General features: G+C 34.7%; 1 protein-coding gene across 1 annotated transcript; it reads right to left on the reverse strand.

Annotated features, from left to right (window-relative positions):
* Window positions 3,926–64,762, reverse strand: BCHE (butyrylcholinesterase). Its single transcript, XM_021069753.1, is given in 16 exon segments — window positions 3,926–10,565; window positions 17,617–17,783; window positions 63,309–63,332; window positions 63,334–63,490; window positions 63,493–63,549; window positions 63,552–63,667; window positions 63,669–63,821; window positions 63,823–64,045; window positions 64,048–64,104; window positions 64,107–64,157; window positions 64,160–64,249; window positions 64,252–64,422; window positions 64,425–64,464; window positions 64,466–64,566; window positions 64,569–64,720; window positions 64,722–64,762. Coding segments are annotated over 16 exon segments (1,710 nt in total). The 5' UTR covers window positions 64,748–64,762; the 3' UTR covers window positions 3,926–10,440.

Below are 144,179 nucleotides of genomic sequence, written 5' to 3' on the forward strand. Positions count from 1 at the left end.
AAGTTTTTTCCCTTGTACTTTTTGTCCATCCTTTACTTTCCTGATTTTTTTTTTTTTTTAATTCTGGCATTTTCCTGAAAATCCTCTGCTGGTTTCTTAATTTCAATGAGTTGAGTTCTGGGACCAATAATTTGCATAAATTTTGCATAAGAAAAGAATTTTTCTTAGAACTTATTGATAAGGTCATTATATCCTTAGTTTATTATTGAAAAAAATATTATTATATTTGAGATATATTTTAATATTTAATTATGGCATTTGCAATCTCTTAGCTTAGTGGTGCCATGCATTCATGTTGAATGCTATATTAAAACAATAAAAAGAGGAGTTCTCATCGTGGCTCAGTGGTTAACAAATCCGACTAGGAACCACAAGGTTGAGGGTTCGATCCTTGGCCTTGCTCAGTGGGTTAAGGATCTGGTGTTACATGTGAGCTGTTGTGTAGGTTGCAGATGTTGCTTGGATCCCGAGTTGCTGTGGCTCTGGCAGCTACAGTTCAGATTGGACCCCTAACCTGGGAACCTCCATATGCCTTGGGAGCGGTCCTAGAAAAGGCAAAACAACAACAACAACAACAACAACAAAAAAAAAAAAAAAAAAAAACCAATAAAAAGAAGCATTTGGTTAATTTACTATGCCTGAGAAACAAGTTGATTTACTCCACCTCAGGGTTAGCAGCACCAATGCCTCTTGACCTTTAGTTGAACAAAATGTCTCAGTGAAAAATGAAAGGAGTCTAAATGCTGCTAAACATATGAGCATATTAGATAAGGTATATCTGAGAGTTTTTGAGCCTCTATTTCAACAAAATAAAATTGTTGGTGGAAATGCTACTCAAAATGAAAACTGTAGTGCTGCAATCTAGTAAAAATGGTTTTATAGTTCCTGTGACTATTATTTGATACATTTTCTTTTCTAGAGAACAATGAATACCGATATTGTGATCATCAGTTGCTATCACTATAACTGAGCTATTTACTTGTTTTGGAGTGATATATCTCTCTGAGTTTCTGATGGGAGATTCCTGACACACTGATTTACTTACAGATTTTAGGGAGATAGACTTTTTTCTTCTTTTTCCACCACAGGAATTTCTGCACTGATGTCATACATAGTTCTGCAATTTTTAGAATTTTAAAAATCTTTGAAAATGCAGATAAATAGCATTTAGAAGCTAACATTTTAATTAATCATACTTCTAGTACCGAAAACTGAGCCAGGCAAAAACGAAATGGACCTGAAAGTGAATCCTGGTGTACCACATAACCAAGTCTGAAATAATGTGAAATACACCTATAAGAAAATAAAAAATAAACTGAAATAGGACATTGCTAAGGCAATTTTCTGTCTATCATACTTATCATGGAGTGGAACCCAGATAAACAAGGTTTCTGGCAGGGCCTTCCGCTAGCATTAAGCATTACCTCTTAGAACCTAGCGGATGTTGGATTTCCCCACTAATAAATCAAATTCTATTAAATTTAATCTATCTCCTTTGCCTTTACCTGTATCTGAAGGATTAGACCAGGAATCCCCACATATTTCTGCCAAAATTTATTTCAACATTTATAGCACATAATACTGTGCTGATTTATGAAAAACAACTCATTTGAAAGGAATGACTATATCTAAAGCTAGTCTGCTTTTGAAATTCTGATAGTACAGAACTAAAAGAAATTTTTTGTATGTTTATGAACATATAAACATTTATTTTTGAAAGATTAGAGGAATTTTTTGCATTTATGAAATTGTAACAGTGAATTATAAAGAGAGATAAATTTAAATAAGAAAAAAACTGAGATGCCATAAATATAGAATTTGATGAAAATAATTGTGATAATAAAAGACAAATCTGGGCAGAGGAACAAACATTAGAAGGAAATTTTCCCAAATCAGAGTATTTCTAGGGAAACAAATAAAGAAAAATTAGAGGCTAAAGAAGGACAGACTGAGGTACATGACTCATGTATAACAGGACGATGGGAAGTGATAACAGAGCAGTCAGAGCAGAAATAACCAAGTGATATACGCATAAAAATATTAACCAAATGAAGATATATATTAACTGGCAGATTGAAAATGTCTTTGAAAACCTAGAGAAAATTATGTTAGATAAATACTATTTAGATTAAGTTCATTTGTTAATCTAAATAGTATTTATTTGCAGAACAGAAACAGACTCACAGATGTCGAAAACAGACTATGGGTACCAAAGCAGACAGGCTGGGGAAGGGGGACAGACTGGGGTTTTGGGATTGGTGTATGCACACTGAGGTATATGGCCAATGGGGACCTGCTGCATATAGCACAGGGAACTCTATCCAATATTCTGTGATAATCTATGTGGGAAAAGAATCTGAAAGAGAATGGATGTATATACATGTATGACAATCATTTTATTGTACAGCAGAGATATCCAAACGTTATAAATCAACTATACTTCAATAAAGTTAAAAAAAAAGCCAAATAAAACTATCACTATTTAGATATAGCTTGGTGATATATATATATATATTTGTTTATTTTGGCTGCTGTAATACATTAATACCAACTTGATGGTTTAAACAATGGAAACATATTCTTTCACAGTTCTGGGGTTTAGGAATTTGAAATCAGTTTAATTGTGTCAAAATCGAGGTGTCAGTCCTGGGAAGAATTTGTTCCTTGTCTCTTTTCTTCTAATGTCTGCAGGTGTTCCTCGGCTTGTGACGGCATCACTCCAAACTTTGCCTTTGTGGTCACATTGCCTTTTCCTCTTCTGTGTGTCCAATCTCTCTCAGCCTTTCTTTTATAAGGATACATGTGATTGCATTTATTGTGCACCTGGTTAATCCAATATTATCCGCCCCCTCAAGATCTTCAACTTAATCACTTCTGCAAAGTTATTTTATGCAATATTAAGTGACATTTACAAGTTTCGGGGAATGGGAAGTGCCTGTCTTTTGGGGGTGCATTATTTAGCCTGTGAGTTATATGTATGTATGTGCGAATCTTACAAGCATGCAAGCAGAAGATATCAACTATATACAGGGAAATAAAAATCTAGTTGCTTTTAGAATTTCATTCTGTAGAGAATTTTATGGAGTTGAGAAAAATCACATATAAATGGTAATATTGTAAATTCAACCAAATATTCATTTATTCATCAAGTCACCCAAAAGATTTTCTCAGCTATAAAAAAGGCTTGGTTTACTTTTCCTGAAGAAAAAAAAATGTTGAATTACAAATGAATAGGAGATGAATCAAGGTTAGAAACTTAGCAGAGAAGTCCTTTTACAAAGGAAGGTCTGGCAATAAGCACTATAGACTGACTGACGTAAACCTCAAATTGTCTCAGTGCTAGAGTGTTGGCTTGGCTCAGTCCAGATTTATGCTCAGTCCCTAGGTAATCAGCAGTCCTCTGGCTTTATATACTATCTTTATGCTGGAGACAATTTAATTCACAGCTCTAGACCTGTCCCCTCAACTCTACTCTCATTTAACAAAATGTTTCCTCTGTTTCTTTCTTAGACATCTAGTAGGTATCTGAAAGTTGCATGCCTTGATCCAAACTCTTGTTTTTCTATTTAGACTTCCTAAACCTACAGCTTTCCTTGTCTCAGAATGTGATAAATCCATTCAACCAGGTATTTAGGCAGAAAACGTAGTATTCATTATTTACCCCTCTCTGTCTTTTGGCAAATTCTGTTGGTTATTGCTTAGAAATGTAATAAATATAATACCTCTTACTCCACCACAGCTACTACCTACCTCAAGCCATTCTTCTCTCTTACCAGGAATAATTAAACAGCTTCCTTTATGTCCACGCTTGCTTTTGTGTGGTCTAGCCTCCAAGGTACCCAGTGATCCTTCTAAAATATGATCATGATTATGTTACTGATTTACCCAAAGCCTTGTAATGTCTTCCAGTCTGCCTTTCTTCTTATTTCCTGGCCTCATCTCCTATCACTTTTGCTATTGCCTCCAGCAGCTTAGACCTCCTGCTTGCCCCCTGAATGCTGTAAGTTAGGAGATCTTCCCAAGGGCCCCTCCTTTGTTCCTTCTGCCTGACCTTAAATGGGATGATGTCCCCAAACATTCCATTATTAACATTTTTAGATGAGATCCAAGCCAGATTCATTTTACTAAAATCAACATGTTGGAGTGATAATGTAATGTGAGAAATCAAATACTTTTCATTAAGACATTAGCATACAATAGTGGGAATTTTTGTTCTTCCAAGAGAGAGTGACCCACCATAAAGAGGTTGAAAAGATAATTGAAAGAAAAAGTTAGAATGTTTTCCAGGCATTGAAAAATATCTGAGAAAAAGTAGTATTCCATTTAGCAGTACCAACAAATGACCAAGAACCTTAGGTTCTCTGGAATTAGAGGCATTCCTTTGTAGCCTTCGATCTACTCTAAGGAAATTGCTGCCTCTCTAAAAGGCTATAACACCAGGTGAGCTGAGAGGGACGACAAGGTATTCACACTCTGTCTTTGAAAACTTCAAAAATCTTGAAAGAAAGAGGAAGAGTGTTCTGTTAGAATTCTCACTTAATATTTTGCACATGACTTCAAAGAGACAACTCCAAGGGAGATTATTAAAATTTTATCTTTCATGGTTATGTGAAAATGTTAATTCACTTACCAAAGAGAATATTATACACACATTTGGTTTATAACTGAAATGCCACAGCAGATGTTAGCATTTGAGTTTTTCACTCACTTATTACCTTACACAAAGATAGTAACTTCAAAATTAGCATATTACAATGTTGTAAAACAATGATAGCACATTTCAGCTAAAGAAAACCAGAGGAATGTCTTTAAAGTCAGTGAGGGAGGAAGAGTACTCTTGGACTAAAAATGCTTTTGTCCCTGGGGCTATAGACTAAAGACTTATTTCCATTGATGTGGGGAAAAACAACAACTAAACCAAGTTTTGTTCCTCCTGAAACTCCTATTTTTCTGGAAACCGTCCTCAAGAAGAATAATATAAAATTACATAATGTCTTTGAAGGGGTCCTTGCAAGTAGGATTCCTCAAGTTCAAGTTAGCTTCACGATACACTTTTTTTTCTGGGAAAATGCTATGTTTTGTTCCTAAGGGCCTAACGGTATAATGAAAATTTGCATTAAACACATATATGCAATCCTTTATATCATCAGTGACTCCTAAATCATAGCACAAGAATCTGTGGCTATTCCTTTGCATTCATGAAAAAGAAAATGGAAAAGGAAAGAGCAAGAAAAAAGAAATCCTATATGCAAAATAAGAGAAATCTATTTGTTCACAACCACTCTGTCAGGAAAACAGTATGCCCATGAGAACTTAAATTTGATGTGGAAAGGAAGAAAAAAAAATACTCTTAAGAAATGCTAAAGGGGAGTTCCCGTCGTGGCTCAGTGGTTAACGAATTCAACTGGGAACCATGAGGTTGTGGGTTTGATCCCTGGCCTTGCTCAATGGGTTAAGGATCTGGCATTGCCATGAGCTGTGGTGTGGGTCGCAGACGCAGGCTCGGATCCCGCATTGCTGTGGCTCTGGCCTAGGCTGACAGCTCCAGCTCCGATTAAACCTCTAGCCTGGGAACCTCCAAATGCCATGGATGTGGCCCTAGAAAAGACAAAAAGACAAAAAGAAAAAAAAAATGCTAAAAATAAAAAGTGTAAAAAAACTTGAGATTAACACAGGAATGCAAATTATTATCTGCCTAAATTTTAAAAGATTTTAGAAAACATTACTAAAAAATAGGTAGTCAACACCTCATAAGTTCAAGTTCTCCAGCCCTCTTCATTAAGGAATCACTCTTTCTGGAGGATATTTGTGACAAGGAAATACTTGTGTTTTCCTGATATTGTAGTAGAATACTGATAGAAATGTGAGTATGTCCTAGCCATTTTAAGAAGTGTTAGATTTTAGTTTAGGCTCTGAAAGTAAATATTGCACTGAACAAAGTTCAACAGTCATGATAGACTTTATTCAAGGCTATTGTATTAGAGAAGAGAAACTGAAATCAATTCCCCTAAACAAAAGACGTGAGGGATTTGAAGTGCTGAGGGGAGCTTGTGGAAAAGTACTGGAGGCCAATGAAGAGGGTTGACTCGTGGGATGTGTTGAGCACATAGTTATTCTTGAGTTTGCAATGTTTTCTTCTGGGATTAGGCCATCTGTGTTTGGTAATCTGCTTTCAAAGAAGTTAGGCTCCTACCTTCCCACAGAGACTGAAAGATAGAGGCCCTATCTCTTTTAATGTTTAATTTCAAAGTGATAGTTCCCAGGTCCTTGAGAAAGGCATCTCCTGGGTAGTAAAACTAACAAAAGACCTCAAAGTTTATATACATTTCAAAGGGGGAGAGAAAGAATTTACAATTGCAAGATTTCTGAAGTAAATTCTCTAAGAAACTGGAGGTCAGAGACCCATAGCCAAGAAAAAAAATCTGTCTAAAGCTTAGTGAAGCTGAGAACAACAAGGTTATCTTGGTCAAAGCAATGACTTTGATTTTATATTTGGTGTTGTATTAGCTATATTAGTAACACTCCTCTGGTTTTTATACCTCCCTTTGGCTAAAATTGGGAGTGGCTATCCTAGATAGATAGGAAAAATAGACAAATGATTGATCGATCAATTAGTAGATGATAGAAAGATAGGTGACAGATCTTTCTCTTTGGTATATTCAATTCAAGGATTTTAGAATGCTTAACATTATTAATTACATTTTTAGAGTTTATTCTCCAGAGACTTCTTTGATAAGTCTCCCCCTTCTCCTCCCTGAATTATTGAAGGAAATAAAAAACAATTAAAACAAAATGGAAGGTCTCACTTCAGAAAAACAAGATAATACAGTAATTGCCTCAAGCAAAATATGTCTGCTAATTCTTCTGAGGAGAAAAATAACTCTTAATACTCACCTACCTAGTTTAATAATCATTAAGTAATTAATCTTAACAATAACTCTTTATGAGCATGGCAAGAAGGATTATTTGTCCATATTTCTGAGAAGTCAGATGATAGTTGATACTTTTTACATGAAAAGTGCACTAGAAAGGGGGAATTAAATTTTTGATTCCTTATCTCAAATCCAAATTACTATTATGAATTATTGTCAAGTGAGCAAATTCTGGGCTAGTGCAAACTAAATGATGATCTTTGTAATAACTGCAATTTATAAACCACTCTAAAATATTATATGCATTTCATGTACTCTTCCTTATTTTTCAAACATACCTTTCACCAAAGCTTATATTTATGGTAAAAATGGCATCCTGAAAAAATAACTTTCTGGTGTGGAGGTCTTAGAAAAAAAGTGTGCATGCCAAATATATCCTATATATCCAATAATCTCTGTTATAGGTCCTTGTTCAGAGAAAAACAGGTCTTCAGATATCAATAATGAGTACATTTCTTTCTTATGTAAAATTGCAAGTTTTATAGTTAACTGCTTGTGAGTACTAAAGCAATATAAATATCCCCAGTTCTTTAAATTAACCGTCTAGGGTCATTGGCTCCCAAACTTTGCTGTATATTAGAACAAAGGGTGATCCTTTAGAAATACCCATGCCTGGCTCCCACCTTCACATTTAGTTGGTATGGGGTGTGGCAAGAATGTTGGGATTGTTAATAACTTTCCAGGTAATTCTAATATGTAACAAAGTTTGCGAACTATTGATCTAGAACCTACAGTTTCTTCTCTAGGGATAACATTGTCTTTAAACTGCAAAAACAGTCTATCATAGAAAAATGACTCAGTGTATCTCAACTTATTCAAATCAGAATAATCTGGGAAACTTAAAAATACCGATGTCTAGGTTCTATTCCCAGAGATTCTAATGTGTAGCCAAGGTTAAAAGTTAAAAATCACTGAGTTAAATACCCAAATATCAATGTGAAATTATCTACTACATGTACCTGAGATTCCCTATTCAATCCTCTTCTGCCCAGAAACTCTCCTAGGATATCCCATTTGGGTAAATTCAGTACCAGGTAGGAGCAGTGGGGTCTTTCTCCTCCATACCTTCACCTCTTTACTTCTACCTTTTTTTTTTTTTTCATGCTTTTTCTGGCTCCTTAAGGATTCACAAACCATTTTTCCTGCTCCACAGTGGAACTGAACTTGTCTGTATCTCATCCTCTCATTCATTCACTCAGTCAACAAGCAACTACGTAATGTAATGGCATTGTGCAAGCAGTTCCTAGCTGGGAATCCAGAGAGTAATCTCATCATAAAAGACCAAACTGGGCTAAGAAAATTGGCAGTGTCTGGAGAATAAACATCCTTTTGGTGAGATAAATGAGTTTTTGTATTGTGTGTACATGGATATGTGTATTAGCATTCATTTCTAAAATCGCTGCCCCTCCTATTGCCTTATTATCTCATCAACTGGTAACTCTAATGATGAAATTTCAGACCAGGGATAAGACAGGGCAAGGCAAACTAAACTCATGGATAAAAGCTTCAGAGTAAGTCAAGAGGCGTTCTAGGTAAAATTCAAGAACAAAGTCAATTTGTTATCCAAGGAAGGACAAAGTAGTCCATGGGATATTTTCATATGTTATATGAGGAAGGTTACAGGTATTCTACACACATTAGTATGTTTTCCTAATTATTGCTCTCATCAATTTTTAAAGGGTCTTTATTAAAGGATATATATATATATATATATATATATATATAAAAAATACACTTTGGGAGTTCTTGCTTCAGCGCCACAGAAATGAACCCGACTAAAATCCCTGAGGATGTTTCGATCCCTGGCCCTGCTCGGTGGGTCAAGGATCCTGCATTGCCATGAGCTGTGGTATAGGTAGCAGATGCAGCTTGGATGCTGAGTTGCTGTGGTGGTGGCATAGGCCAGCAGCTGTAGAGCTGATTCAACCCCTAGCTTGGGAACTTCCTAATGCTATGGGTGCAACACTAGAAACCAAAAAAAAAAAAGGTCTTTAATGCTGTTGAATGGGCATCATCCAGTTATTTCATAAGTAAGGGGGCTCTACATCAAAAGGAGGCTTTAGTGATTCAGAGAAATGAAACAGATCCTAGGAAAATGGCACCTAAAACCAAGATGGTGGTGTAGAATGGAAAGCCATATATTTCACTATCATTTGTGTGATATTTTTTATTCATCTCAGGATGAGGGAAGAACTATAAAGCAAAATGTCCATTTACAGAAGCACTGAAATGATATCAGAACTAATTTGGCTTGTATAACAACTCTATAATCAGCTAAAGTTGATAAAATGCCATGATCTTTGAGCAACAATTTGAGTGAGGATGGCAGGCCCTAACTGGACCTAGCTATAGACACATCTATGACCAATGAATAATAAGACTTGCTTTAAACAATAGTCTATAGATTCACTTCATCCTATCCTGTGTATTAATTTTCCATGATTAATTAGCATAATCGAGAAGTACTGCCCCTTCCTGGAACTTAAAAATTCCCCAATTTCTCCCCTTTGGTGAAAGACTTAGTGAATTTATTCACTTGATGTGTTCCCTTGCTATGCAAGTTACTAAATGCAACTTAATAATTTTTAAAGTTATTAAAATAATGTTTGTCTACAGAAAAGTAAAACCATTTCTTTCTTGAAATTGAAAATTTTATCTATTAAAATCCTATTATTTCTGGGTCCAGTCAAAGGCTCCCTTATTCCCAATGGTACATGACTTCTGCGATTGTTCAGTTTAGACTCTTGCTCATCCACATTTCTTTGTTTTTAAGTTACAGGAAGAATAGTTTACATATGGATATGTTTGGAAGAGTGGGGAGTGGGGAGGTGAGGAAGAAAAGAGATGAAACAATGAGGAATATAGTTTGAGGCTCCAAGCATACATATTTTAAAAAATACAAAACAATTATATTCTTTCACATTTTATCTCTTGGTAATAACATTTTGTTTCTATCATAAGATGTTTCCAAATACTGAGCCTCTTATTTTAAAATCCTCTTAAACAGTCCTACCTTCATATAAAAAAGGGGGCCAATTATTTTCTGTGATAATTTCATCATATTGACATTAAATGTATAAATTAAAGGAAACAGTATTGTAAATTATAGCATCTAATGTTTCAAGACCTTACCCATTTCATTTTAAAAAGATACCTTTTATGAGCAGTAATGAAAATAAACTTGAGATTGAAAAACAGAACACAGATTCTTTTTAGGGAAAAAAATTCTTAAAGTTATTCAAGAAAGAGTTTGAAACTGCAAATTGTTTTAATATGCATATAATTAATTGTCAAACTTTATAATGTGAAATTTAATTAAACTTGTTCTAGCCGTTTGGTTTTTGAAATGCTAGGTATAATAGTGAAAGATGTGAGGAATCAATATTATCCTTCTGGCATTTTTGTTTCAACTATATAATAGCTTTCCTACCAGGTGTGTAAGAGAGCCACTGATATTTTTGCCTTGATCTACAGGAAAATGAAGTTCTATAAAGGGTAAATCTATTAATTAGAGATCTGCGCAGCTTTCTTTCTTGCTAGTGTAATCGTTAAATTGATTTTTCCAATCCATCATGTAATTGTTCCAGCGATGGAATCCTGCTTTCCATTCTCGTTCTGCTTCATCAATATTTCCTGTAAAACATGGAATGAGTTGTATTAATCTAAATTTTAATCTCTGTTTATGTTAATTGAAAAATAATTTTGATTGCAGATGGCATTTTCTCCAAGTACACTGCACAGTGATTTTTTTATTCATTATTTATTATCAGCTTCTCTCACTACTTGAAAAGACTTTAGTGGCATTTTTATATATTTTATGACAATGAAAATAATATATATGTACAAAATATATATATAATATAAAATGCAAAAAATGAGTTTATATATTATTTTACATCAAATCATGTTACATATACTTGCTTTAATTTTGAAGATATATATAAATATCATTCTTTTCTTGACCCCAACAGGCCTAGCAAAAATCTCATTTAATGCATCTATCTCATTTATTACATATATGATGGAGTATTTTTTCTGATGAAAATGTTTATATATGAATATTTATTAAGGCATAAGGAGAACTTTGCAGTTGAAATCCCATATAGATTTTGCACACTTATATCAATATATTTTAATTCCAAACAATGCCAAGTCACTGAAAGTAATTTATTGAAACTACTACATGACAGAAGTTTATTAATTGCTTTGCAAATTAGAAAGATGCCAAAGAAAATCTCTGCTTTCCAGAAGTTTGCAAAGTGTATGTATGTGTCAGGGGAGTAGAGTGTTTATTCCAGAGATAATGTGAGGCAATGAACTAAAAAAGCATTTATATACTACAAAAACTTTGAAATCATGATTTATTTGAAAGTATATTACATTAAGGAATAAAATTTTCAAACAAGAGAGACTATTATTAGGAACATAAATATATGGTTTTAAAAGTTTGTAATTTAAGAGTTTCCATTGTTCACACTTTTAAAACCATATATTTATGTTCCTAAAATAAACAGATAGAATAAAGCTAGAAGATGGTTTATTTAAATCTATAAGTATTTCACACATTTGTAGTTCTCTTACTTTTTAAGATTTTAGGATGATGAGCTATAGTCATTAAGTTAAAAACACATTTTTTTTTTTTTTTTGGTCTTTTTGCTATTTCTTTGGGCCGCTCCTGGGGCATATGGAGGTTCCCAGGCTAGGGGTCGAATCGGAGCTGTAGCCACCGGCCTACATCAGAGCCACAGCAACGCGGGATCCGAGCCGCGTCTGCAACCTACACCACAGCCCACGGCAACGCTGAATCTTTAACCCTCTGAGCAAGGGCAGGGATCGAACCCGCAACCTCATGGTTCCTAGTCGGATTCGTTAACCACTGCGCCACAACGGGAACTCCAAAAACACAAGTTTAAGTTATTTCAACTATTGTGAAAACAAGGACAATTTTTTGATATATGATTTTCTGTTAGGAATTTTTGAAATGAAGTATAACTTTGTAAGATGTTAATTTGGATATGAAAATTCATGTGCTCTCATATTACATTATAATGTATATATAAAAGTGTCTTCAGTCATATTATTAATAATGGGGAACATTAAGTGATTCATTTTTAATTTATATGAAAATCAAAATATTTAAAACATTTGTACAGCCACTAAAAGATCCCCTGTATTTAGGTTGAAAATGTTCATAATGCTTGGGCATTGAACAAATATTTGATTATTTATATCAAAATATCCTATTTTTATATAATATCTTCATTTTATATATATATACACACACACACATATATACTTCCTGGGAATGTAAGTTCCCAGGATAGAGGTTGAATTGGAGCTACAGCTTCGAGGGATCTGAGCCACGTCTGCAACCTACACCATGGCTCTCAGAAATGCCAGATTCCTGACCTACTGAGTGAGGCCAGGGATTGAAACCACATCCTCATGGATAAACCAGTCGGATTCGTTTTCTACTGTACACAACAGGAACTCCCTATTTTTATATAAAATACCCTTTAAAAGGTGAATGGCTATAATTTTTTGTGAATAAAAGACATTTCCTAAGGAGTCAAAAACCATTATAATATGGAAGAAAGATATTAAGTATCATAGCAAATGATTCACTCTTATGTTCTTTTTTTATGATAAATACTGTCTTTAATGTTATTTACACAAAATAAGGACTCTAAAGTTCAGGAAGAACAAAATTTTAGATATAAAAAATTATTGTTAATTTAGCATTTAGACCCTGAATTTTAATATTTAGAGAAAAGATCTGATTTTCTTTTCTTCTTCATGGAATGACACCAAATCCCTTGATTCATATAAATATCAATTTATTTCCTTATGTGTCATAATCAAACAACTATACAATTTAGTTATTGAAATAGTTTATTTTTAGTGTACAAATGCCCAGAAAAGCTGAGTACATTATTCCTTTAAAAGTACTGAACATTGAGACAATGAACTATAAAGAATTTCTATCCAACAGAATCCAAGGGAACTGAATACAGTGTAATAAAAAGACAATTAAAAATCTCATCATAAATGATAACCAAAATTAGAAGTTTTTCTCCTCCCCTCTTTCTCCTCTTCCTCTAAAGCTGGAATACTATTTAAGTGGCTATAGACATCATCATTGGTGCTATGTAGATCTATGTGTTTTGTACTTAACAGGGTACTACAGTGTGAAATAAAGGGGAAAAAAAAATCAGCATAGGCTTTGGAGTGAAATTCCAGCCTGACCTATTACTATTAGTGACATGGAAAAACTCTTACATTTTCAAATTAGTTTTCCAACAGTAAATAGAGTTGGTAATCCCTAGTTTGCAGTGTGGCCACAAGGGATAAATGAGATGCTGTGTACATTGTGAAATCAAGCTCTATGCATCTATGGGAAGCTCTGCAAATGAATTTACTGACCTTGTTAAAACAATTTTTTCCTGACTTTGCTCTTTATTGAATCCCCGTACAGCTAGATCAATACCAGTAGTTCACAAACATATTGACACAACTTTTTCAGGACTTTTGTGATCTTTGTTTTGCCTACTTTTTGTCTCATTTGAGGGGAGAGATGTCAGACTCTTCTCTTCAGAAAAGGTGGTAATGATAACACTATTTTTTTGGTCTTGTTCATTTAAAAAGGGTGAGCACTTGGAGTTCCCATCGTGGCGCAGTGGTTAACAAATCCGACTAGGAACCATGAGGTTGCGGGTTCGATCCCTGCCCTTGCTCAGTGGGTTAAGGATCTGGCGTTGCTGTGAGCTGTGGTGTAGGTTGCAGACGCGGCTCGGATCCTGTGTTGCTGTGGCTCTGATGTAGGCCAGCGGCTACAGCTCCGATTCGACCCCTAGCCTGAGAACCTCCATATGCCCCGGGAGCAGCCCAAGAAATAGCAAAAAGACAAAAAAAAAAAAAAAAAGGGTGAGCACTATTTCACCAGAGCTGAGGGGTTAAGACAGAACAGGAGTGATGAGGCAACCCCAAATTGTTTTTTTTTTTTTGTCTTTTTTTTTTTTTTTTTTTGTCTTTTGTTGTTGTTGCTATTTCTTGGGCCGCTCCCGCGGCATATGGAGGTTCCCAGGCTAGGGGTTGAATCGGAGCTGTAGCCACCGGCCTACGCCAGAGCCACAGCAACGCTCGATCCGAGCCGTGTCTGCAACCTACACCAGAGCTCACGGCAACGCCGGATCGTTAACCCACTGAGCAAGGGCAGGGACGGAACCCGCAACCTCATGTTTCCTAGTCGGATTCGTTAACCACTGCGCCACGACGGGAACTCCCAGCAACCCCAAATTGTTAACGGGGAGAAAGTTAGAAGACTTTACATTGAAATTGAATCATGTTGAGCATTATAATAAAAAGAAATATTTCCTGTATTTTGAAAGTTAATTCAAAAATCTCTTCCATCTCCTTTATTTCCCAATTGTCAATCAATTATTAAAACTATGAAGAAATTCATAACTCTTTATGCAGTAGTTCACAAACTAATAGTTGTTCTGTTATAATTTGGGGTATGTGGTAAAGTAGCAGAGGGAAATACTACAAACTCAGGCTGGGCTTTGTGAAGACAATATATTTTTACAGTGAAACAAATAGATCATCTGATTTGATTACTGAGTTACCCAAAGCTTTTAGTTTGTTTCATCTGGTTTCAACAAGGGATGGGACGTACATTCAAATATGAAAACTGCAAAAATAGTTGTTTGCTTTTTTCCGCTATCTCATCTTTGCCAGTCTTGCTAACCAATTAGCAAATTGCAATAAATGAATCCAAAGTGACCAACCCAAGTGGTAGCTCAGCTCCTAAATTTATTTCTTGTATTCTTTAATTGTGGCAAGCAACAGTATTTCATGATTTATTAAAGGCCAATGGAGGAATCCCTGGATCTGATGTTTTTCTTTACTGGGAAGATGTGAAGGTCATTTTTTTTTTCTTAAATAAATTTACTTTTTCAATTTTAGTGAAAAATGTTGATATTTTATTGACATTGAATAGGTCATTTCTCCACTTCCCTTTCTTTTTTGAAATGATTAGGAGATATTGTGTACTTACATTCCTAGCGAAAAATATGGATTTGATGACAGTTGGAACAAAGTTGTACATTTTATTTCTTGTAGGTGTATACAATAACAGCATAGGCATGTGCTGAAGTATAGTTTGAAAGTTAAGTGTTAGAATATACGGGTTCAACTAAGTCTTAAGGATAATTTTATTTGAGAATAATTATTGCTCAAATGTAAACTACTGCTCAAGTGGTACTTACAATGCTTACTGGGTTTCCATCATGAGTGAGGTAAATGTTTCTCCTCTTAAATCCAGTCAGCAGTTATTCTTTGAAATTTTCCTTTATTTGTAAAGGTACCTTTTTTTTTATTAAAAAAAGTAAGGTTTCCCTAAAAACTTCAGCCCAGCTCCTCTGAATAATCCCAATTTTCAGAATATTAAAGATTAGAATATTTGAAGTTTTATAACTTGAAAAATAGAACATATTTTCTTAATCTTTTTTTAATCCCTCTACATTAACTGCTTCTAAAACCTAAAAATGTGGCATTTCAAGCTTTTTTGTTTGTTTAAATGTAAACATTTTTATTATCAATGAATACATTGTTGATGTTATAACAATTACATCTGTGTTTACTTTAAATTTTATTAAATATACTTATGATTCCTTTGGGGAATTACCAATAAATAGTGCTAAAATATAAAATTATGTTTTCCAGACATATTAGAAGTATCCCAGAGCAAAGAATGTTACTTCCATACAGCTCAATATTGCTTAAACTAGGAAGTTGTTCCAGTCCTGTGTAGGATGGATCTAGCCAAAAACTTAGGAGTTTGTTCACTCAACCTGCTTGACAGCAGTTTAATATTTAGACATAGAAATTCTGAAGTACATCTTCAAAAATTGCTTATATTGAAATGTTATTTTATTGACAAATACACTGCTATAGACCACATGTGCTGGAACCAGAATGACACAGTTTGGTTTATAATAAATTAATCATTTAAAAATTTCCCCCACCTCCAGCTGATCTCCCTTCAAATGATGACCCTCTTTTTTTTCCCTTTTTTTTTTTTTTTTTTTTTGACTTTTCGCCTTTTCTAGGGCCACTCCCGCGGCATATGGAGGTTCCCAGGCTAGGGGTCGAATCGGAGCTGTAGCTGTCAGCCTACACCAGAGCCACAGCAACGGAGGATCCAAGCTGCGTCTGCAACCTACTCCACAGCTCAGAGCAACGCCAGATCCTTATCCACTGAGGAAGGCCAGGGATCGAACCCGCAACCCCATGGTTCTTAGTCGGATTCGTTAACCACTGAGACACGACGGGAACTCTCTGATGACCCTCTTATTTAAAAATATTTTAAGTAAAGATTGAGAATATGTAGTCTTTGTTACTTAAATGGTACCTCTTCTGATCTCTTGGGAGGTTAGATGTGTTACCTCATTGTTATTCACACACAGAGGACACAAGGGCAGCACTGTAGCTCTGCCAAGGGATGCAGAAACCCATCTCAGATATATATTGTATCACAGAACATTTGTTAAGACACAGAGCACTGGTCTAGCAGTAATGTTTCCCAAGCAGATGGAGTCCATAATTATAATTTTGGTGAGTAATGTCTGATAGTCAACAAGCATATTAAACAATCGACTACAACACTGAGAAACCTATATTTGCCTTAAACTAACCCTAATTTCTCTAAACAAGAAACTAAAACCATCTACTATGTTGTGATAACTAATATATTGCCTGAAAATTGTGGAGTATTATGATGAACAGAATGGTAGAGTGTAAAGAGACTGGTTAGAAATATGTCTGGTAGCTGAAAGTTAATTCTTTTATTTGAAAAACACAGGAAATGACTTGAGGAGCCACATGAGTTATAAACAGCTGGCCATTAAAACAAAAACAAAAACAGGCAGTTAATCAGATATTTATGTCACATTTCTCACAGAAAATGTAATCATTCCAGTTGATCATTAAGTTAATTTAAAAATTTGCTAACTGATGAATTTTGAATTACTATAATAATCTGAACAATTTCCATAGTATTTCCTTATATAAATTTAAATAATCACTTCCTGCAGAGTAGTTAACTAAATGCTACCTGTTTATTGTATTATATAATGTATGAATGTGGCCTTTGGTATCTCGAAGCTCAGAATTAAATATCTGGATTATATATTTAAATATTTAAATTTTAGAGATATTTTCCCCTTTAGAAATTGTGTTCCACTACTTATCAATAAATTTGTCTTTGTCTCTTTTTGAGTATATATTATATTTAGTCCTATATTATATCAATTCAGTTTTTTAGTTCTATAATTTATATATTTATTTTTCCATCTATCAATTAATTAATTCAACAAAAATTTGCTGAATAATAAGTAGTGCTCTATTTCAGCTCCATTGCTAAGTTTCCTGTTCCTCTAGGTGAAAATTTCTAGTTTGCTTTATTTATTTAACTACAAAGTTATTGCTTATACAGGGAGCCTTCAAAACATATCTAAACTTGCTGGAAGAAGGCTACTAAAATCATGTACACATTGAACTCATGTAGTTGGATGAACATTACTACTGTGCCCTGGAAAATCTACCTTTTCCCCTTTTATGGAATCTACAACCAGTTTTTTAACCAAATACTCAACAACAATGACAAAAAATAAAAATCACACACCTGTCATTTCCAAGACTTTAGGAAAAAATAATGTCCAGAATCGGCATTGCTGGGCACGTAGTTTAGTGTATACTCGTGGTGACTCAGCATTCAAGGTTAAATATTTTTGTTCATTGCTTTTGAAGACCGGCCATCTTGTACTATTGTTCTGGGTCCCATTTGGATTTCTAAAAATCAGAGAGGCATTATAGTTTTAGTGAAATCACTGTTAGATTAAAAACATATATTGTTTTCAAAATCTAATAAAAGCTTTAAAAAGGTCAGAAAAATTGTGGGAAAAGTCAGAAAAAAAATTGTAGATTTGTTTGATGATGTTAAGCATAAATGAACTGGGTTGAATGCTCTCAGTACCTTGAAGCACATTAGTTAAACTTGCAGGAATTGAAATTTAAAGAACTTTTTACACACATTTCTGCTTAACATACAGGGAGAATAGTATATTCTATTTTAAAATTGTCTTCACAGTTAAACATGTGTTTAAATTTGGCTCTGATTATACATCTCCTTATTATATAAAAACCTCATTACTCTAGGAATTGCCTTCAGTATCACTTTTTAGTTGATCTTATGTTCATATAGATCTGCTTACTGCTTAAAAATCTTTCCATAACTCCCCAGTGAGTTCAGATAAAGGTTAGTGAACATGGTGCCACCCACATTTCCAAGCTTACTTTCAGACAGTCTCTTCATGGATGAACCAAAGGAATTAGGGACAGTTCCTTCATGACTCCCTCCATTTCATTGCCTTGCCTTTGCCTAACTATTACTCTGCTTTCAATTCCTTCACTTACTGACATCAGGAGTCTAAGCCAATTCAGAACCTTCAGATTCTCTTTTTGTGCTGTTCCCATATCTTTAATTGTGATTTTAAAATCAGTAACTCTTGACTATTTTTCAGAAGTAAAGTTTCGAGTTCATTTGCACCTTGTAGCACTCAATAATATATTACTGCCTGAATCATACATACAGAAATGTTACTTCCAGTCAAAGAGTGAACATTTTGGAAGTAACACTGTCTAGTCAGTCGCTGGCAAGTCTATAGGTTTCTCTTTAATATATTGGTATACTACTATTATGAGTCAGACATTGCTCTAAGCTCTAGAAGTACAAATAAATATGGAAAATATAGTTTCCCTCAGGGCATTTACGAGCAAGGACATCTATGAAATCAAAGAACCAACAATATATTGTCGCCTAAGTCAAGCATAAATAAAGGGAAACAAATTGTCAGAAGAGGGAACAATCTTTATGTGTTTAGAAGGAAATTACCTAAAGGAATGTGATTTTAGCTGAAGGAGAAAAATAAGGAAGTGAACCTGAAATAAAAGTTTGGAAAGCTAGAGAAAGGGAACAGAGTTAACATAGGTATAAATAATGTGTTCATCTTAGTTCAAATAACAATGAGAAAACTAGTTTTCTTGGATTTTAAGACAGAGGACATCTTATTAAAATTATAGCTTTAGAATATTAGTTTTATAGCAGGAAGAGCTGACAGCCTATGCAAATGGTTCAGACTTTAGCTTGTAGGCATTACTATTCTTATGGGATTCTTGGCTAGATAACTTATTGTGACAATATCACGTTAGAAATATTGACCCGGAGGTGGGATCTAGAATAATCACGAAACCTCGAAAGTAGTCACAGATACTTCTATCATAAAAGGAAGACTAAAGTGATAAGGCTAAATAATTTATTACTTTATCTTAGATGCATCTAATTTTAAGAAAAATCATAAGAAAAACTTTTCTAAAAATTCATCATACAAAATTTTTCATTACTCAAATACTTTCTGTATATTATTAATGAATATAAAGTTTGGAATAGTAATTGCAGATACATATTATTATTATTATTATTGCCAAAAGCCTGTGAACACCTAGAATTTAGAAACAGAAGCAGGCATTCATCCTGCCTGGTTATCTGGAGGCAGATTTTGCCACCCAGAACTCATGTTGAATAAGTATTATGAATTCCTATTTTATCAGAGATGCACACATATTTAACCATGATTCAGGAACTATAGAGATAAATAGCTTCATGATGAACTAGTTGATTTTATGTAGGAATTGGATGATTTAATAAGAATTATTAATAACCAGAGCTATTCAAGCTACACCAATATCATAACAGGACAGAAATCTCTTGCTTTAGGGTATTATTTGAAAGAGGTCAGGAAGAAAATTTCTCAGATCACAGATGGCACACTTGTCTAGGTGAATTATATAGTCTTTTTTCTTTTCTTTTAAGGCTTTAGAAACTAACAAGTACAGCTGCTGGAGGCTGGATATTAAACCAGGAGAACTATTGGTCTGATTCGGTACAGCAATTCTTATGTTCCTAAATTGCCCACTTTCCTTCTAATTCCATTCTAATTAACTTATGGCACCATTTTAACTGCACATTCATTTCTGGCTTCTGCAAATGGTGACTTAAACAGAGCTGACTTGTGCTTGAGTTCAAGAGAGAAGCACTAATGGCACTGCCAGTGTTCATTTAACAAACTTTGTCCTATGAAATAACTTGTGACATTCCAAATTGTAATCCAGATATAATAAAATTCCTTTGCCTCTGAACCCAGATATGGTTTTCAAAAAGTGATTGAAATAGCTGTTGAAGTGATAAAGCATTTTACTCTATAATTGAAGACACCTCCAAAGACTTTAAAACTTAACCAGAGACATAATTCACTTTCTCTTTGTATCAATTAACAACATTATGATATACAATATAATTCTCAGATACAGAATTATGAAACACTATATAATTTTAATTCCAAAATTATAAGTGAAATTGACTTTTCTATATTTCAAAAATATTTTCTGTTCTGGTTATAAAATAAAGGCCCTGAAGTGATAATACTTAATACTTTCCACGAGGTAAAGAAATCTCTTCTCTTTTTGTACTCAGGTTCTTCTAATTTGTGTACACAGAAGTAAGCTAAAGATCATCCATTATATTTTTCTCTAATGTAGGACCGAAAAGTTTTCAAGACACAGCTTTTTTAACTAAAAAGCAGACTATCTTTTTAACAACTGTGTTACAGAAAATTAACTGCTTGTTTTTGGTATTTGACTGCAAACTTGATAACTCATTTTATGAACAGATTCTTTAAAAGACATTAATTGACTCAAGATGCCTGACATGAAGAAGCAGGATGCCCTCAACTTCATGCCTCAAGTTTTCTTGGAGTTACAGATTTCAATATTGCCTACAGAATCTTAACTCAGGATTCTCTTTGAATAAGAATTCAGACAGTTATTTCTAACTAAAATATACAGTTATTTTAAATTGAATACGTTTCAGTTCTTTTAGAATCTTGCAAAATGAAGCCATGATTAGTAGTTATAAATTGAAAGGCCACCTGAAATATTCCACTATCATAAGAAGGCCAAGGGGACAGAGTATGCATTGGACAATTTCTTAAATTTTCTAATATTCCTGGATTTATATTCCATGTCATGTTATGCTTAAATAAAAATGTATTTTAATTAAAAAAAAACAGAGAGGCTATAAGAGAATTCAAATTTAGGGATTAAATCCTTTCTTTCATTAAACAAATATTAAATGAGCACATACTATATCAGGCTTATTTGGATCACAGAAGATTCAACAGAGACAAAACAGACAAAAATTCCTACCACTTACAATTTTCATTCTATGAGAAAGATATATAATAAAGATGATAAATAGGGAAATATATAGTATGTTAAACAGTAGTAGTTGCTAGAAAATTTGGAGATAGGAAATAACGAGTGCATAAGCATTAATTGTTTATATATGTGGGGGGAGGGACAGTGGTGAGGAAATGAAAAATAAAAAGTTTGATTGGCCTTTGCCCACATTTCCGTGTGAGATAACATGAAGTCTTTGGAATTTTGCCCTACATCTAGTAGTTTATGCTAACAATGTGACTCATGCACCTGATGGCTTTTGCTAGACATGACTCAGGGTGGGGCTGCTCACTTTGATAATCTTAGGTAAGGAACCTGCCTCATCAGAAAGACTAACCCTGTGATTAGGGTTGGAACTCTGACCTCCAGGAAGGGGAGAGGCCTGAAGATTGAGTTGAAACCCATGTCCAATAATCCAATCAGCTATGCCTTTATAATGAAATCCCAGTAAAGCTCTGCACCTCAAGCAAAGGTGAGCTTCCTGGGTTGGCAGTTCTCCATGTGCATATTGCCACAACTGATTCCATGAAGGTGATGCATCTCTGTGGACATGGAAGCCTTCTGTTTGGAACCCTGTTGGTCCCAGATCTTGCTCTATATAGCTCTTCCTTTGGTTCTGAACTATATCCTTTTGCTACGTTAAAACTGGAAATTGTTGGGAGGTCCCATTGTGGTGCAGCAGAAACTAATCCAACTAGTATTCATGAGGATGCAGGTTATATCCCTGGCCTCACTCAGTGGGTTAAGGATCTAGAATTGCTGTGAGTATAGTGTAGGTTGCAGACACAGCTCAGATTTGTCATTGCTGTGACTGTGGTATAGGCTTGGCATTGTAGCTCTGATTCAACCCCTAGCCTGGGAACTTCCATACGCTGCACCTATGGCCCTAAAAAATAAATAAACAAATAAATAAATAAAATAAAAACTGGAAATTGTAATTATAGCATTTTTCTGAGTTCTCTGAGTCATTTTAGTGAATTATCAAACGTGAGGGAACTCCTGGAGACTCTGAATTTGCAAGTAATGTCAGAAATCTGGGAACAATTTGGCAATCTGAAGTCTGCCTTAATCTTGACTTGGCCTGACTCTGAGTAGGGAAACTGCAATGTTTGATAGGAAAGAATCTTTAAAGTGAAGAGTTGACAAAGGAGAAAAGTGAGCCATGCTGTTTTTTGTTTGTTTTGAGGGAAGATTATTTCAGCAAAAGGAATAGAAAGCAAAGACTATGAGACAGGTGTGTACCTGGAGTTTTCCAATAACAGCCCATGTGGCTAGAGTGGAGCCAGCCAAGGAGGGAGAAGGAGGTGACATGATTTAGTGACTTGTAGGATCTTATAAACTTTTTTTGTCTACTCTTGAGTGAGAGAAGAAGCAATTGGAGGGTTTGCACAAAGAAAGGACAAGATCTCACTAATGGTTTTTTTTTTTTTTTTTTGGTCTTTTTTAGGGCCGCACCCGCAGCATATGGAGGTTCCCAGGCTAGGGGTCTAATCGGAGCTGTAGCCGCCAGCCTACAACAGAGCCACAGCAACACCAGATCCGAGCTGCATCTGTGACCTTCACCACATTTCAGGGGAGCGCCAGATCCTTAACCCACTGAGCAAGGCCAGGGATCAAACCCGCAAACTCATGGTTCCTAGTCGGATTTGTTTCCCCTGTGCCACAAGGGAACTCCTCACTAATGTGTTTTAAAAGATCATCTCTAGGAATCAACTGCAGAGAATTCAAGCCCAGAAGCAGGGAGACCAGTTAAGAGACCAAAGGAATAATTTAGGTGAGCGATGATGGTTGCTTGAACCAGGGAAGGAGTAGCAGAAATTGAGAGAAGTGCTCAGAACTTGAAAATATTTTGAAGGTGGAGCCCTTGCAATTGGCCTATAGAGTAGACATGAAGAGAAAGAGAGTGTCGAAGAGGACTCCAAGAATTCTGGCCCGAGGAATTGGAAGGATTAACAGACTTGCCATTATTGAGGTAGTAAAACTCCAAGAAGAGTGTATTTGAAGGAAAACATCATGAGTTTAGCTCTTCTCATGTCTTTAGGAAAAGCTTCAGCTTTTTACCTTCCTATGTGGGGCAAAACTCAATTTTCTTCTACTGTGTATTCTTTCCTCTGTGTGTCTCCTTTTCTATCACACAGAACACTTCACTTCAGACACTTCTGGTCATCAAATGTATGGAGGCTTTTCTCACAACACTAAGCAAGTCTTCAGCACAAGCTGGATGTACTACAATTTAACTCAGCTCAGTCTACCTTGACAGAGCATTGGATCTCTAAGGTAAGGACTCAGCCCCAAAAGACTGATCTTCCCTCTGCCACACTTCAGATGCCAGTGGCCAGCTCAGGTTATTACCTGTGCTTCTGACTAACCAGCTATAGATTGGAAGTTCCATGGACCCCCTCCCCAGGTTTTACTAATTTGCCAGAATGGCTCACAGAACTCAGGGAAACAGGCATGATTACTAGTTTATTAAAGGGTATGATAAAGGATGCAGATGAAAAGTCAGATGAAGACATATATACAGCGAGGTATGGGAGATTCCAGAGTACAGGAGATTTTGTTCCCATGGATCTGAGATGCATCACCATCACCGTCCCAGTGTGGTATGTTTTGCACCTGGGATGTTCTCCGAACCCCACCCTGTTGGGTCCAGTCCCCATCCAGAAGCCCACCCAGAGTCATCCCATCTGAAAAAAAGATGCTCCTAGTGTTCTCACTACTTAGGAATTTGTAAGGTGTTAGGATTGTTGTGCCAGGAACCAAACACACTGGTCAATATATACATATTTCTTTTTATTTCACAGCATGTTAAATCTGAGATTCAAAGGAAAATGATAAGTAAGCAGTTGGGATTTAGTGGTTAGTCTTTATGCTGAGGTTATCTCTGTATTCCAAATGGATCCACAAGCTCTTTAATGTAGTGTGCCCCCAGGACCACTAAAAATGTGACTAAATTTACAAATTCTAATACATGAATGATATTTTAAAATATACACATGCAAGCTTAACACATGGGAGATACAGGACCTGTCCCCTCCCAGATCTTGCCATGTTTGTCCCACCATCTCCACAGACAGGCCTTCCTTTAACTATGGAGAATTTTCCTATTAAAAAACTACCAGTGCAGAAGCTCCCATTGTGGCTCAGTGGTAATGAACCCAACCAGTATCCATGAGGATGCAGGTTTTTTTTTTTTTTTTTTTTTTTTTGTCTTTTTGCTATTTCTTTGGGCCGCTTCCGCGGCATATGGAGGTTCCCAGGCTAGGGGTCGAATCGGAGCTGTAGCCGCTGGCCTACGCCAGAGCCACAGCAAGGCGGGATCCGAGCCGCGTCTGCAACCTACACCACAGCTCACGGCAAGGCCAGATCGTTAACCCACTGAGCAAGGGCAGGGACTGAACCCGCAACCTCATGGTTCCTAGTCGGATTCGTTAACCACTGCGCCACAACAGGAACTCCAGGATGCAGGTTTGATCTCTGGCCTCTCTCAGTGGGTTGGGGATCCGGTGTTGCTGTGAGCTGTGGTATAGGCCAGCAGCTGCAGTTCTGATTTAGCCACTAGCCTGGGAACTTACATATGCTGCAGATGTGGCACTAAAAAGCAAAAAAATGAATAAAATTAAATTAAACTATCACCACATAGAAAATTATATTTCACAGATGATAATTACTCTAATTGCAGAAAAATCAATACTCTAAGATAAGTAATGTGAATTTCTGCATCAAATACAATTTTGCAATGGCTAAAAGACACCATGGGACAGGTTTTACATGTGCTTTACATGTAAACTATTTTTCATTATGATAGTTGAATATTTGATTAAAAATAATTGATAGCAGCATATAGCCTGTGCCTAAAGAATCCACATTTAAATAGTGAGATGTGCAGATACAATAAACTTTAGAAAAAACTCAGGAATCGATTGAGCAAAATTAAGCACAAATAAAATACAAAGGAGACACTCAGTATCATGATTATTAGTGGGAGGAGCAAATGAAACATTTCACACATTGCTTCTATTATTTTGACATATTTATATAAAGAACAGACAAAGCAATTTCCATGCAGTAAACAAATTAACTTTCATATTTAAGATGAGCATGAATTCCTAACATAATCTGTTTTAGAAAAATATAGAAACACAGGTGAAACAACAAAGGAAAATAAACAGCAAGGGATAAAATTTTCTTTCTTCCAAGATCATATTTTCTTCATTTTATATAGAGGAAAGTCGTTAGGATAAATACAGACATTAAAAATATTTTGAAGTAGTTTTTGATTCTGTGACTGTAATATATTTATAAAATTGACCAAGTTCCACTGCTAATTTTAAGTATTCTAAAATCTACACAAACTTTAAAATTGACCCCAAAATAGCTTTCTTAAATAAATAAATATTAACATTTATTCTTAAAGAATTATATAACAAAACAAAATGAATATAATAGCCATTGAGTTCTAAGACAACTAAGTATTAAGTCATAAATGTATAACCAGTAAATGATACTGTTTCCATTTTAATTTATAAAGCTATATCCTAAGCTGATAAGTTTTATAAAACTTCTTATACTGCACCTGGTATTTAGGTATTTAGGATACCAAAAACATCTGAGCAAATATCATTTACATAAAAATTTAACCTATACCATAATATCATAGTATTGCAATTCACTGTAACAGTGCCAAATTATATAAATAACAACTACATTTTGAGCTTCAGACCAAATCATATCTTACTTATTTTTACATGCTCTGTACCTATCACAAGCCTGAGTAGAAAGTATATGTTCAATAAATGCTTGTTAAAATGAGAACTAAGTGAATAGCCTTCAGAACTTTGAATATATTTTGAATTAAATACATATCAGTTATAAAATACTTTTCACAGTAGTATAAGAAAAGAGAAATTCACTTTTATATGTTAAGATGAATAAAATTTCCTGGTAAATATTACTCCTCTAATATTAAAGCTTGAAAACTCATATTGATTCTTGAAGTGCCTAAAGCAGTAATACACTTGACTTCAAAGTTCTACATGAGCTAATGTATGGTCACAATGTGAGTTTCTCTTAAGCCTGTTCACAGGTTAAATCTCAACTCTTTTCCAAGTGTTGTATTCTCCATCCAGACGCACTGCATATTTTTAGGAAGGTTTTTATGACTGCAGTGTTTCCCACAAATGTAACAAGGGCAAAAGTATTAGTTACTAAAACAATATGGAGTGTATAATGATGTAGTTATGCACGGAGACTTTTTATACGTTGATTATTTGCAATTTAAATTATATTTAATGCAAATATCTAAATCTAGTTCAATTTTGTTACTTGTTTCCTCCCATCTCCTGACATTTCCATTGCAAACTGTGGAAATGAGAGAAGCAATATGGAGAGAAGAATTCCCTAGATTCATGTGCTTAAATTTCCTGCTTACTTAAGCAACTTTGTTTTTCTAGGCAGGAATCTGAGTACCCAGGGGGACAGGATGGTACTAGTACACTGTAGAAGCTTGCAGTAATTCAGAAATTCTCTAACAATGATTTCTTCTATCTAAATATACTGCAAAGTGGAGTCCATGGCCAAGTTGGTTATTAAATTTTTATTATCTCATCATTCCTAACTAGTGGATTGGGATACATTCTCAACTTCATAGAGATGGAGGAATACAGACTTTATAAGAGAAAGAAGAGAAAGAGAGGGCAAGGGAAGGGAGGGGAAGAAAGGAGAATAATCCTAAAAGAAATATATAAATTATATAATCCTGTTGCCAGATTTGATCATAAGGCAAAACACATCAATGATCTAAACTTTCTAGGCAAGAAAAAAAGAGGGGAAGACTTATTTTCACTCAGCACTAATAAAAAGGAACAAATTACATTTTGTTTAAATAAATATCATTCGGAATATGAGTTATATTTAGCTATGCATCATCTGTTAACTTTAACAGTAATTAGCAACCGTGGTAACTGGAGGCATGCAGAATATGGGATGAGGTTTCAGAGCTGGCAATAAGCAAAGGTCAATTATGATATAATATAGATAGATATGTGCTATGAAAGTAGATGCCTGGGAAGTAAGAAAAAAACATCTGGTCTAAAGGATGATTTTAAAGAGTAAAGCTGAAGATTTCATATAAGGTAAGACTTCTTGAGTGTTCTCTGATGTCAGGACCTTGTCTAATTTTTTTATCTTTTATTTTTTACTAGCACTTAAAGAAACTGGCACAGATTTTTAAGCAGTGTTGTTGAACTTGAATCATTATTTAAGGGAAAAAAAAGGAATATAAAAATGTCTTAAACACAAACATGCTTCTCCTTCTAATCCAAATCTGGATGTTCCAACACATCTTCACCTTTGCTGAGATGTAGCTTATGTTTTTTTGGGGGGGAGAGCCGTACCTGTGGCATGCAGAAGGTCCAGGGCCAGGGATAAAACCCACACCACAGTAGTGATAATGCCAGATCCTTAACTTGCCAGGCCACCAGGGAACTCATGTAGCTTCTTCTTTTTTTTTTTTTCTCTAAATTTATAACTAAAAATCAGGTGCCCCTTTAAAGCACATTTTCTATATTTTGTAGGAACACTTAAATTGTCTTTAGAATTTAAAAGAGGTTTTTATACTTAGCCCAGTCTTCTAAATACTTCACCAAAGTAGTTGGACAGAATCATGCAAACAAATTGATTCCCAGGATGCAGTTTGCATTTAGCAATTAGGTTGCACTGCACATCTTCAGTTGTTCATCAGCTGAAAAGGCAAAGGGTTGTCAGCCAAAAAGATCTCTAAGATCTTCACTAGACAGTTGCTGTGATGGATGAACAAAGCATTCATGGTCTGGAAGATTATTCTTTCTTCTTTCCTCCGCATTGTTTAGACAGAAGGATTGGCTTAATTAGCTGGAGAGTTAAAGAGAAATACCAGGCAATGTTTAGCCTCCTCCAGCTCTCTAGAAAAAATGAACTGGACTTAATACCAGATTGATTTAAAGAGAAGAAGAAATGTTTTTTTCCTTCCTCCCCTCCCCATACCTCCCTCCTTTTTCCTTCTTTCCTTTCTTCCTTCCTTTCTCCCTCCCTCCCTGCCTCCCCTTCTTCTTTCTTTCCTTCATTAGCTTGGCAAATGCATCTGGATATTTTGCCTAGCTTCTAAATGTGAAAATGCATTATATTTGTACCTATTTCTGTTTTCTAGTGACAGCAGACCAATTGCTATCACTTGGATGCAATCATTTCGATCCCAAAGGGACTATAGCTCAATAGTGTGTAGAAGGTGTTTTTGTTTTGTCTTTTTTTTTTTTTTTTTTTCTAGAGCTGCACTTACGGCATATGGAGGTTCTCAGGCTAGGGGTCCAATCGGAGCTGTAGCCGCTGGACTACACCAGAGCCACAGCAATGCAGGATCCGAGCTGCATCTGCAACCTATACCACAGCTCATGGCAATGCGGGATCCTTAACCCACCGAGTGAGGCCAGGGATCGAACCCACAACCTCATGGTTCCTAGACAGATTAATTAACCACTGATCCACAATGGGAACTCCTGTAGAGAGTTTAAGTGCATCTTTTCATAAGGGTACTAGAACACTTATTTTAATAAGGGTGCAGACTCAGTATTAATTATGTATAAGAAAATAACCCCAAACTTGAAATAACTTGGCTTCTCTTTTTGAGTCTTCCAAATTCTATCAGCTTTGTCCTTCTTCATGTCTGTTTGTTCTAGTCTGTGCCATTAAGCTGATGGCAGCAAGCCCACAGTTTCAAGAATAAGCCTAGGAAATGCCAAGAAAAAGTCCTGGAAATTTAGTTTTGTAGTAGCATATGCGAGTCTTAAAATAGCTTGATTTTAAGGGAATACTTGAACATTAAAAGGGACCTGAGAAATCAAATGCTCTGAGAAAATTATATAAAACTTAATTATTGCAATGTCTTCTTTACTAGATAGTTTGAGTATATCAAATAATTCTTCTTAAATTCAAACATTTTTCTTTATACCACTATTAACTGGAAGTTCCTTTATTTGAATACATTACACTGGGAAGCTCCATCAGAGTTGAAAATATGCCTGTTTTCTTCATTCCTATAACCTAGAACAGTCAATACAGAATAAAAGCTGCTTGCTAAAGGCTTTTCCTACCAGAGGGCTTGCTTAAGCATGGACACCATCAAATTGATTATACTGAAACCTGTGTAGTGTATATTTATAAATAAATATGTAGATATAAATATATATCTTCAATATTCAAAGAAAAGATTTAGGTAATATGATGATTATATTACAAACTAAAATTATAAAAATATCCATGTATATTCGATATTAGTAGTATATTTTCAAGACATTGATTTTAGGGAAAATAAGCTGAAGGAAACAAATGTGCCATGTTAAGGCGTGGAGATAGGAGTGACATTATTTTTGGAAAAATAAATGTTTTAGTTTTATTGCAAACATATATGTATAGAATAGAGCCCCAAATAATGCTTAACGGATTTTCCAAAGTGAGCACCCAAGCATATTGAATTTATAATAATAAAATGGTTATATAGGCAAAATAATCTTATTTTAATCATTAATTTTATATAATTTAACTAATCGGTGAAATCCTTTGGCCCAAGAGATATTAAATCTACATTGATAACGGTAAATATATGTTAGCTATTTACCATATAAAATACTACATTGTTTCTAATAATTCTTCTATCATTAATTATTTGACCAATAACTAGAAAATTCCAATAATCCTATTCATAGTTTCCTTTATTTAAAACTTTTATGATATCCCATTTCAGCCTTTAATTGTTTCTTATAAAAACTTTTTTTGTTTTTGTCTTTTTGGGGTCTCACCAGCGACACATGGAAGTTCCAGGCTAGGGGTTGAATTAGAGCTGTCACTGCTGGCCCACACCACAGCCACAGCAATGCCAGTTCTGAGCCACATCTGTGACCTACCCCACAGCTCATGGCAGCACCGGATCCTTAACCCACTGAACAAGGCTGGAATCAAATCTGCATCCTCATGGATACTAATTGGACGCTGTTACGACTAAGCCATGATGGGAACTCCGAAAGCATCATATTTTATGAGCATGTTGCTGGAAATATTTCATAATCAAAGATTTTCTATTCTAAAATTGTTTCCTTTAACTCTTTTCTGGATACTTTACATAGCTTTTCTATTACTTAAATAATTTTTATATTTTTACTCAGAGATACATATTATGACCTTTAAATAAAGTTGAAGTTTTCTTGAAGTAATGTTGTCTAATTGCCTAGTCAATGTTTCATTCTCTCCAGAATATCTGCTTAAAGCTTTTCTACCTTGTTTGTTCATTCTCCATAATGGGATATGTGTCACATTCTGAACAAGGTCATTCCAAATCCTGACAGCTTTATTTTTTATCTCTAATGGATAAAACAGATCTCTATTAAAGCCTTACTAGAATTCCAGGCACTGGGGCTATTTTTAAATTTTTTCTCAAAGAGAAATAGTTTTGGGTTTTTTTTTAAATACTAAATTAATATGATCTATGAATTTCACCGAAAAGGTCTTCTGCTTTGTGCCTGCATAAAATATATCTAAACTATCTTTGTGACATATTTGATTTACTTGAAGCCAGATATATTCACTGCCTAACACAAATGCCTTTTTTTGTCCTCCAGACTAAAGATAACCTCTTCTTTCATGAGACAATGAGGTTATTCTTATCTGTTGATGGATCACAGATAACTAGTGTCCTCTTGAATTTATTTATTTATTTATTTAGGCTTTTTAGGGCCACACCCATAGCATATGGAAGTTCCCAGGCTAGGGGTCAAATCAGAGCTGTAGCCACTAGTCTATACCACAGCCACAGCAATGTGGAATTCTTAACCCACTGAGCAGGGCCAGGAATTGAATCTGTGTCCTCATGGATGCTAGTCAGGTTTGTTACTGCTGAGCCACAATGGGAACTCCTCTTGAATTTATTTTTAATCCACAATAAATTATTAAACTGAATTTTTTCCAGGCAGTTGTTTGTTATTCACTTATTGAATCTCATTACCTAATGTGTGCCAAGAACTCCACTGGCAATGGATGTAGCAGTGAGCACAGCTGATAAGTTCCACGAATCGCAGAGATGGATCAATTTAATGATAGGATATAGACAACAACAAAATTAATACTATTAGAAACATAGGTGGTAATATTCTATTAAGAAAAGAATAATGGTATAACCAAATATCTTTAAAGAGCATGTGGGGAGTTCCCATCGTGGCTCAGTGGTTAACGAATCCAACTAGGAACCATGAGGTTGCGGGTTCGATCCCTGCCCTTGCTCAGTGGGTTAAAGATCCAGCGTTGCCATGAGCAGTGGTGTAGGTTGCAGATGCAGCTCGGATCCTGTGTTGCTGTGGCTCTGGTCTAGGCTGGAGGCTACAGCTCCAATTAGACCCCTAGCCTGGGAACCTCCATATGCCGCAGGAGGGGCCCTAGAGAAGACAAATAAATAAATAAAGAGCATGTGATATAATTCACAACTGGCCATTGAGTCATTGAAAGGAGTTGTTAGATGAACTGGAGAAGGCTAATGAAAGCAAACCTTACTTCCTGCACTGCTTCTTGGCTACTGCTTTCTGGCTTTTACCTAGAAAGAGAAATGTGAGAAGGAGTGGACTTTGCAGTTCTCAAAGATTCTAAATACAGCTCAGGCAATTCCTTCTGGACTCTTCTTTAGGAAAATGATGACTGTGACTTCCGGATGACTTGCGAATTACATCTAAGTCAGACACAGGATTCTACTTCTTATGTCCAAGGCAGATGTACCATAATAAAAGCCACGAAGATCATTATTTTACACTGGATGTGTGACTTGATAACTTTTGAATTTAAAAGCAATGTTTCTTGGACACTCATGAATTTAATGCAAACATATTAAGGTAATGTTGAAGAACTAAAAATATCTTTTCTGTTAAATGTATTCTGTTTTATGATTAAAGCTACAGATATATTTATATTGTTATGATCAGATATAATTTCAAAATTTGTTTATGCCTACAGAATTATGAAATTTGAAATATAAATTAAAAAATTGGTAAGTATATAATTTTTTTGAAATTAGAAATCCTAAAATGCCCTTAAGCTGAGAGGTGGGAGAAACACTTACTTTCTACAGAAACAATGGTAGTTTGTTAAAGAAGATAAGCAGTATTTCTGCCAACAATACATTAATCTTATGTTTCAAAGGTTTTCTTTTTCTTTTTCTGATACTTGGAGTTCTAATGTGTTATTGCTGCTGGTGTCATAATTTAAAAACAATTTTAATATCATGAAATGAGGTGGAAAAAGTATTTGTTAAAAATGTTATTGGTTGTGTGACCTTGGGCAATATGCCTAAATTCTCCAATCATTAATTTTTTTCGTAATAGAGGGATACTAAGGCATTTTACATAGAGTAGTTGTAAATTAAAATATTAAATATCTATACAGAGTGTTTACAGCTATGCTCAGATATTAATAAAATATTTAAGAATCTGAAGTTATGATGATGAAAAGGAAGACTGGCAATAGTGAAGGCGAAAATGACACTGTCCTATAACCACTAGAGCCATTCTGGCTGTTCTTTGCTGACCTTTCCACAGTAGGATACATATTACTCACTGGGAAAAATTTGCCAGTAAAGATGTGAGATAGATTTTATTAGAGAAATAGAGACAGAGAAGAATTAATTACCTTGGCAACTCTGTGGTAAACATGGGCTTCAAAATCAAGTTTGGCTTTGTCTAAAGGCCATGCTATTTCTGATGTATCATTGTTAGACGTTTAATAAAAAAAACATGGTTTTTATGTGTATGTAGAAGTGAAAGGAAGACCAAGAAATCCATCCTAAAGTGTGTTTAGATTTTCAACTTTTAACATCATTTATTTCAATATTTTCAGGATTCAAATGTAATAAAAATAAAAATAAAAAACATTGTATCTTTTAAATGTGTTTGTACTTTTTAAAAAAAATTATGGCTGCACTTTTTTTTTTCTTTCAATTTATGGCTGCACATGCAGCACATGGAAATTCCCAAGCAAGGGGTTGAATCCAAGCCACAGCTGAGACCTACAGCACAGCTACAGCAACACCAGATCTTTTAACCCACTGTGCGGGGCTGGGGATCAAACCTGCACCTCTGAGTGACCCATACTGCTTCAGTTGGCTTCTTATCCACTGTACCACAGCAAACACCCCTAAGTGTGTTTGTACTTTTAACTACTGTCACCCCAACTCTTTTTTAGGAAAGGACATTCTTTCCAACATTCACTTACCAGTAATTTATGTTATTCATACAATTATAAGAGTGTTATCCATGAGATAGCTTTTACTTTAAATATCTATTGTTATGCTGTGTCTCTTTTGCTGTTATCATCATTTTCTCTTATGTTTTTAACCTTCATTTTGTTGGCATAGTTTGAAAAAAAAACTTAGGTGTTTCTGCTTCCTATGCTATAAATCAGTGATTCTCAATGAGAAAAGAAGTGGATTAGGCGAACATCCATTTAGCGGTTGAGCCAGACTTATATGCAGGACTTCTTAAAAATTGCACATGCCTACTTGGAAACTTGGATGAAGATGTATGTCCTATTCTCTACCTTTAAAATCACTGCCATTGTGACTCAATATCCCAAAAGCAAGTAGGACCTTGTTATTCAAAGGTTTGTAATAAGTAAAAAATAAAACTGCCATTTAGATTCTGGTTTTCCCAGGCATACCTTTTTATAAGGTTCATAACCTGAGGTTCAAATTTTCTTTTTGCCTCTATCTATTCCCTTAATAAACATACCCATTCTCCACTTTAATTATTCCTGTATATGGTGAACCTGCCTGCATCTCTCCATACTCTTCATCCATAGCACCTTGCTGGATCTCAGTGATGAAATCTCAGCCACTGTGTATATACCAATATTTAGTATTCTGCTTTCCCTTTCAACTCACTATATTCAACCTCCACAAAAGTGTACACTTTCTGTGTTCTCCAACACAATGGATGTCCTCAAGCTGCTTCCAGTATCACATTTCATCCTTAGGGGATGCATGATATTTGATTTGTAATCATAGTCTCTGTGACCAGACTCTACTACTAAAAATGGGTTATATTTGCATGAAGTTACTCAACTTCTCAGAGACTGTTTATCCTTACTTTTTAAAAAATAAATAAATAAATTATGTCAAGGAAACTAAGTTATCTGGAGTATTAGCAGTGAGAGAATTTAACAGAGGTAGGCAAAGAACGTGTCACATAGATTCTTTTTTTTTCTTTTTGTCTTTTTAGGGCTGTACCCATGGCATATGGGGGTTCCCAGGCTAGAAGTTGAATTGGAGTTGTAGCTGCCTGCCTGCACCACAGCCACAGCAATGCAGGATCCGAGCATGTCTGCGACATACACCACAGCTCAAGGCAATGCCAGATCCTTAACCCACTGAGCAAGGCCAGGGATCGAACCCACAACCTCATGGTTTCTAGTCGGTTCTTTAACCACTGAGCCATGACAAGAACTCCTAGATTCTTGCAGATAATGATAAGAAATTTGGATTTTATTCTAGATAAACTAAGAAATCACTGGGGGGTTATCTATGCAATACTAAGATCTGGCTCACATTGTGAAAAGATAATTCCAATTACGGTGAGTAGAAAAAACTACAAAGACACTTGAAAAAATGCTCAACATCCCTGATTATTAGAGAAATGCAAATCAAAACTACCACAAGATACTACCTCATACCAGTCAGAATGGCTATCATTAATAAGTCTACAAATAACAAATGCTAGAGGGGGTGTGGAGAAAAGGGAAACCTCCTGCACTGTTGATGGAAATGTAAGCTGGTACAACCACTATGGAGAACAGTATGGAGGTATCTTAGAAAACTATACATAGAACTACCATATGACCCAGCAATCCCACTCTTGGCCATATATCTGGACAAAACTTTCCTTAAAAAAGACACATGTACCCACATGTTCAATGCAGCACTATTCGCAATAGTGGAAACAACCCAAATGTCCATCAACAGATGATTGGATTAGGAAGATGTGGTATATATACACAATGGAATACTACTCAGCCATAAAAAAATGAAATAATGCCATTTGCAGCAACATGGATGGAACTAGAGACTCTCATCCTGAGTGAAGTAAGTCAGAAAGAGAAAGACAAATACCATATGATATCACTTATATCTGGAATCTAATATATGGCACAAAGGAACCTTTCCACAGAAAAGAAAATCATGGACTTGGAGAATAGACTTGTGGTTGCCAAGGGGAAGGGGGAGGGAGTAGGGTGGATGGGAAACTTGGGGTTAAGAGATGCAAACTATTGCCTTTGGAATGGATTAGCAATGAGATCCGGCTGTGTAGCACTGGGAACTATGTCTAGTCACTTATGATGGAGCATGATAATGTGAGAAAAAAGAATCTATGCATGTATGTGTAACTGGGTCACCATGCTGTACAGTAGAAAAAAATATTGCATTGGGGAAATAACAATCAAAAAAAAATAAATAAACTGGAAAAAACTACAAAACTACCTCCCAGTGGTGGAACCAGGGAGACTAGCTGTTGTAGTAAAACAGAAGATACTTTCTTGGCATAGATTAAGCTTGTACCTGATGGTTGAGCTGATAGAATTTTCTGATATGGAATGGAGAAAGTAAGGATTTTAAGTAAGAATTCAAAGATAGCAAAGGTTTGGGCTTTGAGTAACTTGTAAATTTAGGAGACATTTACAAATATATAAACAAAATTCACAAGCATATATTTGGTGTTTAACATCATAGAATAAGATGAGATTACTTAGGGAAGCACATAGGAAAAGATCAGGGCAGAGATCTAAAACCTAAGCTCTGGAAAGCTATAGGTTTAGGGAAGATGAGAAGAATTCATTCAATTATTTATTTTTTCACCTATTGAACAATAATTATTATGTGTCCAACAATGTTGTAGATACTGGATTACACAATTCTGAATAAAATAAACAGCTCTCTCTTTCTTCTGGAGCTTATATTTTGGTGTGTGAGAGATGATGTTGTTGATGAATAAGATCAACTAATTAAATAATACATGCTAAGGAGAAAAATAAGCAAAGAAGGAAAATGTTTAGCATGTAGAAAGTCGAAAATGTGAGCAGGTGACCAGGCATGTCTCCACTGAGAAGGTGATTTTGGATTGACCTAAAGAAAATGAAAGCTATATTCAAATATTTTTCTAGAGCAGGAGGCAAAGAAACCTGTGAAGGAGACTCAGTGAAAAAGTTCTGAGTATACCTAGTATGGGAGTGTTCCCAGTAAGTTCAAGAAACTGCAGGCAACCAGTGTGGCTGGTGTGGAATGGGGACTGTAAAGGGAGAGGAGATGAAGTCGGAGAAGAGATTTTCAAGGGGCCTATAAATCATTGTAAACGATTTCATTTTACTCCGAGTGAAATGAAAGCAAATGAAGGATTTTGAGCAAAGAAATGACATGACCTGACAAACTCATTAGCTCCTTTTGGCTGCTGTGTTGAGAACAGATGGAAGTTGAACAAACACAGAAAATAGGAGGCAGAAAGCTAGCACAAAAATACATGTGGGTGATGGTGTTGGTATGAACCTAATTAGTAGTAATGGAAGTGGCCAGGACTGGTTAAATTTGGGGTATTTTCTAACTCATTCTATTTACTTGTTTGTTTTATGCTATAGTATAGGCATCACATTCTTCACCTAACCAATTCAGTAAGCATCCCCCCCCCAAAAAAGACATATTCTTATGTATCCAAAACAATATCATACCTAATAAATTTAACAATGATTTCTCAATGTCACCTAATGCCCAGACTATATTTATGACTATTTTAGAGAAAAAGATACATAATAAACATTGACAATTATAAAAAAATGTGTACTCTTGATAATAATTCTGATTGGTTACTTTTTTAAAGGCCAAGTTGACAGAAGTTACTGATGAACTGGATGTGGGGAATGATAAAAAGGGAGACAGCAATATTGATCTTGAGGTTTTTTGGCATAAGCAAGTGGAAGAATGGAGCTCTTTTTTAAGGAGTTGTTTTTTAACTGAGATGGGAAAGCCTGTGAGAAAAATATTAAAGAAAATTATGGCTATAAAAAGGTTGTGATACTAGATATCTGAGTGGGTATCTACAAAAAGTCCAGGGTTTCAGGGAGAGATTTAGGCTGCAGCTATAGTTTTGAAAGTCATCAGCATGTAGTTGTAGTTAAAGGTGTGAAACTTGGTGGGATCATCTGTTGAATAAATATATACAGAAAAGATAACACATCCAAGAACTGAGTTTTGGAACACTGCAACATTTAAAGATGAGAAGAGACAATACTAAAGACTAAAATAGCAGGTTTGGAAAGGTTAGACAAAACCTGGTAATTGTTGGGTTCCCAAGACAAGAAGATATTTCAAGGAGGAGAGAAAGCAAAAGGTTAAATTATATGTTAAATAAGATTGAGAGATGGCTATATAATTTGGGAGTGTGAAAGTTGCTGTCAACTTTAAGAGAGTAATCAACATGAGGTGACTGGGGTAGTGAAATAGTGTAAATACAGAATGAGAAGAGAAAAGTAAGCTATCGGTAGGATAATTCATTTGGAGAGTTTTATTGTCAAAGAGAATTAGAAAGTGAGAAAATAGTTATTGAACAATGACAAGTCTTTTTTTAATATTAGAGTCTATTATATATTAGTAAACTGATGGCAATGATTCAGTAGAGAGGAAAAATGATGTTGAAGGAGAATAGAAAGATGAATTTAAAAGCTACGTTCTTGCGTAGCCATGCATGGGTAGGCTTTGCAGAATCCCACCCACAAGTAGAAATGGGAAACAGAATATACACTGCAGATGGAGGAAGGTGAAGTACTTAAAGGTGTGGGGTTTTCGGCCCTGTCCACAGCATGAGGGAGTACCTTCCCAGACCAGGGATCTAACCCTCACCACAGCTGTAACCAGAGCCACAGAAGTGGCAATGCTGGATCCTCAACCTGTTGAGCCATGAGGGAACTCCAGGTGTGGATTTTGATAGATGATTTAATTGAGACTGGGATTTTCATTTTTTCAATGTAAAATGAAAGTTTATAACTGAAAGTGTGTCTGGAGGAGGAGTTTTTAAGCTTAAGAGAGAGAAGATAAAAATGTTGGTCTAGAAAAGTTATGGAAATGAATTGGTAAGGGATATTTAACACCAGGCAACATTAAAGACCTTGAGTTTAAGGTCTTGAAATTATAAGCAAGGTACGTATGTGTGTGTGGGGGGGGTGGGTTTGTGTGTGTATGATTGTTTCCAAGCACATTAAGCTGTTTGGTGACAATTATATATCTAGACATAAAAAAGGTTTTGATTCTCAATGAGAAAGATTGAAAGAAATCAAAACACTTAATAGATTATTAATAAGAACACTAAAATAATTTAAAAATTACATTATTTATGGTAAAGAGAAGGAAAGTAAGCTAGATGGTTAACATCTCCTGTGAATGAACAGGCTTCACTAAGAGTTAAGCAGATGGCTAGAGTGAAAATGGGTAGTGGATAGTATAGTCTGATACAGTCTGACAGAATCTGCTTCAAGTGAATTGAAATAATCTGAGGAGGAGGAAGGAATAATTTTTTGAAAATGGTAACTTCTATTTAGGTAGATAAAGAGATATAGACGTAGATATAGATATATACAAATTTGTGGTACACAAATAGAGAAATAAAAGCAGCCACCAGTTGAATGGGCCAAAAGGTGAACTAGAATCTTCAGGATCAACCAGACATCACTCAAAGACAGAGGTAAAGAAATATTCAGAAGTTGAAACTGCAATGAATTTTGTTGCCAGATTTGGAATCCCAGAAGGAACAGTTGATGGAAAAGGTAGAAGTTTGGAAAAGCAGAAATGTGATTAGTACACATTTCAGCATAGATTATTCAAGCAACATAAATATATTTCCAACAGGAATTTTAAACACAAGCTTATATTTCTTCGTGCCATAAGATGCTTTGTTACATATTTTGAACATTTAGCTTAAAGTTTGCACAGTTGTATATAGATAGGCAGATGGAGAGAGTTTTGTCTACCTTCATGTGATCCTGGAAGGTCTAAGATACAGCACAGATGAATGACATTGACTTAAATCATTAACTATAAAGGTCATGTTGTTGGCCCCTACTTTACCAATTGTTCACCTTTCTTTTTGACAAACTTATTTCCACTGCCTTTTAAAACACCACGAATACCTTATTATTCTCTTTTCTTCCTTCGAATTTTCTAGCTGTTCCAGCTTACTCTGAATTGTAGGCAACTTTACATTTTCTTCCTCTCTAACATTTGGTATTATCAAGTAGCCTATATCTAGTAGGCTTCTCATTTTACATAAAACATCTTAGCAATCACACCCAATGGACTGATTACATTAGCATTTTTAATCCATGTGCCTACTCAATCAGTCCCCATAGATATCTCATAGGTACTAACTCAGTGTATGAAGGACTGAACTTATCAGTGGAACCCTTTCCTCCACATGTACTCAATTCAGTGAAAGACCCTAGCAAGTCAAGCCCTTGGTTTGCTTTTCTTCTCACATACTCTCCATATATAAGAAATCATCACGCATGTTGGCTTATGTCCACTAAACCTCTCAAATCCATCTTCTGTCTAGTCTTTTCATTCCCAACATAACCCTGCTAATCTAGACCATTATTACTGCTGCCCCAAACCACTGCAACATGTTTCCAAATCATTCTCTGTCACCTTTTTTGACTCACTAGAACATCTTCTCCACTGGAGACAAAATTACCAAAATTCAGATCTTATAAAAATTCAAATTTGATAGCACTCTCCCCTGATTTCAACAAACAAACAAGATGTTTCCATACAGTAACCTTGGAATATCATCCATATCAGGCAGGGTTTGCAAAGGTATGACCTGGTTCCCGCATACCTCTCCAGATTCATGTCTCCCCACACCTGCTTCTTACTTCCTCTCACTCGACCACATTTCTAATCTTCCCAAAGGACTCTATCTTCAGAAAGTTTTCCATAAGATTCCAGGATTGTATTGAGCTTCTTCAATATTTTATTACATGCAATAATTTGTTGTAATTCCTATCTCTCTTCATGCTTATTTGCTGCTGTCTTCCAGAAGTAAGGGGTAACCTCCTTGATGGGATGTTTGTATTTTATTCTGAACTACATTCCTATTGACTCCACATCTTTTAGCACAGTGCATATTTCTTGATTGGTGTTCAATGGATACTGTCTAATGAATGAAAGTATAAAATGTTATAAGAAATGTGAGATCAGAATTCCCGCCGTGGCTTAGTGGTTAACGAATCCAACTAGGAACCATGGGGTTGTGGATTCGATCCCTGGCCTTGCTCAGTGGGTTAAGGATCCAGCGTTGCCGTGAGCTGGGGTGTAGGTTGCAAACACGACTCAGATCTGGCGTTGCTGTTGCTGTGCCTAGGCCAGTGGCTACAGCTCCGATTAGACTCCTAGCCTGGGAACCTCCATATGCCGCAGGAGCAGCCCTAGAAAAGGCAAAAAGACAAAAAAAAAAAAAAAAAAAAAAAGAAATGTGAGATAAAATTCAATGCAAATCATTTGATTTTTTATAATCATCACTGATGTTCATAATAGTGGATAAAACAAAAGGGACACTAGAACCAGATGTCCAAATAATGGTATAATCACATCTTTATAATAATAATTATGTAGTTTATTTTAATCTGCCTAAATAGTAGTCAAAATGGGTGAAATATTGTTCTGATTATTTTAATGACCAAACTGGGTGCTTTCCATGGCCGTGTCAGTTGATTATGCAAGACTCAGTGGTTAGAGAGAAAAAAATAGCTTAACTAATCTATTAATCTGTAATCTTATAGAAATGACTATAAATAATGGCCCTAGTGTTTGAGTAGATATTTTTGAAACTTTAAACAACTATGATCTGTCATATTTCCCTAAAGTCATTACTTTTTTTTTTTGATTGGTGGTATAGAGATAGAAATGCAAACAGTACCTAATTGTCATATCTAATTTTTAATGTCAATATTACAGAAGAAAGAATGTTTCATTGGGTTATTCACATTAATGTATTAAAATTTTCCAGAACCTATTTTTTTCATAAGCGAAGAACAAAAATCCTGCAAATTAAGATAAACCATAGTTGAATTACAATGTTTGTCTACCTTTCTGACATCATACAAAATTATTTTTTAAAAAAATTTTTGTTCCAATCTCTAATGATAAAGACCATTTTTAAAGCAAAGTAATATTTTTTAGATGCTTATTTGTCCATTAAGTTTCCTTAGGAAATAAAGGTGTCTCCCTGAGACACAATAATATTTTTATGCACTTAAAGTAATTACAATTGTTTTTAACAACCAATTATCACTGCAGAAGACATTGAGATATTCATTTTAAAAAATGATTGACAAATTTTATTAGAATTTTAAATATAGAAAGTATTTTACAGTGAATTTTTTATGATTTAAGGTTGTGTTGAGTTTGATTTCATTAAGGAAAACTGACTGCTTAGTAGTATAGTCTTAACTATTTTTTAAATTAATTGATTAATTTTTGCTTTTTAGGGCTGCACCTGCATCATATGGAAGTTCCCAGGCTAGGGACTGAATCTGAGCTGTAGCTGCTGGCTTACGCCGCAGCCACAGCAATGTGGGATCTGAGCCTCATCTGTGACCTACACCACATCTCACCACAACGCCAGATCCTTAACCCACTGAGCAAGGCCAGGGATTGAACCCACATCCTCATGGATACTAGTCAGATTTGTTTCCCCTGAACCACAACAGGAACTCCTAAATATTTAATTTTAAAGGCCATGACTATACTGCTGTTATTTTATTTCTGCTACAACTCAAGAAAGCCAATTTGGAAGAGCATTTATAGTTCTATGAATGCTCTTCCAAGATGACACTCATTTCTACAAAGCAGAGTTATATACCTCAGAAAAAATGTTGAATATAATCTGATTTGTGGGCAAGTTAAGAAAGTGAAATGCAGGAAGAAAAGAAAACTATCATCAATAATGGATATTTACATTTGTTTATTCCTTTTGACTTTATATATATTGTTTCATGACTAAGAAAGCCAGACTATTTTTACTTTTATATTTAAAAAGTAGACAATCCATAAGTATTCCTCAAAAAATTATTAATTTTTTTCATTTTATGATCAATGAGTATCCATAGTTTTATTTAGTATTTGGCTTGTGGAAGACAAAACTATTATGAACGACTTTCATTTTTCTGTATTATAAAATGTTTATCCTTTTTCTTCTGTGGAATATTTGGGAAGTTGGATAGATAACATTAAGCCAATATAAAAAAACTGAAATCCTGGCATATAAAATAGTTACACCCAATTTCTATGTGGTTTCAATTTAAGAATTTTATGACAGTTTTCCAACTTTTATGTCAGGACATCAAACTATTTCCAAATTTGAATGTTTGCAGGTCTCTTGTGAGACATAACAACTTAAAGAAGGATGCTTTTATTTTATTGTTATATAATAACAACTTAGGATGAATGAGTAGATTTTAAAGATTTTTTTGACATTCAAGATGCATTAAAATATGCTTATTGTCATTATGTAGGTGTCTATATAATTGCACATGCATAACTGTTTAAATCCATCTCTCAGAGTTATCTTTTTATCAGGGGTATCTTAAAACAAGTATGTGTTAGGTATATTCCTCCTAATTTCACACTTATTACTAAATATTTTTATAATCTAAGTATAGAATATTTTCATATTACAGTACTTTCCAAGGTAGAATACATAGTATGATAATGTACATAAAGTTATCAAAGAGAAGTGGTGAGTTTTTTATGATTACACTTATAATCATAAAAGTTGACTTTAGCATGTTTAGTAGAGCATGGAATTTAGTTAAATTTCCTTCACTATCAAGCTTAAAAAAAAAGGTGTTATCTATAAAAGAATTATTATCATAATTTATTGGAAAATGTCTCTATTTCTATAGTATTTTATAGAGTTCAGTAAAGTTTACACATTTTTAGGATTTTTTAATGTTTATGATTGTTAGTAATATTAAAAGTTGCCATTCTTAATTGTACTATATGATAGATGTATTAGGTGGTTTAGATTCATTCTCTGCCTTCACTAACTGTAGAAGTTGAGAATTATTTTGGAGACAAAAATAGTAAGTTTTAGGTAGGCTTATTCTTGCTTACTGATTTTTAAAAATTCATACTTACCAATGGATAAATGGATAAAAAGTCATGATATATATTTAAAATGAGATATTATTTGAGTTCCCATCATGGCTCAGCAGTTAAGGAACCCAACTAGCATCCATGAGGATGCGGGTTAGATCCCTGGCCTCATTCAATGGGTTAAGGATCCAGTGTTGCCGTGAGCTGTGGTGTAGGTTGCAGGTGTGTCTCGGATCCTGCATTGCTGTGGCTGTGGCATCGGCTGGTGGCTAGAGCTCCGATTCAACCCCTAGCCTGGGAAACTCCATATACTGCAGATGTGGCCCTAAAAAGACAAAAAAAAAAAAAAAAAAAAAAAAAAGAGATATTATTTAGCCGTAAAATAAGAGAAAATCCTGCCATTTGCAATGATATGGGTGGAACGTGAAGGCACTGTGCTAAGTGAAATAAGTTACAGCAAGAAAAATACCGTATGTTGTCACTTATATGTGGAATCCAAAAACCAAAACAAAAACACATCAACTGATAGAAAAAGAATTCAGATTTGTGGTTACTACACGTGGAGGGTGGAGAGAGGGAGTTGGAGGAAGGTAGTCAAAAATTTCCAACTTCTACTTATAAGATAGATTAGTACATGAGATGTAACATACACCACGACTACTGTATAATATATAGGAAAGTTGTTAAGAGAGTAGATCCTAAGAATTCTCATCACAAGAATTTTTTTCTTTTTTTTTAATTGTATCTATATGAGATGATGGATATTAACTAAACCTATTTCACAATATATGTAAATCAAACCATCATTCTGTACACCTCAAATTTATACAGTGATACATACCAATTATTTCTCAAAAAATACTGGGAAAAAAGAATTAGGTTTGCTGACTATAATAGTACACAATATGAGCTATCAAACACATAATATTTTTCTGTTCAATTTGTGATTTTCTAGGAGCAGGTTCAAATTCATAGACAAAATGTTCATGAAAGCTATTCACATTGTCTCTACTAGGAAGAATACATCCAGGCAAAATATCTTGATATACACTATACATAGAAAGTGTCCCAAAAGAGTGCAGATTCTTGAGATATACACTTCTTTGATTTGGGTGCTAATGTTGTATTTTAAGGGATTTAAATACATTGTATAGCTTTATCACTTTACAGCATTTATTCCCATTTTGTCCTTGGGGGTATTATTTTGCTACCAGCTTTCCACTCGGAGGCTAGACTGTGATAATGGAACAAACACCACCAGTCGTAATGCCATTGGGTATAAGGTTGCATTGTGCTCACCAGCTCTGTTTTAGTGGCCCTCTGAAGACACAAGTTCCTCTATTTGAAATTAATAGCAGGCTATTCGACATTGGTTTCCTTAGAAGTTTCTGAGGCAAGCTGTTATTATTTTTATCTCTTTAAAAATTTTTTGTTCTTCAATATAACTTTAAATGAAGAACTGGTGTGGTACTTTAATCTCAAAGGACAAACTGTAGCAAGATCAGAACATAAGCTTGGGAGGAAACTTCTGGAAAGACAGAAACATCTGATTCAGGATGAATACATTAAAACTCTTACCAATATGTGCAGTTGAGTGACTTTCCCCCCTTGTTTCCCATTCTACTTAAGTGTTTATAAGTTAAATGGACTGAAATTTAAAATAAAAGTGAAGCTGAAATAGATACAATAAATTTTTAATTTTTAAAAATCAGCCATGAAAATAGCAGTAATGTTAAATTTTAATTAGTAGAATATAACAACCTGAGAAACGAAACAATCTAGCTTAAAAGTGGAAGACTCAAACTGCAAATTAATCTAAAGTGGAGGGATTTAGGGATTTATCCATTTAAGAGGCAGTTACAAAACCTCCCAGAAGATGTATTAGAAATGATTCTGCACATGCAGGTGGAGTTATAATTCTTCTAACTAAATAGCCACTGAGTATCAGAGAACAAGAGCCTGAAATAAAAGTGAAGATACACCTATGTACATAGTCATGAACAGATGCCTCACCTATGCACAACATGCTTGTAGGTGTGGAGGGGAATTCAAGAATGAAGGGTAATTTGAAAAGTAATGAAATATTTTAAATGCAAGAGAGGTTTTGTATGAACAGACAATGGTAATGTTCTAGGAATAAATGAATTATCTGCATCTGCCGAAACACACAAAACTCAACTGACACAAGAAATTAATTTGGTTTGCTCTTCGAAAATTCCATTTTGGGGAGTTCTCTTGTGGTACAGTGGGTTAAGAATCTGGTGTTGTCACTGCAGTGGCTTGGGAAGCCTCTGTGGCATAGGTTCACTTCCTGCCCCAGAAGTCTCTACATACCATGGGCAACAGCCAAAAAAAAAAAAAAAAAAAAAAAAAAATCTATTTTTGGATTTCTGTTTTTAGCATTACAATTTTAATTTCAAAATTTTAAATAAAGACAATTTAATTTGATAATTTAGACTTATTTCCTCAGCAAGATGGTCACAGGGATAAACCTTGTTACCTTCCTCATGTATGGAGTTCCCGCCTAAGCAAGAATCATGAAATCATAATGGGGATCAAAATATAATAGTAAACATAATAAAATCTAGAGTGGCAAGGTAGCTAGGTGATCTAACAGAAAAAAAAAAAATGAGCTTTGATGTCAGAAGCCTGTTTCAAACCACATCTAGTCATTCGACTTTGCCCAATTTAATTCACCCTATCTCTTCATCTAACTAGTAGAGATAATATCTTCTAAGCAAACTTGTTATGAAAACTAAATTAAATGTGTTAACATATATGAACATACATAGTCCAAAGCTAGGAACTTGATAAAGTTTCCTATTTTTTTCTTCATTTCTTTCTTTTCTCTCCTCATCCTTCATTCTCTAGAGATTCATTTTTACTATAGATCAGTTCAAGAGTTCAGGATATCTGTAGGCTGGATCCTGAAGACTGTGAACAGACACTCAAGAACAGATAAAGGTCCACCTCATTCAATCAGGAACAAACAGGAGTTTATATAAGTAAATATTTTTAATTTCATCCATTCTCAACACTTTGGTACCAAGTCTGGAATACGAAGTTTTATTAATGGTTACACAGTTTAAAGAGATAAAAATACACTGTAATATCCTTGGCCAAAGATTTCTTAGGTATAAATCCTTAACTAAATAAAAAGTGTACTTCATAAGTTTTTTGCCTTTCTGTGAATCTATCACAAAAGTAAAATACAAAAGTATTTATCACCATTTATACTCTGCGTTTAAGTCATTAATAAGCCTTAATTGAATGGCAATAAGCTCTTGGTGGCATGATAACCTAGTCATTTATTTCACATGTTAGACATAAGAAAACCACAAAACTATTATAGTTTCAAATAAGTGATAAGTTCGATTTTTAAATTGTGCTTAAAATTGGCATTTTTAATTTTGTGAATTTTTATTTATTTATTTATTCTATGGCAGTACATGCAGCATATGGACGTTCCTGGGCCAGGGACTGAATCATAGTGCAGCTGCCAGCCTACAGCATAGCCAATGGCAACAAGAAATCTGAGCCACATCTTAGACCTACACTGAAGCTTGCAGCAATGCCAGATTTTTAACACACTGAGTGAGGCCAGGGATCAAACCCACATCCTCATAGAGACAACGTCAGGTCCTTAACCCACTAAGCCACCATGGAACTCTTCTACTTTTGTGTATTTTTAAATTTAACTCTTGCATTCTCACTATAACTTGGCTATTGTAGAATGCCAAAGAAATAAAATTTTAATTAAATATCTTACATAATTTTCCTTACTTTTTGCTAGTTAACAGTGAGGTAATTTTTTATATAAGCTGCCTTTAATGTGATGTTTTCCCACGGCGAGAAGTGTTTAACCAATATTCTATAGAAAGAAATGTAATACTGTGGATAAGCATATACCCCAATAGTGTATGGGTGTGAGGGAGAAGCTTACTAAATGTGCCTTCTTTAGTATGGGAGTATGTATATTCTAATCATTAAGGGATATGCTCCAAAGCATTGTACATTGGCATTAGTTCTCCCAGAGTTTTTCTAGACCCTTTTCTTGTGTATCATTTCAAGCTACTAAAAATATTTAGGATGTCCTTCATAATGTCATAGAATTTCTACAATACTCTAACTGCCTAACCACCTTTAATTTCATCCATGAGGTTTTCTGCATACAATTTCTTTGGGGGGAGGTGTTAAGGACTGTTGTTCAAAACTTTTTAACCAGGAAATAAGCAGTGAAAAGTGAAGCTACTGTGGATTAAACCACACAAATTGTGAAATTATAATAAGTCATTGTTCTGTGGCATGTTGTTAAACAAGAGATAACTTTACTTTGACCATTTACCAATAATATTTGAAAAATACTTTAATATGTAGCTGTAATCTTTTTTCATGTTGAACTAATTTTTATATTCTTTTGTTACATTACCAAATACTTTTGTTCATTTTACCACAATCATCTTTTATTCTCTTGTTTTCCTTCCTTATGAAATGAAAAATTCTCAGTTCTTAAATCACCAAAGATTGAAGATTGATTTTGATTTTTTGTCATCTTAGTATTTTCCACGTGTGGATATCTGATTATGTTTATATCTAGAGCAGGTTCACAACGAGAGAATTTATATATGATAAACTAATATTTTTAAAAGTCAAAACTACTTTACAAGATAAAGATTTTTGAACCTTAGCCACATTGAGAAGTTGGTTGAGAGCTATTCTATTTAAACCATAATTGATCCACCATTTAGATTCACTTAATCTCTTCCTAGTCCAAAAACTGAAAACAAAAAAGTTAAGACAAGATGTTGATATAAATTCTAGGCCCAAGATGGGCCTGCTCCTGCCTGGAGTGCTACATCAGCAGATGTAAACTTGGATTAAGTTCTGTGCTCTTGTTAAGGCTCCATTTTACCAGAAAAGCAGTATAATTGACACTTGAACAACATGGTTTTGAACCATGCAGGTCAATAAGAAGATTTTTCTCAATAATAAATACTACAGTACTACAGATCTTCTATTGTTTGAATCTAAGACTGTGGAACCAGGTACACATAGGGCCAACTATAAATTATACTAGATTTTCAACTTCAGAGAAAGGTGGGTGCCCCTAACTCTAGCATTGTTCAAGGGTCAATGAGTACATTTAGGTGGCCATCCCTAAACATCCAGTCAACTCTGAGTTCTGTACTTATTATCTTATTCCTTGACCTTTTAAAATAAGGCCATATATGCAATCCCAGTCAATTATGGCCTGTCTCCTTCTTATTCCTTATAAAGTCTATAAAAGCTGCTCTTGCCCAAGCCCTCAGGAAAAATGCTCCACTGCTTGTGAAGCACTGTATTTCCATAGTCCATAGATTGTTTTCCCTTGAATAAAGTACTCTAAATTGTTATTTTTTGTCATTTGACAACAATGAACATGAATCTGTGCTTTAAACACATTTTCTGTAAAAGTTCCACATAAGACAGTGCAGTTGTTAAGATGAAGTTCAATTTCATACTTAGAAGTTAATCATTTTTCTCACTTTAATATTACTTATTCATTATATATAAATGATCTCCATTGTACTAATGTAGAAGAAAACCTAATTAATTAGGGTAAGATATAAACCATCCAATATAGCCCTATATAATAATTTAGACAGAGATCAAAAAAATTATCTTAATTTACACATAGTCTATTATAAACTTGGGTAACTACTAGAATTATCTGAACCTCAAGTCGATAGAGAAGATAAGATTAGGACTTGTATATCTTTTAATTTTAATTATTTTTATAATCGGTAGCTTTCTTTAACTCCACAATGGTTACTTTGTAATAATACCCCTTATATTACAAGGTCTGAGTAATTTATTTTCTAATAACTCAAATTGATAAGTACATAGAGCCTTGTTAATAGATTTTTGGTACTAACTTGAAAATGAAATCTGAGATTGCAAAGTCTAGTGTTATAAATAGAATTAGTTTGAAGACTTTACAAAATAACATTTTCTGGTTTATGTTATTTCTCCCTCAGTCTTTATTTCAGGGTTCATTAATATGATTCAAAAGTCTTTATGAATACATTTTATGAAACATTCATTTCCCAGAGGTTGTCTTTTCTTAAGTAGAAAGGAAGAGAAAACAAAAATCCAAAAATAAACAATAAAATAAACTCAAATGCACTTTCAGAGCTTTAGAGATTTAGGCTAACAGAGAAGGAAACTTTATTTCTACTATAATTTTAATATTTATAACAACTTTTGCCCTTATGATGTTAATCTTTACTTTCTTTAGCTCACTTAACATTTAATGGAAATCCTAAATGTGCAAACTGAGCCCTGCCCAGCCTGAGACTACTTTGAGAAAAGAGCCAGGATAGCAGAAATGCAGTGAGTCCCTTGAGAGCCCCATTCTCCAATCCTTATTGGCCTAATCCAGAGAACCAGCTCTCACTTCAGTGTCCTGTATTTTATTCTGTTCTTCCTACCAACCTGTGGGAAGTCACTGAACTTCCCTCTGACACCTTTCTCCACTTTTGCTTTCTCCACCTTTCTCCACTCAAGCTTTGCTCCTACTGGCTACTTCGCATTCTGTACAGGCCTTAGACTTCCAGTTAAGGATACCAGATTTAGAACAAATAAAACAAAACAGAACACCAAGTTAAATGTGAATTTTAGCTAAACAAGTCATTTTTTTTAGTATTAAATATGCCTTATGCAGATTTATGAGACATACTTACACTAAAAAAAAGTATTTGTTGTTCAGCTGACCTAAATAATATATAACAGATTAACTGGGTATCCTGTTCTTTATCTGTCAACCCTACCTGCAGTATGTGTCTGGAAATATATTAGGCATTTTACATGTAGGTTTTAAAATTTCCGTGATAGCCAAGAGATAGGTATTAGCACTCCCATATTAAAGATAAGGAAACTAAGGGCAGAAAAGCTTCAATTATTTGCTCTTTCCCTTTCCCAATGGTACATAAAAACTCTAATATATAGATGGAGTAAACTACAGAACATATGTACCTGGCTTCCTCTGTCAGACCACAAGGTTCAAATTGGAGCTCTGGTTTTTACTAATACATGTGGAATGTTAAGCAAACCCTTCTAACCAAAGGGTTTGCATTTAGATGCATTGTTTTCTAAAAAAGGAAATAAAGCTCTTTAAGCCTCAGTATCCTTGTCACCACCTGTTGGCGATGATCATATTTCCTTAGAAAGCTGTCTATCCAAATGAAAGTGAAATCCTAGGCAGAGAATGAGCCTATGTTAGCAGTTGATAAATTTTAACTGATGTTATTATTAATATGAATAATGCTATAGGCTAAAAATTGTTCATCCAAATAGTACTTGGTCAGTACTTTCTAAGGAATGATATTCAGACCACAGGAATAGCCTAAATTATTATTATGTGTAGGTCATATGTGAGGTATATTCTTTCAAGGCTCAGTTATTTGTATTATAACCACAATAGTTTTAACAAATTAATTTTCCTAACAGATTTTGCCTAAAACTTCCCTGAATGTTAAAGAACATATAGAAGGCACCACATAATATGTTTTGTGTCTCAGCATCCATATTTTGCCATTATTAACAGGAGCTTGCATAGCAGAGCTTATTCCCACCCTCCACCCTTACATAGCTGCTTGTCTAGCTGTTAATCTGTGTTCTCTCTGCTCTGTTGTAAAGTTGCTTATTTCCTGCCTTCACTCTCAGAAAACTGCTGCTTCTGATTTGTCTATCTTAAAAAATAAAAAAATAAATCTTTCAGAATTTAGGACACATTATAATTCCACAGGTTTCAAATGATGAAATATAACCTTTTGTGTGCAGTAAGTATCAAAGAACTATTTCATGACAGCTTTTTCTGATGTTCAGAATATTTGGGCGGTGGTTTTATTTGCCCTTTTCTTTCCATCTCTTGATTCCTTTAGTTTGTGCTCTGCAAAATCCAAGTTACTGATAGCCTGATTTCTAACCAAAGGGTTTGGATTTAGATGCATTGTTTTCTAAAAAAGGAAATAAATAAATGAATAAAAAATTAGATAGAGGATTATGATGCTGACACAAAACCAAATTAGTCACATTAATCACTATACCATTCCCATCAGCACACAAACATGTTTCAACATCTCCCATAAAAAAGCAAAAACAATAATAAAAAATTTCTGCTGTCTCATACCCATATTCCCTGTTTCCTCTGTTTCACTTAGGAGTAAAGCTCTTTGAAAACTGCTATTTCTAGTTATTTTCCTCCCATTTTCTTTTGAATTTCCATTGAGGTTTTAAGTTCCTATTATTCCTCAAAACATCAGATATCTTTGCCACCAATAACTTCCCCAGTTCCAAACCCCCAGACCTTTATATAAAGTTTCACATAGTTTTCCTTATACTTATCCTATATTTTTCACAGATAAATACTCTCTCCTTGAAATGCTTTCTTCATTTGGTTTTAGGGAGATAGCTTGTTCTCCTAGGTGCCCTTCCAACTCACTGGCTACTTATTTTCTCTTCTGGTTACTCTTCCTTCTCCAAATCTCTGACCTTGAAGAGCTCAGACATCTGCTCTACCTTCAGCCTCCTAAATGATAGAATCCTGTCTCGTGGCTTTAAATACCATCTTCATGTTGTTAGATATCAAATCTATATCTCTACCTTCCACCTCTCCCTTGAATTTCAGACTTCAGTGTCAGAGTCGCTATTTTATTGCTCCAAGTGAAATTTAAAATGTTGGTAACAGCACTTTTGATTACCCAATCTCAACCACATCCTCCCATAGTCATCCCTATCTCAGAAAATGGTACCTCATATATTCTGGTGGCTCGGGTCAAGAACCTTTGTGCATCCCTGTCTCCACTTGCTCTCTCACGTACCACATCCAACCTATCAGCAAATCCTGTCAGATCTCCTTTTAAAGTATGAGTCTGACCATTCCTTTCCACTCATAAACCTACACCAATACCCCACCTGGAGTGCTATATAGTTCCCTAGCTCCTTTCTCTGCTTCACCCTTATTTACACACCAGTCAGAGAGATGCTTACAAAGTTTGAGTCAAATTATGTTACTCAATTGCCGCAAATGTTCCGTTTACCCTTTCACTCAGAGTAGTTGCCAGAAAACATATCTAAGCTCCAAATCCTATATATCTTGACCCTCTGTACTTCTCTGACTTTACCTTTTACCACTTAACCCTCATATACACTAGCTTTCTTGCTGTTCCTGCAGCATCCTAAATATTTCAGTCTTAGGGTAAGTCTTTGCTGCTTTCTCTTCTGAGAAAAATTTTTCCCAGGATATCCACATGACTAACCATCATTTTGCTCTAATATAACTTTGTGAGAGGCTTTTTATGACAACTACAAATAACGTCTTATTCCACTCACGTCATGCTCTGTGCCCCTAACTATGCTGAATATTTTCTCAGAGTTTTCATCACTATAAGACATATTATATTTTTATTTGTTTTTTCCTACTATTAAATTGTAAGGCCCCTGAGGTGGAAAAATACCTCTGCGATTTTTTTCCCACCACTGTTTTCCTTTCTTTCTTTTTCTTTCTCTTTCTTTCTTTCTTTCTTTCTTTCTTTCTTTCTTTCTTTCTTTCTTTCTTTCTTTCTTTCTTTCTTTCTTTCTCTTTCTTTCCTTCTTTGGGGATATTTTGATTACTGCTGTATCCCCATCACCTTGGTAACATGGTGCATAGAGACTTTCAAATACATTTGTTGAAATGACTAAATGGGAGGATGAATAAACAAATCACCATAATCCATGATCTGTCTATACAAAAAGTTTAACTTGTAATTAGCAAGTGCTCTATAAAAGATGTAGATTTTTATTTTCAGGAGTTGATAAAATGTGTAATTTTTCCTACTTCCAGAAACATTATTAAACCAGGAAAAGCATGATTGGCATTATGGTTTTTAAGAAAAACATGAAATTCTAACACTTGTGATATCACTGGATTATTATTTGGTTTGTAATGGCTTATCAGATAAAATATATTTTTGTAATTAATATTTTGACTCTAGTCATAAAACAAATATTATTTTGATATCACTCCGTAGAGAATGACCAACTAAAAGTAATCCAGTTTAATTTGTTTAAGATAAAGAGACACTTGCTTTTACATAACAGAGGTTTGTGGACAAGTTAATATTCACATTTCACATATAATAAATCTATAGATTATCTCCACAGGTTAATAGTACCATATATCATGTTAATGTGAAGGTGTCCAGGAGAGATATTAGCATAGAGAAAATTAAAAAGAGTGGAGGTATGTTTTTTTTTGTACTCTGATCTAATCTTGGGTGTTATTGCCTGGGAAGTAAAATCAGAAGAACAACTTCTTGGAACTCATCAATCTAACCAAACAACTTTTTAATCATATCTGACTGTGGAATAGTTGGAAAAGTATAGTATTTTAAGCAGCAAAATATTTAAAGTCACATTTTAGCTATTGCATTTACTTATTCGGTGAAATGTGGAGTTACTATTTTGCATCTGGCAAGTCATTTGAAGTATTCCATTTATGTTTATTTTTGAAAATATGACTTTTACAAAAATAATTAATGGATTAATTCTAATTTAAGATTTGAATTTGAGATTTATAAGTGGACCGAATGTGGTTAATTTTTCCAAATATAGAAAAACTTTGGGAAAATGTAGAGAACCATTCACATTAAGCTATTTCCAAGTAAATTGATCCTATAAATATGATTTTCTATGTTTTAATGAGCCCCCCTTAAAATACTTAGTTTTCCCCTACTTCACCATGATAAAACATCTCAAAATAGTCAAACATATTTTAGTTTTATAGCTATCTTCATAGATGTAGTAGCCTTTTTGGAGATCTGATTTCTCATTCTCATTCCACTGTCAATGATGGTAAAATATTGCTGCACTCTGAAATGGTTTTGCAAGTGATCTTATGTAAATTTTAAATCGGTCCATAATGTAATTCTTCCATTTTAAATAAATTATGCTAATGTATATTCACCTACATTTATATTCTATTTGTTAGACTGAGGTACTTTACAGGAACACTGCAGCTAACATTTATTGTTTTATTCCTCACTAATTCCTCACTTAATTCCTAAGGGGGAGAAAAAGATTTGAAGCCACAGAACACTGAGGCTATTAGGAGCACAATAAACTAAATCTCAGGGGATTTGAACACTGACCCTTTTGTAAAGTCATCAAAATGTTCCAGTTAGGTTACTTGTGATAATGTACCACAAATAATTATAGAATCGGAGGGTAAGGACTCTCTTCCTCACTCTGGAAACCACATGAACTATTATCTGTCAGAAAATCTAATTATAAGCCTGATAATAATTGGGCTAGATGGCCGGATGACAGTCTTTCACAAACTTAAAACTTGTCTCTACATGTCATGATGTCTAATATTAGTCTGTTCTCTGCCCTTACCTTGGTAACATTAACCAGGCAAGTATCAGCATGCTAACATGTTAAAATTATAAGTTTGCAACCAAATGTATTTCCTAAGCGTATTTAATGACTGCTTTCAATAATTCATGGTGAAGGCAGACTGGTGAATGGATAATAGAAGGAAATGAAAGTTAATAGTCTTGAGTCATAGTTAATCTTTGTTCTGTCACCTATTAGCTCCAATTCACTTTTCTTCTATGGGCCACACTCTTCCCATCAGAAAATGTTAGACAGTGTCATCATTTCAGCAAATTTTCATTCTAATAATAGCATCTACATACTTCATACCTTGTCAGTATAATGATACTATTCACTTTAAAACTATCTTTAACTGCTACCTTTTTGATATATTTAAGACATCTCTTCTTAAGAGGTATGTTGTAGTTAAGTTTTAGAATATTTATTTTAAGTTGAAAATATAATAAAAAATAAGAAGTATACTTTAAAAATTAATTTCTCGGTGAAGGGATTTACACAAATGCTATAAAATGAGAACAGGAATATGCTGAATTCCTACACAGAGACAGAATGTGGGAGCACTGTTTCTCCACTTGTATTTTCTTTAGCTTTTCTTCAGTTTTTCCACTGCCTTTTGAAAACATAAAATCATTCTAGAAAATGAAAAAAAAATCAACTCATTTGAAAAATAAGTGGGGTTGAAATGTTATTTCAATCACTTTATTTCTTGTGTTGTATATAAGTAAACACAATAGAAATATACATAAGTAATATTAAATCAGCTTCATGTAATTAATATTAGAAAATACATTATTATTAAGATCCTTCCTATTAATATAATGAAGTTATGATAGTGCACATGAAAACACCCATCATGTACATGTTTGGAATATAGCAATAAAGTTCACTGCTTTAGAAATCTGGCAAATCTGTAATTTCTGATGATTTCAGTGACAATTTAGCACACAGAAGTGTGCCTATTTTTAAATTCTCCCAATTACTCCAAAAAATTTTGTGTACTAAAGAATTATGGCTTAGTATTTCATTTACTCTCACCTACTTTCCAGTAAAAACAATAGGAACTCTTATCTATTTTTTACTGATCAGTGAACCAGGGGACTGAAAGTTTAGTAATATATTTTTGCTCCTTCTTAATAAATTTTCCCTTCTGTGATAAAGTTCCTTATACTGCAAGGGAATAAATGGCAAATAAATAAAATACACAAGAATAGAAGCAGGTATACTGCTGTCAAGTTACTATAAGAATACTTTGTTAAATGACTTCTTGGTTTCATGATGTCAGAATAGGACAAAATAAAAGTGACTGGTGTCATATCATTTATTTTTGGCAAAACAGAGTTAGGAAACATTAACAAATTCAGAAGGGCTCTGAATAAATGAATTCTCACCAAAAAAACGAAAGCAAGTTAATTGCTTCAGTTTCGCAGTTTACCTTTATTTGTTTGAAAACTTGATTAATGTTGAGTCAGGAAGTGAAACAATTGTACATTTTTTGGGAGGAAGCCAAATTTAATCTTAGATAAGAATAGGTTGAAATAGTTTATGCCTGGTAGGGGAAAAACTGACTTTTTTTTAATAGAAAGGAGGAAAGCAATTCCCTGTCAATGATAAGGTTTATTTCAACGTGTCAATAAGGGAGGTATATTTATATCTCCATTTTTCAGATAAGAAAAAACAGCAGGGAATTTTAAGCAACTTGCCTAAGGTTTTGTTACATATAAAGGATCCTTGAAATATTAACACTGGCATTGAGGTTCTCACTTACGATGGCAAAGACTATGTAACTGCACTGAGAATGCTTCCCCTTAAAGTTGTATACTGGAGGAGCCAGAAAGGACATGGTTAACAAAAGAGGCTCTTCAACAGCAGGAGGCAACTGGAGGGATCCCAGAATAACCATCTTCCTCTAACTGACTTTATGCTACTAATTGTATTTTGGCTTATTTTCCTTCTTTAGCTGTTCTGGTCTATCTGACAAATCAAGTTGGATTTCACAATTTCCTGTATCACTGAGGCAGTGCTGAAAATATGTCATTAAGTGCTGGCTAATTTAATCTATTGGTCATCAAGTTTTGATTGGATGACAAATTGGTGGATATATATGTTATACTTATATTTCAACATCTATTATTAGAAGATATTGGATGTAATGCACAAATGGACCTGCTATTTGGGATATGGGTTTAAATTCATTTTTAGAGATGGGAAAAAGGGAAAAGCAGGAGCAAAGTACATATAGGTGGTAATTCCAATTAGCAAAGGTATAGATTATATTGTGGCGTCCATTTTATAAGGAATCTCAAACACTGCAGCTAAAGATACCAAATTTAAAAACGTAGTGGTTTTAAGGGTAATGTTTTCTTTATTTTTGCCAAGAAGTCAAATTAAAAAGGTTTTTTTAAATATATTTAGGAAATTGATAAGATCTTTTAAAGTAATTGAAAAAATGAATTTCATGGAACTGAATGAGAATTATAAACGTTAAGAGTCTTAAAACACAAAAGTGGGGAGGAGTTGTGTTTCCGTCTTCATCCATAATGGAGTGATTGAAACTGGATTAATGCTCCCATCATAAACAATGTACCCCAAACAAAGAAACAAACAAACAGAACAAAGCAAAAAGCTTCAGAAACTGGATAATGGGCATTGCAGGTCTATGATGTTTGAGAGAAGGGGAACTTCAAGTTAAGTCCATGTTTACTGTGGTTACTCACATGAGGATAATTTGTTGTCCAAGATGTGGCAATCTTGAGTCTAAGCAGAAGACAGTAGCAAGGGCAGAAATAAGGGTTCTGGGATATAGAAGAAGCTGGACTACACGGGACACATTTCCCAGAAGATTTCGACTGAGGCCTGGGCTGAATGTATGGAGAGTGAGAGTATGAGAGGCTGAACAGAGACAAGATACTGTAGGGCTGAGAGCAGGAGAGAGGGGAACACTGGAGAGTGAATAACTATAATAAAGTTGTCAACACTTTGTTTATATCTCATTAATACTTTGTCCAGTTGAGTGGAAACCTATAACTAAGGAGTAAGGAGTACAATGAGACCCAGGCTATCTCCAACCTAACAGATACTTAAGCCAATTGTAACATCCTCAGTGAAAAGTCCTTCAAATTTAGAGGGTCTATAAAATATCCTTGACCTTTCATGGGTTCACTCTAACAAAATACAAAACCAGCTTATCCATATTTGTGATGAATTCAAGTCTATATCATCCCTTAATTGAACTGCTTAGTAAAATTAAACCAAACAAACACTTCTTGGTGGAAGCATACATTCTTCAGAGGAGGCTAAAATAATAAATAATTTCTACTCATATCATCCACAAACTCTAGTACAAATTTGAAAATTACTAGACATGCAAAGAAACAGGAAACAGAAAATGAACTCATGAACCAGATATTGAATGAACAAACAAAGCCTTAAGGCAGCTATTTTAACACTGTTTTTTTTTTTTTTTCCCTTGGTATGCCCATAGTATGGGGAAATTCTGGGAATTCTGGGGCCAGGGATTGAACCCATGCCATAGCAGTGACCCAAACAACAGCGTTGGATTCTTAACTTGCTGAGCCACCAAGTAATCCCTTTAGAGCAGCTATTTTGAACATGTTCAAAAACGCAAATAATATCTTTGATTAGAAAACAGGGAGGAACTCAGCAAACTAATGAAACTACTGAAAAAATTAGATCTGAAAAGAGAACACATGAAATAAAAAATTCACTGGATGATTTCAACCACAGATTGGAAAAGATAAACATGTCAATGAACTTGCAGAGCAATCATTTAAAAAATGTATCTAATTTGAAAAACAGAAGCGACACTGAAGGAAAAGGAACAAAATCTTAGTGACCTGTAGAACGATATTCAATAGTGTATGTATAATTGGAGTTCCAGAAGGAGATGAGAGTGAGAAAGAATATTTGATGTAATACTGACATAAAATTTCTCAAATGTGACAGTAAAAATCACCAAGCAGAATCTTAGTGAACTTTAGACCCAAACCAACCAACCAACAACAACAACAATAAACCCAGACAAAGAAATCATACTTGAAAACAAATGGACCAACTATTGAAACCAAAGATAAACAGACAACTTTGAAATCAAATAGAGGAAAAAAATTTAATTGTGTACAGGGACCATCATATGAATAAATGCTCACTTCACATAAGAATTAAAGAGAGAAGATAATGCAACACATCTTTGATGAAAGAAAAAAAAAGATTAAGTCAGATTTCTAAGACTAAAATGGGAACTGGGCAGCATGAATGAATTATTTAGAAAGTGGGAAACATCAGTTACAAGGTGCAAAATGGTTTGTTATTAACTCTAAGTAGATAGTTACGTTAAAGGAAAAATTGTTAGTGTTGAAGCAAACACTGGGGAAAAATTAAGGGCAAACTAAAATATCTATATAAAAAAATAAAACATTAAATTGATGCAGATAAAAGCTGCACAGGAGCAATAAGAAGGATGGATTAAAAACAGCAAGATGGTAGACTTAAACAAAACATTGAGAATTACATTAAATGTCAAAGGGATTCATCACACCAACTGTAAGAAAGGATTTTTTAAAATACAGGTGGATTGGAATAAAAAGATAGAACAAAATATATTATCCAAACATAAGCATGGGAAATTTGATGTGTCTATCTTAAAATAAGGTAAAGCCAACTTCAGGACAAAGAGAGACATATCATAAACAAAACAGTCAGTCAGGAATATATAATCTTAAAAGTTCATGGAATTAATACTATAAATTTAAAACATTAAAAGGAAAAATAGAAGCACTAAACAGAGAAATAAAGCCACAATATAACTGAAGATATTAATACCCTTCTCTCAGTATTTAAAACAAATAGACAAAAATATTAGTAAGAATATTAGAAGACCTAATAATTAATTTAGAGAACACACCATACCAAATAATTGAAGAACACACATGCTTTCCAAGGGCACATAAAATAATCACCTATATGGATCATATGCTGGGTCATAAAATAATTCTCAATATATTTCAAAGGGGAAAATCTTATAGTCTCTAATCAGAACTGAATTAACTTAGAAATCTACAGCAAGATATCTGGAAATCATTCAAGTATTTGCAAGTTAAAATAAAAACAACTAAACAACCCATTGACAAAATAAAAAATCACAAAAAATTTCAAAATTATTTTCAACTTAATCATACTGAGAAATACAATATATACTAAACTTATCATTTAAGAAGAATAAGTCATTAAAACATTTTAGGAACCATGAACCAAAACCTCATTTTCCTGAATAATAATTATCACTCTTAGTTGTATTATTTTTACTTTCCTAATATGTCATTTTGGAGTTATATGGAAGTAAAAACCTGCAGTTTCTTATTCTTGGCATTATTAACATTTGGGATGAAGAACTCATTTTTGTGGGGGTTGCCCTATGCACTGGAAAATGTTTAGCAGAATCTTTGACCTCTACTTTGCTAATAGCAATCCCCTTAACCCAGCTCCTTGTAGTGACACTCAAAATAAATCCAGGGAGTTCCCACATGGCTCGATGGCAAGGTACCTGACTAGTATCCATGAAGATGTTGGGTTCGATCCCTGGCCTTACTCAGTGGGTTAAGGATCCAGCATTGCCACGAGCTGTGGTGTAGGTCACACATGCAGCTCAGATCCCACATTGCTGTGGCTGTGGCTGGCAGCTGCAGCTCCAATTCAGTCCTTAGCTTGGGAATCTCCATATGCCACAGAGGCAGTCCTAAAAAAGAAAAAGCAAACAAAAAACTAACTCCAGACATTGTTAAATGTCCCTGGTAGAGGGAGTGAGGAGGAGCCAAGAGGAAGAATCTCCCTGGATTGAGAACCACAGTCAGAGCATCATGTTTGTGATCAAATGTGGGTAGATTTCCAAATCTAACACTTAAACCAACTGTGTTTCCATGGAGTTCACTTGATCTTTCTAGCTGTTATATTTATTCATAGGTATATTTCGAAAAAAGATAATGCACACGAGGAGATTAACATTGTTTGTCATAAAGTCGACTTTAAATGCATATGGTGTGTTATTATTACCTGTATTCTACTGTACAAATATGGAATCTAAAGAAATTTACCAACTAAAATGGCATCTTGTTATGGCTGAACTACTTTACAAAACTTACTTTAATTTGTATGGTTTATAATTTGTTTTATATGAATTTATCATGATAATTAAAATGTGTCAACTTTCACTTATTTCCTATTAAAATATGCTAAGCATAGAAGCAGATTAGGCTTACACTATTGTTCTATTAAGTGTCAAGGAGTCTTTTCTTTGATCTGTTGGTATCTGTGGCCGTAAACATGACATTTACCACATCTGTTTCAGTGTTCTCCATTGTGACAGGAGAAAATCTAAATTCCTTGATGATTTAAACATTAAAAATATGAAATTCTTTAAAAATTACAGGCATCAATAATTTTAAGAAATATTTATCCTTAAATTATTTACAATCTCTAGGTTGGAAGAAAGAATTAAAGATGTACTCAAATAATTTAATATGGATATAGCCTTTAGGAAGAGGACAGGATGAAATATAAGTTATTCCAATGCAGCTCTAGAAATAGAATGATCCTTCTTAAGCAGAGGTTTAGGCTGATGTTAAGAAGATAAAAGATACTGCACAATTACAGATAATATATTAGCCTAGATATCTTGCGAAAAAAAATATTCTTTACTCATATGACCATTTACTTGTTCTCATTTCAATCATTAACCAAATATTTGTTAACTGTGATATATACAATGTCGGTACTTTAATGAATATTAAAAAAACAGCTTCTCTTTTAAGAAGCTATTTTGAATTTAGTTTTGGAGGTTCAGAAAACAGTGAAAAACAACATATAAACAAGTGACAGTCAATGACTTCTGTAAGAGTGAAACAGAAAGAGGTCTGAAGCAATTACAATTATAGGAATAAGATTGTGCTATATGAAACATATAGTTGGTGAAAGCCTTAACAAAATAGTAGGACTTATGTCATTAAAAGGAGAGAGGTAAATGTTCTAAACAGGGTACCAAGCAAGAACAAGGCTCTAAAGTGTAGTTAAGCTTGAAGTCTTTGGTATTCATGAGATAACTCAACTCATCTACCAAGCAGCCAGGTTTCGAGGAATATGGGTTGCAGCAGGGTTATAGGTGCCTCTTATGACAAATGGAAGAGTCAGCTTTATACACAGTGAATAAACATCAAAAAAAATTGAGAATTATGTCATACAAGTACTTTATAGAGAGATACACAGAGTAACATGTAGTAAAATGAATTCCAAATGGAGGATGGCAAAAAAACCCAGAAAGCAATATCATTCTCAACATTGTTTTCAATTAAAAGACAGGATGATAGATTAGACTAGTGCATCACTCACTTTGTGAGTTTCTGTTAGTACTTTTAAAAAAGAGATGTTCAAACTTCTGTTTTTTCTATTATTCTTATTGATACATATTATTCAAATGCATAAAATTCAATCTTGTGAACACAGTTGAAAATTATTTTGGCAAACAGATCCTCGGGGCAGTTTCCGTGCCTGCCCGCTTGCATCTCTCGCAAGTGTCCTATCTTAATAAATCTATTTCTTGCCTATCAAAAAAATTATTTTGTATACATGTAAAATATAAAAAATATAAATTATATTCAAAGTATAATTTTACTCTGACTATTGAGGACATGATATCAAAATATTTTGTTACTTATTAAGGAAAATAAGTTCTTTTGTAATGTGTCTGATAGTATAATGTCACCCATATGACCATTAAAGTGGAGAACAGCTTAGCTAACCAGGAAGTCTTGTAGCTCTTGCCTAATAGAGGTTACACAAAAGCTTTAAACAAACCATAAAAGCTCTGAACAAACATATTAGGGAATAAAAAACACTGCTAAAATGGCAAATTCTGTATTTTGGGTAATCTGAGGGCCAAACCTATCACCATCTTGCCCTTTGATTTTCCTGAGCAGGCATGTGTTTCTTTATGCATCAGGTAACATGTACTACTGCTCAAGAGCATGAGGAAAAGAGGGATATTCCTACTTTTTCCTAAAGCTGTGAAAATTATAGTGTTTAGGTTAAAAAGCATAGTCACAGTAATTTTAGCCTTCAGGTAAACATCTATTTCCATACTATCCTTGGCTAACATTGTTAAAATAAGTATTTGGGAAAAAAAATCAGAAAACAATTTTCATTTAAGTTCTTTGATTATTTATTTTAAGCACTCTGAGGCAAAGAAATAAATGTACTACATAATAAAAAAAAAACAGCTTAAGATATGAAGAAAATAAATAATCCAAATGTTCTGTACCTTTAGTGCAGTCTATACTGGAGACCAAGCAAGCTAAACAGAAGAATCAAAACCAAACAAGAACAATGACAAAATTAGCACTTACCCATATTTTGCAAAGTTTGCCAGCGTTTCTAATGGATCTACTCAAAATTTCCTCAGCTTTTGTGTAATTAGCTCTTCTTTCCAGAGGTAAACCGAAGACAAATTCAATCTCATAACCATGCATCACTCCCATCCATTCTGGCCAAGGGAGTTTGGAGGATCGGTGTTCAAAATAGTAGAAAAGGCATTATTTCCCATTTCTGAGAATTTTTATAACTCCAAGGCGGGCATAGATATCATAATCCCAACAACATATCCAAAGCATCACGTAATTTCAGCCCTCTGACATCTGTCCAGTCATGTGTGGAAAGGATCGATTCCTTTCCAAATTCACTCACTCCTGGAAAAAATATTTCAAACTTCTTCAAATTCTTTCTAGTTTATACTGTTTATCTTGCTGAAGCCAGGAGCAATATAAAAATGCCGTTCCTTCTCTTTATTAACCCCCACAAGTCTGGGTTTTTTTGACTGTCCAAGTTGGATAGTGTGTCTGTGGTCAGTGAAATCACATCCACAGTTGACCAAGTTTACTGCAGAGATATGGTTGGGACAACAATACTTCATTCTGAAGAATTTCCTGGGATCTTTTTTTCGAAGAATTTGATTATCTCGTCTCATTTTCTCTAGAGCAACATAATTTAGCTAGGTCAATGTCTTCCTAGCCTCATAAGAGATGTTCTGCCCAGGGAGCATTTAGGATCCTTTGCAGAATGGCTCTGGCAACCAATGGTGCTTCTAGGAGAAAGTAATGAAGACCACTGAAACTGCTCCTGCACTTTCTCCAAAAAGAGTTACACTTTAGGATTACCACAAAGGCTGCCATATTTTTTGACCCACTGAAGGGCCAACGTTGATCAAATAAGCCCATGTTCCCTGGGGCTCAGGATTTCCTGGTAAGCTAAAATCCTAGGGCACCTACCCTATAGTTCATTGAAACCACATAACTCTTTCAACCCGTGACAGAAACTTGCCATCATAAACATGCAAAGATGATGTCCCAGTCTGAAAACCACCACCATAGATCCATATCATTACAGTAGCATTTTTTGGGTTAGGTGCTGGAATCCACACGTTCAGATATAAGCAGTCTTCACTGAGCTCAGTGTTTGGGTTCACATTTCTGATCCAACGAAGCCTGGGAAACTTTGATCTGTGTTTCTGATAGCAAGAATTAGCATATTTGGTGGCATTCCAGATATCAGGCCACTTGGTCATGGACTGTGGCTTTTTGAATCGAAGTCTACCAAGAGGAGGCTGTGATAGGGAATTCCAAGAAAGGCTGTTACTGTGCCACCAAGAACTGGCAAGTTCATCCCTCTGACTTTTCCATTCTTAGTGGTAACTATGATGTCTTCTTCAGCGTATGACTTCCCAACAAGCATCCAGAGCAGAAGAAACCACAAAAATATCGGATGTACATAACGTACCCTTTCTCTGCATATTGATTTCTGCAAGAGAGGTAAGCAGGAAGTTTTGAGAGCTCTAGTATCTATTTTAGTGATGATAATTAACTAAATATGCAGTTCCTATTAACCCTAAAAATCATGAAAACTAAAGAATCTGCTACCACTATAAAGGCTTAAATAAAAAAATAATAGAAAATTGTTGGAGATTTTAGTTTCAATTTAGAAAAGAATAAGTGAAATGGAAAAGTAGAATTATTTACTTTAGAAAAGCCATTTCTATCTCTGTAAAAAAGATGTAGTGTTTTTTTTTTCTTTTTTTGTCTTTTTAGGGCCATACCCACAGCATATGGAGGTTCCCAGGCTAGAGGTTGAATCAGAGCTGTAGCCTCTGGCCTAAACCAGAGCCATAGCAACATCAGATCCAAGCCACGTCTGCTACCTACACCACAGCCACGGCACACCAGATTCCAAGCGACTTTACAACCTACACTAGAGCTCACAGCAGAACTGATCCTTAGCCCACTGGGTGGGGCCAGGGATCGAACCTGCAATCCTCATGGTTACCAGTTGAGTTCATTACCACTGAGCCACAATGGGAACTTCTGAAGAATATATTTTAATAATATATAGTGTTACCTTATTTAAATTTTGTTGCAATTGTAGTAAACGTAATGTGTTATCTTCTAAAAGTAACAAATAAATAAAATGTCTAATAATATAAAGGTTCTGTAAACTTGAAATTTACCAATGAAATACTGTGTTCTGAGAGTTAGGAGTTTAAGAGATTATGCTACCACATACACAATATTTTTTTTCCTTCTGATATTCTAGACCTTCTTCTAATTAAATTGAGGTGGTCATTTAGGAAAACAAAGTGCTGTGATAGATTTTTTTTTCATTTTTACTGCCTTGAAAGAAAGAATTAAATACGAGCTTTTTACTCTAGCTGCTTCATAGATAAATTGTGCATTCCTGGTTGGATCATTCCTCCTTGCTCATTAGTCAGTGTCTGAAGCATAAAACTGCCTTTTTTTTTTTTTTTTTTTTTTTTATATAAGTATTTTTTTCTTGTAAACATTTAACAATCCTAATAATTTTGGTTTTGACAATTTTCAAATATTTGTTCAATTAAATTACTAACAAAATATATTTGTTTTGTATATAATTAATAAATATAATACTTTTCATTCATGTGTTAAAAAAGGCTGCTATAACATCTAGAAGGTTGTAATACATTGGCATTGCCATGTTAATTTTGATTTACAAAACCATTTCTTATATTTTTATTTATATTTTGTGCTGGGTTAAACTTAATGTTATGAATAATTAAAAAATTATTATCAACTTTTAAAATTAATATCTTACTTTTTCAAAAATATCTATGAATCATCAATTGATATTAGTAAATCAAGGAATTATACTTTGTAATTGTAAACAATGCAGTTAGCAACATTCAAAAGAGCACTGTAATCGTGTTACAGCATGAAATGGCAATATAATCAACTCCTTCGTCTACGTTGGAGTGTGTTATTATGTATATTAAATCTACTTTATTATAAATATGATTTGTTCACATACTTATTGTTAGTGTAGGCTAATATTTTTATATTTAGTCATATTTTTAAACAAGCATATGCTGTTCTTTCTCATAATCTGATATTCTCTAGTCTAATATGTTTTCATCTGTAGTTTTACCATCACAGATGTTTGTTTTTAATTTATGTCATCACATGGCTAAAGGAGACTAAGAAATGTTATTACTTATATCTCTATGTCTTTATTAATAATGAAAATACTCAATAAAGCTTCATTTATTTCCTCTATAAATTCTGATGCAAATTGACTATTACCACATTAAATAACAATTAAACTCTGAAAATATATAACATATTCACCATAAAGAATAGAGTAAATTTTCATACCAAGAACTGAGAATCCAGACTTTAGATCAATTAACTTATTGTCCATCTTTAATATTTGATTAGAGGCATGAGTTTTGTTTGAAATTGCAAAATAAAATGAATGATAAAAGTGGGAAGGGAGAAAAACCTGAAAGATAATGAATACCATGGTGTTCCATGTTTTCATATACACCAGGATATCAAAACATACTGACAATTTGGGAAAATATTCTAAACTTTAAAAAAAGACTTTCAAATTAAAATAAGGTTGAAATCATTTCCTTCTTTTTGCATTTTTAATCAAATTTTGGAAAGTGGTATCTAAATTCCATGATTGACTATAAAATATATAATGTTATCTCTAAAGTTTTGGGTGTAAGAAAATTTTGTATAAAGAGGCAATTTAATTGCCATTATTGAATATCAGCCAAAGATTTATTAAAGGATGGTCAGAGAAAAAGTGATAATAGTCACAGAAAAACTAATAAAACTGACTGTAATCTTCCTGCTTTTAAAAAAGTTTTAATGAATACATGGTTTCTATATAAAAATAAGCATTCTTAAGTAGTGGAAAAGATAGATAATAGATCATCTAAATAATATGATCTAGAACATGGGCTACTATAATGTATTTGGTCCATTAAAAAACTGAGGGCTTTATACCAAACCTGAAAGCTTGTTCTGTTGTAGGCTAAGTGAAGTGGGGAATTGAAGAGGTCTGTTTATAAATAGACATACCACTGTCCTTCCAGTGGATCAATAGGCACTAAAAGGATGTGGTACAGAATAGAAGACACTGTATATTAGGTATGAGGGAACAGATCTTGTCTTCAATCAGGAAGAATACTCAAACTTTTATTGTGTGAATAATTGGAACCATTTACTATGAGAGAGATATCTTCCGTCTTCTTGAAAGTCAACTATTCTTAGGTTGATATCTTCCATATTAATACTCCAACATTTGGACAGTTCAGTTTTGATAAGAACGAGCATATTTTGGCATGAAAGCATTAAATGAGGACAACATACAATTAATATGTATTATTCATCATTACCAATAAATAATAAAAGCCTGAAAGTAAATTTGTATAAGATGTCAATCTGCTAAGATATTATTAGTTTATATTTAAAAACTGAAATGTGGAGTAGATTCAAATATTTTCTTACAATTAAAGAAGGTAGGACATTAAAAACAACACAATAACAAAGCTAGGAGAATAATACACAACTTTGTAAATCCAATTAGAAATTTAATTTGCCTCCAAAAGACCTTGTTATTTCAAATACACAGAGAATTCTAAAGATTGTCAATGAAAGTAAAAGCCACTCCTTAAAAGCTCCTCCTTGCTTATCCTAAAACAAAGTAACTATTTATATCAAGTAAAATATATTGTATTTACCATAGAAATGAGGTAGTTATAAATATGGAAGGCATTAAACAGACTAAGGACAGTACTAATTCATGTAATATATTCATAAAATTCAGAGGGATAATTTAAATTTAAAATTAGAAACAGAAATTATAAATAATGAAATAACTTTGTTCACCTCTGTTTACTTTCTTCATATATTTTATACTCATTCTAATCCTCTGATTAAACAAGGACTGTAATCAAAATAAAGGTAGATTTACAAAATTATAAGATGAGCAGAAATCTATTGTTTCTATAATAAGAAAAGGATAGCAAATACAAAATATTTTGCTATAAATACACATATTATAAAAAAGAAGAGGACAAACAGAGTAATGGGGACAGAAGTCTGTAATCAAAATAGGACATAGATTTTCCTTTTAGATAAAGGAAACTTAGACTTTTCCTTGCAATTAAATTGTTAAAGTTTCATATGGCAAAATGTTAAGCTACCTGTAAAACTGGACAGTAAGAGAACTACTCATTTCAAACCACTTTAAAAAAAAAAGAAGAAAAACATAGAGAGTAAGACTGTCAAAAACCACTTTTGTTACTCTTTTAAGGGAGAAATTCACTAACCAAAGCACTAAAGGGTAAAGAACACTGCACAAAATGTTTTCCCTTGGTGGTGCATTACGAACATTCATCACAGTGATTCCACAAGTGCTACGATCCTTTATATAAAGTTGAATAAATTCATTATTTCTTTAGCGATTAAAATGATCAGTTCTGCATTCCCTGAATATTGGAAGATCTGATGCATGTAGCTGCTCCCTTGCTTCATCTGTCCCATTTGCAATGACTGTCCCCCTCACGGAGATGAAAGGCACAGCAAACACGTGAGGGAATCAATTTCTTCTACAGAATGAGCTTCAGAGTACTTGGCATCTCTACAGGAAGATGTAAATTCAGAGTTAACTTACCCGACCCCTAATGCAACAGATGATAAAGTTTGCAAGGAGTGAAAATCATGTAATCACTTCAGGAAATGCAGTAAGTATGCAGCTGCTGCTCCGCCTGTAAATTGGACTGCACTGACATTACAATCAACTGTTACTGAGACAAAGCTCGCGAGAGTTGGAGCAGCAACTTGATCTAGAGGCAGCCAATCTTTACTTTCTGACATCTGTTCAGAGGCTAATTGCATGAATGCAATAGTGATTCATTTACAAAGGTATTACCGGAGTTAAGCTTTACAATTTCAGGGCTCACCTAAGAATGAAGAAAAAAAAGATACATAGCTTTTTTAACAGACACTGAAATAGACAGAAAATACAGGGTCTGGTTTTTGTTTTTGTTTTTGTTTCTTAACACACTACCAGAACTTTTAAGAGTTTTTCTTTTTTATGGGCTATACATTTTCTCAGCCTTGTTTTGAGTTAAACATATACGTGTTGCTGTAAAGAAATGCTGTTATTGGAAATTTTTAACCTTCAATCTATGTCAATCATAGTGTTAATAAAGGAGTGTAAAGGATTGGACAGGAAACAAAATCATTACTCTGTAAATAAAGCTATGAAAATCAAAAGACTAGTCATATGAAGGAATGAATACCTCTGGATGTGGTCCTTCCAACCCAACACCTCAACACTCATTAGTTATAACAGATCTCAGCGTTGGTAATTGCCTAACTGCAACCCTGCAGGCATCATGTGAATGAGAAGCCACAAATTTTCTCACGGAGACAAGGAAAATACAGTCCAAAATCGTCACAAAATTTTAATAGAGAAACACAGTGAAAGTGTGCAACTCTCTAGTATGCATTTTATATCATTTAGCCTCATCTTCCGTTGCATTAGATATTTGGAATATGAAAAAGCAAAACAAAAAAACTTTTTATAAGCTGTTTAATGCCTGACTTCTCAATGCAGTTATAGTCTTTTTCGCAAATGATCATTTCACTTTTAATCCCTTTTTTGTTTTTAATATACATTAAAACATAATTTTTAAAATATTATGTTTAAAATTTCAAACATACAAAGTAAGAGCTGCATTTTTATTAACACTGTCTTGTGTAGTCATTATAACTGACAATTTACATAAATATTTTATTACTCCAAAAATATATGAGTTAAATATAATCACATTTCAATAAAGATACTAAGGCTTTTAAAGATCAGAACCTCTGGTAGGGTGAATCAAATTTTAACTAAGATGTCTGTCATTCATGTCAACTTTTCCAAAATATAGCACTTTGATTTTTAAAATTATCTTTCTGTAAGTCACATTGCAGCTCAGAGTCAGCTGTTAGACCAACATTGTATCCCTGAGAACACTGTTTGATCCCTAGCCTGGCTCAGTGGGTTAAGAATCCAGTGTTGTACAAGCTACAACATAGGTCATAGACAATCCAATTTACAATGATTAACTGGTATATTAAGTATAAGTATTATTAATGAACAAGAAAGCAATAATTACGAAAAAAGGTAATACAGTATGGTCTAATCTAAAGAAGAAGTTTCCAGGTAGTACCCGACAATCATGGAATGGATAGTAAAGTGTGCATCAGGCCAGTGAAAGATGTTCATGATCAAATGTGATTTTATCAAATATCAAAATTCATCTCTCCAACGCAGCTCCACTGCATTGTTTTCTGTGTTGGCATGAACATTCAATCCTGAAATTGTTGAGATATGTTTTTTGATGTTGTGAATTCAGCAGAAGATTTTGTATCTTTGTAATATCCATACCACAATGAAAAATAACACATATATAATATATTTCATTTTCATCTTTAAACAGGAAGTAAAAAAAATAATCAGTTACAAGCAGATTGTTGGGTTTTTTTTTAACATATTTAAACTAGCTAACATGTCACATACAAATCTGGCAATTTTCCTCTGCTTAATATTTTCTTCAGTAACCTTTAACAACAACTTTATTCATTTCCTTATGACTCTCAGATATGCCACATTATTTGATCCATTATTTCAGTTCATGTCTTTTTCCTGTCTTACTAAGCTCTCTTCCTTGGTGCTCACATATAGCAGCTGCTTACTTCTGGATGTCATATTTTTTCACATTTATCCAGTAAGATGATTTGGTCACACAATGATCTTCTTTTCAGGGCTATTTGCAGTGCTATTCTGTTACCTTACAGTCTTGATGGTTAACGATCATGCTGTTAAACGTTGAGAATGCCTCTTAAGTGATGCTGCTGAAATACCACAAGATACTTGACACAGCATTTATACTGCTTAGGTTTTGCAGCCATGTACGCTGAAGCTCTGGCAGGGCAACCACTGTCTTGACTCTGAACATTTTCTCTTAGTCTATCACAGAGGCTTTTTGCTTTTAAGTTTCTATTGTAACTTAGTTACTACTAGTCTGGTTATTTTCTAGATAGCAGCATTGAAGGAGATTGAGACAGGGTTGGCAATAGTAATCCTACGTTATACTTCTGTAGGCATACTCATGCCACAAAAATGCACTAATTTTGTATTCTTGGATTAATATATATATATTTTAAAACAATGCCAGAGTTCCCGTCATGTTTCAGTGGTTAACGCATCTGACTAGGAACCATGAGGTTGCAGGTTCGATCCCCAGCCTTGCTCAGTGGGTTAAGGATCCAGTGTTGCCATGATCTGTGGTGTAGGTCGCAAAAGTGGCTCAGATCCCCATGGCTGTGTTGTAGGCTGGCAGCTACAGCTCCGGTTGGACCCTAGCCTGGGAACCTCCATATGCCTCGGATGCGGCCCTAGAAAAGACAAAATGACAAAACAATACAAAAATGCCCCTCTAAAGAAAATGTGGATTAAAAAAATACCCACCACTTTACATTTTACACAGATGGAAATGGTCATGTGATGTATTCCATTCTAGTTTTTAAAAATTCTAGGTACATAATATATTTACATAGTTATGTATAACAATAGCCAAATAGATTGTTATTAAATTTTTTATATTTTAAAAATGTATTACATAATATTAATTTTTATTAAAATAGTTTAATACCTGAGTGTTATATTACAATTATACCATAATATGTTGCATTATTTCTTATATGACAATAGTAAGAATTTGCAAACACTACTGTTTACACTGTTCTAAGCCCTTTGAATATATTAATTACTTAAAACTCATAATCAATCACCTTTCAAGTAAGTACCTTTATCATCCCTATTTTATGGTTATTAAGGAAATTTAGCCACAAAGGGTTTTGGTAACTTAACAAAAATCATCCAGGAAATAAAACTATTTCGGATTTTTTTGGGACTTCTCACTGTGGTGCAGTTGAGTAAGGATCTGGCCATGCTGCAGCTAAGGCCTCAGCTGTGGCTTGGATTCAATCCCTGGCCTGGAACTTCCATAGGCTGTGAGTGCAGCCAAAAAATACATTTTATTTATTTATTTATTTTTTTTCCCACTGTACAGCATGGGGACCAAGTTACGCATAAATGTATACATACTTTTTCTTCCCATTGTTGTGTTGCAATGTGAGTATCTAGACCCATGAACATGGCCCAATATCATGTTCTCTTTCTTCATATAAATGTATATGATGATAATTGTATGTAAATATATACAACTATCATTGTTTCTGAGTTTTTCCAGTATTATTTGTAAGCATCATTTGCCTTTATCCCTAAACAATCTTTAAGATCTATGCTATAGATATAAGTTAATTTAATCAGCAGTCTGCTAAATAGAACACAAAAGTAAACAGCTCTGTTATTGAGGGACAAGTCTGATTTAGAGAAGATAACTAAGAAACATGGAGGAAATAATGTTAGAAACAAAAATTTCACAAACCCTGATAAAAATTGGTCAGACAAGATTTAACAATTGGCATTAAAATCACTAGATGTATAATTGATAGATAACTAGATTTTTGATATTCCTTAGAAAAGACACATGTTATATTCACAATTTCATACCTTGAGCAGAGGGTCAAATTTAGCATCATGGATGGTGGGGCCTATGGGATAATCAGGCACACAACAGACTGGTCCATCCAAAATTAAATTGAAGTTTTTATCATCCAGCTTTAAGATATGACTTATGCTTTATATGAAATAAAGAATATAAATGAACAAAATGAATTATACTGCAGTAAAGTAATTAGACAACTCCTGAAAGTGGGGCTTTCTGACCTATGACTTGGCCATTTCAACAAAATAGTGAGGAAATTTCTCTACAGGACTGGACAACATGTAAGTGACATGATCAGATGCAGTGCATTGTGCAAACTAAGAATGGGTTTGAATATCAGAAAAGAAATTTAGGAGGTCAATTTTGGAAATCTGAATAATTCTGGCTATTAGATGGGAATAACTGGTTAAATTTCTTGATTAAAAGAAGTGGGTAGCAGAACATTATGAAAAATATGATTCCACTGCAGTATGTGCACACACAAAGAAAGATTTGGAAGGGTATTCAGTAGAATATTTGTGGTGGTTATTACTGTAAGTGAATATTTGGAATATTTACTTCCAAATTTTTTCTCTCTCTATTTTCCAATTTTTGCAATGAAACTGTACTGTTTTTATCATCATCATTTATATATAACCAAATAGAAAATCAAATTTAAGCAAATAACAGTCAGAAATTCCACTCTGTTCCTCATTCTAGGGTAAAATAACAAGAGAGTTTATTGTTTATTAATTGTTTTGGAATATTGGACTAGGCAAAGCTGCTTTTTGGTAATATTGAAATGATATAAACTTCATGGCAAAACAAAGTAAGGACAATTTTTTTAAAAAAGAGAGGTTCGGCTTGAAGCAGTTGGAGCAAAGAGATTTTAGGGTGGAGTGAGGTGGAGTGAAGTAAATAAGGTGAGAGGCAGATACAAGATAAAGAAAAGGGAGTGACCTAGGGAACCTCTCTAAGGAGGAGAAATGTTGGGGAGTTACGAGCGCAAGAAAGCCTTTAGAGAGGTAGACATTTGTGATGAAGTGTAAATCCTCCTGAGAATCCTCAGGTAGAGACTAAGATTGTCTTTTAATGTTTCTGGAGAAAGTGTTAGTGTGTGTGTGTGTGTGTGTGTGTGTGTGTGTGTGTGTGCGTGTGTGTGTGTTTAGAACTAGAGAAACACTGGCTGCAAAATTATGCTGAGCTGGGCCTTAGATGGGAAGAAAGAGGTTTGTGTAGTATATAATATAAAATAGTTATGCTATGATATCTGTGAAGTGGAAAATTGTAATATTTCACTTTCTTTCTCGATTTCTATAATTTGAACATTTTCCTAATTTGCATATAACATGTTTAAATAAAAATAAGCTTTTTAAACAATTTCGATCATTCTAAGAGCACATTTTGGAGTCATACATGACCTCTGAGACAAAAGGTAAAACAGAGCAATGGGTGGTGGCACCTTCCCTAGAACAGTCTTATCTTCATTCCCAGGGTCATCTCTCAATTTTTTTTTAATCCATGATAGTCTTCTGTCTTCCATGTCTTCTTTCCCTTTATCCTCTTTGCAACATTTCTAGATACCTTTTTCTGCTTCTTTACCTGTTTTTCCTTTGAAACATTATTTTATTATCCCAGGATGACTTTGCAACTGCCAAAATTCAAATTTTATTTTTAGGGAGAATTGAGAGAAATAGAGTCAAAAGACACAGGCAGGAACTGTGAACTGCTGAGATTCACCTCTGTTTTGCAAGCTTGAATCTGCATTATGAAGGTAATGCCGAAGCCTCACTCATCTGACTAATTAACTAAGCACTGGATCTGTGGTGCACTATTGCAGTTACTAAATATAATCAGGCAAGTGATCATTAATTTGTATTAGTACAAAATGTACCTTTATATTGTTTTTCAGTCTGTTCATATTTGGTGATCACATTCTCAGAATAATTTTATCATACAAGGAAATTTTATTCAGAGTATATTCCTAAGTATGGAGATATTTGTTTCGCTGGTCATGAAAATTTATGTTAAAAGAATTTGCTGCCTCTAAGTAATGAATGGTTCTACCTTTGATTTCTTCTTTAAAACCATCAGATGGTACTATAGGCCTCTGTATAATCATTCCAGTGTCAGATTTCTGGTTCTGTTTAATGATAAACATGACATAAGTAGGTTAATGCTACAAATCCCAAGAAACATGATTTGAGAGGGAGACCTATTTGTAAACCTTATAAAGTATATTTCAACAAATACAAATACATCTAACTTATTTTATCCAGTAGTTGTTAAAATTATGGATGTTAAAATTATGCTTATGAAACCTATGTGGGGGACATAGAAAAAGCATTAAGAGCTATCAAAAATATGCATTTTTTGCCTTGTGTATTTTATTAAATTTGGAGAAACATCACAGGAAGTAACTTATGGGAAAACATGTAATAAATTTTAATACTATTGCATAGCTAGCTCTATTTTATGGCTTGTAAATACAAATAATAAGAAAATATTTTAATTTATATTGTTAATTATACTCTGTTTCCCAAAGCATGATAAAATTGTTACACCAAGAGTGATAAGGTTTCCACTCTTCCTACTTGGTCTTAGAGAAGTAAGAAATTTTTCCTGTGCCTGTTATCATAGCCTGTCAGTGGAGGGTTTTCAAAAGCAGCAACGTCAAAGTATAAGAGCAAATATAAGTACATTTAAGGGCCATCGCAACAATCTTGAGGAAGGATAGCCATATCTCAAGAACACATTACTTTTGAAGCAAGGGAGTGAACATAAAAGGATGTGTGATCAGCCTATTTCTATTTCTCCTTCTTTGTTCTGCAATACTCAGTCATTTTATTTTGTTTGCAACCATGACTCCGACTCTACGGCAACAATGCTGGATCCTTAACCAGTTGCACCACAGGGGAATTCCTCAAACAGTCTTTTTTAAAGTGTATGTTATATTTAGTGATTATTTCAGTTAAAATCATCTGAATAGGCCAGGGTAGAGATCAGAGAAAAGAGAGGAGGTGCTTTAGCATAAATACCTTACTGTAGTGCATGTGTTAATTTTTTTGTGTCACACTTTTGTATTAGTTTATCTTTGTACTGATAGTACCTTGCAAATTCCTTGGCACATAGTCAATACTTTATAAAAGTTGGTTGTTTTTGAACATATAAATAAATGTATAAAATAGGTAGATCATTTTTCTCAAAACTGTTTTAAAATGTACAGTGAGTCTATTTCTCTAAGAGTTCTTTGTTAGAGGAAGTGCACTTTTAAAAAAGAAGAAAATTTTCTTATCATTGGGGATATCTTTTGAAGCTGTTCATCTATTATAGATGGTTACCTACCACAGGGACTTGCCAGTACCTCTCCCATGGTGTTTTCTGAAGCAGTTCTAGTCCAGGAGGGTACACTCAATGAAGCAATTTACTTGAAAGTTAGACATAGCCCTATCTGAAGAATGCAATAGAAGATCTGGAATGTCAAATTCCAGATCATGTTTTTTTTTTTTTTTGGTTTTTTTTTTTTTTTTTTTTTTTTTTTTGTCTTTTTGCTATTTCTTTGGGCCGCTCCCGCGGCATATGGAGGTTCCCAGGCTAGGGTCTAATCGGAGCTGTAGGCACCGGCCTACACCAGAGCCACAGCAATGCGGGATCCGAGCCGCATCTGCAACCTACACACAGCTCACGGCACACGGGATCGTCAACCCACTAAGCAAGGGCAGGGACCGAACCCGCAACCTCATGGTTCCTAGTCGGATTCGTTAACCACTGCGCACGATGGGAACTCCCAGATCATGTTTTTGAATTCATCACACACATCCCAAGCTGGGCTGTGCTGATTGTGGTAACCATGAAATACAATGACAAGGAGACCTTCTGGTGTGCATAGGTACACCATGATTATAGTTATATGCACTAGCAATTATAATTGAAATCAACACCTTAACTATGTTTTCATCAAGGAAGATTTGTGTAAATTTCACCACACCCAAGTTTAACAACAGCCAAGTATTATGACATTTAAAAGCAAACTATTAGTAGCATTTTGAGAACATTTTAATAAGAACGTAATTTTTACTTGGGTTTTACGATTTTAATGAGACTTAGCTTTCTCAACTTGCAGACTGTCCTTTATCATTCTGGGACCCTCCTGGGATATGCTTGTTTCTCTGCACAGTTATTAATAGTGCTGCCTTTTATGTTCAGAAATTTAAAGACAATTTATGGAGGCCCTACTGATAGGTAAAAAGAGTCCATGAGAAACATGTACACACACTAAGTGATAAACAACAAGTATGAACTCAGAATTTTCAGAAACATTATTTTATGTAATGACCAGCTATTAACGACATATACATTCCATCCAAGTGAAGAATAGTATCCTTTTTTATGAGATCAAGCTATAAACAAAGCAAGATCTTCAAAATCTCATTGGAGTGATTACTTTCACCATATTTGCCAAGGAATTTCTTCACCATTAGGATAAACCTGGCATAAGAAGGATTTATTGACTGTGTTGTCTGGACTGTGACATCGTGATGAACACAAACACTTCTTCTTGCCACTCACACTTCACCTTACAATGTTGCTGCTGTGCTTAGCAACAGAATGCCAGATGGCAAGGAGACATCAATTGATTAGTGCTCAAGAACAGTGTCACATACCAGAACAGACTACAGACAAATTGACAAAGACAATGCTATGTTGCAAGCCTGAATGAAGAAGCCCTTTAAATAGATTTATGGCTGCTTTTTAAAAATGCATGCTGTTTGTAAACTTTGTTTGTAGAGTGAGGCTACCTTCTTAATTATATAATGTTTTTGCTGAATTGTTTCTTCATCCTTTTAACTGTCTACACATCTAGAAGAAAGATAATACACCTATTAAAGCTCTTTATTGTCTTCCTTGCAAATCTGAACTCTCTTTTTAAGATCCTTCTCTAAAATTATCTTCTTGCTCACTAAGTTCTTTCAAGTGAACAACCCTTAACTAAACAGTAGCTGTTAGCCTTTAACCAATAAAACATAATTACTTTTACATCAAAAAAAAATAAATAAATAAAATAAAATAAAATCCTTCTCTAGCCACCTTTTTGTAACAAATCGATCAACATTTTAAACTTGGGCCAGAGAGAATGGCCAATAGAAGAATTACCTGAAGAATTCTGGAATTCGCAAGCTGTCAGCATGAGTCATCTGTCCACAAAGAATGTCTTTATGGGTAAGTTTGTTTTTATAGAAGGCATTTATTATCTCATTTGGTATCATTTTATGTAGTGTATCTTGAATTGTTTTCACTCAAATCTTGGCTAAAGCTGTATTGGCCTTAGAAGTGGATGCCAATATTTGAAAAACACACATGCCAGGTTACTCAGCTTAGCTTTGGTAAATAAGTCCTATTGATTTTTCAAAAATTTCCAGCAAACCTTCTTGATTGCTGTAGATTCCTCTCAATTTATTTGAAAAGATGCTGATATGATAGTGAAAATCCTACTTCAACAAATGCAGTTTCTTACTGCTTTATACATGCATAGATTCCCTATAACTTTTGTTTCAGATAAAGCATGCATTATTTAAGTGTCAATATAATATCACTTTGGACCCACATTTGATCTGCTTATTTAAGATGTTACCAAAGTGCCTCACTTGCTGTGAGAGAGGGCTTGGAAGAGCTAAGATTTTTGAAAAGAGAAGTCCAAGAATGCTTACTCTGCCAGTGATTAGTTATGTATTTTAACTCTGACCATATAATTTGATTATCCATAGTTGACCTCGTTGCCTCTTGGAACATACTTTTTTTGCTGATGGTAGTGACAGAGGCATGGCCTTGACACTCATTCATTAAATTTGACCTCTCCTGGTTTAAAAATAGTTGCTTTCACTTAAATAGTAAGTTGAGATAAAGTTTGAGCATACTATCAGGGCTATTATCCACTTCAAAGAGTCTTACCTTGACTTTCCAGTTTGATATCCTGGTTCAAAGTGAAGTTTTCTAATCTCCATGGAAGGCATTGTCCATTTACATCTTCTTTTTCCTCATTGAACTCCACCCTGTAACTCCTGAACCAATGTCAGCTCAGGTGTACCTGGTCTGGACTGGCTGCAGAAACATCAGGCTGGTACCACTCATGATGACAGGTTAGCTCCCACTGCCTCAGATCACAAGGTTACTGGATTCTGCCGCCCCCTTATTCCAGCTTGGGGCATCTTGCAAATCACAGGTCCTCAGCATGGCCACACACTCTAAGAGTGATGAAGAAATTCCATTGTTCATGTCTGCTTCAAGCAAGCTCTGAGGGAGATCCCTGCACACCACCTCGAGTTTTCCTTCTGCCTATGACTATTTAGCTGATATATCTCCTCTTCTCTGGTTATAACATGCCCCAGGGCCCAGTCTTCTCTTTTACTTTGCTCTTTGCTCTATCTTGATATTATTTTATCTTTCCACATCTGGGGTTGGGGGGAGGCTTTTGTCCCTTATCAGAGCCTTACTCAATATATTAACAAGTCTTCTATACATTTATGTTCCTGTCATTGCTCACACATTTATATCCTTCCTAAGTCGCAGTAAAGCTGTCTTTGTATCATTTATATACTCTGTCATCTCTACACTTGGGTATAGGAAACTGTGCTTAGACTTCTAAATTTTATCTTGATATTTGAAAGAAGTTTCTAAAAGGTAGGAAAAAACTACCAACATAGTCTCTCTACTATTTTCCATTACACTAAAAAATTATCTAATTTGAAACATAAAATTTATGACTAAATACTTTTTAGGCTCTACTTGAATTTCCTCTGTTACAACATATACCATTATTTCAATGGGTTTGGAAGCCGGCATACAACTGAGAATATTGGGAACAGAATTCTTTTACCTCAATTTCATCTACCCAATTAAAACATTGTTTCCTGAAAAAGACACTTATTCTTAGGCAAGGATGCCATTTTCCCTAGAAAGTAGAAGCCAAATATTCTCAAATTTGATTTCTTTATCACTTGCCGTCTCTCCAATATCTGAGCATTAAGAGTTCACCATGTCTTACCCTAGAAGGTGTTTCTCAAAGTAACTGTGAATCAGAATCACCTGAGGGGTTGTAAAGCATTCTATCCAGAGTTTTCCCCTCAAGAAGTTCTTCAGTGGGTCCAAGAATGTTCATGTCCTGTGCCAGTAGCTTTGCCAATGGCATAGGCAAGGCTTTCTTTGAAAGTTGTGCGTCATTGTCCAGTTGAGTCACAATTGCTTCTAATTTAAGAGGGATGCAGATACCCCTCACAAGGTTAATAATGACAAGACTCTTCTCTGGCTTCTCAAGCCATCTCCAAAGAGAGTTAGTTTTCACATGACCAGCTATACAGTTGCTTTCTGGCATGGATAGAGACCAGCCTTTTTCTATGAATTCCAGTTTTTTCAGATATTCTCTTCGCCGCAACACCTAGGGATTGAGCTGTGGAAATTTGTATTCTGTACCTGAAAACAGGTTCCATATTTTGAAGTCAAAATCTAAGAAAGAATTTTTCCAAGTCCATGATTTTCTTTTCTGAGGAGATGTTCATTTGTGCTGGATATTAGATTCCAGTTATAAGTGATATCATATGGTATTTGTCTTTGTCTTTCTGGCTCATTTCACTCAGTATGAGAGTCTCTAGTTCCATCCATGTTGCTGCAAATGGCATTATGTCATTCTTTTTATGGCTGAGTAGTACTCCATTGTGTATATATACCACTTCTTCCGAATCCAATCATCTGTCGATGGACATTTGGATTGTTTCCATGTCCTGGCTATTGTGAATAGTGCTCCAATGAACATGCGGGTGCATGTGTCTCTTTTCAGTAGAGTTTTGTCCAGATATATGCCCAAGAGTGGGACTGCGGGTCATATGGAAGTTCTATGTATAGCTTTCTAAGGTATCTCCAAACTGTTCTCCATAGTGGCTGTACAGTTTACATTCCCACCAGCAGTGCAGGAGGGTTCCCTTTTCTCCACAGCCCCTCCAGCACTTGTTATTTGTGGATTTATTAATGATGGCCATTCTGACTGGTGTGAGGTGGTATCTCATGATAGTTTTGATTTGCATTTCTCTTATAATCAGCGATGTTGAGCATTTTTCATGTGTTTGTTGGCCATCTGTATATCTTCTTTGGAGAAATGTCTATTCAGGTCTTTTGCCCATTTTTCCATTGATTGACTGGTTTTTTTGCTGTTGAGTTGTATAAGTTGCTTATATATTCTAGAGATTAAGCCCTTGTTGGTTGCATCATTTGAAACTATTTTCTCCCATTCTGTAAGTTGTCTTTTTGTTTTCTTTTGGGTTTCCTTTGCTGTGCAAAAGCTTTTCAGTTTGATGAGGTCCCATGGGTTTATTTTTGCTCTAGTTTCTATGCTTTGGGAGACTGACCTGAGAAAATATTCATGAGGTTGATGTCAGAGAGTGTCTTGCCTATGTTTCTTCTAGGAGTTTGATGGTGTCCTGTTGTATATTTAAGTCTTTCAGCCATTTGGAGTTTATTTTTGTGCATGGTGTGAGGGTGTGTTCTAGTTTCATTGCTTTGCATGCAGCTGTCCAGGTTTCCCAGCAATGCTTGCTGAATAGACGTTCTTCGTCCCATTTTATGTTCTTGCCTCCTTGTCAAAGATTAATTGACCATAGGTGTCAGGGTTTATTTCCGGATTCTCTATTCTGTTCCATTGGTCTGTCTGTCTGTTTTGGTACCAGTACCACACTGTTTTGATGACTGTGGCTTTGTAGTATTTCTTGAAGTTTGGGAGGGTTATGCCTCCTGCTTGGTTTTTGTTTCTCAGGATTGCTTTGGAGAAGAGACTTGTGGTTGCCTGATGGGAGGGGGAGGGAGTGGGAGGGATTGGGAGCTTGGGCTTATCAGACACAACTTAGAATAGATTTACAAGGAGATCCTGTTGAATAGCATTGAGAACTATGTCTAGATACTCATGTTGCAACAGAAGAAAGGGTGGGGGAAAAACTGTAATTGTAATGTATACATGTAAGGATAACCTGACCCCCTTGCTGTACAGTGGGAAAAAAAAAAAAAAAGTTTTAAGTTTATTTTATATCCTTTTTTCTTTTTTTTTTCTTGAAAAATCTGTTTCTTCCTTGGTATGAAAATGGTGAGTCATGACCTTGGGTTCAAATGACTAGACTTTTTTTATTTTTTCTGAAGATTGGTAATGACTTCACAATATGGCTAAAAATCCCTATGAGTAACAGGTCTGGTTTATATTTCTATAGTCCAATAGCTAAAGTCTGTGTCCTAATTTCTCAAATTCTTTGGTGTTATTCAAAATGTTTCCAAGAAGTCTGGATGTTGGTATTGAAGGACCTGCGTTGGCGTTTTGAGTGAAGCTCTGCAAAATCTTGCAGCATTGGGGAGAATCACTTCTGTGTGATGATTCATGAGCAACCTGTAGGGAACTGTTGGTGAACTCCCTTACCTGAAATGATGAGAAGCATAACCGCCATGACACTCAGCCCAGCCTACGTGAAGAACATGCCCAGGTGGGAACTGATGTGGTCAAGCATAGGCATGGATCCCATGTAGTTTTGTGATGGTGATGCTGTGTTTGCTTCTCCATGTACAGTCTCCATAAGTCTCACCTCCTATGGCAGTTTTCAGTATCTTTCTTTAAACCCCATTCCATACCAGATTAGCTACATCTTCCTTGGGCCAAGTCACATGCTTTCATCTATCATCTTTCTATCTAATTCTTAATGTGACACAAGCATATGTTCTCCTATCAGTGCCTTCAACTTCTGCTTTTCAAGGATATTTTATACTCTGAACAAAGCCCCACTTTAATAAATCAAAAGCTTTGACCTTAAAATAGACTCTTGAAAGCCTATATTGTAAAGTTATTTTTCTTTTTTTTTTCTACTTATATGCTTGCCATAATAAATTTACAGTTTTGGTGGGCAGTGTGCATAGCCAGGTGTACTTTGGACCTTATAAAAAGGGCACTATGATCTTAGGTATATGAAGAAATCACCTTGATTCATTACTATAATTTCAGATAAAAAACACTAAGAATTATTTAGTATTCTTGATTACTTAGTAGTACTTGATTCATTACTATAATTTCGGATAAAGAATACTAAAGAATTACTAAGGCACAGTAATTAGTATAAAAATGCAAAAAGCAGTATTTGATAAACAACACCTCATACCAGATACAGGGTGCAACTGTAGGAACACTGCTTCCTTCAGTGATAGGCAGAGGGACTCATTGGTCACCCTAGTCCCAATGCTTAGCCAGTGATTTATATACTTTTTAAAAAATTATATTTATTTTTTCCATTATAGTTGGTTTACAGAGTTCTGACAATTTCTGCTATACAGAAAAGTGACCCAGTCTCATACACACACACACACACACACACACACACACACACGTGTATATATATATTATACACACACACACACATATATATACACATTCTTTTTCTCACATTATCCTCCATCATGTTCCATCATAAAGTGACTAGATATAGTTCCCTGTGCTATAAAGCAGGATCTCATTGCTAATCCATTGCAAATACAATTTTTTGCATCTATTAAGCCCGGATTCCCAGTCCATCCCACTCCCTCTCCCTCCCCCTTGGCAGCCACAAGTCTGTTCTCCAAGTCCATGAATTTCTTTTCTGTGGAAAGGTTCATTTGCAGCATAGTGATTTATATGAGAAATCTTAATTTTTTTCATTGAATAGGTTAACAAGAGGGAGGTGTATATATGAGGCATCCTGGTCACTTTAGGTTTTTACATTTGTATGTAAAGTGACCATAATCACAAGTACTGCAGTTAATCTATAGCAGATCATCTTGAAGTTTTGAAACTGTGGCTTCTTTATACACTTAAAAATTATTGAAGATCCCAAATAGTTTTTTATGAACTATATCTATTAATATTCAGAGTGCTAAAATTTAAGTCAGACTTTTAAAAATATTTATTAATTTATTTAAGAGTAATAAATCCATTACAAGTTAACTTAAATATATTTTTATGCAAAATAATTTGATTTTTTAAGTCACAAAACAATTTAGTCAGAAGAGTAGCATTGATATTAAAAAACTTTCTAATGTGTATCTTAGAAAACAATTGGATTCTCATATCTGTTTCTACATTCAGTCAGTTGTGATATCACATGTCATGTAGCCTCTGGAAAACTCCATCGTATACTCATGAGATAATGAGTGTGAAAAATACAAATGAAGTCTCAGTGTTATGAAAATAGTTTTGATTTTATGGATCCCCCGAAAGGGTCACATAGAAACTCAGGGATCCCTAATCTGTAATTTGAAAACTTTTGGCCTGAGTATTTCTTGATAGTTTTCTTATTTATTGTTATAGCTGTTAAACATAACACCTCAATATAAGTAAAAGTAAAGAGTGAAGAGAGAAAAATTAAGAAAATTACAGGGAAAACTGACCTTTCGCTTTATATCTACTTAATTCATCCCCCTCTTAAATTTTTACTTATATCTATTTTTTTCCCTTAACCAAAATGTATTTAACTTTATGTATACTGAAGGGAGAAAACAGTCTTCTACATTTTTCTATTGATTCAATAAGAGATTATTATATTCCTCTTAATCAGAAAATAAAAATTTATGGTTCACATAAGATGAATCAAATATTGTGGAATTTCTAAATTCCAGTTTTAATTCTATCAGTTTGTCTCAATGAACGTCTCTCATAATATTTACATTTTGTATTATAGACACATAACATTTATTATACATCAACCAAATTTAGACCTTGTTTAAGCAACTCTTCAGTGTGCCTAGACAAAAATGTTCATAATTTAGTTTAGAAATATAAAGTTGAAAGACAAATGTCACATAATTGGACTTGTAACTCATCACCACTTATTTATAAACTTAAAGTTCAATAATGACTGCAAATATAATAAATGCATGGATAGGTGAGAATTTCTTAGAAAAACTAGTCTAAAATGAAATGAAAATAATTAGCAATATTTATGCATATTCCTTAGGGCACTATATCTGTTCCATTGAATTTTTAGAAGTATGTTTATTATGCACATGGCGATTTGTGTATGAGAGATGCACACACACAAAGAGAGAGATTCAGAGACAGAGAGTGAAAATCAGTAAGTTAGGACATGTAATACACTAGGGCTTGTATGTTTTCCTCCATACATAAATCAGAGAAACTCAGAATTTGTGTTCGGAGTTGAGACTCGGACATTGGAATATTAGAAACTTACATATGTCAGTATTAAACCACCTAGAAAAAGATTGTTATGACCCATGTTTCAGTGAATTATTTGTATTCAAATTATATCAAGTGATTTATCTGCCTTCCTTGGGAATCATCACTCAACATTTCAAGGCACTAGCCATTAGTATCATCTTAAAGTCCTTTACAACTCAAGTTGATAAGTTTTGCGCCTTTGGAATAAAATAATTTTTCCAGAATGATTCATTTTACCTGCTATTCTGTAACCTGTATTTCAAGAGAATTAACGTAGCATCACAATTCATTTATCTTGATATCAACATTTTGTTTTTTCACTTGAAATAATATTTTCATATAACAAACTGAAGTTTTTTTCTCCTGACAGCTTGGAGAGTTCTGTGGTTGAAAACTAAAATTGTAGTAACATCTAGAAAGCTAGTTTTGTAAATACCTTTAAGCCCAAAATATTTTCAACTCCATTTGTTAAAATGAATGAACTATAATCTTTCCCATCCCAAAGTTTTCTTAGAAATATTTTACTTTAAATAAATATAAATAAATTGATTTCCTAGGAATACATTAACCTTAAAGCAAAGTAGCATCATGAAACATTACTAAAAGAAACTCACCATGTAAATGTCTTTTACAACAGAAGGCTTTGTCATTCTCTGAACGTGCAAGTGGTCTGTGATCATGAACATCTCATTATAAGCATCTGTGCAAAGTTTCCAGATTCATGCCATGATTCCTACACACTGGATAATTTATCATAGTGCCATCTGTTTAAAAAACATAGTTGCCAGCGTGGATAAATTATCAAGAAAATAAATTATTTTGTGTCTTTTAAAAAATGCTTTAGTGATATATGCGTGTGAATTCTGCATAGATCATTAGCTTTTAAAGGCAAAATAACATTGCGAAGATGGACTAAGCATTGAAAATAAATATAATTTCAATCAAAATATTAAGTCTCAACTAAAATGTTAATCAAGTATTTTTGATTCTGGTCAGTCCATAAAAAAGTGGTAATTTGGAGGGAAAATCTGTTTCTAGATTTTTTTCCTCTCTCACCATTTGTGCTGGGATCATATGGACTTAAATTTATTTCCTTAGAAACAGAGTATGTATAGTGGTTCTTAATTTGTATATAATTACAACTATTGCCTCTTGGCACTTACCAAAGATTGTATTGTAAATGATCAACAATGGAAATAGAATGCAGCTCATTCAAGCCCTTATATCTCACAAAGCTTTCAGACAATAATCTTAAATTGTAGTTCATAGGAATTCTGGCTACAACAGATTTTGAAGTCATGGATCCAGTTCCCTCATTTGTGAGTGGGAAATTGTTATTCAGAGTGGTTAATTATTTGTTGCAACAGAGAATATTGTAATCAAGTTTCTTCAGAGAAGCAGAACTATTAGGAGATTGTGTGTGACTGTGTGTGTGTTTTATTTATTTTAAGGACTGGGTTTGCTGGCTGTGGAGATGCAAATATAAAATATGCAGAATAAATGGTCAGAATGGAAACCCTGGTAAGAATTGAAACCTGACTTCAAATGCTGTCTGCTGAACAGAATTCCTTCTAGGTTAGAGGTCGGTCTTTGTTCCTCTAATGTCTTCAACTGACTCAACGAGGTTCACCCACATTATAAGGGTTATCTGCTTTCTCAAAGTCCAGTGATTTCAATGTCAGTCTCATTACCGCCCCCTCAAAAAAAATACCTTCACAAAAACCACCAGAATAATATTTGACCAAATTATGTTGGTACCATGGCCAAACCAAATTGATACATAAAAATTAACCCTCACACTATTTCCTCTCATAAGTATTTGTTACACACCACCATCCCTTTAAGTTATTCATTATGAAATTTCTCTTACAAAGCATATTTCTAGAAAAAGTTGGTAAGTTCGTGACTTCCCTATCAACCTAACTAAAATGCCTATTTAAACTAAACAACCAGTTTTAAAATATAGATAATATGGGGGTGGGGGGATGTGATTGGGTTGTGAGATGGAAATCCTGTGAAATTGGATTGTTATGAACAACTACAGATGTGATAAATTCATTTGAGTAATAAAAAAATAAAAAACAGATAATACATTTGCCTAGAATTATTAACACTGCTTATAAAACTTATATGTGATATTAACTCTAGATCTATTTTGAAAAAAATAAACTTAGTTGATTAAAGAAAGTGTATTACTAAAACATTTGCACCACAGATTGCAAATGTTGAAAGGGAGCTTCTTGAATAGACTTGACATTAAAATATTTAAATTAAAAGTACATGTGTGCCCTTAATATACTATTCTTTTGTATTTATGTGTCTTCATTTCGGCCTTCTCGTCTCTGTTTTTCAACAGATGTTTATTCTCCAAAACAAAACCTGGCCATCTCCTCCTCTTCTAATTATTTTTTTGGTGGCTCCCTTCTGCCATGCTTCCAGAGCAACTTGTATGTATTTCAATTTTGTCAGTCTCCTGTATCACAGTTTTCAAGTTTAAGTGAATCAATATTTGTTTTCTGCAACAAATATTCTAACACAATTAATTCTCTAAAAAGTATATTATCACAGGTACCACCTTACACCAGCCAGAATGGCCATCATCCAAAAGTCTATAAACAATAAGTGCTAGAGAGGGTGTGGAGAAAAAGGAACCCTATTACACTGTTGGTGGGATTGTAAATTGGTGCAACCACTGTGGAAAACAGTATGGAGATGCCTCGGAAAACTAAAACTAGAACTACCATTTGATCCAGCAATCCTACTCCTGGGCATCTACCCAGAGAAATCCATGACTCACAAAGACACATGTACTCTGATGTTCACTGCAGCACTATTTACAATAGCCAAGACATGGAAACAACCTAAATGTCCATCAACAGAGGAGTGGATCAAGAAGATGTGGTACATATACACAATGGAATATTACTCAGCCATTAAAAAGAACGAAATACCAGCATTTTTTGCAACATGGATGGACCTAGAAACTATCATGCTAAGTGAAGTCAGCCATACAATGAGACACCAACATCAAATGCTTTCACTGACATGTGGAATCTGAAAAAAGGAGAGACTGAACTTCTTTGCAGAACAGATGCTGACTCACAGACATTGAAAAACTTATGATCTCTGGAGGAGACAGTTTGGGGGGGTGGGGGGATGTGCTTGGGCTGTGGGATAGAAATCCTGTGAAATCAGATTGTTATGATCATTATACAACTACAGATGTGATAAATTCATTTGAGTAATAATAAATAAATAAATAAATAAAAAGAAAAAAATAAAGAATAAGAAAAAAAAGTATATTATCACATTACTAAGTCAAAAATTTCTGGAACTGTGAAAGAAAACCTCTCAATCTTTTAGGACTAGTCTTGAAAATTTTATTAACTGAAATAGAATTCAACTTTCTGATGAGAATAAATATGGATTTCACTCTGGCAATTACATTTGTTAATGTTTTTTCTTTTTTTATTAAAAAAGTAATGTCTATCTAGTGTGACAGTTTATGTGTAAACTGTATAAAAATAGTATAAAATCTTCTTTAAAATTGTTCTAAGTTACTAATAGCTGAAGAAATGTAACCATTGATTTCAGCATTAATTTTAATCAGGGAGGAACCAAATATATTTAGGTTATATAATATTTAGTCCTCTAGTTGTGGAATATTTAATGAAAGGTATTGTCTCATTCACTTTTTATCAGTGGTACATGCCATATTCCCCTTATAGGTACCATTCAATATTTGTTTTTTTAAAAACACTAAGTAAATCATATTCACTATGTGACTTCTCTTCTGAAAACTTGATTTTGGATTTATACCAAAGATAATCATAATAAAATTATGAATTTATTTTTCTACACTCTTAACCCCATTTTTAAACATCCATTTTGCTACAAATGCATTTTTATACTCGCCAAATGCAAAGTATCTTTGTTTTTTCCCATTATAAAGAGTACTGATTTAAAGATGTTTCTCTAGAGAGTGTTTTAAAACACAGATGGATTCATCACCAAAGAATTTTTAAAAATATATATATGTAAATATATAATGGAAATAGCTATATAACTTGGTAGGGATAAATGTAAATTGATATGATTATAAATTGTTACATTTGATATTTAGATATTTTTATTTTGGAAATTAAAATGATAAAATATTGATACCATATATGTTGATAAGAGTTAAATATTATAGTAAACACATTCACTTATGCTCTCAAACTTGATCCTTTTCCCCAAAACTTGTGAGGCATTTAGGGCACTATTTAGTGTTAACTGCATGAACAAAATCTAATCCTCACAGTTCAATTTTATGTAGGACCATCAAGGTCACAACATCTCTTAGTTTAGGAACTGGCACTTGCCCAATCCTTGTATAGGAAAATGTGGCTGAGAAAGCAGGGAAAATAGCCTCATTTGGTAAAAATCAAAGGTGAGGCTGTTGACATGATAGCATCCTTTCCTTAGGGAAAACACCAGTGGGTGCAAATTTTGTGAATTACTATGCATTGCTATGTAGGAAAATAAAACAAATTTAGAGGCTTAAAATAACACAGAATTATTATCTCAAAGTTTCTGGGGGTCAGGAGTCTAAGTCTAGCTTAGCTGCCTTATTTGCTTATAATACTATAGTAATTAAATTTTGCAATCTCACAGGACTGCAGTAAAGGTCACCTGGGGCTGCATTCTTGTCTGGAGGCTTGACTGGGAAATAATGGAAATAATCTGTTTTCAAGGTCACTAAGAATTCATTTCTGGGGGTCATTCTCAGCTACTAGAGGCAGCCCTGGTTCCTAGATGCTGTTGTAGTTCCTAGTTCTGTTAATTTTTCCTATATGTCATTGCACTTTATCAAGCCCGCCAAGGGTCTCTAGAGCAATTCTGCCAGCAAGATGGAGTTTTATTTAATGTAACATAACCACAGGAGTGACATCCATCATCTACCTTTGCCAAATTCTATTGATTAGAAGCAAGTCACAGGTCCCATCCACACACTCAGGAGAGCCCTACACAAAAACATGATCTCAGGTGGCTGGGATCAACAACATCGAAGCAGAGGGACCTTAAAATCTGTCACCTTGTTCAGTATAGACAGGTTTTATTACCCCCAGATGAAAACAGGGAAAGTACAATTTCTCCCACGTCTTATACCACTAGCAAATGGTGACACTAAGACCTAAAAACAAAACTTTCTTGTTCTTAGAATTAAAAATCTCAGTATGATGAAAAGTTTGTATTTGTCTTTGTGACTTCTACTCCACATCTTAGCATCACAAGCCACTTCTACCCTGGCTCCCATACTTACACCCACTTCACCCCTGCCTCCACTCAGGGTTCACCACAGCACCTTGTTAGCAGATGATGTGTTTCAGATGCATACACCCACACTGGCCTCTGAAATTTAACATGCAGAAAGACCAGGTATGAGAAATGCAATCTGGGAAAAAACACCTAAGGCAAGCAGCATATAAAATAATTCAATAGAGAGCAGAGAAAAATCAACTGAAGAACAGAGAAAATATGATTAAAATGAAGAAAAATGAAGAAAAAACTCTCCTTCTACATTCTGCATGTTATATCTGGAAATTTTTAAATTGCAGGCATAGCTATATGCGTAAATTGTAGGTGGCAAATTACTACCCTGAGGGCTGCATATTTTAATAATGTAAAAGTGAAGCAGGCAACTATTTTCTTTCCTTTGGGCAGGATGACAGAGGTGACTCTGGTTGGATGCTGGGCAAGGCTCTAATACAAAGACTTGGATGGAAAGGCAAGAGGTCCAACCAAAGACCAAACCACTCATCAACATGAAGGGACAAGAAACTGTGGTCCAGGCTTGAGGCATAAAGCCAGGGACCAGAGAGACAGGATCAGAGAAACAGCAAAGCATAAGGTCTTTGGAATGTTATCCTGGGAAAACACCTAACACATAGGTTATACTTGAAAATGATTCCTTGCTGCTCAATTAGCAGGCTGCATATGTCAGGAGGATAACAGACTATGGCAGACTGAAGATATGTATCTTGCAACATCAAGAAATCCTGAATGCCCTTTGCTTTAGTTATCCTACGTGAGTCTACTCATTTATTCATTAGATACAGCAACCAAAAACACCCTCTCTATGGATTTTGTATTCCAGTCAGGGGAATCAAACTCTTCACATAATAAATATGCATATTATATTGTGAGAGGTGATGAGTTCCTCAGAAAACAAGTAACAGGGCAAGGTGGTCCATAAGAGTTAATTACTGGATAATCTTCACTGAGACAAGGTGACATTTAAAAAACTCTTGAGGCAAGTAAAGATATGAGCTAAACGGTAGAGTCTGAGATGAAGTCCTGTGTGCTGTGTCTGAAGAATAGTAAAGAGGCAAGCACATCTCAATTGGATTGAAGAAAGGGGTAGGTGGCTGCTGATAAGGACAGAAAGGTTACAGGAGGCCTTAGAGTTTGTTGGCCTTTTACAGGGTTTGGGTTTTACCCTGAGTGAAAATGAGAAGCCATTGGAGAGTTTAGACAGACAGTAGGAAGCCCAGAGGTTTCATTAGTCCAATATTATACCTACAATCAGGCTTCTGTGTCCTCCCTTGTGGCTGATTTTTATTTCTACCAATTCTTACCTCCAAGAAATAGTAATCCTATCAGGCTTACAGAAGTCCCCTGACCTTGAATTTGCCCTTAATTCCAGCACCAGATAGACTCTCGTGTTCTTTTAACACACTTTGGGAAATAATACACACGTACTGACAAATATACTTTTAACGAAGAAATATCTGATGGATGGGCTTTATATTTTATTTGTTTTTCATATTGAATTTAATATTGTAATTTCATCTTTAAAAAAATCTGTCTACATCTGCAAAATATTCTTTCAACGAACTTGTGAATCACCAAAATTCAATGATAGTGAACTGCATTATATTAGGTCCAGGAGTGAGGCCAGCAATGCTTACAATTCATATCCTGATTTCTCATATTATCCATGAATGTATTTAAACTCTTTGTTAAATAAGAAATGACCCTCCTTTACACTTCTGAGTTTAACATTCCCTCAAAACGTCTGTCCTCCTCCTTCACTTCTTATTTTTACTCTCAGAGGTATAACCAATTACCCCATTGCTGGGTAAAGCCATATTTATGTATTTTTTCTGTTTGATGGATTTAATCTGCTGAAAGATAAAACACTGGGGATTTTGTCTCTTCTTCCATTTCCATTTCAAACCAGTGTAAGACTGAAAACAAAAGAGTGCCCTGCAGACTTAAACCCTTCCCTGACTGGGCTCTCCCAGGACTGGACTGAGGGTCATTTTTCTTGAATATTATTTAAACTCTATCCACCAAGGTCATCTTGGAAAGCTGACATTTTGGCCTTTTTTGTCTTTTTGCTCAACTTGTTAGGGATATTAAGAGTGGTGAGAAGTGTTTCAAATCCTAGATATTCTTCATAGATTAAAAAATCCTACATTGGTCTCAAGATTCAATAGATTTGGAACTATGGTAACTAAAAGGAGGGTTATCATTTAAGAAACAATGATTTTCCATTGTTTTCCTGGTAAATCTTGCAATCATTACAGGCTACTACTAAGTGACAAAGTTGCCACGCACTCTAGAATTCAAGGTGTAGTTCCTTTTGACTGAGCTAGAAGTAGGTATATAATTGTTAAGTCTCTATTAACAACAACAACAACAAAATGATTAGTATGAAACTCTATTTACAATGCAAGCAAAATATACCAACATAGATCATTCTACTCTTAATTGAGGAAAATTAGAGAACTTATGCATAGATTTTAATTGTATAACTAAATAAATTTTGTCCAATGCATACACTCACATACGGCAACACCTCAGTGGGGATAGAGAACACATTCGTTACCTACGAAGTTTCAGATCACTTCCACAGAATACGATTCTCAAGAGAATGAGGTAGGGATAAAGTGGGGGAAAAACCAGTTTAGGAAATATCAGAATATCCAGTATTAAACTTGTTTCAAAAAGCATCGTTTCTTACAAATAACATGGGTGGTGATGGTGGAAATGTGTTTCCTACCTCTGACTTTGGAGTTTACTTATAAGAGCGTGTAGTGCTAGTGAATGATCTTGGAGTGGAAAAAGTGGGTGAAAAGCCTAGAGTGTTTAATGAAATAAGCCCCCAGAAATAATAAGGTACTTATTTCAATGTTTCTCAATCAATACCCATTTGTGGAAGTATTAATCTTAAACACAGCTTCACCCATTTGTTGACTTGAAGGCAGAGGTCTTCCCCAGGACGTTAAGCCTTATTGGTAGACCAAACTGCTGGACAGATGGCGTTTAGCTAAGTGATCAGGATGTCTCTCCACGTTATCTGTTGTCTCTCATGTGTGGCATGAGTAAATAGCTATCTTTGTGGGTCCTCTTTTCAGAAGAGCCTCTACCACTCGGGATGCTTAGGATGTTTTGTTCTCCCCCTCCCTGCCTCTCACCAGCTTTGAGATATAACTGACATATAACATTGTGTAAGTTTAAAGTGTACAACATGATGATTTGATACAGAATATTGTGAAATGGTTATCACAAAATTAGCTAACAATACTTTTTGAACCAAATTTAATCCAACTTTAATTCCATCATCTCACATAATTATCATTTTTGTATAGGTATGGCAAGAGCAATTAAGTTCTATTTTCTTAGAAACTTGCAAGTGTATAATGCAGTGTTGTTAACTCCAGTCACCATACTATACCTTAAGACCCTGGAACTTACTCATCTCAGAATCAGAAGTCTGTGGCCTTTGACTAACATCTCCCCTTTTTCCCCATCTCAGACTCTGGCAACCACCATTCTACTCTCTGTTTCCATGAGTTTGGCTTCTTAGATTCCAGATGTAAGTGATATCATATAGTATTTGCTTTTCCTGTATGACTTAATGTCACTTAGCATAGTGCTGGTATGTTTGCTTTTACCATAAGAAAGGAAATACAAATTCACTCTTGAAATTTAACAAACTGCTTTTTCTAGATATCAGCTGGATTTTTCCAGCTAGGAATAATTTGGTATTTTATTTTTTGCCCAGCTAAAATGGCTTAGCATTTTATTTTATAAAAATAAATGGTGAAAAAAACACTTACAAAACTTCAGATTGCTTTAGTAAAATAGCTCTAAAGATTTTATGTCTTTGGAAAACAAAATAATCAACCAAAACCAAAATAAAACTCTAACAAAACATGAAAGTAAATTAAATGGCATTTAAAATAATATATTATCAAAAGAAAGATAAGCATTAAGGGAAACTTTCTATAAGTCCTTTAGTACAGAGTGCTATACTCTGTGAGATGACGATGGTGACACAGTCAACAGCAGAACTTAATTGCTCTCTCCAGTGGCTGTCTCTAAGCTAAACACTTGGCCTCTGTCACCTCATTGCATCTTCACCACAACTCTGAGAAACAGGCATCATTATTATCCCTCCTTTTCAGGTAAGTAACAGAGACTTAGCTATATTAAGTAATGTCTGAGGTGGCCTAATTGAAAAGTGGCAAACCCAGGGTTCAAAATTAAACGATATGACTCTGAAGACCTTGAACTCAACTCCTGTGGAAACGCTTCTTCAAGTATGAGCCATGAACCACTTACATCAATGTCAGTGGAAAATTCAGGGTCTTTGGCCTCACACAAACCCATCTATGTTTATGTCCAACAGTAATAATTAAAATTGACCAAGCTCGCTGTAATTCCTAAGATATAATTTTATTGCATACCCTCTCCTAAAAGTCGATATATATGCAAAGATAAAGGAAAAATACAAAGAATACTTTTATCTATAAAATCAATTCTTGGGAAGTTTCCACTGTGACTCAGCAGAAATGAACCCAACTAGTATCCATGAGGATGCAGGTTCCATCCTTGGCTTCTCTCTGTGGGTTAAGGATCCGGCATTGCCATGAGCTGTAGTGTGGGTCGCAGACATGGCTTAGATACAGTGTTGCTGTGGTAGCTGTAGCTTTGGTTCAACCTCCAGCCTAGAAACCTCCATATGCTTCAGGTGTGCCCACCCTGACCCGCCAAAAAAAAAAAAATTAAAATCAGTTCTTGGAATGAGATAGTAATGGCATCAGAATTTTGTTTTACTAAATTGGAAATTCTTTTTAATGTATTATAATCAAATGATTCTCGCCTATTTGGCCATCCCTCCACATGACTAAGTAATAGAATCTGCTTGTGTCACTAACAGTATTGACTAAAGAAATTTTCAAAATTGAGGAAGGAACATATTTTATGACTGGAAGTTATAACTTTAGTTTAGCTGAGAATCCTTGATGTCATTTTTGTCAACCACTTCCACTGCTAATCTCAGCAAGGTGCTATTTTGAATCTTGGTGAAAAAAAATTCACAGAACATATTATTGGCAATATTCATAAAATATATATTTGTAGATTAAAGATTACATGTTATAGTAACTGAATCACAAAACTTTCAGAAACTAGACAAGAAAGGTGTCCATTTTATCTTATTCCATTAAAGGAGGATCAAAAAATTGCTTGCTATTCAATGAGGGGAAATGTATACTCTTTCAACATAACATTCTAGTTAATATATTTTATTGTGCAGTCAATATTTATAAGAAAAAGGTTTATAATATATTGCCCATGTTGACATAACATATTCTTTTGATATGAATATATAATTAATAGAAAATGGTTCAATTATTTCAGAGACTATTTTACATTCCCTAACTGTAAGTTCTAAATAGTTTGATGCTGAAAAATCAATGATCAGATCTAGTTTAGACTGACAGATGTACCCAAATTAAGATGTCAGATATTTGAGTTATTCATTCTGAATAAAACCACAATGCCAAATGTTACTACAGAGTGTAAAGTAAATTATCATAACAATTAACACAAAATCAGTAATGATCCATATGTTAAAAAGTCATAATTGTGAAGGCTGAGCCATTACTTAGGAACTTGAGTTTTAGATGTTCATAAATACATCATTGATGTAGTAACTCTTTCCTGTTTTTTAATATATAGAAAATTGTGATATTAAAGAAAAAAACTAAATTTGTCACCAAATTTCATGCTTTTCTGAATTGAGAAAAGAAAATTTATTGGAAATGAAAACCTTTACCCATGCCTCCATAATCATAGCTGTACATTGCTACAGGGGTGCAAGATTATCACAATAGAGTGTTGGAAACCATCATTTTCTTTGTAATTTTTATGCAGCATATCACCTCTTGAAACTTTGTACTGCAACTCTGTGAGTATCTTTGATCAACTTTACTGAACTATAAGCTCTTTGAAGGCAGAGTCATAGTGTTCATCTTTGTTTCCATACTTGCAGCATAGACACTTGACAGTGGTAGATTTTGAGTAAAAAAATGTACTTTCCTGTGTTTGCTCTTCCCATGAATGACCTGAGCAGAGAGGTCATGAGAACAGGTATTCAATTTCCATTATATAAACCGTGGGGGATCCATTATATAAACCATGGGGGATCCAGGCATTATCACAGAATGAGGCTATTATATTTGCCATAAACATTCATCTCCACAACAGACAAATTATAAAAAGTGTTTTCTCATGTGGATATAACTGCATTAAGATGTTCAAGTTTCTTCTCTCCATTACATTATGAGAATTATTTAACATACTTATCCATCACCTCCTTCAAGCAAGTCATTGAAGAAACACAAGAGGAAAATATAGGCATGTCCGTGGCTACATTCATAGATCTTACTGAGGAACATCTCAGAATGAAAGCAATCAGCATTCACCCTTTAGTTACTAAGTGAGGACGGGAGCATTGTAATTTATGATAGAGGAAGGAAGAGGTGGAGTCAGGAATATTAGATGTGGTTCTGTGCATCCCATCAGGGCAGTGCTAGAATTCTGTTATAATGCAGAATCATACATGCATTGGTTTAAAATATGTTGCCAATATAAGATTTTGGGTCATGCACTTTGATACGAAGTTTGCTCTCCTTCTTGAACATGTTCAAAGCCTGAATGGGAGGGTGTGTGGGATAGGAAGGGAGAGGAAGCTGAAGTAGTAAACTTCCCTATGTTTCACCTGGCTATACTTCTATGTGTCCAGAATCAGGTTACCAAGCCAAAGTCAGGAAATCTGGGTATCATCTCTGCAAACCTAGGTTAGAGACAAAGGATATAGACTTACAAAGATGGACTCAGTAAGTAGACTAAATTAAGTCAATATTTTCAAATATTATCAATTTAGCTTTATTACTTCATTTATCAAACCCAAATAAAACTAACATTTTATATATTAGTGATCTTGTTATTTTTCTATCTATGGAAAAAATTGATAACATGAATACTATCTTCTTAATTGAAAATTGTGAATCAAATTGTATCTTACATTTCTATTAGCACTAATATTTTGAATCATTAAACCCCCAACAACTAGAACTTTCAGTCAAATAGTTTTTTTTCTTTTACTAAAAAAAGCTGTCAAGGAAACTAATTTTTAATTGTTAACTACAAAATACCTTTGCCATTCAACCAATCTACTATACTATTCAGAGTATGATCCTTAACAACTACTCAAAAATGTGAATCTAAGACCCTTGTAAACCATAAATTATAATATACAAGTAAATTTTATTAACTTTTACCTACAGAGATGAAAATGTAGTTTAATATAATTTAGAAGTATGTTCAATGAATGCTGAAACAACAAAGAAAAATTCTATTTAAACATAGATATTTCCAGAGAAAAAAAGAAGAGCTTTTTTCTTTTATTAAGAGAAACTGAAGTAAGAGAATTTTCTAATGCAAATCCTTAGGCAGGAGTTCACCTCATTTGTATCAGTAGTTCTCTGTATTAATTATCATATTTGTTCTTTCTGAATACAAGAGAGACATACTATGAAATTGCTAAATAAAATAATCACTATTAAATCTTCCTATATACCTTAATTATAATTTACTTATTTTGCTCCCAGAACCCATAACTCATTCAACACTTAATACTTTCTGCCTTTTACTGCAGTAAATTGTCCTCACATGCCCCCTTTTCCTAACATTATCACCTAAATATAATAACTGATATAGCATATAAAAGTCAAACTTGAGAGTCTGTCTTACTCCCTTTTATATTTCCTGTATAACTTATTTTGGGCTCACAAATATGATATAATTTTTAACATTAATTGAATTAATTCTTAGAGGTTGGCTCGTCTGGGGACAAGTGTAAGAGATAAAGAAAATAATGCTCATGTGCATAGAATACTGTCATTGTCTTAAATGATCCATAATTTTCAAAGAATTAAAAATAAAATAGTTACCAATAAAAAGAAATTGAATATAATTTTCTCTTTAGTCAGAAATAGAACCTTAGAATCAACAAAAGAGAACTTTCTAATTATTTTAATCCTGGACTAATCAGCAGGGTTACTTTAGGAAAAAGTCGCTGTGCCTCTAGTGGTGAATTAGGCAATTTTACCAATAAGGATTTAGTCATGCTTTGGGCTATTTCAAAATATTTGTATTATAGATGTATTTATTCACCCCCAACTTACACCAATATACACTAAAAAGGCTAAAGAAAATGTGTTCAAGCTTTTAGTCACATTGAGAAAAAGGCCACTTTAAAATTTAGATGATGGAATGATCCTGCATTGGGTATCTGTTTTCCAAATTAGTGGTATGGCTATTTTCATAAATCTGACATTGAAAACAAAATTATCATCTACAGTAAAATAGTAAACTCTAAATATATGAAATCAAAGCAGAGTTATGCTGAGTTATCTTTAAAGAGATGGTTGTATCAAGGTCTAGTTGACCAGATTAAGCTCCTTTAACAGAGAATGACATGGAAGATGGTTACTAAAGGAGGGATGGAATATCAGCACAGCAAATTAATTAATATATATATTCTATGTACTATGGGCTGTCCTAATTTCTGAGAATTCAGCAGTAAATCCCAATTTTGACCTTTCATGGTAATAAAATTGAATGATTAAACAAATAAACATACACTAAGTAAATACATTTATAATCATATATAATATATAGACACATTCTCTCATATGTACGTACATATGTATGTATGTATATAGATACCAGAAGGCAAAGTGGGTGAGAGTAACAGATAAATGAATGTTCTATTTTAAATTGAGACCTCAGGAAACAGCTTTTGGGAGTTAATATTCATCCTAATGTTTGAAGGGTGAGCAAAAGTTGGCCAAAGGAAGTGAGTAAGCATTTCAGGCACATGGAACAGCAAGGGCAAAAATACTGAATTGAGATAAAGATTTACCTGTTGGAAAAAAGAACAGGTCGATTGACTGAAATCTAAAAAGGGAAAGACTAGTGAAAGACAATTTTGTGATTTTTGTGAAAGCTGATGGGCTGATGGTTTTTTTCCCCATCCATCTCACACTTCTGCTGTCCTCATGTTGGTTTCATTTTCAGGAAGCTTCCTCCACGTTGCAGCAGACATTAGCAGCTCCAGTAGTCCAGACTCAGAACCTCAAAGACACTTGTCTTCACGAGTGTGCTTCTTTGGCACTCGTTCCCATCTAATTTAAAGGCAGTTCTACCCTTTCAATTATTTGAGGGCAAAACTAGTGTCATCTTTGACTCTTCTATCAAACTCCAGATATAAGCTGTAATTCTTGCAGGAAACACCTTCAAAATATTTTCAGTCCCTGCCCACTTTTATCACATGTGTCACTGCTATCATCTTTCACTGGATTACTTTAAGAGCCTTCTCCATGGTTTCTCTACTTCACACTTGTTCTGCTGTAGTCTACTTTCAAGACAGCAGCCACGCCTTTGACCTCATCTCTACCTCATTTGCCATGCTTTCTCTTCGCTCACACAGCTCTAACCACATTAAAACACCATCATTATATGGACACTTTTTCAGGCTTTAAGTTATTGGATCTTGCTCCTGAAATAAGAGAATGTTACATACATTAAATATTTACTTTCATGAATCCTAATACATTCTAATTAAATGTTAGCAGCCAGTGATATTATTATTGAGATATATAAAGTTGATTAGTCAATAGAGGCAAAACATGCTATTCATAAAGACATTTAATTTTATTGTTCTACTTTTGTCTCCATAGGTTAATACTATACCATTAGAATTTAAACAATGCATTTTTTGTAAGTTACCTAGTTTAAAAATTATAACTCTGTATTAATTTTGGAGTAAGTCTGGACCAAGTAGACCAAAAAAATTACTGAAACTCAAATTTTAGATTTTAGGACTTAAATAGCACCCCTTGATTAAAGTTCACAATAAATGATAGGCACAGGGATTTGACATAAGCTGTGATGCCTACATGTTTATGGAATGAGTGACCGGTGACGTGGTGCTCTTAACCTCCACAGACACTGCAACTGAAGAGGTTACTCAAGAGGAGGTTGCTGGAGTTCCCATCCTGGTTCAGTGGTAACAAACCCAACCAGTAAACATGAGAATGCGGGTTCAATCCCTGGCCTCACTCAGTTGGTTAAGGATCTGGCATTGCCTCAAGCTGCTTGTGTTGCAGATGTGGCTCTTTCTGTGGCTGTGGTGTAGGTTGGCAGCTGCAGCTCTGATTTGACCCCTAGCCTGGGCACATCCATATGCCATCCTGGTGCAGCCCTTAAAAAAAAAAAACAAAGAGGAGGTTGCAACAAAATCTAAGATCCTCCTTTATTACTTATTTGCAGTTTCTCACTTTGAGTCCCTTATTCTTGTATGTGATATCTGATACAAGGTTAAGGGACTTGAAGAGAATAACTTGCTCCAGAGTGACCTTCCATATCTTATTTTCGAACAGTTTTTGCTCTCTAGTTTGCTTTTTTTTTATGGCATATTTATTCTTATTGCCTGAACAATTTATAGAAAGAAGTTCATAATAGGGACCAATCACATTAAAAAAATAAAGCAGTACGAGCAGTATCAATTTCACTTCCTGCATTTAGTTACCACTTAACTTGAAAGATGTATTATGGGGATTAGCACCTCAATCTAGGTCACATTAAAGCTGGTGAAACATTTCTAATCTCTATACATTTTAAAAAAGGCTCCTGATATATTCCATATTCTAATTAACTAATTACTTATGAAATGACAGCATAATGACTGAGAAAAGGAAATGTGCATAACAGGGTAACTAAATCCCTTTCAGAAAGAATCTCCTGCCAAGAAAGAATTTAACCGTATGTATAATATTATAAAATACATTTTTCTATAGTGGTATTTGAGTTCTGTAAGAGGAAAGGCACGTTCTTAATAAACAATAATAGAAAAACAATTATTTAAGACACTACATAATGACATCCATAATTTGGAGGCTTTATGTGAAATAATGCTCCTTTCTGGGAAAAAAAATGTAATTTGGTAGACAAAAATCTGTTTTGTTATGCATGAATATAAAATATGTCTATTTCAAAGCAGGTTATTTTTCTCCAGTGTGTTTCATAAAATTTACCATGGCAAAAATACAAATCTTAGTTTATCCTAGAGTCTGTTTCTCTCTTTTCTTAATAAAACTTAGATTTAAGCATATAAATTAAACTAGAATTGAACACTATATTCTTTGTCTATAAAACTATCCTCATTTATTTTCTAGTGACATTTAAAGTATTATATAATGGGACCTCATAGAACATGAGTATAAAAATATAGAATAAAATAATGTCAATATTTTATAAATGTTAGCATGTTACATGACTTTCTCCAGTGTTTCAATATGTTATCATTAGTTTAAAGGAAATATAAGACAAAATGTGAGTTTAATTAGAGACAGATTCTTGATTCTACTGGAAACATGAAAAAAGTGCATAACTTTCAATAACATGGACACTTTAAGATTCTAAGTGAAGCATTAACTGATAAGATATTTTAACTGGGAAGTAAATGATAATATACATATTTGTTCAACTTGAAACTCTGTAACTAAACTACAGAGCATCATGTCACACACACATATATATTTTCATGTATAATAAGAAATTTATTTTTTAAATTTTATTTTAAGAACCTCAGTAAAAACAGTGAGAAAACATTGTTTCTCTCTGTGTGAAAGTAACACAATATTTATTGCTGTAATATTGAATTATTAGGTTAGGAATGAATTCTCCAGTAGATGATAGCCACATGATGCATTTCACAACATGAGAAGTTCTCACTGCATCCAAAAGAAAGCTCTGGAGTCACAAGATAACAACGCAAGCATGAGTATCTTTTATGAAGGTGGTAGAAAACAATACATTTTAGATAATGTTTCTTCATTCCATGAGTGTCCTTTTTTAAGTTCTGCTTTGTTTTTCAGTAGTACCAGTAGATAAAAACATTTCCATATTACAAATTTCCAAATGGGCGGCATTGAACATATTGTATCTGTTGGCCATTTGTCGAAAGGTGAGCGGCCTGAGGGAAAGAATAGTACAGGGAAATTGTGCCTTTGTTATCATGATTCACAATTATGGAATAGGTCAGATCTGGGTTGTGTTTTCTAAGATGGATTTCTGTTTTTATGTGCACCCTCCAGTTTTCTCAAAATGTTGTCTCTTCTCCTGTTAAATAAATAGACAAAAGGAAACAGAAATAACTGTTCTAGGACTTGTTCCTTCTAAAAGAGTATTCTTTTGGGTTTGGGGGGGCTAAGTGTTAACTAGCTGTTGCTAACAAACCTTTGTAAAATCCTTCAGAGAAATACTTAAGACAATTGAAGCATGTTTATGGTTCCTCCCACAAGCCAGCATTTCCAAATCTGTGGTTTGTATTTGAGAATTTACTAGCTGTTGTGGTTAATGCACTTAGATGGGTAATAATTATTGTTCCAAGATTAGGATTACCATCCACTGCATAAAGAAATAAAGCACAACAATTGTTTCTTTTTTAAAAATAAAGCTGGTTGTGCTGGGTAAATAAGAGTAAATTTCATGAGTTATTTGTGGTATTAGTTAATAAGGATTGATGGTTTTGATTTAACATACAATAGGAATTAGAAAGTATTTTTAAAATTTGTTTTTCTGCATAATGAAAACGGTACCTTAAAGCATAGTTAAGATGAAACATCTCAAGAATTTCTTCTCCTGAGGGAGGGATGCTTAGAATAAAAATTGTTAGGTCAGCAGGTGAGTTCTCTTTTACCCTTGCCCTTGTTATACCATCAAGAAAAAGTATCAGTCTTGGAGTTCCCGTCATGGCTCAGTGGTTAATGAACCTGACTAGGATCCAAGAGGACATGGGTTTGATCCCTGGCCTCGCTCAGTGGGTTAAGGATCTGTTGTTGCCTTGAGCTGTAGTGTAGGTGGCAGACATGGCTCAGATCCCACATTGCTGTGGCTCTGGCGTAGGCCCTCTGCTACAGCTCCGATTGGATCTCTGGCCTGGGAACCTCCATGTGCTGCGGGTGTGGCCCTAAAGAGACAAAAAGACGAAAAAAAAAAAAAGTATCAGTCTTTAGGTGGGATTCAACCAATCTCCTGACCCAACACTGAACCCTAGCTGCATGGCACTGGAGGCCAGGCAAACTGGCACTCACAGTTGTTCTCAGTGGTTTTTTGTCAATTTCACGTTTGATATCTCATGGAAAGCTCATACACCCAATCTTTATAATTATTACAATTTTCCCCATTCTTTTTTGTGGGTTTTTAAAATTTTTCATATATTATTTTTTATTCAATTTTTAAAGTTCACTTTCCATTTATAGTTATTAGAAAATATTGGCTATATTCTCCATGGTGCACAATAAATTCTTGAGCCTATCTGACACCCAATAGTTTGTACCTCCAACTCCCCCATAGCTATATTGCATCTCACTACTGCTAACCATTAGTTTTTCTCTAGATTTTGAGTCTGTTTCTTTATTGTTATATTCAATAGTTTGCTGTATTTTTTGGATTCCACATATAAGTGATAACATACAATTCTTGTCTTTCTCCACCTGACTTATTTCACTAAGTGTAATACCCTCCAAGTCCGTCATGTTGCTGCAAATGGCAAAGTTCTGTTCTTTTTATGGTTGAGTAGTAACCCATTATATATATATATGGTATATATACATACATCTTTTTTATCCATTTGTCTGTTGATGGACACTTATTTCCATATCTTGGTTTTGTAAATAGTGCTGCTATGAACATTGGGATGTATGTGTCTTTTCAAATTAGTGTTTTTTGGGGGTGGGTTGGATATATACCCAGGAGTGGAATTGCTGAGTCATATGGTAGTTATATTCTCGGTTTTTTAAGAAAGATCCCAATATTTCTAACCTGGCAGTAACTTACCCGTCCATTTCAACAATAGACCTTGTTATGATATTGAAATTTCTATGCTCATCTATCCTTATTTTGTTTTTCACGTTTTCTACCTATTGTAGTGGAAACGTGTGGTTCATCTTAACAGCCATCTTTTTTTTTTACATTTTTTATTTTTTTTATATTACTCAATGAATTTATTACATTTATAGTTGTACAATGATCATCACACCAAATTTTATGGCATTTCCATCAACAGCCATTCTTACATCTGCGGTCTAACTCCCATCTTCTCTATCATCACATAAAATACTGTGTGTAATAAATGTTGACATATATGTTGACTGGCCCAAGGACCTCTTTGATGGAGAATACCTGGGTCTTTATAAGGAACAAACTTAGGTAAGAACTTAGGTAAGAACTTAGGTAAGAAGTGATGATTTTTCTGGAAATCAAAGAATAGCTTTATGCCAAACACTGAGAAAAAAATTCATTCAGATACTCAATATAAAGTGTTTATTGCCTGTTCCTCAGTCTCTTTAGATTGTTTCCAGCATTATGTTTCTTTTCTTTCCTTTCTACATAAAGAGCCCCTGAGTTTGGTCCTACATTTCCCACTCCCAAAAGTATTGCCTATTGGGTATCAATCTTTCTCTCTTTTTTTTCTCCTACACAGGTAAAGTGAGCTAAACCAGATTTTTCTTAAATGCATCCTTGCCTCATCTCTTAAAACTCTTCACAGCTATGTGAAAATCTTCACTATCGACAATGACAACTTGTGCTCAATATATTAAAGACACTCCCCTTACCAAAACCACTCTCTTTAGAAGAAATAAAAATTTTAAATATCCAAAAATTCAGCCATAAAATTATTTGTTTTCAGTCCTGAACTAAAATCTTTCCTTCATTAGTTCTATCCCAGGAACATTTAAACATGTTTTAACTGCTTCCACATTAAAGTATAAAGCAATCATGGAGTTCCCATCGTGGCTCAGTGGTTAACGAATCCGACTAGGAACCATGAGGTTGCAGGTTCAATCCCTGACCTTGCTGAGTGGGTTAAAGATCTGGTGTTGCTGTGAGCTGTGGTGTACGTCACAGACGCAGCTCGGATTCCTCGTTGCTGTGGCTCTGGCATAGGCCGTCAACTACAGTTCCAATTAGACCCTTAACCTGGGAACCTCCGCACAACATGGAAGTAGCACTAGGAAAGGCAAAAAGACAATAAAATAAAATAAAATAAAATAAAATAAAATAAAATAAAATAAAATAAAATAAAATAAAATAAAGTATAAAGCAATCAAACATTTGAATCAATACCCACAAGTATGAATCCAATCAAAGTCTCAATTGCCATCTATAAACTGATAATTCCCTAATCCTACTCTCTATATATCTAATGGACAGCTCATAAACCTCAAACTCAGAATGAAAATATGTCAGTTTTTCTCACAAATTTTTCCATTCTTCAGATTTCTCTATCTCATTAAATAACCTGGGATTACTCAATCTTGGCAAGATCTTTGATTTTTTTTCATTCTTTTACCCACTGCAATTATTAATCACCAAGTCCAGTTGATTAATTCTGTCTATTCAAAGCCTCTTAAAGCTTATATTGATATCTCAGCATCCTGCCACTAGCACGGGTCACCACATTTTTTCCGGACCACTGCCATAATCCTCTATTGGTTTCCCTGCTCCAAATCATTATTTTCAAATAAAAATTCAGCTGTGTCAGTTCTGCTTAACATTTTCTAGTGAATTCCCATTGCTCTTGTTATAGAATCTGAAACATTTAATGCAGCTTATAATGATCTCCACATAAAGCCTTAACTACCCAGACCTATTTTATTATACTCTGCACCTAGATATTCTAGACTTTTTTACAGCACCTCAAATATACCACATTCTAATTCTAGTCTAATGCTTTGCATTTTCCATATCCTCTCTTTATATTGAGCTGACCCATTCAATTCTGTAGTTTCACTTCAGTAATGTCTACTTTTACTTATACTCTGAACACAATGTCATTTTATCAGAAAGTCTCCCATAATCACATAGACTAGGTTAAAGTACTCCAATGTGGGCTCATATCACAATGTTCCTCTATGGACATCGCACATCCATTTACTCTGTTTAGATAATCTACTCCATGAGGACAGCCACCTTCTCTATCTTATTCTAGTTACAGTGTTTAGGATAAGTTTTAATCCATACTTGTTTTATATAATTAATTATACAGCTACTCATGAAGCCTAAACACATAGTTATCATTTGTGTTTCGTTTTTTATAGCTCAAGTTCCTTCAGTGGTGTGCTAAAGGCACATGATTATTTAAAATAAGAGACACAAATTATCTGAGGCAACCCAGGTAAGAAGGGAAGTTATTGGTGATGCATTGTTTACTGCAATTTTGCGTAGTGTGTTGTATTACGCACTGATAATAAGGAACAACACGTTGAATATATCATGTAATATCATTGACCACATTATGTATTACAATGTAATAATGATCAATATTTTGTTACAGATACTGACTTATGCTTTCACATTATGTCCATGCTAAAGAATAGATATTCTGAGCTGAAAATTGTATCCTTTGCTTATGGTCTCCACCTGAACAAACACTGGTTCTCTGCTTTTTCTGACTGAAATAAACTTTCAGGACCAGGCTCTGGGAAGAGTGGTCTCTTTAGACTAATAGTTCAATGAGACATAAAGACAGAAAGGTGAGGATTTGACAAGATGCTTCTTGAACAGGAGAGGAACACAAAAGGGAGTTTGGACTTACAGGTATCATAAGAAAAAATATTAAGAAGTACATGGAGAGGAATCCCTTCCCAGAGGTTTCCCCTTTTTTTCCTGAGTGGTATTGCAACGGGACTTTCTTTTAGCCAGGGGTTCATCTGAAGGGTTTATCAAATGTGGCTGTTTCTTTTGTAACTGGTATCTCATCCTGAAATTTGCAACAAAGGAAGAAGAGCAAAGAGTTGTCAGTCACTCCACAAGACTGCATGAACCACAATGAATTGCTCTTCCCAAGATACTGACAGTCACAGTAGAATTACAATGGAAAGCTTAGTTTAACCAGTGAGGAGGGAAATACTGGCACTGTTCTATAACAACTCGAAAGAGTTTTGCTTTGACATTTGGCTACAATATTAATAATTCTCACATCTTTTAATGGCAATGCAGGCCATTCTTATCTGGCATACATCCAAATATCTATAATAGTTATTTGGGTGTTGGAGAGTGTCTCAAAGGCAAGTCACAAATGTCAGAGAAGTCACAGACATGCATTGCTTCTGGATCCCACTTGAGTAAGCATCTGTTAAATTTGCTCCAGAGGTCCTAATCACCTGGAGTTCAGGGAGACCAAAATGATAGAAATGACACACATAGAAATGCCAGGGAATTTAGTTATAATGAAGAATGAGTGGCAGGTGGCCATGTGTTCAAATTATTTCATGAAAAACACTTTACATGACAGTAATTGATTGGATCATTCTCATGAAACTCTAATACTGCAGCCTGTCCTCACATCAGGACCACTGTGGCTTCGAGAAGAGGCAGTTCCTGCTGATTTTTAAGGCCAGATGAAGGGCTTCTACAGAGAATGCTACACATGAATAAGACATGCTCCAACCTTTAAGAAGTTCTGTCAGAAGACTTCAAGCAACTGATGGATATTGCATCACTGGGTCATTCTCATCTACATTCTGTGCATAGATCATGTCAGAAAGTAAAAGTTTAATGAAGAAAAATGACACTATCTCTGCTCTTTATATAGCTTTCTATCAAATGGACATCCCCCAAAGTCCCCAATTCAGAGAAATTTTATTTCCAAAATACCTTGAGAGGGAATAGTCACAGAAGGCAATGTCATATCTTTGATTTTACTCAGAGCAAATAATGTAAAATAAAGCTGCAAGGTGTTTGACCCTTTAGGGAAATGTTGTGCTTTTTGAACTTGTGAGAACACAGAATCTATGCTGATATATTGCACATTCCCTGAGTTCCACTGGCCTGTGCCATCTCCTCACAGATGTTCATTTAAAATAGTGAAAAAATATACAGGCTGTTGGTAGACCATGGTGGTCTGAATAGGCCCATTATTAATAAATTGTCACAATATATCCTGAATGCAGAATGTCCTGGGCAGTTTATGAGGAAGGTGCTGGTTTTTAGCACAGAATGTGAAGAGTAGATATAATAAATATGTGTGGCTAAAGAGATGAAAGTAAAATGCCTTTGTTTTTTCAAAGGGTTTTATTATTTTGACAGGATGCTCGAAGGCAGTGCTTCCCAATCTTCTTCATGGCATGGTATACATAGAAAATAATCACACTGATGTGAGGACACAAAAGTAATTGAGAAGAATGCTTAAGGACAAGAAGTTTGCCAGGCCAGGTGACTCCATAAGCTACAGGCTCATGGTGATGAGAACAAATGAAACGGCACGTTAAAAAAAGCCAATGCTTTATTGATGTAAGACTGACATACAAAAAGCTGAGCACATTTAACACATATGACTTGATGAGTTTGGCAATACCAATATACCCATAAAACCATCACTACAATCAACATGATCTATGTATCCATCACTTTGAAAAATTTTCTTTTGCCATCTTCATTTTCTTTTCTTTAATAAAAAAAAATATGATGGTGTGTTAGTTTCAGTTAGATTCTGTTTCAACACAACATTGTAAATCCACTATATTCAATAAAAAAATTCTTTTGTGGTAAAAGTGCTTATCATAAGCTACCCTGGTAGCAAGTTTCTTAAGTATACAATATGGTATTGTTAGTGTTAGGCCCTGTGTTGTACAGCAGACCTCTGGAACTTACCTTGCATACTTAACCTTTGCACCCTTTGACTGACACCTTCCCATTTCCGCCTCCCTGCAGCTCCTGATAAACACCACTCTACACTCTGGTTCTATGAGTTTGATTATTTTAGGTTCTTCTTGAAAGTGGAATCATATGGCATTGATCCTTCTGTGTGTGGTTTATTTCTGTTAGCATTGTGTCCTCCAGCGCCTCTTAACCCTTCATTGTCCACCAGCCCACACTTGCATGCTGGCTGGGGTGTTCCAGCCTCAGGTATTATCTTGATGGAAAAGCTCTTTTTTCATATTTGGGATTTATTTTTATTTCACAATAAAATAACAGGCTTAAAAAGGAAAAATGAGGAGTGAATACATCGTTCACCTTTAGGAAAATAGTTCCAGTGATCAACAATAAATAAATATTTGTACAGTGAGGAATTCCTGACACAGGCTGAAAAGTTTCCAGCACATTCAGAGGTGGAGTCCGATAGAGAGGGATACAGTCAGGCTGTCAGCTCCTGTTGAGTTTCTCCGACAGGGACATAATTTAACTGAAAGGCTAGTTCAGGTAGGCTTCCAAATTTATTATTGTATATTAGCTTATAATTCTCTCCGTTGTGATATGCCTGGAGAGAGCATGACTTCAGCCCAAATACCATTATGGATCCCAAAGGCACTGAGCACCAGCTAACTTCACAACTCATGACAAGTTCCTTCTCAAAGTGAGAGATGAGTGGCATTTCTCTGGGACTGTAACAAGTCTACTGCTTGTGCTAAGGACATCTGTTTCTCCTTTGTTAAGAACGTAGTGCATCTCTGGTTCATTCTCAGGAGACTGAAGGGAAATTTGGAAGAAAAAGGCTGAGGTTTCACAAAACAACGCAGGAACATGATTTGTGTTAATCCATTCCCCCCACTGCCATTCATTCTATACCTCCCTCATCCTTATTGATCTCACCTTTGCAAGTCTTGTTGGTTTACCTGTTGACTTGGCTCAAACTTTTGTTCCTGAGAAATCTGAGCTCCTGGCATCCACATGGGTTGCTGCATTTATCCATTTACAATTACCTCTGTGCACGGAAATATCAAGAAGAATCCAAGTAAATTATTTGAGTTTTTCACATACTTTTCCTGCCCCAGTGGTATAACAGCAGCTATGTGTCTCCTCTTGCTATCAGTCTAAATTGCCTCTGCCTGTATGGGAACTCCCCTATTATCAAACTTTGTGCTAGATCTTCACTTTGGACTAGCCTACACTTTCTTAGAGCTACCTCATGATCAGAGAGTTTTTTTCTACCCAACCTCCTTTTTTTTTTTTTTTTTCCATTTCCTCTCTCAGGTATCAAATGTGCATCGTGATCTGAATGCTTTCTTTTTCTTTTTTAGTAGTTTGAACACAGATGTATTTATTTTTAATATTTAAAGAATAGCTCATTGATTTTATGCTTAGGGTTTTTTCTTTTTTTTTTCCTCTTAAGCAAAATCATTATTTTTTAAAAATGATTTTTATTTTTTCCATCATAGCTGGTTTAGAGTGTTCTATCTTATCCTATGCCTGCTCCCTTCTCCTGTTATCTTTTGCAGTCATGATCCTTGATTACTATTTTCCACTGTTAACTCTGTCTCAGTGTTCACTTCTTGGAGGACACAAATTTACATAATGCGCAAGTGTGGGAAGGGAAGCAGAATAAGTTAGGCTGAAAATTTCAGCATCATCTCCAAAAGAATGAAGACTTTTCTATTGAACATTCTAGAATAAATCCAAAGGTGATAAAGGGACTCATTTAGTAGCTTTACAGTACCTGGTAGGCAGTCCATAGAGTCTTACACAATGATTTTGGCAAACATTGAAGAAGTTAATTTTTTCTTCTACTTGTTATTTTTTCTAATACAATAATTTTTATTTTTTCCATTATAGCTGGTTTACAGTGTTCTGTCAATTTTCTACTATACAGCATGGTGACCCAGTTATACATACATGTATAGATTCTTTTTCTCACATTATCATGCTCCGTCTTAAATGACTAGACATAGTTCCCAGAGCTACACTGCAGGATCTCTTTGCTTATAACTTTAAAGCAAACTCAGAGTTGAGTCTTTAACCCAAAATTGAAGAGCCTGTCATGAATAAATACTTCTTAATATTTCATTTTTGGCATTCATCCTTCTTAGTCCAGAAGAGATTATTATTTGATTATTAATTGTGTTAATTCTTAATAGTAAATATTATGAACAATTACCACTTATTATCTTCCACTATTGGTACTCAGGTCAATGACTAAGAAAGTAAGCTGCTACTCTCTGAAAAATTTTACACATGGTGGTACAGCTCCAAACTGGAGTAGGGGAGCAGTGAACACCCCATTACAAACATACTGCAGATAAAGGATATGAGTTTCATTCTCAGTTTACCTGACTGTTACTGCTTGTTTTGTCAGTAGTACTTGCTGGGTTTGGGGAATTCAGAGATAAAAATCACAATACTTTGCATAGATATGGTCTCATATTGATTTAATTATATTATATAATGATAAATATTATAGACGATGTAATCACGTGATTTTACGAGTTAATATAGGGAGTTCCCTAAATTAGTCTGTGGTAGAGGGTATGAGAATGCAAGAAAATATTTTCCATGTTTTGATGGAAATATTCACAAGAAGAATGAGGGTAGTATATTTCTAGAAATGAAAATCCTTCCATATCACTGAAAAATGGGATAAGTGTGGAATATTTAGAGATATGCCTGGGGCAAAAATCTAAGGCCCAAAAGATGTTAAGTAATGGAGTAGTATTTTCTAGTAGCTTGAGATAAGTGACTTTTGAAGACATAATTGTCAGTCGTATAAAATAAATATCAATTTTCTAATGTTATTTTTATTTATCTTCCTTCACTGTTTATAGTCAAGTGATGGGAACTTTAAGAACTTGAATATTGCAAACATTATCTTTTTCTTTTTCTTTTTTTTTTTTACTTTTTAGAGAGATATATGGAGGTTCCCAAGCTAGGGGTCAAATCATAGCTACAGCTGCTGCCCTACACCACAGCCACAGCAAGATCAGACTGGAGCCACATCTTCAGCCTACACCAAAGCTCATGGCAATGCCAGATCTTTAACCCACTGAGTGAGGCCGTGAATGGAACCTGGGTCCTCATGGATGCTGGTCAGATTCATTTCCACTGAGCCACAATGTGATCTGCAGTCATTATCTTTTCATTGTTTCCTCTTAGTCTTTTCTTTCTGGTACATAACTTTTCCTTTATTTATCTATTAATATTTACTTAATGTTTTCTATGATGCTAAATAATATTGAAAAATCAGGAGTTCCTATTGTGGCTCAGCAGGAGTTCCTATTGTATCCATGAAGATGTGGGTTCAATCCCTGGACTCTCTCAGTAGGTTAAAAGATCCGGTATTGCCGCAAGCTGGAGTGTAGGTCAAAGGTGCAGCTTGGATCTAACATTGCTGTGGCTGTAGCTGTGGCTGTGGCTGTGGCAGGGAGCCTCAGCTCTGATTCGACCCCTAGCCTGGAAACTTCCATACACTGCAAGTGTGGCCCTAAAAAAGCAAAAGAAAAAAATCATTCATTTCCAAGTACTTCTTCATTTATTATTATAACATAATCTCAGAATTACTTTTATTTCAACTCTGAAAGATAAATCTCTGTTGTGTTTAATAAATACATTTTTCTAGATGTATTTTCAATGCCAGTCTTGCTTTATTTCTTAAAAAAAATGCCAGAGCTAAGTCCTCTGTTATGAGTCAAATTATTCTAACCTACTATTTTCAGGGTAAATAAAATTCAAATAATTAGACTTTCTCAAAAGCAGAGATAACTCTCACTACGTGTATATGTTTTTTTTTAAATCTATGATACTTAATACATAATTGGACACAGGTCCCTCTGAAGAACGAATGAAAGTGATATTTTTCTCCCCAGAAAAATGAGCATAATTTTATTAGGTTTTTAAATAAATTTATTGCATTGAAAATTTATATCCCTCACATAGAATAGAAAAATAATCCTTACAAAGAATTACATTTCTCTGTTTTATATTTCATGCACAAACAAATTCCACTTACAGAGAAGTAAATACATTTTTAAAAATTTCTTATTTATTTATTTATTTTCCCACTGTACAGCAAGGGGATCAAGTTATCCTTACATGTATACATTACAATTACAGTTTTTATTCCCACCCTTTGTTCTGTTGTAACATGAGTATCTAGACAAAGTTCTCAATGCTATTCAGCAGGATCTCCTTGTAAATCTATTCTAAGTTGTGTCTGATAACCCCAAGCTCCTGATCCCTCCCACTCCCTCCCTCTCCCATCAGGCAGCCACAAGTCTTCTCTCCAAGTCCATGATTTTATTTTCTGAGGAGATGTTCATTTGTGCTGGATATTAGATTCCAGTTATAAGTGATATCATATGGTATTTGTCTTTGTCTTTCTGGCTCATTTCACTCAGTATGAGAGTCTCTAGTTCCATCCATGTTGCTGCAAATGGCATTATGTCATTCTTTTTATGGCTGAGTAGTATTCCATTGTGTATATATACCACTTCTTCTGAATCCAATCATCTGTCGATGGACATTTGGGTTGTTTCCATGTCCTGGCTATTTTGAATAGTGCTGCAATGAACATGAGGGTGCATGTGTCTCTTTTCAGTAGAGTTTTGTCCGGATATATGCCCAAGAGTGGGATTGTGGGGTCATATGGAAGTTCTATGTATAGATTTCTAAGGTATCTCCAAACTGTTCTCCATAGTGGCTGTATCAGTTGACATTCTCACCAACAGAGCAGGAGGGTTCCCTTTTCTCCACAGCCCCCTCCAGCGCTTGTTATTTGGGGATTTATTAATGATGGCCATTCTGACTGGTGTGAGGTGGTATCTCATGATAGTTTTGATTTGCATTTCTCTTATAATCAGCGATGTTGAGCATTTTCTCATGTGTTTGTTGGCCATCTGTATATCTTCTTTGGAGAAATGTCTATTCAGGTCTTTTGCCCATTTTTCCATTGATTGATTGGCTTTTTTGCTGTTGTGTTGTCTAAGTTGCTTATATATTCTAGAGATTAAGCCCTTGTCGGTTGCATCATTTGAAACTATTTTCTCCCATTCTGTAAGTTGTCTTTTTGTTTTCTTTTGGGTTTCCTTTGCTGTGCAAAAGCTTTTCAGTTTGATGAGGTCCCATGGGTTTATTTTTGCTCTAGTTTCTATTGCTTTGGGAGACTGACCTGAGAAAATATTCATGAGGTTGATGTCAGAGAGTGTTTTGTCTATGTTTCTTCTAGGAGTTTGATGGTGTCCTGTCTTATATTTAAGTCTTTCAGCCATTTGGAGTTTATTTTTGTCGGTGGTGTGAGGGTATGTTCTAGTTTCATTGCTTTGCATGCAGCTGTCCAGGTTTCCCAGCAATGCTTGCTGAATAGACGTTCTTTGTCCCATTTTATGTTCTTGCCTCCCTTGTCAAAGATTAATTGACCATAGGTGTCAGGGTTAATTTCCGGGTTCTCTATTCTGTTCCATTGGTCTGTCTGTCTGTTTTGATACCAGTACCACACTGTTTTGATGACTGTGGCTTTGTAGTATTTCTTGAAGTCTGGGAGGGTTATGCCTCCTGCTTGGTTTTTGTTTCTCAGGATTGCTTTGGCGATTCTGGGTCTTTTGTTGTTCCATATAAATGTTTGGATTGTTCTAGTTCTGTGAAAAATGTCATGGGTAATTTGATAGGGATTGCATTGAATCTGTAGATTGCTTTGGGTAGTATGGCCATTTTTACAATACTGATTTTTCCAATCCAGGAACATGGAATATCTTTCCATTTCTTTACATCGTCTTTGATTTCTTTGATTAAAATTTTATAGTTCTCGGCATATAAGTCCTTACCTCTTTGGTCAGGTGTATTCCGAGGTATTTGATTTTGTGAGGTGCAATTTTAAAAGGTATCGTATTTTTGTATTCCTTTTCTAATATTTCATTGCTATTATACAGAAATGTGACTGACTTCTGAATGTTAATCTTATATCCTGCTACTTTGCTGAATTTGTTGATCAGTTCAAGTAGTTTTTGGGTTGAGTCCTTAGGGTTTTCTATGTATAGTAACATGTCATCTGCATACAGTGACAGTCTCATCTCTTCTCTTCCTATATGGATGCCTTTTATTTCTTTTGTTTGTCTAATTGCTGTGGCTAGGACTTCAAAAACTATGTTGAAGAGCAGTGGTGAGAGTGGGCATCCCTGTCTTGTTCCAGATTTGAGTGATAAGGCTTTCAGTTTTTCCCCATTGAGTATTATATTTGCTGTGGGTTTATCATAAATGGCTTTGCTTATATTCAGGAATGTTCCCTCTATACCAACTTTGGCGAGGGTCCTGATCAAGAATGGATGTTGGACTTTGTCAAATGCTTTTTCTGCGTCTATTGAGATGATCATATGATTTTTCACTTTTATTTTTTTAATGTGGTGTGTGATGTTGATTGATTTGCGTATGTTGAACCATCCTTGTGAACCTGGGATGAACCCAACCTGGTCATGGTGTATAATTTTTTTGGTATGTTGTTGGATTCGGTTGGCTAATATTTTGTTGAGAATTTTTGCATCTATATTCATCAAAGATATTGGGCGATAGTTTTCTTTTTGGTGGTATCTTTGTCTGGTTTTGGAATGAGGGTGATGGTGGCCTCATAGAACGTCTTTGGGAGTATTCCTTCTTCTTCAACCTTTTGAAAGAGTTTAAGGAGGACGGCCACCAGTTCCTCTTTATATGTTTGATAGAATTCACCTGTGAAGCCATCTGGTCCTGGGCTTTTACTTGTAGGGAGTGATTTTATGACCTCTTCTATTTCATTTCTAGTGATCGGTCTATTCAGTTGGTCTGTTTCTACTTGATTCAGTTTTGGCAGGCTGTAAGATTCTAGAAAATTGTCCGTTTCTTCCAGATTGTCAAAACTTGTTGCCATACAGTTGTTCATAGTATTCTCTTATGGTTTTTTGTATTTCTGCTGTATCCGTTGTGATTTCTCCTTTTTCATTTATAATTTTGGTTATTTGGGTTCTTTCTCTCCTCTTTTTAGTGAGTCTGGCCAGGGGTCTGTCAATTTTGTTTACCTTTTCAAAGAACCAGCTCTTGGTTTTATTAATTTTCTCTATTGTTTTTTGAGTCTCTATTTTATTGATTTCTTCTTTGATCTTTATAATTTCCTTCCTTCTGCTGACTTTAGGACTTTTTTGTTCTTCTTTTTCTAATTCATTTAGGTGGAGGGTTAAGTTGTCAATTTGGGTCTTTCTTCTTTTTTGAGAAAGGCCTGTGTTGCTATAAATTTCCCTCTGAGCACTGCTTTCGCAGCATCCCATAGATTTTGAGAGGTTGTGTCTTCATTATCATTTGTTTCAAGGTATTTTTTAATTTCCTTCTTGATTTCCTCATTGACTCATTGGTTTTTTAGTGGCATGTTGTTTAGTCTCCATGTAGTAGGTTTTTTCTCTTTCCTTTTCCCATGGTTGATTTCTAATTTCATGGCATTGTGGCCAGAGAAGATACTCGAGATAATTTCTATACTCCTAAATTTATTGAGGTTAGCTTTGTGTCCCAATATGTGGTCGATTCTTGAGAATGTTCCATGTGCATTTGAGAAGAATGTGTATTCTGATTTTTTTGGATGTAGTGTCCTGAAGATATCAATGAAGTCTAACTTTTCTATTGTTTCCTTTAGGATCTCTCTTACTTTATTGGTTTTCTGTCTAGAGGATCTGTCCATTGATGTGAGGGGGGTATTAAGGTCTCCTACTATGATTGTATTCCCATCAATATCTCCCTTTATGACTGTTAATATTTGTTGCATGTATCTGGTGCTCCTATATTTGGGGCATATATGTTGATGATAGTAACATCCTCTCCTTGGATGGATCCCTTAATCATTAAGTAGTGACTTCTTTGTCTTTCTTTATGTCTTTTGTTTTAAAGTCTATTTTGTCTGATATGAGTGTTGCGACTCCTGCTTATCTGTCATGTCTGTTGCCGTGAAATATTTTTCCCCAGCCTTTCACTTTCAATCTATATGTATCCTTTGTCCTAAGGTGAGTTTCTTGTAGGCAGCATATTGAAGGTTTTTGCCTTTTTATCCACTCAGCCACTCTGTGTCTTTTGATTGGGGCATTCAGTCCATTGATATTTAAGGTGATAATTGATCGATGATTATTTATTGCCATTTTTAACCTCGTATTCCAGTTGATTCTATGGTTCTCCATTCTTCCTTTTTTTTTTTTTTTTTTTTTTTTGGTTGGATGGTCTCCTGTTATTATCTGCTTGAGTGCTGTTGTTTTTTTTCATTTTTTGCGAATGCAATATTTGGTTTTGGCTTGTGGTTGCCCTGTTTTTTAAGTATGCTAACCCTTCCCATAATTGTGTGTTTTAGCCTGATAGTCCTGTAGGTTCATTACTATATTAAAATTAAGAAGAGAAACATACAAAAAAACAAACAAAAAGGGTCTATTTATTTCCTAACATCCCTTGCCCACATTTTATGATTTTGATGACTCTCTTTTTTATTTTTTTATTTTTAATTTTATTTTGTTTGAAGCATGTTCATAATTAAATCTGTATGCTGGCTTATTTGAGTGACTGCTCTCTAATTGCGGTTTCCTCAGTCCTAGTTCTTCCTCTTCTTTTTTTTTTTTTTTTCTTCCCTTTCCTTCCTTTCTTTTTGGTTTAGAGAAGCCCTTTCAGTATTTTGTTAAGCCTGGGTTTTGTGTTGCTGTATTCTTTTAGTTTTTGTTTGTTGGAAAAAATTTTTATTTCCCCTTCTATTTTAAATGATATTCTTGCTGGATAGAGGATTCTAGGGTGCATATTTTTTCCTCTTAGCACTTTAAATAACTCTTGCCATTCCCTCCTGGCCTGTAGTGTTTCTGTAGAAAATCAGCTGATATTCTTATGGGGGTTCCCTTGTAGGTAACATTCTGCTTTTCTCTTGCTGCCTATAGGATCCTCTCTTTATCACCAACTTTTGCCATTTTTATTATTATGTGTCTTGGTGTGGGTCTATTTGGGTTCAATTTGTTTGGGGCCCTCTGTTCTTCCTGTATCTTGAACCCAGTATCCTTTAGATTTGGGAAGTTTCCAGTGATAATTTCTTCAAATATATTTTCCATTCCCTTATCTTTTTCTACTCCTTCTGGAATTCCTATTATGCATAGATTGGCCCACTTTATATTATCCCATAGGTCTCTTATATTGATTTCATGTTTTTTGATTTGTTTTTCTGTCTGCTGACCTGATTGGGTGATTTCCATTATTCTATCTTCCATATCACTGATTCGTTCTTCTGCATTATTCATTCTGGCTTTTACTGCCCTTAGTTCAGTTTGCATCTCTGCAAATGAATGTTCTAGTTTTCCTTGGCTCCTCCTTGTATTTTCTAGTTCCTTTCTGAGGGTGTCTGCATTACTGTTCATATCTTCTCTTAATTCCTTCAGTATTTTCACTGTTTCTCTTTTGAACTCCAGGTCTGTCAGACTGCAGAGATCTGTTTCATTGTTGACTGTTTTAGGTGAGTTCTCCTGTTGGTTTGACTGGGGGTTGTTTCTCAGCTTCTTCATCTTGCTTGTTGTTTCCTTTTCCTGAGGGAGTTGTACTCTCTGTTATCGGGCAGTGTTTGCCTTGTCACTGCCGTGGAATGTTTCCTGAGGGCTGGCGTTGTTGGTCAGTCTTTTTTGAGGCAGTGTGGCTTTTCTGGAGTGTTGATGGGGCTAACAGGATCTCTTTGAAGAAAAAGAGGACTTCCTGAGGGCAGACAGGACTGGGAGGTCCACACCACGATGGTAGCAGATTTCACTTGGTCAGGCAGAACTTGCTCTGGTGTTTTTAGGCTGTGGGGTTCTTGCAGGGGGTTGCCGTGTTGGGCAGCTGTTCCTCAGGAGTGCAGCACACCCTGAGGGCTGGAGCAGCTATCTGGGTCACTGAGAACCTAAGAGGCTCTTCCCTAGGGCAGCCCAACTCATAAGGATGGCCTGAGAATGTAGGCAGATCTTTTCACAGTCTGGCCAAGCTTGTTCTAGCTTTTCTGGGCTACAGGGGGTCCTGCAGAGAGCTGGCAATCCTTTGCAACTGTTCTGCAAGAGTGCAGCACCCCCTGAGGGTTTTTGAAACTAGCTGGACTGCTGAAAACCCAAGAGACTCCTCCCCAGGGCAGCCCAACTCAGAAAGACCATCCAAGAATTAGGCAGATCTTTTAACCACCTGGCTAGGCTTATTCTAGCTTTTCTGGGCTGCAGGCCTTTTCTCGGGGGCTGGTGGTGTTTGGTGCTGCTCTCTGGGGGTGTAGCCCCTCCAAAGGGCAAGCAAGCTGTGCAGGGACAGCCCCTGTGGTGGTAGGCTTCAGGCAATTGTTGAGGCCAGCCCTCCCAGATGGCAGGCAGCCCCAGGTCCAGTGAGTGCGTAGGGTGTGGCGGGGTTGGGAGGAGGGGATGCACTGGGAAGCACAGCTTTCTGCTAGCTAGCGGGCCTGTAAGCTTGCTGTGGCGTGGGGAGTATTCTATGGGGACCCACCCTTCTTCTTTCTCCTCCCCAGCACGGGCACAGACCAGGCTCTTCTCCCGGGTTCCCTCTGATGTGGCTTTCCCCTTCCCTGCCCCTAGAGTATTGCTCCCTTCCTCTGCGATAGCTTTGTTTTCTAGTCTCCCAGGCAGTCTCTGCCCCGTCAAACTTGACAGACTGGTTTCTAGACCTCCCAAACAGTCTCCGCTCTGCCCCGCCTCCCCAGCCCTTTCCCGGGGACTAACCTCCAGAGCCGAGGACTTGGTGCCCAGCCCCCACCCAGGCGTCTCAATTTTTGGTGACTGTGCCCATAGTTCAGATGGTCCATTCGGTTCTCAATCGGCTTTTCAGTACTCCAACTTACTGCTACACTCTTCTCTGCATCTGGAGATTCCTCCGGTTCATTTGATCTTTCCCCCGAGTAGGTGACTTTCCAGGGTGTGGGATCCCTTTCTCCTCCTCTGTTCCCTTTCGGGAGCACCCATCCAGCTCGGATTGACCTTCTCTCACTCTCCTCTTTTCTCTTGTTTTACCTAGTAATGTCACGAGATTCTTGCCGTTATTGGAGTTTAGGCTCTTCTGCCAGTGATTGGTTGCTGTTCTGTGCGAGTCATTTATCCTGTAGATGTGCTTTTTTTGTTGTGTTTGTGGGAGAGGGTGAGTGTGTCCCCCTACTCTTCCGCCATCTTGTCTCCTCTCCCCTTAAAAAATTTCTTAATAAAACTAAAAGCAAATTCTATTTCTGTGCAAAAGTACATTTTGAGAGGAAAATGGGAATAGTTTCATTTGCATAAGAAATTATAATTTCAGGCAGTCCTTTACATGACAAATTCCAAGTGATCTTTTAAATACAAAGTTCTTGATTTTTCACTTCTATATATGAAATCTCTCATTCAAAGTTACTCATGGTAGCATTCAGTATCAGAACTCCTACATTTGTTTTCCAAGTATTCATTACCTGTCTTAAGAATCACTAGATTCTAAAAGAATTTTTGTGTTAGAATATATATTGTTCTCTTTTTCTTCAAGTTAATGATACAACATCTGGTTCGGGCTGAATTATGGATTATGTATTGGTAAATATGAACCTGACTTCAATTTTTTTTTCCTGTGCCTGCAGCATATGGAGGTGCCTGGGCTAGGGATCAAATCCAAGCTGCAGCTGCGACCTACACCACAGCTGTGGTAACACCAAATCCTTAACCCACTGTGCCACAGTAAGGACTCCAAACCTTATTTCAATTTTAAGGCCAGTTTAACAAAAGTATGATTCAAAAGAGTACTAATAGTTACTAGGTCTGTAAGTTTGGGCTTCTATCAAAGGAAATAAGGTTTATGACTTTTTTTATTCTAACCAAAAAAAAATCTATTCCTCCAGCACTTAAAAATTTGTATAACTACTTACCTGTAATCTATAGTTCTGGGGTCATTTCAAGGCTCTGGCCTAAAGAAAATGCAGTTTTTCAGCAGCTTCCATTTTGGTGACTGGAGGATGAATTGAGGATTCATCTTATTTGTAATACAAAAAGTATTTTCCAAGTTTTTATCGAGTTTTTCTTGTCCAGTAGTTCTGAGAGTGGTTTTCTTCTATCTGTGATAACAGTGAAACATCCACCAGTAGTTGAATCAAACACTTGAATTCTTCCTATGGTAAAGCCTTCAGTATTCTGTGTGCATGAAACTTCACACTCCCTTCCTATTTATTTCTTGATCAAAATGCTAATCCAAATCATTTGTTCCAATGAAGTGGATAATATTCATAGCATTTAGCATGTATATATTTTTGTTTCCAAATAACTAAAATTAAATGAAAACCAGTTAAACATAAAATGGAATTTTGGGATTATGCAATCCAAAGATAGTTTAAATAACCAAATTACAAAGACAGAAATGCACCTGGGCCTCAGTCACAAAAAAGGGCACTCAAAAACCCCACAAACACCTCCAGTCTTAGTCTCCTCTTTTCTCAGTGTATTTTTTATGTTCTTTCCTTCAATTTTATTTTTCCATATTCCAGGAAACATAGCTGTTGATACAACCTGGATTTTAAATATTATAACTTCTATAGGGGAAGAATTTATCTAGAATCTCAGTTTCCAGAGACTAAGAATCAATTTTAGTTCAGATGAATTCAATGCTTATCAGTGTGGCAAGCACCTAAGGTCATATACCAACCTAGAAGATTTCAGAAAGCAGTATGGATGGGATATTGCACCAACAGGATTACGGGGACACCTGGGAAAATATTTTCATTGATGTCATTCACAACACAGAGAAATAAGTTTTAATGCCAATGGATGCTATACAGAAAAGAATGCTACACAGTGTGGCTACATCTTTTAAATCACACAAACCAAATCTCTCAAGAGTTTCATCAACGTCTAGAACTATCTTTACCCTGCTCAGTGAGTTTTATGACAAATTTTTCACCATATGGAAAGTGTAGACAGCCTTTAAAGATTTAAAAAGTAGCTTAGCTTAAACAATGACAATTTTTCTTCTGTAATTAGGAAGGTTGCCCTAACTTGGGAACTAAAGACTTAAGAAAGCATTATTAACTTTATCCTAAAAAGGGAAGATAGCATATCTGTCAATTATCAAGTCATATGTAAAAATAAATATGCTCTAGTAATTCTTTAGTAGATGGCATCCTGAAAATGTAGATGTTATGGTAGAAATAGTCAAACATACTTTGTTAGGATAAATAAAAAATTGCTGTGTACCCATCCAGATTTAATAATTATTGATAGAGGTACAATCTTATTATATCTATATCTCTTTCCCTTGTCTCCATAATGGATTGTTTAAAATAAACACTAGACATAAAATCATATTTCCTGTAACACTGAAATAGGTATATTTCAGGCAAATTAAAAATTTAACTTAGTTTTACATGGTTGTTTGAATCAGATTCCAAAGGGTTTTATACATTGTATTAGACCAATGAATATGTCTCTTTAATTTTTTTAATTTAATTCTTCTAGAAATAGAATGGATTTCTCACATTTTGAATTTTTTATCTCTGTCAGAAAAAGGAGTAGTAACTGCTAATAGGTAAAGAATTTCTCTTTGGGGTGATGAAAACATTCTAGAATTAGTGGTAAATGACTGCATATCTTATAAATGTACTAAAATCCACTCAGCTCCATACTTCTATATAGTGAATTTTATGGTATGTGGATTACATTCATTTTTAAAAAGGAATTAAAATCAGAACATTTAAACTGGAAGAGTGTTAAGATAGCTTCTTGTCCAGTGGTTTCCAAACTAGCTGATTAATGCAGTCATATGAAGAGGTTCCTGTGTAAATAGATTTTCTAGACATTCTTATCTCATAGATCTGAAATGAGACACGGAGGTATTATATTTTAAGAGAGAGAGTGATTATGATTAATATTGAGGTTTCAGAACCATTAGGAGGAAAGTAAATCCCAAAGAAAAGTGACATGCCCAAGGGTCAAAGAGCTAGTAGCTGCTGGAACCAGAAGCCAAGACTTGCAATTTCTTTTTCCTGATCTTTTCATAATTCTGTGCTTCTTCCCACTACAGGCAGATTCAAGCCAATTAAATCTGATGCACATGGTCCTTTATATCTCTTGTATGTCACATAATGACCCAGAAAAATCCATTTAAGCTGGGTTCCTTCTCATTTACCTTAGGCCAACAATCTATCCCTTCTCCATTTCTGCCCCTTTCCCTTCACAATCCCTACTTCTCCCTTGCTCTAGAACAAGAGGACAGTGGGGTTTATATTGCAAATTTGGGAGATCATGCTGAGGAAGGGGAAATAGATCAAACTAAATTCGCAATTCTGTTTCAACATGATGGATTTAGGTACATTATTATTGTTGTATTATTCCTACGTCTTTCTAATTTTGTCTGCTTGCCTTGTCAGGTCTCTTTCTCTCTCTCTTTCTCTTTCTTTATTTTTCTTTTCTTTTCTTTTCTTCACTCTGAATCATGTTCGTAGCTCCTGAGAAGATCAACCAAAGTAGAGTTGATAATACTATATTCCACAATACGTGTTATTATGCCTCTGGGAATACTTTGTAAATGAAACAACCATGTATTTGACATAGGAGAAACTTATAAAGCTTATAAAGTTATACAGGAGAAACTTTGATGGAATTTTTAACCTCATTTTTACTTTGACCTATTTGGTTAACAGGATCTTCATCCTAACTAGCCCAAAGAACACATCTATGAAGGAATAGTCTAGCATTTCTTACAGAATGAATGAAGAGTGTGATGTCATGATTTAATAGGTTATTAATTTAATTACATAAGTTAATAATTGTAAAATGCTTAGAACTATGTCTGACACATAGTGTTTTATCAGTGTTATGATCACTATTATTACTAGAGGAGTCACATAGATTTCTCCCTGTAGAATAATGGTGAAGATGCTTCTGCCCCAGTTCTTGAAACAGGTTTGCTTCACTGTGAGTGAAGCACAGGTTATGCTAGGACATGATAAAAAGGATTGAAGGATGGAAAACAAGAGATGGAGACAGGAATTTTAGCTGATAGAGGTCAGATCACCGAAGACAGATCACCGAAGATGCTCAACTCTGCTGCCAGCTTATGTTTGCACACAACTTCCCTTAGATATCATCCCGGGAGGAAAGCAAGGAAGAACAAGGCTGTTTTGGAGGTGTAGCACTTTTTTTCCAGAGAGAGTGAACATTAACTGAAAAGACTATTAAAATGATAAAAGGCAGTAAAAGGACTTCCTGTCACTATTCCTTTGCTACCATATTGTATCTGTTTTTTCTTCTGAGCAACCACTATCCATTCTTCTTTCAATTGCCTCATTTGGCAATTCATCTCTCATACTCTTAGAGTGAATGTATATTTTCATTTTCAGTTGCCCCACCTCAACTATATGTAAGTGTTTTGGTTAGAGCTGTGATCCTAAGGTGTAGCTTTAATATAAGCGGATGATATTTTGCCTTATATACAGTCTAATGTAAAAGACTGAAGAGTTTAACCTAACAAGTATCCCTTCTAATTAACCCAACAGTGCCAAAGATAATCCCCAAACAGTGTGTTTGAACTCATGAAGTCCTTCCATGTGGAATTTACTTTAGACTTTTTTTTCAGTGGTTACATACGACTAAGAGTAATATAGCCTTCTAGATCAAAAGCTTCTGTGATAGAGATTGCATGCAGCATTTTTTACACTGTGTAATGAGGTAAAATGAACTTTTCCCACTCAGATGTATTTAATAGACTATGATCTTCCTTCTCCACTGGTGTCTCCTTCAGCCCCTGCATTGGAAACCTTAGTTCTCTTGGATATAAATGTTAAATGAACAGTGTTAGGGAAATTCAAATGGCAGTTGAAATAAATATATAGGCCCCACATGGAGCAGATTCTGCCTGGGTGCCACATCAGCAAATTGAAACTAAGATAACTTTCCTGTTCCTGTAAGTGTTCCACTTGACCAGAAATGCTGTTTACACAGCCAGCCACTCTCCAAATGCCAGGAATCAGTAATGGTTTCCTTGTTCTAAATAAGGTCAGATAGGAATTCACATTATGCACAAAGGAAACAAATTTGATTAGCATCCATGAGGATGTGGGTTCAATCCCTGGCCTCGCTCAGTGGGTCAGGGATCCATCATTGCCTTGAGCTGTGGTGTAGGTCACAGATGTGCTCAGATCCCATGTTGCAGTGGCTGTGACATAGGCCAGCAGCAACAGCTCTGATTCGACCCTTAGCCTGGGAAACTCCATATGCCTTGCGTGCAGCCCTAAAAAAATAAAAAATAAAAAAATTAATAAAGTCAGATATGCAACCCCAGCCAACTGATTCAAGGCAAACACACTTTTCTTATCCCCTAAGTGTCTTCCTTATAATGAATAGCTCACAGTCCTGTTCCTATATTGATTATCTTACCCCATGCTTATCTCAAGCACATGAATCTCTAAAGCAATGAGAACAGTCCACTCACACAGTAAACATTTCTGGGATGAAGAAAGACTGAGGAAAATTATACAAGGCATTCATCAGACAAATTGAAACCTGACATTTTTCTGTATCCTTCTCAAACCCTTCCCTCTGCATGTGCAAATACTTATGTCTTTCAAAACATGGTGTCACATGTTTCTAACCAGTATTTGATGAGATAAAGCAGAAGTTAGGATTCTAATACAGAAAATATGACTCTAGAACCAGTGTTTTAACTACTACTTTATGTTTTCTTCTTTGGTTCTAGCGTTTATAACTTATATGTCACACTATTGTCAAAATTTGTTGTTGAAATGTCGAGTTATGTTAAATAATATGGAGCAGAGCATTACACTCCCGTTCTTGTTTTTGTTGTGAATGTCTTTAGAGCTTCCTTATCAATGATGTTGGCTGCTAATTTGAATAGATGTTGTATATAATTATATGTATATAGACATAATCATAGGAACAAATATTTCTTGTTTTATTAGATATTTAGAGGTTTATAAAATTCGTAGTTTATCTGTCATTTAATCTTTTATTCTATAGATTATCTATAGAGTATGTTATGGATCTTTTTTTTTTTGTTTTTTGTCTTTTTTTGCCATTTCTGGGGCTGCCCCCGCAGCATATGGAGGTTCCCAGGCTAAGGGTCTAATCGGAGCCGTAGTCACCAGCCTACGCCAGAGCCACAGCAACACCAGATCCAGGCGTGTCTGCGACCTACACCACTGCTCACGGCAACACCGGATCCTTAACCCACTGAGCAAGACCAGGGATCGAACCCACAACCTCATGGTTTCTAGTTGGATTCGTTAACCACTGAGCCATGACGGGAACTCCTGTTATGGATATTTTGGGTATATCAATCTCCTTAGTGTACTGTGATGTATCCTTGCATCCACAGTATAATACTTACTAGGTAATTGTATATTATTTTTATTAATATACAGTTAGATAAAATTTAATAATACTTTATGCTTAGTGTACTAGTCATAAATAAGTTTGTTCTATATTCATCATCTTTTGTTGTTGCTGTTTTCTTGTTTTGTTCATCTTGCTATTTTCTTTCCCCCTGTAGAACATTTTGGATAGCTTATATATTTATTACTCTCTCGACCTAAAAGAAATTGCCCATCAAAAAATTTTGCACAATATATTCAAGTGGGTGACGTATTTAGCAATGTGCATATTTTATTCAGATATTATTGGATTCCTCAGGTTTCCAAAACCTTCTAATTTTCATTTGGATGTTCATATTTTCCTAGAAAATGAACATTTCATATAAACATACAAATTTATTTTATAATATTTTATGAAGTTATATCTGTCTTTTATTTCCTTTTCATGTATCTGAACTTTAATGTTAACAGCTTGACTGAGATATAATTTAAATACCACATGATTCTTTCATTTAGAGCATAAATTAATGTTTTTTAGTATATTCACAAAGTTGTACAGCTACCAAAATGATCTAAATTTGTAGTATTCGCATCATTCTAAAAGAAAACCCAGTACAAATTAGCAATCAAAATTCATTTCTCCCCACCCCAAGGCTATCAACCACTAATTTCTACTTTTTATCTCTATAGTTTTGCCTCTTTGGGGCATTCTATAAAAATGGAATAATTTTGGCCTTTTGCCTCTGGCTTTTTATATTTAGTATCATATTTTCAAAGTTTATTTTTGTTGTAGCATGTATCAGTACTTATTCCTTTTCCACTGAATAATATTCTATTATAAGGATATTTGAGTAGTTTCTATTTTTTGGACATCATAAGTGATTATTCTTCATATATATGTATGTTTTTATTCTTCACATATATATGTTTTTATTCTTCATATATTTTTTTTCATATACATATATGTTTTTATTCTTCATATATATATATTTACCTTGGAGTGGAATTTGGATCAAGTATATTTTTTATAAGATCATAGTAGTGGTATTGGATTAGAAATTCAGCAGAAATAGACCTTAAAACATTTATTGTATTCTTTTAATTCTTCATATTTTAAAAAATTAAATTCCTTCTGCTTTTCATGGGAAGTGCTGAAATTTGGAGAAAAATGGGCATTAATGTATATTTCAGGAAGACAGTTTAAATTTTACTCATTTATGAGAGACCCATATCAATTTGTTAAAGGGAAATTAACTATTGATTTTTTTTTTCCTTATTTGACTCAAAGAGATGCCATGCAAGATATGAACTGGAACCATACAAGGAATTAAGAGTTGAATGGGGAATTGCTAAGATCTCCATATGGAAAGTATACAACATGAAACAAAAATTATTCAATTATCTGTGTGCCAAGTTGCAATTGATTTTATTCCTTTCATCAAGGTAAATGATATATGCTAGAATGTTGTGATTTTAATGTTGAATTCTTTTTTGAAATAACTATTTTTAGATTCTGTTATTCATTAGGATGCATGTGTGTTTCTATCTATCTGTGTAGCAACACATGCCATATACACACATGTACCCTCAAAAAATATCTACATCTGTCTATGTCTATGTCAAGATATTAACCTTTAAAACTTAACAAGCCCAAAATAAAACAAATTATTTTTGTCTCTCTACATTGTCTTCATCTTTCTTAGCAACTTTATTAAAAGCCTCCAAAATGCTTAATTGTATAAGACAAAGAATTCTGAATCATCTTGACTCTTTCCTTTCCTAAAGGGTCCTTCATGGTCTGGATTCTTCTGATTACTTCAGATTCTTTCCATTTTACTTCCCAAACACCAGCTCTCTGTGATCAATCCACACAGGACTTATCTCAGATCCTGGTGCTATCCTTCTCCTGTTGCCTGGAAAACTTGGTTTCTTATTGTTCCCCAAGAATCAGATAGATTCTCTCCTTGAGCACTAGGATTTTAGAATAGAAACCTCATTTAGAATCCTGTTTATTTCCTTCAGAGAACTTCTCAGAATGAGGAATAATTTTGTTGATTTTCTCTCTCCTGCACTAAAATACAAGCTCCAATAAGGAAAAAATCATGCTGATTATGCTTACCTTACATAATTACTGATATTAGAATTCATAGAATAAGTAGTAATGGATTAAAAACATAAAATAAAAAACCAAGTCAAGAGAGGATTAACTTCCTAGGAATTCATTGTAAGATTAATAAACAAATAAGCAAACAACAATCACACTATCAGCTCAGACTCAAAATGAATGAAATATACTCTACTTTTAAAAAACGTATACTTGTTTCCATGTGTGTACATTACCAAGAAAAATGTAAAGAACATATTTGTTAATTTCATACAATTGACCAACGTAAATTTTAAAAATAATATTAAATATAAAATAAGGCTGAGAAAATTTGTCTTTTTCTAGGTAGTGATCATGAAGGATATACTATAAGATTTATCCATAAAATAATCCAATACACACAGAATAGAGAGAATAGTGAATAGTGAAAGTGCAAGACCATATATTTTTTTTCCTAAACATGCTGACATTATTCAAAACATTCCTAGATCTTCTCTTGGAATTGTTTTGGAGGATATGGCACATTCCTCTGTACATTCTCTATGAAGGAAAATGTTTATCATTAAAGGAGGATTCAATTTTTGGAAACACACAACCAATTTTGAGCCAAGTTTGCTGAATAAGAGAGTGATTAAGTTGGAAGACACAGTGTAAATCAAAGAAAAACAATATAACTGAAGAAATAAGACTAAACTTCATGGTCAGCTCACAAAACTGACCTTGAACTAAATTCCAAGATAGAAATTCCAAAGGTTTTCAGAAAAAAATAGCAAAATACTAGAATAACTTTATTGCATCATAAATGCGAGTTATAAAATTCTAGTAGGTTTGCCTAAAAAGGAATCTTTCCCTATTAGCAATATTCTGCTCTTTTTTTTTTTTTCTGAAGTGTAGATGATTTACAGTATTGTGTAGATCCAGGTGTATAGAAAAGTGATTTAGTTCCATATATATATATATATATAGATATATAGATATATAGATATAGATATAGATATAGAATTTGAACATTCTTTGCCATTATAGGTTATTACAAGATATTTAAAGTAGTTTCCTGTGCTATATAGCACATCATTTTTGTTTATCCTGTTTATATATGGCAGTGTGTATGTTTTAACTCCACACTCCTTATTTATTTCCTTCCTCTTTGGTAACCATAGTTTGTTTTTTTTTTCTGTTTTGATATTTGGAACTACCTTGTTAATTTACTTGAAACCTAAGGTCATTACTTGTATGCTTCAATACAATGTGAGTGTGTTTACTGGGAGATTATAATGCATTTATTTTCATAAATTACTCATGGAGAGAATAAAACTGAAAATTGTTGACAGAGTGTTTGTAAGTGTGAATATGGCCACTCTAAATTGGTGAATAAAGTGCTATTTTATTTTTCTTTAAAATTCTAAATCAGTAACAATAAACATACAACAGAAATAATAACGATGATGTCACTAATTCAGTTTATTGTTGTATCAAAATTTAATGTATTCAGGAGTTCCCGTCATGACTCAGCTGAAGCTAATCTGACTAGCATTCATGAAGATGCAGTTTTGATCCCCGTCCTCGCTCAGTGGGTCAAGGATCCTGCATTGCTGTAGCTCTGGTGTAGGCCAGTAGCTATACCTCTGATTCAACCCAGAGCCTGGGAATATCCATATGCTGTGGGTGTGGCTCTATAAAGATTAAAAAAAAGAGACAAAATTTAATGTGTTTAATAATCAAAATGCTAAATGAGCCATTGTTTTTCTTTTATCAAAAATAAATAGGAGTTCCTGTCGTGGCACAGCTGAAACAAATCCGAGGTTGCGGGTTTGATCCCTGGCCTCGCTCAGTGGGTTAGGGACCTGGTGTTGCCGTGAACTGTGGTGTAGGTCACAGACGTGACTCAGATCTGGCATTGCTGTGGCTGTGGAGTAGGCCGGGGGAATGGCTCAGATTAGACCCTTAGCCTGGGAACCTCCACATGCAGTGGGTGCAGCCCTAGAAGGACAAAAGACAAAGAAAAAGAAAGAAAAGAAATAATCATCAGAATTATTCAAGTTAGATAGCCGAATTATGCTTAATATAGGAATTAACATATAGAAATTGCATAATAAAATTTATTTCCTGTTAATAGATTAAATAAGATTTAATTTAGAAATAAAATACTTTAATATACTAGTCAAGAAATTTAGTTGCTAGAATCAAAAGCCAATTCTCTTTAATGTAATAGAAGTGAGATTTATTAAAAGACAGGTAAACAAGGAATTCCCTTCAAGGCTCAGTGGTTAAGGAATCCGACTAGGAACAATGAGGTTGCGGGTTCAATCCCTGGCCTCGCTCAGTGAATTAAGGATCTGGTGTTGCCATGAGCTGTGGAGTAGGTTGCAGATGTGGTTCAGATCCTGCATTGCTGTGGCTCTGGCGTAGGCCAGCAGCTACAGCTCTGATTTGACCCCTAGCCTGGGAAACTCCATATGCTGAGGGTACGGCCCTAGAAAAGACAAAAAGACAAAGAAAAAAAAAAAAAAAGAAAAGAAAGAAAAAAAAGAAGACAGGTAAACAAGAATTCAGCCAATTTTACCTGAAGTCTGGTTTAAATATAATTCTGCTGCTGACTTTAATGAGTATTGAATTCATGAGACACTGAGAAGTCAATCTCAGCTGCCTCTCTTTCCTTGTATTACATTTTTTCCAAACTCAAATTTTTGAGAAGTTCCTGAATGACTGAATTTGGTCCATTAACTTCCAGGGTTCTGGGAAAATGAATACTTAGTATGACCTATGTATTCCAAATAATAATTATTTCTTATTCTTTCATCAAATCCATGCAGAAATGGATGGCCAAATTTAGCTATACATTTAGATGACGGTGAATAAAAAAAGAGGGGAGACAAATTTCCGTCACTGTTCTTTTTAATGAAAATATTTTAAGATGAACAGATTTTCAATTATTAGTGAATATTGACATTAATATTCTACACACTAGTAATATACACACTAATAATACACTCCTGGTAGAAAAACCCTTTTTAGAGTGACTCAAAGATGCTAATGGATATCTTAGGAAATGTAACTCTAACATACTACTTGGTATTTCTTACTGTTATTTTTGTTTTCTGTTGTTCACTTTTACTTTTATTCCTATTCTTATATGTTTTTAGTTCTGTATTTATAAAACTACAGGGAAAAAACATAGCAAACCTAGGGATGATTAAGATATGAAAAGAAATTGGTCCTCAGTGCAGGAAAAAAAAAAGGAAAACAGCAGTATTATTATCTTCATCTTGCAGAGTAGAAAGTCTGCAAGTGATGGAATAGACCTAAAAGTTATAGTATTTTATTTAAAAGTTTTACATACAAACTGTAGACAATTTTAAATAATATTTATATTATAAAGTGTATGTGAAACTATGAAGGAGATAGTGAAATCGTATCATTCATATAAGAAAGATTATCAATCAGCCATTGCTATGAAATAAACCATTTTAGAACTCAGTGACTTAAACAAATCCTATGATTCTCACTCATGTGTCTGTAGGTCATCTGGGGTTCATCTGATCTACTCTGAGATGTTTTGGACAGCTCTGTTCCAATTTGAACATTTTCTTGTACTGGTATGGTATTGCCTATGTCTGCTCCTCCAGTCTCTCATCCTCCTTGGACTGGCACATTCACTGGGGCAAATTCTTTTCTTAGTGAAGTCAGAAACCAAGGGCATGGGGAAAATACCAAAAAAAGCTCTTAGATCTAGGTTTGACAATAGCATGAAATCCCTGGCTAATACACATCTCATCAGCCGGAACAAGTCTAATGGCCAAGACAAAATGGTAAGAAATGGAAAGGCATCTGCTAAAGATAAGGATCCAAATTTGGAGTTAATAATTCATCTACTGCGCATAACCCTCAGAGAAATTAAAATCAGGAGCAAGGAAGGGCTTACTCCTTTGGGAAGTGGTATTAAAACTGAGGAAAGCTGAGATGGATGATTATTCCTTTTCATCCTAAGCCATTCTGTACCATTTTGAGTCATAGAATATTTGCATTGTATTATTTTGTTGAAAGGGTGGGGAAAAATCATTGAAGAACATGTGTTTTGTTCACAAAAATAAAAGAGAGAAAATGAATGACTACTATTTTAAATTGGCTCTTGCATATACTTATTATTAGAAAATGTAAAGAATTTCTGAAACCAAATTTTTGCTATTCCATATATTATGCATGTATCACACTAAATTGCTGGAATCAGAATTAATCTGTTTCATACTAAAGGTTTTTCTTAAAAATTCACTTTTATAACAAAATATGGAAAGTGATTTTCATAAGAATATAGGTTGAAAATAATATAAAATTATATAATATTATAATTGTACTTAACACAAATTATATATTTTAGGATGATTTTTATTTTCCTTTTACTGATTTTATACTATTATATTGCTTTCAGACTGCAATTATGCCAGTTAATTATTAAATAATGTTACAATAAAAACACAGGACAAAAATTTGTCATTGATAGAGAAATAATTTATTTCAGTTGTCTTTTAGAGTACATTTTTACTTTTAAAAAAACCTTTTAATTTTTAAAAGAAAAATGCTATAAATGAGTCACCAGAGAATGTAATTTGGCCTGAAAATCACGTATATTTTAATAAAATGGTATTAAGTTGAAATCCATCTGCTCTGTTTTAAATACTATGAGTCTTTTACAGTTATAATAGCTAATTTTTTTGAGCATTTACTGTGTTCCAGACTCTGTAACAAATGTTTTGAATTATCAACTATAATCTTTACAGTGAATCTATAGGGTAGGTGCTAATGTTTTTACCATTTTACAGATGAGGAAATTGAGTTTCTTAGGAAGATCAATGAGTTTACAAACGTGACACAAAGAATAAATATTGAGGTGTCAATTACTTTGTGTTCTTTTTTTTCATTTTTTTCCTCTTCAGTTTCTTGTTCTTAACAATCATACAAGAATATCTTTCTCAATGTCATCTTCCAATATACTCATTGATAAAGAACATTGTACAGATTGCAAAGTTATATTACATAAGGTGAATATGCAAATTTACTCAACAGAGAAGAGGAAAAGCAATGGAAAAATCATTTGAAAATTTCCCTTAAATGATCATTTATCTTTATATGACATCAAAGATAAAGATATTTTGAATAGAGATTGGAAGATTCTGGAGTGTATTAGAAAGTGAGTAATTAGATAGAAATGGAAATGTAAGTAATTTTATGTTTAACAGTTATTCTGAGAAATTGAAGGCCAGCACATTAAAATAAGGCTGGAGCTACATTTATTGAAGACTTTTTTATGAAGTTTAGATTTTTAAATATAGATATTTTAAATGGTTTTTATTTTTGCTTTTATTCTGACTCTTCTGCCCATTTTTTCATCCAAGTGTCTGTCTCTTAGCACTTTTATTAGCAAGAGATAAGAATGGAGAACTCAATTAATTAGACATTTGTATACAGATCTAGTAAAAGTATAAGTGGGGATTAAGCTACTGACTTGTCCCTTGCCCTCCCATGGGTTCAACAGGTAATAGATTTAATTAGCCATTAAGAAGAAATGTTTTATTCAGAATGATAAGTGCACAGAATGGAGCAGTCGAGGCTCTGGAGAACTCGTGGCATTAGGAATCCCCTTTTTTACAGCCCCCAAAATCCAAAAGGAAAACCATACCGTTATGTGTTAGCATTACATGTACTTTTAATTACATAAAATGGCTTTAAAATTTCTGTATTCTGATCCATCAACTCACTGACCAACAAAAATGAGGTTTAATTGCTCTTGAAGGATTCAAAACTTTCAGAGTATCTGTACCATCGTTACAGCAGTTAAGTTTACAATGGGCTTGTATTCCAAATACAGATGGTCTTTAATTAAAATCAAGTAAGTCTGGTTATAGCTGCAAACTCCTGAGGTGAGTGAAATCCCCTCCTATAGTTTCTTCATTTCACACGTACAGGGCACAGACACACACAGATATTCTCTTTATCATATGAAAGAGAACAATGGGTACTTTGGTTTTCCTGTTACAAAGATTATAAAATCAATATATTTCTGATCACAATGGCTTAATGTTCCTTCAGCCTGACTAAATTTTAGGCAGATTTGTTCTTTTTAAAAAAATAAATTTTATTGGAGTATAGTTGACTTACGAATTTAGTTCCAAGTGTACAGCAAAATAAATCAGTTATATATATATATACACATATGTAGACAGATTTATTCTTGGCTATGGTACCCTCACCTCCCTTTTCTTAGAGCATTTACTTTAGAAAAGTTATAATCACAAGTTCTCTTTCAGCTCCTTTGAAATGTACATAAATCCCCTTAAAAATCTCTTGACAGCTTTATGACCCAAGGAAAGTCTTACTCAAGGACCTAGAAACCATCCCTTTGAAATATAATCATCAAGGAAGGTAGTGTTCCCATCTCCCAGTCTCTGTGGGAAGGTAGAAACCTAATTTTGGTGGTTATAGCCTTTACTTTCTGTCCTGAAGAGATGATAAAGTTCAGTTTTCCTTTGGGTAAAGCCAATCAGCAAATGCAGGTGGCCCAAGTTTTCCCCCAAACTCAGCCTGTGAGACCCCCCAGCTCTTTGTTTCAATGGAGTTGAATAGTAGTCACTTTTCCCTACTATGTGGTCTTGGATAATCTCCCCTTGACTAACTAACTTCACCCAGTGCAATATTTCTTTGATATTATTCAAAATACTTCTCTGTGGAGAACCATAAATTTTTCATATATTTTAGAAGGTTTTCTCCACTCAAATATGAAATATGTACATATTTTGATAGATTAAAAAATTAAATCTTTTGACTTTGGCTTAAATAAATTCAGGGGCAAATGGACTTTAAGGATTTGCAGATCAAACCTTGCTCTTGCAGTGTGTATTATCATTTTACTTTTATTTTTTCCCAAGGAAAATAGTAATAAAAAACAACAACTAAAGGCAGTTGAAAATGAAGACATCAAAATTTAAGGTCTATAATTGAGGAATTGAATGACTAGCCTATAAACTATTATACTAAATGTGTTTTTGCTAGTTATATTTAAACATGCCTTTACAGATTATACTTCATTTAAAGTTACAAACTAATGGCTATCTCTGGTTAGATACCCAGGAGTGGGATTGCTGGGTCATATGGTAGTTCTATTTGTTTTTGTTTGTTTGTTTGTTTTGTCTTTTCAGGGCCGCACCCGGGGCACGAGGAGGTTCCCAGGTTAGGGGTCTAATCTGAGCTATAGCTGCCAACCTATGCCACAGCCACAACAATGCCAGATCCGAGCCACATCTGTGACCTACATCACAGCTCACAGCAAGGCCGGATCCTTAACCCACTGAGTGAGGTCAGGGATCGAACCCACAACCTCATGGTTCCTAGTCGGATTTGTTTCCGCTGCACCACTACGGGAACTCCTATTTTTTGTTTTTTGAGAAACCTCCATATTCTTTTTCATAGTGGTTACATCAAAGTACATTCCCACCAACAGTGTAAGAGGGTTCCCCGTTCTCCACACCTTCTCAACATTTATTATTTGTAGACATTTTGATGATGACCATTCTGGCTGGTATAAAGGTCTACTTCATTGTAGTTTTTATTTGCATTTCTCTAGTAATCAGTGAAGTTGAGCATTTTTTCATGAGATTTTTGGCCATCCGTATGTCCTCTCTGGAGAAATGTCTATTTAGATCTGCCCATTTTTTGATTGAGTTGTTTGTTTGTTTGATATTGAGCTGAAGAAGGTGTTTGTATATTTTGGAGATGAATCCTTTTTCAGTTGCTTCATTTGCAAGTATTTTCTCCCATTCTGTGTGTTGTCTCTTTGTCTTGTTTACAGTTACCTTTTCTGTGCAAAAACTTCTAAGTTTAATTAGGAACCATTTATTTATTTTTGATTTTATTGCCATTACTTTAGGAGATGGATCTGAGAAGATGTTGCTTCGGTTTATGTCAGAAAGTGTCATATTTTTCTCTAAGAGTTGTATAGTATCTGGCCTTATATTTAAGTCTTTAATCCATTCTGAGTTTATTTTTATGTGCGGTATCAAAGAGTGTTCTAATTTCATTCCTTTAAGTGTAGCTGTCCAGTTTTCCCAGAGCCACTTATTGAAGAGAGTGTCTTTTCTCCATTGTATATTCTTGTCTCCTTTGTCATAGATTAATTGACCATAGGTTCTTTGGTTTATTTCTAGGATTTCTATCCTGTACGATTGATCTATATTTATGTTTTTGTGCCAGTGTAGCAGTATTTACAACAGCCAAGACTTGGAAGCAACCTAAATGTCCATCGACAGAGGAATGGATAAAGAAAATGTAAATATATACAATGGAATATTCCTCAGCCATAAACAAGAATGAAATAAAGCTATTTGAAGTAACATATATGGACCTAGAAACTATCATACTAAGTGGAGTTAGACAGTGAAAGATGAACATCATATGATATCACCTATATGTGAAATCTAAGAAAAAAGAATAAAAATGAACTTGAAGAACAGAAACAGATACACACACTTTGAAAAACTTACGGTTACCAAAGGGGACAGGTTGGGAAATGGGAAGGATGGACTGGAGGTTTGGGATTGGCATATGCACACTGAGGTATATGGAATGATTGGCTATTGGGGACCTGCTGTATAGCACAGAGAATTCTATCCAGTATTCTGTGATAAGTTATGGGAGAAAAGAGTATGAAAGAGAGTGGATATGTGTATATATATGACTGGGTCACTGTGTTGTACAGCAGAAATTATCACAGCTTTGTAAATTAACTATATTTCAGTAAAACTTTAAAAAAACAATTAATGGCTGTATTTCCCTGTGCTGCACAATATATCCTTGTTGCTTATTTATTTTATATGTGGAAGACTGTATTTCTTAGTCCTCTAACCCTATCTCACCACTCCCCCATTCTCTCTTTTCACTGGTAACCATTAGTTTGTTCTTTTTATCTGCGATTCTGTTTCTGGTTTGTTATACACATGAGTTTTATTTTTTAGATTCCACACATAAGCGATAGCATAGAGTATTTGTCTTTCTCAGTTTGTCATCTCACTAAGTCTAGTACTCTCTAGGGCTATCCATGTTGTTGCCTATAGCAGAATTTTATTTTTTATGGCTGAGCTATATATAGGAATACATGTATTTTTTCAAATAAGTATTTTTGTTTTCTTTAGGTATATAATCAGGGTGAAATTTCTGGCTCATAGGATATTTCTATTTTTAGTTGTTGAGGAACCACCATAACATTTTCCATAGTGGTGGCACCAATTTACAATCCCAGAAAAAATGTACAAGTGTTCCCTTTTCTCCACATCCTGGACAACTATGTTATTTGGAGACTCTTTTTGATAGCCATTTTTTAAAGTGTGAGGTGCTATTTCACTGCAGGTTTGATTTGCATTTCTCTCATGATTAGTGATGCTGAACATTTTTTCATATGTCTGATGGCCATCTGTATATCTTCTTTGGAAAATTTTATATTCAGGTCTTCTCCCCATTTTTTAATCAGATTTTTTTTTGATGTTGAGTTATATGAGCTGTTCATATATTTTGGATGTTAACTTCCTATGATGAGGTATGTTCCCTCTATACCAACTTCGATGAGAGTTTTTAATCATTAATGGATTTTGAATTTTCTCACATGTTTTCTCTGCATCTATTGAGGTAATGATGTGATTTTTAATTCTTCCTTTTGTCAATATGTTATATCACATTGACTGATTTTCAAATATTGAACCATTTTATCATCCATCCCTAGAATAAATCCCACATATGGTGTATCCTTTTTATATATCGTTTGATTCGCTAAGATTTTGTTGAGGATTGTTGTGCTAACATGTAAACTACTTTATGCTAAGTTAGAAGTTTTTCATATAAAGGAAACTACAACAAGTAAAGGAGAATATTACATTTTGAAAAACAAGGGTGCCAGAATCTGGAGGGGATTTGAAAGATGGAGAGTAGAAACCCTCATTTTCATTCCCTTGCATGTTCTTTCTTACACTTTCCTAACATCTTGTCTTTATTTGGTCAGAGCTGTGAAAGTAAATCAGCAGAATATGTAGTTTAAACACTTATTGAGACTTGGGGACCAAATACAAATAAATTATTCAACACATTTGGCACCATTACTAGAAATTTTCTTGCCCATAATTCATTGGCTGTTTTGTTTCATAAAGGGCAGAGGTAAGAGCATGATGTGGAGTGAGACTTCAAGTTCAAACACTGATTCTATCTGCTCATGGGTAAAGTGGGGGAAATAGTACCTAGTCTTTGGCTGGGTTGAAAAGAACAAATGAGGTAATTCTGTAAAATGCTTAGCACAGTACTTGGTGCTATTAAATGTTAGTTTTTGTTTTGTTCATCAGTTACGGTGTAACAAACTCTTACAAATTTAATAGCTTAAAACAACCATTCTTATTTTTCAGGATTTTGTATGTTAGGAACTTGGGAGCTCAGGTGGGTAAGATGGTCTCATTCCACATGGCATCAGCTGGGACAGCTAAGGTCAGAAGGTCCCCTAAGTTGCCTTCTTCACTCACATGTCTGGCACTTTGACATCCTTTCTCTTTCCATGTTCCATCCCTTCCATTGGTCCTTTCTATGGAGCTTTATCTCATAAGCTGGTCATCTCAAGGTATTCTCACTTCTAACATGGTTATTTGCTTCCAAGTGGCTTTCTGTGGAAAATTTCATATCAGTTTAAAAGCTAAGCCTGCACCTAACACAGAATCATAGGATTCAGTCAGATTTGGTGGGTTTGAGAAATAGGCTCAACTTGGTGATGGACTGACAAGGTCACATTGCAGGAGAGGGTAGGGGAAGAGTTTTTGTTACCATCATCTTTGGGAAATACACTCTTCAATAGTATACTTAACTATTATCACTACTTCAGTGAACTTTTTCACATTATGTAACACAAGTGAGATGCTTTCATTTTTGACTAAGTTGTGTTCTTAGATTTTAGATCAGTCATCTTTTAAATAAACATTTACTGAATAACTATCATGTGTGGGACATTGCTCAAGGAACTGCAAGCATTGTAGACAAACTCCCTGTTTACATGTTATTATATATCAAATGATTCCCTGGGATATGATAGGAAATAACTAACGTCATAGTTGGGGCAAATGAAGAGCTAATATCTATTGGTGATCATGGCATCCATTTAAGAAAAGGTGACACCTAAGATCAAATTAACAAGAGACTCTATGAAAATCTTGGAGAAGGATATTCTAGGTTGAAAGAATGGTAAATATCAAAGCCCTGAGGTTTTGACTAAACTATTAGCCATAGAAACTTAATGCTCAAAGGGATCACTAGGGTTGTGATGAAGAGATTTACCTGTCCCAGTAACTCATGGCCACATATAATTGTCTCCAATTGGGAGAATCTTTTCTGACCATTATAAGAGAGGAGAGTAAGTAGATATTACACAAATCTCTACCATTAATTCAGATATATGTGAGAAACAATATAATTATATTTATTTAATCCAAAGCACCTCACCTGCAACACTGGGTAACCTGCTCTTTTCCTCCGTAAACACTGCCTGGACTGCATTAATTAAATCCAGCACATTTTCCTTCCACAGGATCTGTGTAGGAGAGTGATTTGGACAACATTACCAACAGAGCAATAAGTTTCAATTCTGTCCTTCCCCAGAGTTTCCAGATATTTTCAGATGGGTAAGTATGGTCTTCAGTTTCCCCTGGAGAAGGGGAGACCTTGGCCCCACCTCCAATTTTTCGTTCTCCTCAAAGGAACTGTGGTTAGGGGAGAGAGCTATAGGGATGGGGGGTATGGAGCATGGAAGGAGAGAGTAACTCTATGACATTAAGCAAGGCTTCACCTTTATTTTCTGCTGCAGGTGTTACGGAAATGAATATGACTCACCTAAATGAACTTCTAATATTTTCAGCTTATCCAATGCTCTCTATCATCTCTGACGCCATCTTTTATATCAGCTGTGGGAACACCTTAGCTCAGCAGCCTTAGTTGCTTTGTTTTCTGGGTGGGACTATGGGGTTTGAGCCCTCTGTCTGACTCAGGCTTGGTTTGTACAGCAGAAAAACTTTGAACAATCCACTTTAATCTGGGGCATCTGCTGCTTTTTGGCCTGGTTTCTTTGTATTGTAAATGCTAAGGGAATTTTCTAGTAGGCGAGACTGACTTAAAATATTCATAAAGATCTTTTTGAGTCAGTTTCTCCAAAAGAAATTATGATCAGAATCAGAATTAAAAAAACAATCTGGGAAATAAGAGGTCAAATTCGAGTCAATGCTTTATGTTTGTTTTGCACAGGAGTTTTTTGTTGTTGTTTGTTTATTTGTTTGTTTGGGTCTTTTTGTTCCCTTAGGGTAATTTCCCACAGAGAGCCAAAACCCCTTAAATCAACCAGGAACCACTGCAAAAACTTAAAAAAAATTGAGACATTTTACTGTCATGTCCAAATAGATGTAATGTGGGCACGATAGACTGCATGAATGCTGAGCTGTAAGACTGTACAGCTATTGACTTCCTTTCTTAGGGAGGCTTCAGCATCTTGCAACCTCATCTCTCTACTGAGTCAGACATTTTCTAATGATTCTTCTAGTTTCTGCTTATAGCAGTTGTCACTTGTCCTCCTTTTACCTGCAATGTAGATGTACATCTCTGCTATCTGGAAAAGGTTAGAACCTTCTGCCAACTGAGGACAAATTTCAGTACTAGTCATTACAATGGAGCAAACCAAGGATGACTGCCAGGTTGGCGAGAAAGTGCCCCTGCCCAGAAGAGAGTGAACAACAATCAGGGCAGCTTCATTTGAACCCATCCTAGGACTCAATCCGTATCTAATTTCACATTCAGCACTTTCACTGTTTATTCCTGTCTGGTCTACTGCTGGACTTTCATCCTTTTTTTGACTAAACACTTCTTTTGATTATCTATTTTTGAAAATGTTATATTGGCTTATTACTGGTAGGTGAGTGTATATATTGCAAAATGAATACCTCAGTCAGGTTAAGTAACACATCCATGACTTAAAGTTTTAATTTTCTTTATTTGTTCATCCATTGACAGGCACTCTGTTTACTTCCATATGTTAGCTATTGTAAATAATGCTGTAATGAACATGGGGGTGCAGATATATCTTTGAACTAGTGACTTCATTTTCTTTGGCTATATAACCAGAAGTGGAATTGCCTCTCCATGTGGTAATTCTGCTTTTAACTTCATAAGGAACTGCCACACTCTTTTACACAGTGGTTCTCTATTGATTGTTATGGGAAGAGATAGCTTATTTCTGATTTGTGTGCTCTGTCTTGACTATTGTTGATGAACTTGAGGATTTTTGGATTATTGTTGATGAATTTGAGGAAGCTAGAGATTGTTTTAAACCTGATAGCCTACCCTTTCTCCTTAAAAGGGGGTGAAATTTTATACCACTATATGAGATCATTCTTCATACCTTTTGAGAGAATTGCGAGATTCCTTAGGTTATATGTTCTGTATCTTAATCTCATTTCATTTGATAGGCTTGAGAACCGTTGTCAAATAATGCAATTCTCCAGGGAAACTCAGAATTTTTTTTTTCTTTTTAGGGCTACACTCATAGCATATGGAAGTTCCCAGGCTAGGGACTGAATTGGAGCTGCAGCTGCCAGCCTATCCCATAGCAACATCAGATCCAAAGCACATTTTTGACTTATGCCACAGTTGAGCGAGGCCGAGGTTCAAACCTGCATTTTCATGGATAATAGTCAGGTTTGTAACCCACCGAACCAAAATGGGAACTCCCAGAAATAATTTCTAATACAACAAATTTTCAAGGTAAAATCAGTACAGAGTGCCATTTATTTATTTATTTATTTATTTATTTATTTATTTATTTTTGTCTTTTGTCCTTTTAGGGCCACACATGGGACATATGGAGATTCCTAGGCTAGGGGTCTAATCAGAGCTATAGCTGCCGGCCTACACCAGAGCCACAGAAATGCCAGATCCCAGCCGCGTCTGAGACCTACACCACAGCTCACGGGCAATGATGGAATCTTAACCCACCGAGCGAGGCCAGGGATCGAATCTGCAACCTCATGGTCCCTAATCAGATTCCTTTCTGCTGTGCCACGATGGGAACTCCCAGAGTGGTATTTATTTGGAATAATTTCTCCTTTAAAAGAAAACTAGGTGATATACAATATAAACTCTCCAGATAGTCTTCATATATTGTTGGTAAACTTATAAAAACTTTTTTTATTTGCTAAATGGAAACATGTGAGTAGCATATTAATGTCTCTTATGAAACTATTTGAATAATGACATCATAATCTTAAAATAATTGCTCACATTTATAAGATTCTTCTTATAGTTTTACTTTTTTATGTCATTTCCACTAATTACAACTCTTGTAACTTGCGTCAATTATAAGATGTTTATCTATAATGTATTTTATTGCAATTATTAACACTTAGAATAAGAAAATTATTATATATTAAGACAAAAATGTCAATAATTAAGGTTTGATTTTTGGTATTCTAACGATTGTGTATTTTGTATATTTTGAATTTTGGAAAATGTAATGACAATTTTATTCTTGTACATTTTCTTATCACAGATTTATTCTATATTATATATATATATATATTATATTATTGGTGATGATCTGATGAGGTCAAAAAGTAGCAAATTGTTTTTGGAGAGATAACCAAATATATTGTCACAACATATCCACTGGCAAAAAAAGTTTTGGAATAAAATTTTCAAATAATATTTCCTACAATGACAAGTAAGAGAAATTTCTTATATTTTGTTTTTATGAAGGATGATTTTGTTCATAACTGAGTAGTTTGAAAAAAATGTTATTCCAACTTTGGTATGCTTTTTCAAAATAAGTTATTTTCAAACATATGAAAGACTTTAAAGAGGTCTATGAATAATGTTGGTAATGGTAGAAATTAAATAAACTTGATAGCTTATATTTGTTTTATTGCTAACATATTTTACGACTCAACAGCATTGCAGTGTTTTCCTAATTTTTGCTACAAAAGGGAAGTAAAACAACAGTTTATTGTGGCAATACTTCATACTGACCTACTTCTGTAAATTGTCTTTAAGCTCTAGGGTAAAGAGAACATTCATGTTTTTAAATTGGATACAAAAGCAGTTTCTATCCCGTAGCTATTGTAGCATAAATTTTCAGATAGAGACTATTAGATATGTCTAAATGTGTGCTACCTAGCAAATTATAAACACTGTTTTTGATGTGCATTATCTGGGATGAGCTTATTTAAAATTTTATTGCATATTTTAAGGATATAAGTTATTAAATATTTTCAGTTTCCAATAACATGGTTCTTGAGGTATGTGATGCAAGCTCATTGCTGTTTCTTCAAATGTAGTATTTTAGAATGGAATATAGTGACTCAGTGTTTCTGGGAGGGAAATAAAAAAAGGGAAGAAAGAAAAGATTAGATGGAGGGAAGGGAAAAGTAAGGAAGGAAGGAAAGAGAGAGGGAAAAAGTAAGGAAAGGAGAGAAGG

This window comes from Sus scrofa, chromosome 13, assembly GCF_000003025.6.
Source record: "Sus scrofa isolate TJ Tabasco breed Duroc chromosome 13, Sscrofa11.1, whole genome shotgun sequence".
NCBI lineage: Eukaryota > Metazoa > Chordata > Mammalia > Artiodactyla > Suidae > Sus > Sus scrofa.